General features: G+C 53.7%; 5 protein-coding genes across 10 annotated transcripts; 2 read left to right on the top strand and 3 right to left on the bottom strand.

Annotated features, from left to right (window-relative positions):
* Positions 1-24595: 24595 nt before the first annotated feature.
* Positions 24596-27525, top strand: GDF15 (growth differentiation factor 15). Its single transcript, XM_010972159.3, has 2 exons — positions 24596-25025; positions 26449-27525. Exons 1-2 carry the CDS (start codon positions 24725-24727, stop codon positions 27090-27092), a joined length of 945 nt encoding a protein of 314 aa, XP_010970461.1. The 5' UTR covers positions 24596-24724; the 3' UTR covers positions 27093-27525.
* A 2410-nt stretch (positions 27526-29935) lies between these two features.
* On the bottom strand, positions 29936-33638 carry LRRC25 (leucine rich repeat containing 25). The gene is made up of 3 exons (XM_010972160.3): positions 33394-33638; positions 32085-32893; positions 29936-30369 (listed from the first exon to the last, which is right to left on the bottom strand). Exons 2-3 carry the CDS (start codon positions 32882-32884, stop codon positions 30231-30233), a joined length of 939 nt encoding a protein of 312 aa, XP_010970462.2. The 5' UTR covers positions 32885-32893; positions 33394-33638; the 3' UTR covers positions 29936-30230.
* Positions 33639-45465: 11827 nt separating this feature from the next.
* Positions 45466-61518, top strand: SSBP4 (single stranded DNA binding protein 4). Of its 6 annotated transcripts, none has more exons than XM_074350400.1 (17): positions 45472-45834; positions 53674-53746; positions 54131-54192; positions 54281-54365; positions 57837-57926; positions 58633-58692; positions 58778-58847; positions 59000-59067; positions 59150-59217; positions 59508-59553; positions 59634-59669; positions 59770-59824; positions 59908-59978; positions 60072-60150; positions 60536-60564; positions 60670-60893; positions 61154-61518. In XM_074350400.1, the coding sequence occupies exons 1-16, from the start codon at positions 45776-45778 to the stop codon at positions 60877-60879; spliced, it is 1161 nt and encodes a 386-aa protein (XP_074206501.1). In that variant the 5' UTR covers positions 45472-45775; the 3' UTR covers positions 60880-60893; positions 61154-61518. The 6 variants fall into 6 exon arrangements, with proteins under 6 accessions (XP_074206503.1, XP_074206501.1, XP_074206500.1 ...); XM_074350401.1 differs by having other exon boundaries at positions 45475-45834; positions 60670-60777; XM_074350402.1 differs by having other exon boundaries at positions 45466-45834; positions 54307-54365; positions 60670-61518.
* A 229-nt stretch (positions 61519-61747) lies between these two features.
* Positions 61748-65070, bottom strand: ISYNA1 (inositol-3-phosphate synthase 1). The gene is made up of 11 exons (XM_074350398.1): positions 64923-65070; positions 64685-64813; positions 64378-64539; positions 63877-64009; positions 63591-63784; positions 63225-63374; positions 62930-63145; positions 62655-62819; positions 62452-62565; positions 62161-62378; positions 61748-62050 (listed from the first exon to the last, which is right to left on the bottom strand). Exons 2-11 carry the CDS (start codon positions 64802-64804, stop codon positions 61849-61851), a joined length of 1674 nt encoding a protein of 557 aa, XP_074206499.1. The 5' UTR covers positions 64805-64813; positions 64923-65070; the 3' UTR covers positions 61748-61848.
* Positions 65071-70182: 5112 nt separating this feature from the next.
* Positions 70183-137350, bottom strand: ELL (elongation factor for RNA polymerase II). The gene is made up of 12 exons (XM_074350397.1): positions 137184-137350; positions 96446-96493; positions 89584-89705; positions 89028-89191; positions 86613-86887; positions 82977-83101; positions 77787-77883; positions 76092-76566; positions 72746-72812; positions 72335-72506; positions 71197-71241; positions 70183-70454 (listed from the first exon to the last, which is right to left on the bottom strand). Exons 1-12 carry the CDS (start codon positions 137316-137318, stop codon positions 70338-70340), a joined length of 1842 nt encoding a protein of 613 aa, XP_074206498.1. The 5' UTR covers positions 137319-137350; the 3' UTR covers positions 70183-70337.
* Between the last annotated feature and the right edge of the window lie 2565 nt (positions 137351-139915).

The following is a 139915-nucleotide window of genomic DNA, read 5'->3' as shown; positions in this document are numbered from 1 at the left end:
CCTGTGGCCTCACCTGCGCCCTGTGAGGCAGTGTGTGGAGGGGAGTGGGTGATCCAGGTAGGGGTGTGTGATGGCGCCCTGTGGGCTGATGGCTCAGAGAGCCTGACGGACTGGCAGGTGGTCAGGGTGTTATTCCAAAGGCCATGAGAAGCTGGGAGGTGGGGGATGACCTGAGCTCCACTTCTTTGAGTCTCAGTTTCCCCATACTCATGGGACGTGTGTGAGCATTCAGTGAGATTCTGCTTTTACAGCTTTTAACAGGGTGTCTGGCACATAGTAGTTACTTAATAAGTATAAATATTATTACTTCCTCCTCCAGGAAGCCCTCCTGGCTGTCCAGGCAATTTGTCTGCCTCCCATAGCTGCCTCATCCATCCCCTTCAACCCACAAACTCTGAGTAGTAACTCACTGGTTCTGTGGAGGTCCAGGAGGACAGGTAGGTCTATCTGGGGTCCCCTGTGTCCCTTGCACCCAGTACAGCACTGGGCGCTTAATAGGTATGCAATAAACTACCAGAGAAAGGAGACAAGTGAGTGCTGGGTGTTCCATTCTGAGGCCAACAGGAGGTACAGGGAGGCACCTGAGCCTGGGTTTAGGGGGAAGACACACCCCAGAAAGCCAGGTTCCTCCTCCAGCTGAGGCTCCCACTTTGCCAGTTCCCAGCTTCTAGAGCCCCGTCTCCTGGTCTCCTCACAGCTGCCCTTATGAATTACCTACTATGCGCGGGGCTTTGGGCTGGGAACACACCAGGGATCCAGCAGCTCCCAGGCTGGGAGGACAGTGCAGAGGTCCCAGCTGTGACAGGTAACACACAGGCAGCTGAAGGGTCCAAGGCATAATCAGGGAGGCTCATTCAAGGGTAAGGCTTGGCCTCATTCAACAGAGTTTCCCTCAGCTCTTGCCTGGACATTCTCAGTCTTAAAGGTGAAGTCCTCAGAAGCCAGTCTGACCCTTCTAGTCCATCCCGTTCCAGGTTCTGCCTGGACCCTTCCCCACCTCTCACACCCTCGGTGGCTTCCATTGGCCCACTGGAGAAAACAGCCTCCTCTGCTGGACATCTGAATCCCTGTTTCCTTGTCTCTGCTGACCCCAGGCTGTCTTTTCTGCCTGGAAGTTTCCTCACCATTTACACCTAGAGAACTCCTATGCATCCCTCAAAACCCAAATATGGGAAAACATGCTGAGATCATCTTGGGACACTTTGACAATGACAGGGCTAGGTAGGGGTAAGAAGGGCAAAGTGCCACATGGGAAATCCCAAATAAGTCTTTCCCCAACACCCTCTTTAACTTAACTATCCTCTCCTTCCTACACTGGCCGCTTGCCACTAGGCATTCAGCAGTTTCTATAAGGAGTGCCCAGAGCTGCGTGGACATGTCCTGGTCCCAGAAAGGGAGGAGGCAAGGGTTCAGGCTGCCACTACCCCCCAACCCCCCAACACACACACCATACGGTGATGATTTGGGGAGGAGCAGTGAGAAACTGAAAAACAGAAATGCAGAGAGAACAAGGGAGAAAGAGAGAGACTGAAAGAGACAAAGAGAGAAAACATGGAAACTTTCTAGCCATTTTCTCTGCCAAGGTGCTATGTTTGGGGGTGAGAAACCCAAGAGGCAGAAAGCGCCCCAACCAGCCAAGGAGGAAGACTTGGGCTATTGGGTGGACTTGGACTCCAAGCTGTATGAGCCATGCATAGGATTGCCCCGTTCTGAGCCTCAGTTTTCCCCGGTGACAGGGAGCTGACTCCTGCATCCACCTGGATGGGGCTGCGTGTCCACACGTCAACCAGGACCTAGCACACTGCAGGCGCTACGTAAATGCACCCCGTGGTCAGTGAAATCATTCCAGGAGCAGGCATGCAAACCGGGGCACTGGAGCGGGGTGTGCAGAGGCGGGAGGTGGGAGGGAAGTCAGGGTTCCGGGCAGTGAGCACATGGGGGCCGGAAGCCTGACTCCTCAGCTCACCCACTTCCTGCCTGGCCAGGGGCTGTCCTGGTGACCCCGGAGGCAAGGAACCCACACAGCCGGTCCCAGGCCCTGAGCCGACCACTTCCGTCCCCCATCCCCCTGCAGCCCAGGCTCTGCTGACTCACACTCAGCTGTCCCCATCCTTCCCCAAATGAGTCCTGATTTTGAGGCGGGGGTGGACAGAATTGAAGGGGCCTGGCAGAGGCCCAAACCCAGAAGGCAGGGAGGTCACAGCCGGGAGCATCACCGAGGCAAACCATACCCCAGCCTTAACTGCCTGGCAAATGAAATCCTGCCTTTGACGAGGAAAAAAAAAATGAATACATCAATTGGAATCAATCACAATTTCTAACTTTTGGACACCCAAAAAAAATCCATACAGTAATTGAAAAAATAAGCCTAGGACTGAGAGAAAATACCTGCAATGCCTTTAACTGACCAAGGAGAAGCTTCCAGAACCTATGAAGACCTCCCAGACACATTAGATTGAAAGGAAAAACACCAGACTGAAAAAAGGGCAGATAGAATTGTTTTGGTCATAAAAACGACCCCAAGCTGGGTGGCTTACAACAGCAGAAATGTATTCTGTCACAGTTGCTGGAGGCCAGAAATCCCACATCAAAGTGTCAGCAGGGCTGGAGGCTGTGAGGGAGAGCTGGTCCAAGGCCTCCCTCCTAGCTTCTGGTGACTTTGGTACTGGGTGGCATCCCTCGGTCTCTGCAGCATCACTCCAGTCTCGGTTTCTTACAAGGAAATCAGTCGCTGGATTTAGGGCCCACCCTACTCTAGTATGACCTCCTCTTAACTAAATAATTACATTTACAAAGGCCCTAAAGGTCACAATCTGAGGTTCTGGGTGGACGTGACTTTGGGGACACACTATTCAATGCTGTACAGCTGTGAACAGGTAATTTAGGGAAGACAAACCCAGGACAACCAGAAATAGAAGCTCAGCCTAGGGGTCAGCGAATGAAAGTCACTGCAATCCCTCTTCGCTCCTAGGGAGGCTCACAGGCAGGGGCTGGGGCAGTGGACAGAGTCGCTGGTGACTGGTCACTTCCACTTGACCACATGGAAGAACAATTTGGCCATGTGAGTGCAATTGAAGATGTTTGGACTCTCCCTCCTGGCCATTCTGTGCTAGGTACGAACCCCAGAGAAACCTATAAATGCATTTCTTCCCAGCAGCATGGTTCATAATAATAATGAGTTGGAACCTAGGGAAATGTTAGAGTGTGATCTTACCACGGAGTACTATACAGTGATGAAAAAGGATGAGCCAGACTTGCAGACAAACCCAGATCACTGAGTGAAAATAATTGTAACCATGTGATACCATTTTTATAAAGTTTTTTTATTTACACATATATATATTTGGTTTTTGTTGTTGTTGCTGCTTTAAGTTTTGGCAGGGGGGAAGTAATTTGGCTTATTTATTTATTTATTTATTTAAATGGAGGCACTGAAGATTGAACCCAAGACCTTGTGCATGCTAAGCCTGCACTCTACCACTGTACTCTACCCACTACCATTTTAATCATTTTTAAGTGGACTGTTCTGTGACATTAAGTACATTCATGATGTTGAGCATACACACAAGACATCACCACTGTCTTCTTCCAAAACTTTTGCATCACCTCCAAACGGACACACTGTAACCATTAAGCAATAATTCCTCATTCCTCCCCCTCTTCCTCTTCAGCCCCTGGTAACCTCTTATCTACTTCCTGACTCTATGAATTTGTATATTCTAGGTATTTCATAAAAATGGAATCAGATAATGTCTGTCCTTCTGTGACTGGCTTATTTCATTCAGCATAATGTTTTCAAAGTTCTACCACATTGTAGTATGGAACAGAACTTCTTTCTATTTTTATGACTGAGTAATTCCTCCATTGTGTGGATATACCAGATTTTGTTTATTCATTCAGTTATCAGCGGACATTTGTGTTATTTCTACCTTTTTTGGTTATCGTGAGTAGTGCTGCTGTAGACATTGGTGTACAAGCTCAATTTCAGCCCCTGCTTTCAATTCTTTTGGATATACATCCAGAAGTGGAGTTGCTGAATCATACGGTCATTCTGTGTTTAGCTTTTTGAGGAACTGCCAAACTGTTTTTCACAGCAGCTGCACCATTTCACCTCCCCCCACCAGAGGTGCAAAAGAGTTCCAATTTATCCACACCAACACGTGTTATTTTGATAATAGCCATGCTAATGTGTGTAAAGTGGTATCTCATTGTAGTTTTCATTTGCATTTCCTTAATGATTAATGATGCGAGCATCTTTTCACCTACTAGTTGGCCATTTGTATATCCTCCTTGGATATAATATCCTTCGCTTGGCGGGGGAGGGATAAATTAGGAGTTTGGGATTAACAGATACACACTACTATATATAAAATAGATAAACAACAAGGACCTACTGTGTACCACAGGGAACTATATTCAATTTCTTGTAATAAGCTATAATGGAGAAGAATCTGAAAATATATGTGTATATGAATTCATATATGTATATGAATTCATGTAACTGAATTGCTTTGCTGCACAGCTGAAACTAACATTGTTAATCAACTATAGTTCAATAAAAAAATAAAATTAAAGGAAAAAAAATCCTTCACCTATTTTTTAAGTGTGTTGTTTGTGTTTTTGTTGTTGAGTCATAGGAGTTCTCTGTATATTCTAGATACTGAACCTTCCTGAGATATATGATATATAAATATTTTCTAGCTTTCTTGTGAATTCTTTGGTGTTTTCTATACATAGGGTCATGTCATCTGCAAATAGAGACAGTCTTATTTCTTCTTTTTCAGTTTAGATGCCTTCTATTTATTTTTCTTGTCTAATTCCTCTAGTTAAAACATCTAGTATGATGTTGAATAGCAGGTGGTAAACGTAGACATTCTTGTCTTTTTCTTTGTCTTATGGGGAAAGATTTCAATCTCTCTCCACTGAGTATGAAGTTAGCTGTGACTTTTTCATAAATGTCTTTTATCATGTGTGAGTTCTTTCTATGTCTACTTTCCTGAGGTTTTTTTTTAATCAAAAAGGATATTGGATGTTGTCAAGTGTCTTTAATGCATCAATTGAGATGATGATATGGGATTTTTTTCTCTTCATTCTATTAATATTATGTTACATTGATTGGTTTTCTTATGTTGAACTACCCTTACATTCCTGAGATCAATCCCACTTGGTTATGGTGTGTAGCTCTTTTAATATACTTTTGGATTCAGTTTAGCATTTGGTTTAGGGATTTTACATCTGTATTGGTAAGGGATATTGATCTTTGTTTTAGGAAAAATCTCAGTACTTTTTTTGGGTTTTTCCTTTACTCTCACGGCACTACCACACTCACAACACCTCTGACACAGAAAAGCACTTCCGTGTTTTTCCCTCTCAACAAACAATTCTCTATGACACCAGCTGGGTGTCTGACAATTTAACTCAGTTCTGATACTCTACCTGGAGATAGCATCAGAGCCACAGGTTAAGGTCTTAGTCTCACAAGACTGCCCACAGTTGAGATGCCAATCTCAAGTCCAGATTGTCACCTGTGCTTCTGACTAATCAGTTATAAATCGGGGCTTCCCGCAACCCGCTGTTCGGGTTGAATTAATTTGTTAGAGCAGCTCATAGAACGCAGGACAACAGTTTACTCTGTGTTTACCTGTTTATTATAAAAAGATAGGATAAGGATATAGAGGAGCATCCAGTTGAAAGAGATGCGTACGGCAAGGTGTGTGGGCAGGGGCGCAGAGCTCCTCTGCCCTTCTCCCAGCACCTCCACGTGTTCACCAATCCGGAAGCTCTCTGAACCCCGTACTTTGGGATTTTTATGGAGGCTTCATCCTGTAGGTATGATCAATCATTAACTCCATTTCCAGGCCATCTTGCCTCTCTGGACAATGGGAGATATGGCTGAAAATTCCAAGCTTCTAATCATGGCTTGGATCTCCTGGTGACCAGTCCCTCATCCAGGAACCATCTACTACAAGCCCAGCCAGAGTCACCTCATTACAACAAAAGACACTCCTATCACCCAGGAAATTCCAGAGGATTGAGGAACTTTGTGTCGGGAACCAGGGTCAAAGAACAAATGTTAGAACAAAAGATGTCCTAGTGCTCTTACCACTTGGGAAGATACAAGGGTTTCAAGAGTTCTGTGCCAGGAATTGAGGGCAGAGACTTATATATATATATATATATATATATATATATATATATATATATATATATATATATATATATATATATATACTATTATCTCACAGTGTGTAATATTCTTTTCTCGTGACATGTGTATCTGTCATTATTATCAGGGTAATTCTGGCCTCGTTAGAACTGTTGCGTCCCCTTCTATTTTTTGGAAGAATTAGATAAGAATTGGCATTCACTATCCATCAAATGATTGGTAGGATTCACTAGTGAAGCCATTTGGTCTTGGACTTCTCTTTTGTTGGAAGGTTTTTGATTATTGATTCCATTTCTTCATTTGTTATAGGTCTGTAAAGATTTTCTATTTCTTCTTGAGTCAGTTTAGGTAATTTGTATGTTTCTAGGAATTTGTCCATTTCATCTAGGTTATCTAATTTCTGGACATACAATTTTTCATAGTATCCTTATTGTCTTTTTTTTTTTCCAACAAAGCATAGTTGATTTGCAATGCTGTGTTCAGTTTCTGGTGTACAGCATAGTGATTCAGTTATACATATATATTCTTTTTCATGTTCTTTTTCACTATAGGTGTTACAGCCTACTGAATATAGTTCCCAGTGCTATACAGTAAGACCATGTTGTTTCTTATTATCTCTTTTATTTCTATGAAATCAGTAGTTATGCCCGATTTTTATTTCTGATTTGAGTTATTTGCATTTTCTTTTTTCTTTGTCAACCTAGCTAAAAGTTTGTTGATTTTTGTTGATCTTTTCAAAGAAGCAGCTTTTGGTTTCATTAATTCCAATGATTCTGTTATTTCTTTATTCTGTATTTTATTGATCTCTGCTCTAATCTTTATGATTTCCTTCCTTCTGCTAGCATTGATTTTAGTTTACTCTTCTTTTCCTACTTCCTCAAAGTGTAGAGTTAGGTTAATGATTGGAGATTTTTTTCTTTTTCAATGTAGCCATTTAAAGTGGTCAATTTCCTTATGAGCCTTTGCTGCATCCCATTACTTTTAATTTGGCTGGGGAAGGTCATTAGGTCTATTTATTTATTTATTATTAGGTTGTTGTTTTTTTTAAATAGAGGTACTGGGAATTGAACCCAGAACCCAGGAGCATGTGCTCTACCACTGAGCTATACCCTCTCCCCATCCCATTACTTTTAGTATGTTGTGGTTTTGTTTTCATTCATCCTTAAGCATTTTCCAATTTCTTTCATGATTTCTTCTTTGATCCATTGTTTCTTTAAGAGAATGTCATTTAATGTCCGCATCTTTGTGATCATTCCAGTTTTCCTTCTATTATTGATTTCTAGCTTCATTCCTTTGTAGCTGGAGATGATTTCAGCCTTCTAAAATTTATTGAAAATTGCTTCTTTGCCTGACATATGAGCTATACTGGAGCATGTCTCATGTGCATTTGATAAGAATGTGTTTTTTGCCCTTGTAGAAGAAGTGTTCTGTAGATGTCTGTTTAATCTAGTTGGTTTACAGTATTGTTCAATCCTGCATATTGTTACTCTTCTGTCTAGACGTTCTATCCATTATTAAAGTAGGATATTGAAGTCTCCAACTGTTATTGTAGAACTAGTTACTTCTCCCTTCAGTCCTTAGATATGGCTCTGAGTTACTGCCTAGTGTTCCTTCATTTCAACCTACCAGACTCCCTTTAGCATTTCTTGCAGGACAGATATAATGGTTAAAAAAAAAAAAAATCACCTCCTTTTGCTCATCTGAGAATGTCTTGATTTCACCTTCGTTTTTTTTTTAAATTGAAGTATAGTTGATTTACAGTGTTGTGTTAGTTTCTGGTGTACAGCATAGTGATTCAGTTATACAAATATATCTTCTATGTGTATATCTTGTCATATTCTGTTCCCTTATACGTTATTACAAGCTATTGGATGTAGTTCCCTGTGCTATACAGTATAAACTTGTTGTTTATCTGTTTTATGTATAGTATTGTATATCTGCAAATCTCGAACTCCCAATTTATCGCTTTGTACCCCCTTTCCCCTGGTAACCTTGTTTGTTTTCTATGTCTGTGAGTCTGTTTCTGTTTTGTAAGTTTGTGTCTTTTTTTTTTTTTTTTAGGTTGCACATATAAGTGATATCATATGGTATTTTTCTTTCTCTTTTTGGCTTACTTCACTTAAAATGACATTCTCTAGGTCCATCCATGTTGCTGCAAATGGCATTATTTTATTCTTTTTTATGGCTGAGTAGTATTCTGTTGAATAAGTATACCACAGCTTCTTTATCCAGTCATCTGTCAATGGACATTCAACAATATTAATTCTTCCAGTCCAAGAGCATGAGATATCTTTCCTTTCAGTTCACTTTTCTTCATTCTTGTTGCTTTCTGCTCTTCAGGTTTGATAATTTCAATTGTCCTGTCTTCGGATCTGCTGATTCTTTCTTCTGTGGCTCAAGTCTTCTCTTGAGCCCCCCTAGTGAGTTTTTCATTTCAGTTATTGTACTTTTCAGATGCAGAATTTCTGTTTGATTTCTTTTCCTAATTTGTATCTTTTTATTGATAATCTCATTTTGTTCATACATTTTGTTTTCCTGATTTCCTTTAGTTCTTTTTTTTTCATATTTTCCCTTAGCTCTTTGAGCATGTTTAAGACAGTTATTTTAAAGTGTTTGTCTGGTAAGTCTGATGTCTGGGCTTTCTAAAAGATGATTTCTGTCAATTAATTCTGTTCTTTTTAATGGCCTGTACTTTCATGTTTTTATGCCTTATGTTTTTTTGTTGTTGTTGAAAACTAGGCATTTGAATATTATAATATGGTAACTCTGGAAATTCGGTTCTACCCCTTCCTGAGGGTTTGGTGTTTTATTTTTATTTTTGAATCATCGAAAGCTGTAGTATATCTTAAGTTTAGGTACTTTTCCAAACTATTTTTTGCAAAGACTGTATTCCCCTTCACGAATGGTTGCTGAAGCCTCTCTTCCTTTAGCTCATGTTCAGCTAATGTCTTAACAGAGATTTCCTTGAATTCTAGGAACTTAAAAAGAAAAACCAAAAAACTAAGCTAGCCAAACAAACAAAAAGTCTGCATCTCCCAGTCTCTGTAGACTGGTTCTGCGCTGGAATACTCCTCCAGCATTTGGCCAGACTTGTCCTGAGTCTAGAGATCAGCCTGAGGTGAAAGCTTGGTCTCAGGTTTTTTCTGAGCGTAAGTCTTGCCCCTGGGCGGGCACATGGATTTCTAAATTCCCTCCATATACACAGATGCTTTTGCATGTCCTAATTTCTCAAAGGATCTCCCCCAGCTTTTCCTCCCAGGGTTTAATGTTTGTGATATATTTTGACCATAAACTTTTGCCCTAGGTGTCTGTATGCGGTTGGTTCAGCTTGCAGTTTTTTTGAGCAATTTTTGAGCACTTTTCCAGCCTAAGCTCCAAGTTAGGCAGTTCAGAGGTGAGCAGTCCTGTCAGTCCTTTGAGAAGCCTCCAGACAGGTTAGAACAGACCGACACAGTAATTTGTGAATAAGATCTGCTCTGCTCCCCCCAGAACCAGGTACTGGGGTCCTGCAGTGGGAACATGGGTTACTTCTGCTACAAGACCACTGCTGAGCTGGAGAGCGGATGGGGCAAGGGCAAGTAGAAATGCCACAAAGCCTTCCTACCATCTCAGGTTGCCTTTTTCTTGTTTCAACATTTGCTTAGTTGCTGCAAACTTCTGACCATTTTTCTGAGTTCTAACAAAGTTGATTCTGATGGTTTTTGTTTGATGTTACTGTCGGGGAAGGAGAGGTTGGAGCTACCTGTTTCACCATTTTGCCAATAAAGTTATAAATACACCTGAGACAGAAAGGAAGGGGGAAAGGCACAGCCATTAAAGGAATGACAGAGCATTTAGCACCAAGATGGTGGAAAAGTCAATTCTCAATAGACCTGGAGGCCCAAGATGGCGGGAGAGTCAACCTCCAGTGGACCTTGAGCTTCATTATACACATTGTAATGTCCTAGCATGGTGAATGACACACCCACAAGAGCCAAGACAGTTCTGAGGCTAACTATGAAAGGTCAAAGAGGGAGCAGTGGCCCAGTTCCTGGGAACCCCCGCCCCTTCCCCAAAGTAGTTGGAATAATCCTCTCACTTGTTAGCATATAAAAACTAGCAACACCTTACCTCAGGGTCCCTCTCTCTTGCCTTCTGAGACAGCCCACACTCTGTCTATGGAGTGTGTATTTACCTTTACTTTAACCCCCTGCTCCCACCCCAGCAGTGTACATTTATCTAAATAAACCTACTTTTACTCAACTATGGCTCACTCTTGAATTCTTCCCTGTGTGAAGACAAGGACCCTTACTTGGCGTGATGCATCCCAGGGACTCGAATGAGACCTGGGACACGGCCATCCTCCTGCACCCCCCTCTTTTTCCTGTATCACGCCAACCACCTAAATATATAAATATAAATACACATTTATATATATGTATATATATAAACGGGCATGGGGATGATCAAATCCAAATTTTAGACAAGGGCTTGATGAATGATGGATGGTAGAGGTGGACGAGGGCTTCAACTCCCTTGGGAATATTTCTTTCTTTAGCAGGGTGCTGGGTACCTGGGTATTTGTTATTTTATTATTGATACTTTGGGGTCTGCCTGGAATATTTTATGATGAAAAATCAAACTGACAGGAGAAGGTTTGGTGATTTCCCAACAAGTTAAACAAAATAACCATATGACCCCACAATTCCACTCCTTGGTTTATACCCAAGAGAGCTGAAAACAGGTGTTCAAACAAAAACTTGTACATGCGTATTGATACCAGTGTTACTGAACCAAGTCCATCTGCCCAACACACAGCAAGCCAAATGCTGAGTGCTGAGGTTTGCAGCACAGAAAGAATTTATTCACAAGGCAGCCAAGCGAGGAGACGGGAGAACAAGTCTCAGATCCATCTCCCCGAAGATGAGGGGGTGGGATGTTTATGGAATAAGCAGGTGGTCCTGGGCATGGGGAAAGGTGACTGGAAATAGGCAAAACGTAAGATAATCAGTATTCTGCACAGGCATATCTGGGTTACACGCTTCTGCATATTCAAAAATGGAGATCCTTAATGCGATCTGAGGGTGGAGTTTTCTGGCCCACTGACGTCAAAAGGCCATTTATCCAACACCTGTACAGTCTCCGTTTTAGGGTCAGTGGTCCCAGTCAGCCTTAGCTGGCTCTCGGTGGACAAGAGCTGACTCCAAGTTTCCTATAAAACAACTGGGCTATGTGACGCTGGGAAGGTATGCAGTTGAAGAGAGGAAGAAAGAAAGAAAGAAAGAAAAAAATAACTAAAGTGAACTTAATCCGTGAAGGCAGTTGAAAGGGTCATAACAAGCTGTTCCCCTATCCGTTGCTCTGCAAGAGAAATGCAAGGATTCCTGTTAGTCATCGGCTTCTGTTAACTCTCTGGGGCACGGTTTCAGTGGCTGCAAATGGTGGGGTAGGGGAAGGAATGGGGAGTCTCGCTAATTGGGAACATGGTATCCTTTTGGGGTGATGGAAAAGTTCTGGAAATAGTTGTGATGATTATGCCACACTGAGAATGTACTAAATGCCACTAAATTGTACATTTTTAAATGGTTAAAATGATACATTTTATGTTATGTGTATTTTACCACGATCAAAACATTGTTTTAATAATAAAATAAAGTAAAATAAAACTGACTTTGCTCAAGAAGTAACCCAGCCATCAGTTGGGCAATTAAAAAAAAATTTTTTTAAGGGGGAAAGTAATTAGGTTTTTATTTATTTATTTATTTTAATGGAGGTACTGGGGATTAAACCCAGGATTTCGTGCATGCTAAGCACGTGATCTACCACTGAGCTATACCTTCCCCTGAGGTGGGCACTTCGGGGGGGGCATTTACATGATCATATATATATATATTTTTTTTAACCTTACTCTTGATCCTGAAGAGCTGTAAAGAGACCTTTTCAGGTGAGGAAAATGACCTTTGACAAGGAGAAGATTCTGGGATGTGAAATGCTTGCTTGCTCAGGTCATGGAGCCAAGGAGAAGCCAAATTGGGATTTGAACCAGGCCTGTCTGCTGTGACTGACCTCATGGGCTTGGGTCAGCTTTCAAGTTCCTTTGCCAGGCTGTGGTCTGGAGTTGCCTGTCTGACCTCAGGGCCTTTGAACATGCTGTGTTCCCCTGCCAGGATCACCCTTCCCTCTACTCCTCCCATGCCTAGAAACCTCTTTTGCCACTTGAAAGGAAGCCTGGCACATAATATATGTTAAAGAAATATTTGCAGAATGAATGAATGAATGAATGAAGACATGAATAGATAGATTCCTGTAAAGCACCTCTCATGTGAGCACAAGGAGAAAGACCTGTTGATCCTCACAGCTGTGGCCTGTCCAGGACTCAGAACATCAAAGGAGGTACCTAGCACAACGAGGCCAAGCCACCTGCCCAAGGTCACATAGCCAGGGAATGGCAGGATTGGGATTCGATCCCTGATCTCCCTTCCCTGAGCCTGGGTTCTTCCCACAATGCCCAGGTATTGCAAGCCCATCGTACGCCCGACATTGTAAGTGTATCAGTCCCATCTGAGGGGTGGCAGGAGATGCCACTCCAGAACATAACTCTGTGGCATAAGGATGATTTTGAGAAACTGCAGATATAAGGGAAACTCTGAAAACGTTGCAGAAGTTACCATTTTGTAAGGGACATTTCTATGTATAAAGGAAATTTCCATTTGAAGTGTGTCTCCCTCTCTGTACCAGGAAGAGAAGGTTGGTTCTAAATCCCTGGAGTATCTTATCAATGGAGAAGGCACAAATTAAAATTTGTGTAACAGATCTTACCCTTGTTTACTGGTTTTTCCTGATCACCTTCCATAACTGGCCTCAACACTCTTCCCCAATATCCTTCTTTTGTCTTTAGCTGGAGATGATGTTGAAGGTAGTGGCTTGGGCCACCTTGGGAAGTTTTATTCAGTTTCCTTCCATATCTCCCATTCCCATATACACACAAAGTATAGATGTTAAACTTTCGCTTGTTTTTCTCTTGCTAGTCTGTCTTTTATTACAGGGGGTCTCAGCCAAGGACTCAGAAGGGTAGAGGGAGAATTCTTCTTCCTCCGTGCCCCTCCCTCCCCGGACCCCGGACCCGCCTACACAGCACATGCTCACCCCTGAGGGCAGCCATATCCTCTCGTTTTAGAAGCTCTGAGGGAGACCACTCAAGCTGGGGAGTTGGCTGCCTAGGGCTCCAAGTCCAGCCTCACTGGCTTCTGGACTTGGCACATCCACCTCTCTGGCCTCAGTTTGTTACCTGTGAAATGAAAATAACCATCTCACCTCATCAGATCTTATAAGAATGGTGTCTTTCATGCCAGACACATAGTAGTGAAACCAAGCTCCCCAAAACTGCGCTTCCTTACCAAGTTTATGATCAATCCGTCTCTCCAAAACTATTCTCTCTCTTGTCCCCTCTGACCTCAATCTTGTGCTCACTGAACACTCATCAACCAGAGTCAGATGCCTAAAATTGCTGATGTAGATAACATCGTTAATGTACCAAAATTGCTGTTGTAGATAACATCGCTAAGGTAAAAATCCAGGTTGTTTCTCCAAGGTAAGATGAGCTAACAGAGCCCTGGAGCCATGGAACACCTGGCCAGAGACTCATAAACCATAGACATCTCGATACCTGAAACTACGATTAAGAAATGTCACAGCAATGTCACAAAACAACGATTAATTCCAGTCTCTTTGCTCTTCCCTTTTAAAAAACTCCTCACTCCAGGACCAAGGTGGAGTGGATCTGAGGCTGGTCTCCCACTGCCTTGCTGGGTGCCCTGCAGTAAATGCTGTACTTTCCTTCACCACAACCCGGTGTCAGTAGAGTGACTTAGCAGCACATTGGACGAACAGACCCAAGTTCAGTTCAGTAACAGTAGGTGCTCAAAACATTTTCCCTTGGTACTTATTTCTTTGCTCTACACTCTGCTGCAGATGTAGGTGTCTCCCCATGCCATCACCACACATCCACTGCTGTGGTGTCTCTTAAGGAGTTTCAAGGCGCTTCTCTGGACCACACCCACCTTGACAATCTGATACTTATCCCTCAGTCCCTGTGAATGTGACCTTATTTGGAACAAGGGTCTTTGCAGATGTAATGAAGTTAATGGTCTTGGAATGAGATTATTCTGGTTTTACAATGGGCCCTAAATATAATGACAGATATCCTTAGAGAAGAGGGGAGATAGACAGAGAAGAGGAGAAGGCCATGGGAAATCAGAGGCAGAGACTGAAGTGAGGGACCCACAAGCCAAGGAACATCTGGGGCCACCAGAAGCTGGAGGAGCAGTTTCCTCCCTTAGAGCCTTTAGAGGAGCAGAGCCCTGCCGATCCTTAATTTCAAACTTCTGGGCCCTGGTCTGATGGGACATAGATCCAGACTCAGACACTCCAGCCCTGTGTGGTCAGGATGGGGCCAGAGGGAGGCACCTCAGCCTGAAGGAACCTGGGGAGAGACCAAGAAAGGCTGATTGGAAGATGGGACATCAAAGCCTGGGTTTAAGTGATAAATAAGAGTTTGCCAATGGAGGCCATACTTTCCAAGCCAGTTTGCCTGGCCTGTCTGAACCCAACTCTGACTGAAGCTGAGACATTATTGGCCAACAACCCATAATAATAATAGTTATTAGTTCTAAAATATTGGGATTGTAGCCCCAAGTACATCTCATTTACTCAGAACTGCCATATAATGGGGTAATGCTGAGAAACTGAGGTTTGGAGAGATTAGAAATGTTTCCCAGATCTGCCTGGCATCTCAAGGACTAAGCCAGGATTTGAACCCAGGCTGGCTGGGGACATCCTGGATGACACAGTCACGTGCTGACCTAAATGGGCATACACAGCGATAGGCTAGCAGTTCTCCTAGTCCATGAACTCACAGATTTTTAAATAATCTGCTTTCTCATCCCTTCTGGATCTCCTGACATGACCATGTTTGCCTTGCATCACGAGAAACAAACAACAGAAAGAAGTGGGTTTGTGTGTTTTCTTGTGCAGTATGTGTGTTTGATGAAGGTGACTATAGCTAACAGTAGATGGTGAGGGAAAATTCTGGGAGGTTTGGGGCCAAGCCAAGTGAAGGGAACAGCTTGACCCTTGGCTTCTGTGCTCTGTTTACCTCTGCCCTAACTCGGCCTCTGGGACTCGTGGAAGCTGCCAGGTGAGAAACGCAGGGTCCCGGCCCACTGAGCTCATTGCTGGCTGGCTGCCTGCTGCCTGCCATATCCCTCTTCCTACACTGGCTGTGGGACTGGCCATGAGGTCATCGGCTAAAGATGCCGTAAAGGGGTTAGCCAGATCAGCCTGGCTGCCAGCATTCCAGAGTTTGGTGAAGTGGAAATTGCCATGGAATTAATGACCCCCTTTCGTGTCCCCAGGGATCACCCACGGGCTATGTCCCCTTGAGAAGGTCCAGGAATAAAATGAACTAATTCCTGGTCCCTCTCATAAAGTGACAAACACCCACTCATGAGTCAGCATATTCACTCCCAGACATGCACAGTGGCATACTATACAGCAATGATAAAGAACGAAACACATGACAGGTGAAGAATGCAGTGATTCACAGACAGTGTATTGGGTGAAAGTCACCAGATAGAAAAGAGGGTGCTCTGGCTGGTTCTGTGTATAGCAAGTTGGAAAACGGGTAACAGAGGTGGGCACAGCTGTTATCCAGAGGTAGGGAGAGTAATGGGAGAGGGATGGGGCCCAAAATGTCCTAGAATCCCATTCAGGAAGTAGTTATGTGAAATGTTGTTGAACTGAACACTTAAGATTAGCCCTTTTTGCTTTTGATAAGTCATATCTTTTTTTAAAATATCTTTATCTTTTAAATTTTTTATTTAAAAAAATTAGTAATTTAATTTTATTTTTAACTGATGTGTAGTTGGTTTATAATGTTAGTTTCAAGTGTACAGCAAAGCAATTCAGTTATACATATACATACATATATTTTTTTCTTTTCAGATTCTTTTCTATTATATGTTATTACAAGAAATTGGATATAGTTTCCTGTGCTTTACAGTAGGTCCTTGTTGTTTATCTATTTTATATATATTAATATATATCTGTTAGTCCCAAACTCCTAATTTATCCCTTCCCCACATTTTCGCCTTTGATAAACATAGTTTTCTATGTCTGTGAGCCTGTTTTTGGTTTGTAAATAGAGTTTATGCCATTTTTTTAGATTCCACGTATAAGTGGTATCATATGATATTTGTCTTTCTCTGTCTGATCTATTTCACTTAATATGATAATTTCTAGGTCTACCCATGTTGCTGCAAATGGCATTATTTCATTCTTTTTTATGGCTGAATAGTATATATATACTATGCTGCTATGAGCATTGGGGTGTGTGTATCCTTTCGAATTAGAGTTTTTGTCTTTTCCAGATATACACCCAAGAGTGGGATTGCTGGATCATATGGTAAGTCTATTTTTAGTTTTTAAAGGAATTTCTACAGTGGATGCACCAATTTACATTCCCACCAATAGTGTGGGAGGGTTCCTTTTTCTTGATACCCGCTCCAGCATTTATTATCTGTAAGTCGTATCTTGATAAAAGTTTAAAAATAAAAAGGCAGAGGCTTGACACAACACTGTAAACTGACTATACTTCAATTAAAATATATATATATATATATATATATATATATATATATATATAAAAGGTAGAGGCTGTGGAAAATCTTCTAGTGGTGCTTCGAAGTTAAACATAGAGTGACCATATGACCCAGCAATTCCACTTCTAGATATAGCCTTACAAGAATTGAAAACAGATCCTCAAATCCTTGTATATGACTATTCAATAAAGCTGTATTAGCAATAGTTCAAAAGGTGGAAATAACCCAAATGACCATCAGCGGATGAATGGATGACCAATGTGTGGTGTCTTCATACACCAGAATATTATTCAACCATAAAAAGAAATGAAACACTGACACATGTTACCACATAGATGAACCTTGAAAATACATTGAGTGAAAGAAGTCAGATCCCAAAGGCCACCTGTTGGGTGATTCCATTTATATGTGTGATACTGTGACTTATAATAAGAAATATATATTTGGTCTTCTACCCCATTTCTGGCACAGGGCTCCCAAAAACCTTGGGATTTCCTGTAAAGAGTGAGATAAAGATGTCTTTTGTTATGTTATAGAGATGACTTTTGGAGAACAACCCAAGGTTGGGGGCTGGTTGCTAGGAGAATGACTCACGTGATTAGAGGGTTGGAACTTTCAGCCTCACCCCTCCCTCATCACCGCTGGGCATAGAAGAGGGGCCAGAAATGGAGTTCAATCCCAATGGCCAATGAGTTAATCAGTTGTGCCTAGGTAATGAAGCCTCCATAAAACCCCAAAAGGATGGGCTTTGGAGAGCTTCCGGGTTAGTGAACATGTGGAGGTGCTGGGAGGGTGGTACACTCAGAACGGGCTTGGAAACTCCATGCCCTTTCCACCCACCTCGCCCTATGCCTCACTTCCATCTGGCTGTGGATTCATATCCTTTAATATCCTTTGTAATAAACCTGTTATCTAGTGAATATACAGGTTTCTTGAGTTCTATGACTTGCTCTAGAAAATTAATCAAACCCAAGGAGGGGATCTTGGGAACCTCTGATTTTAGCCATTGGGTTGGAAGGCCAGGTGACAATCTGGACCTGTGACTGGCATTTGAAGAAGGGTGGTGGTGGAGGACAGTCTTGTGGGACTCAGCCCTTAAGCCATGGGGTCTGATGCTCTCTCTGGTTAGATGGTACCATAATTGAATTGAATTATAGGGCACTCGGCAGGTGTTGGAGAATTGTGTGGAGAAAGGATGTTCTTTTTGGGGGGAGGCGAGGAGTATTTGGTTTATTTATTTATTTATTTTTAGAGGAGGTACTGGGGATTGAACCCAGGACCTCATGCATGCCAAGCATGCGCTCTACCACTTGAGTAATATCTTCCCCCCCAAGAGTGTTTAATATGAAATGTCCAGAACAGACAAATCCACAGAGACAGAAAGCAGATTAGCGGTTGCCCAGGGCTGGGGGAGGAGAATGGGGAGTGACTGCTAGAGGGGCTTCCCCAGTGGAAGTCTCAGTCTTTATTTTTCGCCTGAAGAAATGGAAGTGTGATGGAGAGGAATGACTTGCCCCAGGCTGCACTTTTTTTTTTTACTCTTTTTTCTTCAGCTGAGAAGACCCCCCTCCCCTTCCCTCCTGCTCCCTCCTCCCCAGCCCAAGAGCCCATCTTCACCAGGCAGGAGGAGATTTTCTCCTATTCTCTTTTACTTTTTGGGGGAGTTCATTTGGGACCTTCTTTCTGGCTTTCAGGCTCTTTTTTCCTCTGTTTCCTTTGTTTTTCACTATCTTCAGCCTTTGATCCTAAGCTGAGAGGGGAGAGAGGGACTCCTAAAAAGAAATAAGGCCATCTCTTAAGCCCTTGTTACAGAATTTAGCACATAGTGGAGACTAATAAGTTTGGGTTTTGAGTGCAGGGAGGTTGACAAAATTATTCTTTCCACAAGCCCATCAGGCTGGGATGATGTTCTCACGTTATGGAGGAAGATACTAAGGCTCAGAGTGGTGCCTCAGCTTCCCCAGGAGCACATCCCTGGTACCAGGACTGGCTTTGACGTCTTGAGTGTTCATTCTGCACGGAGGGACGGACAGAAGATACTGGGCAAGCCAGGGTGGATAGGTTTAGATTGTAAAGGGAGGTCCTGCGGTGTCAGTCCCAGCTCAGATCACAACCTAACATAGGCATGCCTGGGCTAGCCACCACCTCCTCTCTGATGCCACTGGGGTGCGCCCTGCCACTGGCCGTGGACCAGGATCCCTCAGAGGTGCAATCCGGTCCTCATGTCTCCAGATTCCGGGAGCTGCAGAAATGCTACAAAGACTTGCTGACTAGGCTGTGAGTGAACCAGAAGTCCAAAGACTGGAACCCTGACCTCAGCCTAAAGCGTGAGTGAAAGCACAGAGACCCCCTGGGCAGCCACCATATCTGGCCCGTGGTTCCAAATCAGAGACCCAGACCTGCCGCTAAGCCTCAGTTTCTCGTCTGTGAACCCAGCAGGAGCACCCGTTCCTTCTTTGGGACTGATAGGGGGGTTAGCGGCTTCATTTGTGGCAGGACAGGGTGGGGCTCAGCCAATGTAGGATTGTTACAACCCCTCCCCAGAACGCAGATGGGGAACTTGAGAGACCAGCGACTCTCCGGAAGAGGCGCAGCACCTGAAGAACTCAGAGACAAAATCACCAGGAGGGAGTGGTTCCTGCCCTTGACTGAAGGGAAGAGGGAATCCAGGAACAGGGACCCAGGGATGCGTGTTGAGGGGAGGGAAAGGGTGAGTTGGCAAAACCTGCCCAGTTTGCTTCCAGATTTGAAGCAATCGTGGGCCAGCATGCTGAAGTCACCAGTAGCAGGTGCCCTCCAGAGTTTTCCTTTCAACTCCCTTCATTCCATGGAGGTTCCAGTGGGCAGAAGGATCTGTGAGGAGTTTGTGTGGGGGATGGGGTGGGGGAAGTGTCAGACCCAGAAGAGTACTTTAATCCCTCCCTAATTCCACCTGTGCTGTGTGACACCAAGTAAACTCCTGTCCTCTCTGAGCCCAGAAACTAGGTTGAGGGTCCTAGAACCATGCCCCAACCTACACTTGTCCCCAAGATCTGGACCACTCTGAGGGAGGCCTAGGGATCCTTGGGGTCCATGGATTCTGGAAACTGGGTGACCTGTGTGGTCTGGTACCCTTCCTCCCTTAGATATGGAAACCAAGACCCAGAGAGTTGAAAACACAGAAGCTGGTTCCTGTATCCCCAGCCTTGGGCACTTAGTAGACCGTCAGTAAAAACGATTTTGACGGCCAGAAGGAGGAGGCAGAGCCAGCACTGGAATTTCGGTCTCTCTACAGAGCAGATACACATTCACTCCTGCAAGTATTTACTGAGCACAGTGACGACCAAACAGACAGAAATGCCTGCTGAGATTCTAGCAAGGCAAACAAATGATAGACAACCAAATAAAAGAAGGTGGTGCCTTCTTTAGGCAGACTGGAGGGATGTGTAACAAGCCATGCTGAGATTCAGGCTGGTAGTGGAAGCAGCTTGTATAAAAGTCCTGAGGTGGGATCCAGCGTGAGGTGTTGGAGGAAATGGGGAACCCCAGCCCGGCACACAGTAGGTTCTGGGTGACTGGCCTTCCTCTCTCCCTCCCCCAGGGAACCTCTGGCCTAGACTGCCCCTTGCTGATGAGAAATCCCACTTTAATCCAGGCCCTGCTTCCTCTGTCCCCAGTCACACCAAGTCTGCTGGGAGTCTCATGGTCCCTGCAGCCCCAGCTGGGGGTCAACTCATCGCTGGACCCAGAGGTCATGACCAGGTCCCTGATACACTGGGTCTGCCAGAGAGGGCACCAGGTGCCCAGTCCAGAGTTCTTGGCACCCCCTTGTATGACCGCAATTATGCCAATTGAAGGTCTGGGTCAATTCAAGGCCCTCAGGTCAGAATGGCAGCATTGAGGGTGAGGGGGGCATTGGCTAAGGTCCATGTCTTTTTTTTTTCCATTGAATTATAGTTGATTTACAATGTTGTGTTAGTTTCAGGTAAAGCACAAAATGATTCCATTATACATATATATATTCTTTTTCAGGTTCTTTGCAATTATAGATTATTTCAAAAGATTGAAATATAGTTCCCTGTGCTATACAGTAGGTCCTGTTGCTTATCTACTTTATATATAGTGGTGTGTATATGTTAATCCCAAACTCCTAATTTATCCCTCCCCCCAACCTCTTTCCCCTTTGGTAACCACAGTTTGTTTTCTGTCTGTGAATCTATTTCTGGTTTGTAAATAAGTTCATTTTGTATCATTTTTTAGATTCCACATGTAAGTGATATCATATGACATTTGTCTTTCTCACTTCACTTAGTGTGATCATCTTCAGGTCCCTCCATGTTGCTGCAAATGTCATTATTTCATTACTTTTTATGGCCAAGTAGTATTCCATTGTATAAATAAACCACAACTTCTTTATCCAGTCATCTGTGGATGGACATTTAGGTTGCTTCCATGTCTTGGCTATTGTAAACAGTGCTGCTATGAACATTGGGGTGCATGCATCTTTCCGAGTTACAGTTTTATCTGGATATATGCCCAGAGGTGGGATTGCTAGATCACATGGTAACTCTATTTCTAGCTTTTTAGGGAACCCTCATACTGTTCTCCGTGGTGGCTGCACCAAATTACGTTCCCACCAACAGTATAGGAGGACTCCTTTTCTCCACAAGGTCCATGTCTTGAAACTTAATTCCAAATGAGTGCTGAGCACACAGTCTAACAGACCCGGTCCTTACGAGTCCTCCCCTACAAGACCTTTAACAGATGAGGAATCTGAGGCTCAGTGGTCACAAGCTGAGTATCCAGGGCTCCAGACCTCGAGGGGCCCCAGTCCAGCCCCAGCTGCTCCCCCTACTTAAAATCCATTTCCCCTCCTCCCTCTCCTCACTCAGGCCTTCCCTTCAACCGCCCAGAGATCCACAGAAGTGCCTGCCTCTCCGGTACACACGGGTCACAGAGAAAGGGGACGGGACGGGAAAGAGAGAAGCACCCTCAGGCTCTGGGAGGTGGCCCTGGCCCCCCACTGCCCAGGCCGGGCTCACCCAAGCTCATCGCAGGCTTCTGTGTCCTACACACCTTGAGGAAAATCCCAGAGAAAGTAGGTTTGAAGTTGTGCCCTCTGCTCCGAAGTCCTGGCTGGATGCCACAGGAGGCCCCATCTGGACCTTGGGAAGCAGAGTTGGCTTTCTGCCTGCCCAGGGGGTACCTGGCATGTTTCCAGGACTCCCTTAACAGCTCAGGCTTCTATCTTGTCCTAAATCTCTCTCTTGGAAAAACCCTTCCTGCTGAAGGTGACCCTGTGTCCTGTCCCCAAAGGAGAGTCCAGCCCCTGCAGCCTCGGGGTGGCTTCTCCCTGACCCCCCGGGGAGACTCCTGTGAGTGCCTTGTCTGAAACCCCCGTGTCTGGGACCCCAGACCGGGCAAGGGTCTGCCAGGCTTTGCTAGGGGCTGGGCCCTGGGAGACCCCAAACTTGACACCTCAGAAAGCAAATAAACAGTTGAATTATGTGGTTTCTTGTGTGTCTTTGTGAGAAGCTGGTGTCCACCAGGGTCCCCCTCAGCCTGGGGTCATCGGCTGGCAGAGAGAGTTCCAAATCACTGATAGTTCTGTCCTTGGTGGGTGACCTGGTGCTTGGTTTGTGGTGGCTGCTATGAGTGTGCTGGATGAGAATGATGAGAGGATTTCCCCGCTGAGTGTTCTCCCTTATAGCTCTTTATTCTGATGCACAGAGATGTTGAGTAACTTGTCCATGGTCACACAGTAAGGTGGGGTGGGTGCTGGGATTTGAATCGTGATCATGTTGATCCCCACCAGTGTGTGCGGAATTCCCATTCACACATGACCCTGTCAGGAAAGGGGCTGCCGATACCACTCTTTGTAGATGGGGAAACTGAGGCTCTGAGGGTTGAAGCCCCTTGTCCCAGGGAGAAGAGAGGCGGGAGTGTGAACCCTCTGACTTCTCTGGAGCCAACAGCTGTTCAGGCTGCTGAAACATGAATCAGGGCAAATTCTTCACGAGGCTTTTAAATTTGGAGAAAAACAAGTCACAGATGGAGGGAAATTCAGAATCCCACCACAAGCCTAGAAATGCCAGGTAAACAGATGGCCCAGTAGAAAGCTGGGTATGTGCAAGTTCCCCACTGTGGAGTTGCCCTCCCACGACCCTACACACATATTTGCCCCCCTGAGGCTTAATTCCTTTACCCATTAATGGAAGTGCGTGTGAGCGGTGCCCATGCCTGGACTCCAGAAAATGTTGGCTTTTCACCATTATTGATCTTGCAGTGATGCCGCCTGAGACAGCATCGCATTTGCCCCCACACCCCTCCAGTCAGGCCTGGGTATCAGTGGCCTCTGCTGACCTGCCCGGGCCATGTTAGTATTGATTCAGCATCTGGCTTGCCTCTGGGGCCCGGCCTCTGTAGGGGGCGTGGTGGGGTGGCTGTGGAGCGGGGCCCCAGCCCTAGGTCTCATCAGCCCTGCACCCTCTACTGAGCACTTACCGTGGGTGCCAAACTGATGGCTCAAGACGCTCAGCCTCCCAGCGAGCGCCCATCAGGATGGTAGCGTGACCAGTTGTGTTTCCTAAGCCCAGAGCATCGCCAGGGGATCCTCTGGACCCCTCCCACAGCTGGGTGACAATCCCACAGCACAGAGGCTCAGACTGAGACTCAGGGGGGGCTGGAGGCTTGGCTCGGCTCACACAGCAAGTGAGGGGTGTGTACTGGGAGGTGGGAGAGGCTTGGACCCCATTCTTCCAGTGGGAGCCTGGCTGTGTAACCCCCAGCAAGTCCTTGTACTTCTTGTCTGCGCACCCCCTGTCAGACTTTACATACCCCTACAGTTTGCCTTGCATAGTTGCCTACCCTCTCTGAGGCCAGGAAGCTGGAGGCAGGCACAGGGATTGATGCCTGGGGCCAGGAGTCCTGAGCAGTGGAACAAGGTTTGGGTGCCCCTGAGGGAAGGGTGTTCCTTGGGCACCCCCTGCCTCTCCATCATCTGGTGGCTGGACCTGACACCAGCCCTCCCTGCCCTAGGCCCCAGCATCCCAAGTCCCTGCTACCTCCTCTTTGGGTGCAGCCAAGGGATTAGGGCCCAGAGTAGCTTCATCCCTGCCCAAGCCCTCAAGAAGCCCCCAGTCTGGGGCAGACAGAGCCAAGCACACACACTCTCAGTGCTGTGGGGTCAGGGCTGGGCTGGAGGAAAGGATGGGGTTGGGAGCACCCTGGTGAAGAGGTAATGTCAGAGAAGGCTTCCTAGAAAAGGGGCTTTTAGAGAAGGGTTTTGAAGAATAGGTAGGAGTCCCCAGTTGAGGCTGAGTAACTGTAAAAACACCCAGTTGGTCAAGCACCTGCTATGTGCCTGATCCTGTCCTTTATGCCTCATTTGCCCTTCTCGCCTGTGAAAGTCTCAGTCTTTATTTTTCAGATGAAGAAACAGAGGTGTGATGGAAAGGAATGACTTGCCCCCAAGTTGCACGTTCTGACTCTTTCAGGCTCTTTTTTCCTCTAGGTTTGGTTTTCACTATCTTCAGCCTTTGATCCTAAGCTGAGAGGGGAGAGATGGGACTCCCATCAGGGAAGGTCACCTCTTAAACTTCTGCTATGGTATTTAGCACATAGTAATAAATCTTTTTTGAGAAAAGTATTCTTTCCACCAGCCCACCAAGCTGGAATGCTGTCCCCATTTCACAGAAAAGGATAGTGAGGCTCAAAGAGGCTCCTGCGGCGGGGGCGTTTCCCAGCATACCTAGGAGCACCCCCCCCCATCAAAAGCGCCACCCCCTGAAAAGCAGCCCAAGACCTCGCCCAGTGTGGCCCCTGGAGTGTTTACTCTGCATCCACGGGACCAGGCAGGCGGGGGCGGACAAAGTCCGAGGATTATAAAGGCCAGTCCAGCAGCGTCCGGTCAGTCCCAGCTTAGAGCTTAACTAGCACAGCCATGCCCGGGCAGCTACAGACACCACTGCACCGCTCTCCGGTGCTGCTGGTGCTGCTGATGCTGCTGATGCTGCTGATGCTCTCCTGGCTACCGTCGGGAGGCGCCCTATCTCTGGCCCAGGATCAACTCCCAGCCTTGCCGGGACCCTCTAACGTGCACTCCAGTCTGGATATCTCCAGATTCCGGGAGTTGCAGAAACGCTACGAAGATTTCCTGACCCGGCTTCGAGCGAACCAGACCTGGGAGGACTGGAACCCGGACCTCATCACCGCCCCTCAAGTCCAGATACTCACTCCAAAGCGTAAGTGAAATTTCCGAGATCCCATCCTGAGCAGCTCCCATCATCTAACCAGTGGTTTTTATTGGGGGGGGGGCTGGTAATTAGATTTTTCTTTCTTTTTTTCTTTATTTATTGTAATTGAGGTACTGGGGATTGAACCCAGGACCTCACACATGCTAAGCATGCACTGTACCACTGAGCTATATCCTCCCCCCCCCATAACCAGTGGTTTTGAGACACAGAAGCCTAGGTCTGCCCCCGAGCCTCAGTTTCCCCATCTGTGAACAGAGCAAGAATGTCCCCCTTCCGGGCTGAGGTGGGGAGCTAGTGGCCAGGGATGCATCGCGACAAGACGAGGCTTAGCCTACGTGAGATGTTACAACATCTCCGGGGATCGCAGATGGGGAAACTAAAGCCCAGAGAATCCATCGGTTCTACTGCAGGCTCGTAGAGCCTGGAGAACCCGGAGACACGGTCGGGCGCGGGGCGTGGTCTCTGCCTTGGAAGTAAGGGAAGGGTAGTTGGGGGATTCCAGGAGGGAGGATCCAGGGGTCCGGCGGAAGTGGGGAAGGAGGCGGGGAGAGATTAGTGCGTAGAGATGGGCAGAACCTCCTTGGGCTGGTTACGAATCTGATGCAATCGCGCCAAGACACTGCCGAAGTATCAGGTGACTACTGGTGCCTTAGAAAGGGAGTGGAGTATTTTCACGCCCTTCACCGACGGTCCGGGTGGCAGAAGAGATGCAAGGAGAGCTGGGCTGCGCTAGAAACTGGGAGGGGACAGGAAAGAGCTCTTATCCCGCCCTAATGCTACTTGTGCTGTTAGACTCCAGGTAAACCTCTCGCCGTCTCTAAGCCTACTGACTGGGTCGAGAGCCCTCAAACCTCAGTCTCCCCAATCTTCCCAACATCTGTACCAACCTGGAGGTCTGAGAATTCTGGGGAGCCGCGTACTCTTCATTTCTCAGATGTAGAAACTGAGACCCAGACAATTGAACACAGTAGCCGGTTGCTGTATCCCCAGCCCTGGGCACTTAGCCTTTGATAAAAATGATTTTGACTGCCAGGAGGAGGCAGAGGCAGTGTTGAAATCTCAGTCTCCCTACAGAGCAGATATACATAATTCCTGCACGTATTTACTGAGCACCTACTGTGTGCCAGGCACAGTGATGACCAAGCAGACATAAATCCCTGCTGAACTTCTAGTAGGGGAGACAAATGATAGACAACCAAAGAAAATAGGGCCGTGTCTATTTTAGGCAGGATGGAGGGATATGTAACCAGCCATGCTGAGATTCAGGGGGAAAGAGTGAGTGGTAGAGGAAGTAGCTTGTGCAAAGGTCCTGAGGTGGGATCCAGCTTGAGGTGTTGGGGGAAATGGGCACCCCTGTGACTGGCCCACAGTAGCCCAGTGGGTGACTGGCTTTCTTCGCTCTCTCCCATAGTGCGACTTGGGCCAGGTGGCCACCTGCACCTGAGCATCCCCCGGGTCGACTTAACTGAGGGGCTCCTCGCATCCTCCCGCCTGCATCGGGCCCTTCTCCGGCTGTCCCCGACGGCGAGGAGCTCGTGGGACGTGACACGGTCACTACAGCGTCAGCTCAGCCTCGAAGGCTCCCGGGCTCCCGTAATACGCCTGCGACTATTGCCGCGTGCGGACCACTTGCTGGAGGCGTTGCCTTCTACACAGCCCCAGCTTGAGCTGCACTGGCGGTCAAGAGCCGCCAGGGGACGTCGCCACGCGAATGCGAACACCCGGGACGGTTGCCCGCTCGGGCGGGAGCGCTGCTGCCGCCTGCAGAGCCTGCGCGCTTCGGTCGAGGACCTGGGCTGGGCGGACTGGGTGGTGGCGCCGCGCGAGCTGGACGTGCGCATGTGCATCGGCGCTTGTCCGAGCCACTTCCGGTCGGCTAACACGCACGCGCAGATGCAGGCGCGCCTGCACGGCTTGAATCCTGATGCTGCACCTGCGCCGTGCTGCGTGCCGGCCAGCTACGAGCCGGTGGTGCTCATGCACCGAGACAGCGAGGGCAGCGTGTCACTCACGCCCTTCGACGACCTTGTGGCCAAGGACTGCCACTGCGTATGAGCGGCCCCGGTCCTTCACTTATGGCACGTGCGCAATGGAAGTGACTTAAGTCGTCCTTGCCTTTTTAATGGGCTCGTGGAACCTGAAGGACCCGATTTCTAACCACTGCTATCTGCCCCCTCCCGTCCAAACCGCTGTATTTATAAGTTTGTTATTTATTACTAATTTATTGGGGTGATCTTCCCCGGGCCTAGAGGGCTGGGGTGGGGTGGTCTGACAGAGTGTGCATTTATATAAAACTCTGGTAATAAAAATGAGACTGTTTGACCTGACCCCTGTGGTGCCCAGGATGGAACTGGTAACTTTGGGAAGAGCCCTCCCTGGCCTCAATTCCCACCGGGGACATGCTATGGGGTGATGAGAACAGTTCAGGGAATGGGTGCCAGGACATTCTTGGGGATGCCAAGCAATTGGATGGTGGTCATGACGCCAGTGGGCATCATGGGGACAAGGGCAGCTGGGGACATCCCTCTCTGTCTGTCTCTGTGCTTCTCTATCTCCCTGTTCGTCTGTTTTTCTTTCTGAGACCTTTTTGGGTCTCAGTCTCTATCCATCTCCACTCATCTCTCAGTACTCCTATTTCTGTAGTTACCAGACTTTGTCTCTAACACCATCCTGCTGTCTCTCCCCACATTGGAATCACCTTTCCAAACACCAGCAGCCCAGAGTCCTGTCCCCCTGCAACCAGGCGCCCCTGACCTAGAAGTGTCCCATTAGTCCTCCTGTTTGTGGTACCTCCCTTCATGTTAATGGTGCCTCTCTCCTTTCCTATAAAAAGAGCAGGGATTAACAAGTAAGTTGTGAAGAACATTTTCACTCACATCTCCCAGGTTCTACTTTTTCCTATTTAGGAGCTTGGAATTGTTGAGGTGTACCAAGTCCAGCTCCTTCCCCACACTTGCTTGCCTGTCTACCCTGAGGAACTGTTATGAGGGTCTGGAGGACAGAGTGCCCAGCTTGAGCAGTGAGTAGGATGTATCCCCTGTGAACACCACCACCCAAAGGCGGATCTGAACAACTACAGGTGCCCCTGAATGTATTCAGGGAGTACCCACTTTGTGCCAGGCCTTGGCTGGGCACTGAGGATGCAAAGTAACACGATAGGCTGAAACCACTCCACTCAAGCTCGATCAAGTGCAGGAGACAAATGAGTACAAGATAAATGAATAAAAGATAAATTGTAAGGAAGCAGCTGGTTGTACTAAGAACTGTGCCAAGGAGTCAGCCCAGGCAATGCATTAGTGAACAGGGGCAAGGCTGATTTAGGTGGTCAGGGGAGGGGGCCTTTCTGAAGAGGTTACACCTGACCTGAGACCTGGGGGAAGACTAGGACTAAGGGAAGAGTTGGGGGACAGGTATTTGAGGCAGGAAGAACAGGAGGTGCAGAGTCCTGAGGTGGGAACAAGCTCAGAATCCAGCAGTGAAACTGTTGAAAATGGGGCCAGAGAGTTGGGTGGGGGCCAGAACCCACCAAACCCCTTGGTGCTGGTGAGGGGGGAGGATCTATTGGAAGAGTAATGAGGGGACATGAGGTTACAGGAATTGGGGAGGGATGGGATCTGATCTCTGTTGGGAGGAAGAAGACAGATGATTGGGGGCAGGATTGGGGGCTTGAGCAGTGTCTTGGGCAGAGATACAGGGGTACAAGGAAACCAAAGACCCTCATAGGTTACCTTTTCCACCCAGGTCACTCCCCCAAGTATTGGAGAACCCAAGAGGGCCTCAAAATTAAACTCAACACCAGGATCACCCAAAACTAGCAGAAGTCATACTGAGTCTCTCCCCAAACATCAGCCATTGCATTTGCTAGTCCCTCCTGCCCATGGCCCTTTTCATGCCTCCACACTTGGTCCCCCTGCCCAGTATGCCTTGTCCTCTCTACTTCTCAAACACCTATGCATCCTTCAAAACCCACTCCAGATTCCCCTCTTACAGCATTTTTCAAACTCCTGCATTCATTCATCGCCCTCTGGCAGACCTAGCTCCATCCTTCCATCTGGCCCAGGCTTGACCTCTTGGGCCTGGTCGGGTCTGTGTCCAGTTCTGTCTCCCCTGGATTGGGGTCTTGGCAGGAGCTGGGCTGAGACCAGCTGAGGTATGAACTTAAACAAACTCTTGAAAAACACTGAGCTCTGGGAGTGGTTAACTCTACCTGAGGAGGTACCACAGAAGGCCATTGGCATTGCACCTGGATTTTGAAGAATGAGTTAAGGTATCCCAGCATATAAGAGCCAAAACAGCCTTAGAGACCAATTATAATCACCCCTAGGTGATCTATTTTATAGATGGGGGGATCTGAGGCTCAGAGAGTTAATGGTAGAATCAAGATTTGGACCCGACCCATGCCTTCTGATGCCCAGGCCAGAGTTCTGCCTCTGTATTAAGATGTTTGAGTTGAAAAATGTGGGGAAAAGAACGGCATTCTGGGCCTAAAAAAATGGTATGGGTAAATGACATGAAAAAATGAAAGCTTCAGGAAGGAAGTGGGCTGGATGGGGAGAAGGTCCAGACCAGAAGGGCAGAAGGAGGGGGGAGAGGACAGTGAGGGTGGCAGGTCTGGATCACGCAGGTCCCAACCACCAGGCTGAAGATTTGGGGGCAGTGGGGAGCCATGGAAGGTGTGTGAGCAGGGGAGGGAAACAGTCCCATTCATGAGCTATAAACATCCCTCTGAGGCTGGTGTGGGCTGCTTTGGGGGGCAGAGTCTGGATACCAGGCACTTGAGAAGGGGGCCTGGGAGGGGCAGAGGAGAGACTGGGGCTTGAGAGCAATCTGGGAGTCTCAGAGCTCTTGTCTTGGGAGCTCAGATATCCCCGCCCTGAGGAGCCCACTCACCAGCAGCCTTGTCAACCTTGCAGCATTTATTGAGTACCACCTGCATACCAACAGGAGGGTGATGACAGAGTTCACACATTGACCCTCCTGTCCCCGTGTTGGGGTCTCTCCTCCACCCCCTCTAGCCTCCAAGGGGCCTGAAGAGCAGAGTGGGCTAGGGAGGGGGCTGTAGAGCCTCTTTGGGGTCTCAAGGATGATCCTTCCCTGGCCCCATTCCTCAGATGGAAGACTGAGGCCAGGGAAGAGCCAGAATGCCCCAAGTCACCCAGAAGGGGGCAGGCTGGAGTTTGAGATGATGAAGGCTCAGCACCCAGGGATCACATACTCCTCTTCGTCCAGCGGGGCCTGGCCCAGTGACTGCAGGTTGCAGTAGACAGGCTGGGAGTCCTGGTGGAGGCTCTCATAGTTCATGTAGAAGTCGCTGTCCTCTGAAGGGTGAGCCCTGTGGGGACAGACAGATGGGAGGGAAGGTAGGACTCAGGGAGCTTGCATGTCAGCTTTGAGAGGCAAAGGAAGGTCAGGGCAGCTGAGGCAACTCTTGATATTTACATAGAAAACTGAGGCTCAGGACAGTGTTCTCTCAGCCTGGCCCAACTTTTTCTGAGGAAAGCAAGGAGGGGCAGTGATTCAGAGAAGATTCTGTGGATTCAGCATTGTTAACGCTCTGGTCCAAAGACCTTGAGTCATTGGAAGTTTTTTTCCTTCCTTAAAGTTGAAGATGGTTGCCCATATTTTACATTAAAATCTAGACTTCGGTTCTCTCTTGAAAAACTGAAGGCTCTAATCACACCAGCCACATGGATACCAGTGGCTGGAGCCGAGCCAGTGCCTCTTCAGATGGGAAGTGTTTTCACCAGGTCCCCTGAAGCAACTAACTTTGTGGCCTCGATACAAAAATAAATCTGAGTCTCAGTTTCCACATCCATAGAATTGGTCAGGGAGGAGGTAGCTTCTTAGGTATGTCTTGCTATGGTGGACAAGACCCCCAGAGAAGAATTTTCCTGCCTCCAGAACAGCCTAACCCTATGCCTGGCTCCTCTTGTAATAAAGGCCCCTTTGGGCAAGCTATGTCTGTCAGTAATTTACACTTTAGTATGAATCATTCCAAACATATAAATGGTTGTATGGGGATGGAAGTCAGCATTTGTTTCTTGCCTCTGCTTCTGACCCTGGGCAAGTCATTCCCCTACCTCCCAGAATCTCCATTTCTGCAACTGTAAAATGTAGGAGGGAACTGACACATCCAATTCTAAACAATGGTTTTAGAGATTAGTCCTGGAGATCTTGGTGACAGCAAGGCAGAGGCGAGCATCAGAACACAAGCTGCCTTAGGGAGTTTGGTGCCTTCAACTCCCTACCGCAGACTACTTCTGCTTTTGAGCCATATTTGCATCTGCTTTGCATATGTTCTCATTTCTCACCAACAGCCTCCCAGAGGCCTCTCTGCCTTGTGGATTCTGCTGCCCAAACTCAGCCATGACCCTCTTCCCTTCCTGCTTGGATTCCCCCCAGCCCTCTCCAACCTCAGTTCTGCAATCTTGCCTTCTCAAAACACATCCACAGCAGATTCTCTGTTCTCTCCCACCTTCAGGCCTTTGCCCCTGCTTGTGCCTCTCCCTGAAATTCTCTCCACTCCCTCATCCAACCTGGAAAAGCTGAACCTATCTATCTAAGCCCAGCCAATTCTGGAGGTGTCGGGGCTTTGTAGGGGTAGAGGGACACAGGTGGCTTTCTTAGCATCTCCTGTGTGTCAGAGGGAGATGGGGGTGCTGTCCCATTTTACAAGACAGAAACAGGGATTCAGAGACAGCCCTGGATGACATGAGACCTAAGCCCAGGCCACTGACTGCCACTGCAGAGCCCCCACTCTGCCTTGAACACTTGCCTCCTCTCTCCCCATGCTTAGCAGCCAGAAACTGGGTTTGCAGGTCACGAAGGGGGAAGCTTATTTCACATACAGGAACTCACTTAATTCTTAGCCCAATTGCATAAGGTGGAGAGCTGTTATTAGCTCCATTTTACAGATGAGGAAACTGAGGCCCAGAGAGATGAAACTATTTGCCCAAGATCACACAGTATGTAAGAGGCAGTGCTGGGAAATTGAACCCTGATCATCAGCTCAAGAGTCTTGTAGGTAGATGTGTGTTTGTCACTCACCTGGGTTCGGCCCACTGGTGCCCAGCAGCTGGCTGGCCCACGAACATGTTCTCATAGTCAGGTGTGGAAGGTTGGGGCAGGGTGGCCTTTGGGGGCTTCTGGCTGAGGCTCCGGCTACTGTACCTCGGCTGCCAGCCAGAGCCAGACCTGGGAACATCCTGCGCAGTCCATGTTTTGCTCAGTCCCCAGCTACCATCCACCCAATGGCCACAGCGTCTCCAGGCCAGCACTGGGCCAGTAACGGCAAGCAGGAGGAGCAGGCTTCCACTGGCCGCCAGAGCTCCTATGGCCATTGTGGACAGGCCAGAGGCACAGCCCACCTCCAAGAAGGCAGAGAGGTTGTGCCAGCCTCCGGTAGCCATATCCAGGCACTGCAGAGGCAACTGGTCAGAGCAATTGTCCCGCCGGACCTCATGCCAGGGTAATAGGCCACAGCTGCAGTCAGCCTTCAGGTCAAGGTTACAGCGTTCAGCCAGCGCCCTGTCCACGGGGTCCAGTTGGTTGTTTGTCACATCCAGGACCTGCAGCTCCCCCAGGAGGGTGAAGAAGAGCGGTGGGAGCTTTTTAAGGTGGTTGTCAGACAGGTCCAGGAGGAGCACGCTGCTGGCCTGTAGAGACTGGTTCTGGGGCAGCTGCCTCAGGTTTTGGCCGCTGAAGTTCAGGCACGTGTCTGTGAACTCCCTGGTCCAGTCCACGTCCCCCGATGACACGTTGCACGACAACCCCTGGCTGCCTGGATTGTGCAGCAGCAGCAGCAGCAGCAGCAGCAACAAGAGCACCCACATCAGGGCACCCCCCATTCAAGCCACCTAGGGAAAGACACCAGAATCCAGGCCTTGACCTCAGCCTGTGGTCAACCTCCCACTCACCACCTCTGTTTATTTTTTTTTTATAGCTCAGAGCAGGTCAGGCCACTTCTGAAATGTTAAAACCTAGCCCTTCGCTGGTCACTCCTCTTTGGTTGGCTCTGGTCCCCGGCCTCAGTCTCCCCTTCTTCCTAAGAGTACCTAACCCCGGCGCCTCACGATCTTGGAAGAAGAGGCGATCCAGTTAGCCCCTTCCCCTTCTCTCAGATGAGCCCCTTCAGATGTTTCCCCAAACACTTCGGGAGCCCTCACGGGCCAAGACGGGCGGTTGCAAATGAGCGGTTGTCCCGGTAACGGCCCAGCCCCATGGCCTTTCTCCCAAAATTGCAAATTGTGAGTGTCTGGGAGGCTTGGGCTGGGATGGGGGTGGGGGCTGCTGAAAGGGCCTCCAGTTCTGGTTTGAGGCCCCTGCACAGACCCAGGTTCTAGGGCCTCGGTCCTACCTTCTTGGTCCCGCTGCCACGCCTTTGCCTTGGCGGTGCTGGAAGCCTCCAGGGCAGAGAGGCTGCGTCGTGGCTCTCTTGGACTCTGGGACCAGAGCGTCGGACCCTCTGCGGATCCGGATCCGTATCCGCTGTCGTCCCTGGCGCTTCTCAAGCTCGGCACCCAGCGACTCAGAGGGAAGAGGAACTGGTGCCCTGGTGGAGTAGAGGGGAAGAATGAAGAAGACACAGAGAGCCGCCCCACACAAAGGCCTCAAGGACCAGGAGTCTCACGGGAGGGGGAGGGGCAGCCCGCTTCCTTCTTGCTGGAACCCACTGACCACATGTCCCCCATTAATACCCCAATTAACTGCTAACTCATCAACTCACTTCCTGGTCTCAGCTCAGTTGACTCCCAACCTATGCACTCATTTATTCATTTGACAAACATCATTCATGCTGAGCCCTCAAGAGGTTTCAGCTCTGGCCAGTTTCTCCAGAAGCACTCAGTCTTGGGAGAAGACAGAGCAAGGGACAGGCTGCTGGAAGGCTTCCTGGAGAAGAAGGCATTAGAATTGGGGCTTCAACATCTGAGTAGAAGTTTGCCAAGAATTTCTAAAACCTGCCTTTCTAAGCTTCTAGCCTCCGCCAAAAATTCAGAGCTCTCCTCATGTCCAGTCATGCCTCCATGCTGCAGGGGGAGGTGAGGCGGGTTTCCTAGGGGAGGGGACGCTGAGTCTGGGGCTTGGAGGATGAGCTGACATGGTGGGCAGAAATGAATGCCTTGCAGATTCCAGGCAGGAGTCATAGCAGGAGCAAAGGTCCTGCAGCTTGAGAAAGCCTGGCTGGCCGGGACTGCATGGTTAGGAGTGGAATGGCTGGAGTGAAGAGGTTAAGCAGAGGAACTGAACTGGTAGCATGGGCAGGGGACAGGCGACACAGGCCCTGGAAACCAGGCTGAGGAGTAGGGCTTTATTCCCAGGGCCAAGGCAGGTGAGTGAGCAGAGGCAGGCCACTGGGTCAAAAGATCTCTCTGGAGTGAGCCTGGGGTCTGGAGATGGGCAACTCTGTGAGGTGCCTGAAGTCCCAGAGGGAGAGGGGGGCCTGAGTCAGATCCCCGAGAGATAGTGAGATAGAGGAGGGAAGGTGGGGTGGGAAGGGTCTCAGCCTCACTGTGTCCTGGCATCCGACAGACTAGCTTCAAATTTTTTCCAGTCCCTGGCTCACTGTCTGACCTTAACTGCTCTGAGCCTCAGTTTTCACATCTGTAAAATGAGATAAATGTTAAGAGCCTTCTCCTGGACTCTGGGAGGTTAGAATCTATTCCCTCATGCTTTCCCCTCTCCTCAAACTCTGCCTCTTTCTAGTTCCAAACTCAGAGGGATGGTTAAAGGTTTTGAACAAAGACTTTGAGGAAGGGCTGCAAATTGTTCTTCAATAACCCAAAGATACTCACTCCTAGTAAGAAAACAGCAAATTACAACAACTCAGAGATACTGTTTGGTTCCACCTATCAGATTGGCAGAAATTCAAAAGTGTGATAACACTCAGTGCTGGCCAGGCTGTGGGGAAACAGGCAACCCCACTCATTGTGGGGGGAGCATCTGTAGCTCAGCCCGATGGTAGGCACACTGTCAGGGGAATTAGGAACGCAAGTGCTCCCTGATCCAGCGTCCCACTACTGGGACCCTCTTGAATATTTGCATGTTTACAAAATGACAGGGGCAGGAAGTGATGAGTAGATAAACTAACTGTAGTTTATCCATACAATGCATATCATTCAGCCCTTAAAAATGAATGAAGCTCTGATAAATGCTACCTCGTGGATGAACCTTGACAACATCATGCTGAGTGAATAAAGCCAGACACAAAAGACCACAGAGTGTACGATTTCACTGATATGAAATGTTCAGAACAGGCAAATCCACAGAGACAGTATGTTAGTGGTCATCAGGGGCTGAGGGTGGGTGCAGAATGACTGCTCATAGGGAAGGGGTTTGGGGTGACCATCATTTGGGGTGATGGAAATGTTCTGGAACTAGATAGGGTGATGGCTGCACAACACTAAGAATGTACTAAAACTTACTGAATTTTCACTTTAAAATGGCTAAGATAGTCAATTTTATGTTAAGTATACTTGGCATACTCACACACAAAAGTCAGAGAGCTACAGAATGGTTTGTCGCAGCATTGTTTGCTTTAAGAAAAAAATTGGAAACCACCTAAGGGATTGATTAGATCAGTCACAGTTCATCTTGCCTGGGAGGTGCCACAGAATCATGCAAATGAAATTACAGATCTCTATGAAAAAATAAGGAAAGGCTCATTTATTTCCTCCACAAACCTTTATTAAGCTCCTATGTGTGCCAGGCAATGGTGGTCTAAGAGCTGCAGACACAGCCAGGAACAAAACACAAATTCCCAGTTCCCGTGGAGTTCTGGTAGCAATCCGGGAGACGGGCAACATGCAGAATCTATCAGGAAACTAGGTAACAGGTGGAAGGGAAAATAAAAGTCGGGAAGCATGCAGGGAGGGTGGCAACTTTTTAATGGGTTTGATCAAGTGGGCCCTTATTGCAAAGAAGAAGGGGCTTATTGAGTAAGGAGGTGGGGGAAAGGCATTCAGGGGGTGGGACAGCTGGTGCAAAGGCCCTGAGGTGAGAGCAGGCCTGAGAGCAGATGTCTCCAAACTGGAGGAAAAAAAAAAAAGCTTCCTGTAACTGAAACTGTCAATGAAACAGGAAAAACAAATACCCCGGGGTTAGGGTTAGCTCTTAGTGGTAGATGGATGGGAGGGAGAACTTCCCCATATATGTTTTTCTATTTTTTTCCTTTAGAATCCTATCATGTCAGCTGAATTGCAAATCCCAGTCAACACAGTCAATGGAAACATTGAAATCAGCCAAGAAGAGGGGCACGATATAGCTCAGTGGTAGAGTGCATGCTTAGCATGCATGAGGTGCTGGGTTCAATCCCCAGTACCTCCATTAAAATAAATAAATAAACCTCTTTATCTGCCCCCTTAAAAAAAAAAAAAAGTTAAAAAAAAAAATCAACCAAGAAGCACACACAAGAACTCAGGCTTTTAGGACAAGAGGAACAGAGGGGTGCCCTGGGTGTGGGTGGATTCCAGCACTGAGGCCTCTTAGAATAGGAGGAAATGAGGAAATGAAGTGAAGAAAATGAGGAATTAAAGTGTCAGGCGCTCAGGCTGGGGTGGGAGGGGTGGGGTCTGGCAGGCTTGGGACCTGAGACCGTGGGTTTTGGAGGTGGGTCTGGGGGGGACCTAGGGTCTGGGCCTTCCTGTGCAGCTGGCACAGGTCACCGCCAGGCTGTGGGAAGAAAGGTGAAGAAAGGTAGCTCCTGGGTCTGCTGCCTTCCCCTCACTCCCCAGCTGAGAGGAGCCAGAAGCTTCTGGAGGGCACACATTCATACTTCCTCTCCTGCCCACTTGATATACACTGAGCCTCGGCCTGAGACAGGCCCAAGTCTCAGGCAAGGCCAGCCTGTCAGCACCAAGACCTCTGGAGAGCCTCAGAGACACCTAGAGATCTTCAGAAACTCCTAGAGATGCCCAGAAAAACCCAGAGATTCCCAAGACCCCAGAGATACCCACAAAACTTTAGAAATACTTAGAGTCCTTCAGGAACTCCCAGAGATACCCAGAAACCCTCAGAGACACCCAGAGACCATCAGAGATACTTTGAGACCTTCAGAAACCCCCAGAGATACCCAGAAAAACTCAAACATCCCCAAGACCCCAGAGATACCTAGAAAAATTCAGAGATTCCCCCCCAAAGACAAAGACAGAGATGCACAGAGTTCCCTCTGACTCAGTAACCTCTGACCTCTCCCTGTACCCATCCTGGCCTGAGTGATGCCTTAGCCTGCCCCCAGGAGCCCCTAGTCTGGGGAGATGGAGCAGAGCCAAGGGTTTGCCCTCCCCCTCATCCCCCTCCAGTCCTGTCCCGGGGCTGCCACACTTCTCCGGAATCTGCCCCCTCTCTCTACCTCTGAGCCTCCCCAGGGCCAGGCCTCCAAATCTCTGGCCCCAGCCTTTTCCTGCCATTCCTATCTCCGTGTGACAGCCTTCAAACAACTGACACCCCCAACCCCTAGCCTGAGTCTCACTACTCTTAGAGTCCAGTCTTACCCCGGGAGGGTGGAGGGCAGGGTGCTAGGCAGCCCGACACAGCAGCAGAGGCCGATCCCAGGGCCTGGGGATCCTGAGACCTCTGAGAGGTTCTGGAGCTGGTAGGTGGGGACCAGAGACATGTGTGATGCCTGAGGGTCAGGCTCAGGTGGCCAAGCTGACTTAGGCGCAAACCCGGAACACGAGCAGACTCGGGTGACTGCAGACCTCCAGGCATTAATTCTGCAAACAGTGACTGAGGTCCACCGAGCCACTTCATTGCTGTGTGACCTGGGGCCAGTACCTTAAACTCTCTCTGTCTCAGCTTCCTCCTTTATAAAATGAGGACAGTAAAAACCACTGTGCAAAGTGGCTGTGAAGGGCTGGGAGACAAACATGAATGTGAGCATGTGTCTGGTGTTGGGAACCTGTGTGACCAATACACCAGCTGAGTGTCCCAAGGCAAAGGACGGGTAGATGGTCCATCCCGCACAAAAATCGAATTCAGAAGGTAAAGCTTGAGTTTTAATGAAATGAAAAGACCTCATTTGTGGTCAAACGGCTTTGTTGATCACAGTATAGTAAAATTCTAGAAGACACTGAATGCCTTTGGGACGGGGATGGACAAACAAAATTTGGCACTGAGGCAGCTGTGGTCGTCACGCTCCACCTGCCAGATCTGCATTAATTTGCTGAGGCTGCTCTGGTCATGGGAGGCCATGTTGCTGGTCGAGACAGCTCTCCTGGGAGCAGCCCCGACCACAGACGGAAGGAGAGTTGATTAGAAACACCTCAGCTCCCTCCTGCCTCAGACAGAACATGCTCCACGCTTGCTCCCTGAGGGACCCCTGGGAACCCAGCCCAGTGAAGCCTGCCAGTTGGTGCCCCCCGCAGGCCTCCGTCTCTCTCCTCACCCGGACCAAGGCTTTCTTCCAAATAACTATGCTCTTGAAGACCGGTCTCCGGGTCTACTTTTAGGGGACTCGAAATTCAGATAGGTAGAGGAATATAAGGGAATACTAACAGTTAGATTTTTTAAATATTTTAAGTAATTATAAATAGCAGTGAGGGGAGGGTATAGCTCAGTGGTACAGGCAGGCTTAGCATGCCCAGCATGCCGGAGGTCCTGGGTTCAATCCCCAGTACCTCCTTTAAAAACAAACAAGTAAATAAACCTAAATTATCTCCCCTACCAAAAAAAAAAAAAAATCTAAAAAGAAAAAATAAGAACTAGGCTCTTCAAACAAAAACAAAACTAAATAAAAAAGAAAAGAAAAAAGAAACAAAAAAGAAAAAACCAGTGGCCAAGCACTGGCTATTTAAGTAGCATTAAGTGATGTCATCTTCACCATAGCTCCTTGAGGTAAGAACTGTCATTATCCCCCATTTTACACACGAGGAAACTGAGGCATGGTGTGCCCAAGGCTCTACAGCAACAAAGGGTCAGCCTTGAACCCGTGTGGTTGACCTTTAGGCTACACTTGCTCAGACAAGATGCATTTGCCTGCATCTACCTGGAAGGGTGGGTGTGCAAAGCCGTTGCATGGCCCACAATGACTGTCTGTCGCTTCCAGATGCGTGAGTTTAGACTTGACTTCGTAATAGTGACTGCCTGGGGGTGGTGGCTGAGAAGGTTATTTAGTTTTATTTGCTAGGTTTATTTATTTTAAATTTTTGGTCAGATTTCATTCGTTCCAAAAATACTTACTGAGCACCTACTGGATGCAGCAAAACTCCCGCCCTTAGAGAGCTGACATTCCAAGGGGGGAGATGCGATGACTTATAAATTATCACATTTTTTAAAGGAGGTTAGGAAATAATTGTGCTAGGGCAGAAAAGTTAAACAGATTTCTGGGGACTTGGGGGAAAAGACAGGGCGGTTTGCAGTTTGGGGAAAGGTTAGTCCAAGAAGGTCTCTCAAAGGAAGAAAAAGACAAAAAAGGGAAAACATGTGCAGGTAAGAGAGCAAAGTGAGAACGAGTTTTTTGGGGAGAGGAGTGGGAAAGCTGGGTGATTTTTTTCTGTATTTTTCTTCTTTTTGCCATTAAATAATTCAGTACATAAATACGTAAACATATATTTGGAAGCCTACTTGAGGGTGTGGATAAGATCAAGAGAGGTGGACTAGATTCCAAGCCTGAAACTTGGGGTCTCAAGAGCCACTCCAAAGGGGCGCTAAGGAGGGGTCGGCTAGGACTCTCAGCAGTTGGACTTGCAAGTCTCTGCTGTCCTCGTGTGGCCATGCTCGGAATTGCATGTACTGGTGGCTTGGCAGAGGCAGAAAATTGGTCCTTCTCTCTTCTGATCCCTAGACTCCACCTGGGCCACACCGGGTGGGTGTGAGGAAGTCATGACTGTCTGTGTCGCCCTCAGGCTGGGACCCCTGAGGGCACTAGAGGCCTCACACCCCATCCCAGAGGAGACATTGGTCTTTTTTTTAAAAACATTTTTAATTGAGTTATAGTCATTCTACAATATTGTGTCAAATTCCAGTGTAGTGCACAATTTTTCAGTTATGCATGAACATATTATACATTCATTGTCACATTCTCTTTCGCTGTGAGCTACCACAAGATACTGTATATATTTCCCTGTGCTACAGAGGACAATCTTGTTTATCCATTCTACATTTTGAGACATTGGTCATTTTTAACTCATTCATTCAGCAACAGGTAAAATTTATTAAGCCCCTACCGTGTGTCAGACTTGTTCTGAATACTAAGGACACAGCACTGAACAAAATATTCGAATTCCCTATTCTCATAGAACTCATGGATTACTGGAGACATGGGAAATCAACGTGCAAAAACAAGATTTTCGGGAAAATCCAACAGTGCAATGTGACCCAGATGGTTGGAGAGTCTCTCCGAGGGAAGAAAAGACTCCTCCCCTTGTGCCGCCCCGGGAGCTTAAGGCCTTAGGTTGCCATGGAAACTCCTTCCTCCAACACAAGAAGAGAGGTAGAGCTCCAGAGAGAGGTGAGGGAGGGGCGTTGCCAGCACACCCCAACGGGGGACCCTGTGCCCCAACTCTCGGGGCAAGTAGCTTCCCCAGCTCTGAGCCTGTTTTACCTGCAGAACTTTATCTGCAGCTGCTGTAGGCTTCTCCCTCCGCCATCTCTTCCTTCCCTACTCTTGAGGTTTCCACAAAATGCCTCCAATTTCCCAGAGTGAGTATCCCAGACACAGAGAGGGAGCTGGGGGCATTCCACTGGACGGGATGCGGCTTCTGGATCGCCCATGTGACCCCGTAGGTGCTTCTCTGAGCCTCAGTTTCCCCCTTCTGTAACATGAGGAGAAGAAAGGCTACCTCTCTCATGAGGCTGATGGGAGGTTTTTAAGAGCTGATCAGAGCTGGGTGCACTAAGCTCTAATTATTAGCTTGACTCAGGAGTTCAAGTACAGGGTGGCAGGGCCAGGGTTTTGATTTGTGGGTTGTGGCGCCACGGAAGGTGCTGGAAGCGGTGAGTGTCAGGAGCTTTGTGGAGCACGGCGAGGGGTGTGGGGGGCGGCGGCGAGTGTGTGTGTGTGTGTGTGTGTGTGTGTGTGTGTGTGTGTGTGTGTGTGTGTGTGTTCCGGGGGCTGTAGGTCCTCCACCCAGTGTGTGTGTGGGCGAGGGTGTGTGTGTGTTTGTCTTTTCCGGGGGCTGTAGGTCCTCCACCCAGTCTTCCGGCGTCCCTTCTCTCGCCTGGAGTTCATCAAGACTCTGAGAGCCTGGGGGCTGAGGTTCAATAAGCCCCCGCCCCCGCTCAGGGCCTGAGAGCTGGACCGGCACAGCCAGGGTTCAAACCCAGGCCCCGGTCCTCCATCTGGGAAATTAGTTCCGCCGCCAGGTGATTGGTCTTGCGGTATAGTCCCCATTTCGCAAACCTGCGACTCCAAGAGGTTGCTGGCTCTCCAAGGAGTCCAGCCGATCCGAATGGCCCTCCCCGCTCCCCCCACCCCCCGCTCCTTCATCCCTCCAGGGGTTCTTGCTCCTCCCACCAAGTCTAGGCTGGAATCTCCACCCGTACCCCAGCCTGCCCCGGTGCTCACCAGCTGCTGTGGCTTCTTCCCTCCCGGTGTTGTTTGGGTTTTAATTTTTGTGTTGCAGTTAGAAAATTACCCATAATTACAGCTTCTAAGAGGCAATGTCTCAAGGCGCAGACCCTGCTCCCAGCTGTGGCCGCCTCCCACGCAGTGCTAGGGAGGGGCTGCCGGGGTCTCCCGCCTGGATCCAGGCCCCTCCCAAAGTCCCCACCCCTTAATGGAGGGACTCAAGTAACATATTCATGGACACCCCCACCTTTGTGTCTGCCGGGAGGGAGGATCTAAAGGGAGGATCTAAAGGGAGGCCGACGCTGCCAACAGATTACTTGAGGCACTATTTTATCGTAACAGTGTCAAGTCCAACCAAGGCTAGTGCAGAACCAGTAATCTGGCAGAGATGGCCAGGGAAGGCGAGGAGGCAGCGGGAGGGAGATATGGAGGAGAAGAAAGGGGGGGGGGGCGGAGGAGGAAAGGGAGGGAGAGGAGGAGAAAGAGATGGTGGGTGGGGGAGAAGAACGAAGACTGCAGCCAAAGGCCGAAGAGCCAGACTAGGCCAGACCAGGAACCAGAGAAAGAGCGCTCCAGGCTGCAGGAACATACAGTGCAAAGGCCGGGAGGTGGGCCTGTGAAGGATGGACCTGAAGAATGCAAGGACTGGAAGAGCATCAGTGAGGGGAGGGATGGCCCCTCCTCCAGGTGGGCCGCATGCCCGACCAGGAGAGCGGTCTTCGGGCTCCCGCAGGCACGGACTCCAACCCCGCGGGGCTTGGGTTTGCTGGCGTCGGTGGCTGCAGTCCCCGCGCAGCCACACGGGGGCGACCGGGAGCCAGCAAAGGGGCCTCAGGTCTATGGTCCAGTCTCGAGCCTGAGCTCTCCTCGACGGCCCACTCCGTCTCTTAAACCAATTCCCGGGCCTGCCCTGTCCCAGGACCCCTGTCTACCTGGCCCTCTTCCCAGGTCAAGCTCCCTGCCTCCTCCACGCCATCCCGATCTACCCGATAGCCCTATGGAGCTTCTTAAAATTCGAATGCAGATCCTGTCCCTCGCAGCTACACACCCTCCCGTTGCTCCCTATTCCTTTCAAAACAAATCCCAACCTGTCTCTGCCGGGAGTGGCCCGGCCCCTCTGCTCCAATCACATGGCCCTCTTCTCTCTGCCTCCAATACCTTCACCGTGTGCCCACCTTAGAGCCTTTGCACGCGCCTTGACTGCAATCTGAACATTTTTTTTCCAGATCTTTTGGATCCACCTCCTCCCCTTCTTAAAAAAAAAAAATTCCTTTCCCCTCATGCTCCTCCCTCGCATGGGTGGCGGGGAAGGGGGCCCTTCTATGGTTCTGCTATTGCAGGGCGTGCGCCCTGGTTGGATGTGCGCGGGGCTCAGCTTCCCGGACGCCGTGTGGGGCCCAGAGCTCGCTTTTCTCGGACTTTTCCGCTGGCGCCCAGGCTGTGTTTTGAAGATCCGTCCCGGTTACCATGAGAACCGCGCTGGTCGCCCCCGCCGCCTCGCCTCCTGCTTGGCAGCTCGTGGGACCGCGGGCGCCTCCGCCTCCCTCCCTCCCTCCCTCCCACCCTTCCTTCCTCCCTCTCTCTCCCTCCCTCCCCCGCCTTCCAACCCAGCGGTCGCCCAGTTCTCTTCACCAGGGACACCCCCCCCCGCTAGCACGTGGCACTCCCTGAAACTGTCCTACTGACTCGTCAGCTTTTGACCGTCCGCCTTCCTCGTCAGACCCTTAGCTCCACAAGCAATAGCAACGTGACCTGGCTGGGGCCACAGGGCCGGCACACAGCAGGAGCTCAATAAATGTTTGTGGGTAGAATGAAGACACATCGACTCAAGGAACCGCGGTTCAGAGAGGGCGAGGGACCTGCCCAGGGCACACAGAATCCTGGGGAGCCACAGAGCATTAGGCAATAAATGGGGCACCTGGGGTGATGGGGAGAGCGTCCGTGGGACCCGGGAGTCACAGCAGTCACCAGTATACTGTGTGACTTGGGTGAGTCACACCCTCTCTGTGCTGGGCTGGGAGTAGGTGCTGGAGAACGGTGATGGGAACGGGTATTACAATGAGGGTGTCCTTGACGCCCACGCACCGGTTGCCCCTAGGGCATTGAGCAGTCGCCTGCTAGACGCCAGACATTAGCCGGCCGGCCACGCCCCCATTTGCGCGCAGCGAGGGCCCCTCCTCCGCGCGGGCCGGGGCCCCGGGAGGCCTGCGGGAGAGGAAGCTGGGGGAGGGGGTGGCCGGCTGGACAGGAAGTGGGAAGGGCTGGCGTTCCCCTCCAACCCCCGGCCCGGGCCCCTCGGGATGGGGGCGGGGCTGGGGCCGCTTGGCCCTTCCCTTCCTCTTCGCCTGTCTGGAACCCCAGCGGTTCGCGACTTCCCGCCCGTCAGAAGGCTGCGGGGGGGAGGGTATTGGGAGGACTTCTAAGAGGAAAGCATGATGGGGGGGTCGGCGGGCAGCGGGAGGGGCGCTCGGATGGAGACACACACGACACGGGAAATCTGAGCGCACAACCACACAGCACAGATCCCAAGGGGCCAGCAATCCACCCACTCGCGGAGGCACACACACTAGTGCACAAAGCCTGACGCGGCGTCACTTGGCCCACCACAGCCGCCGCGGACGCACCACCACGGCTGCAGAGCCAGGGACGGTTGCCCGGACAGCGACGCGGTTCCTGCCAATTCCCCACGCACAACGACGCACACGTGCACTCAGACAGGAACCGCGTGTTTACACACACACACACACACACACACACACACACACACACCCGCGGTCGTATACGGCAAACAGAATACCTATGGCAAACAATCATAAAAGCATCCAGACCTAGAGTCACAACTGGACCGCCTCCCCTACTCGGCCCACACACAGCCAGCGCACACGGCACACGGGTGGCCAGGCACACAGGACTCCATCCCTCCCAGGTGCCCCTGCCCTGCGGGAGTCCTTGCCTCAGTGTTGGCCCCCACCTCCTCTGCACACCCCTTAGGGGGAGAAGAAGGGCTCCAGGTGGGAGAAGGAGGCACTCCCTGCACCCGACTCCTGTAGGGGGGTAATTAAAGGTGGAATGCATCCCTTTTACAGCTGGCAACTGTAGGCTGAGAGGCGGAGCCAGCGGGAGTGACCCAGTCAGTAAACAATAGTCACCTAGCACTTACTATTGACACGAGGTGTGACTGTGGGGCAGTGCAGAGTGGCTCCCAGGGTGTGGTCTGGGTACCCCAGGAGCTTTTGGTCTGTGCAGTCTTTGTGTTGCATGTGACTCTGTGACACTGAGTCATCTGTGGTTCGGTGAGACCCCAGGTCCCTGTGAGGAGCCCTCCGGAGTTTGCGACCGTGTGCCCAGGGTGACCGCTAGCAGCTTCGTGGGCTCTTCCCACAGCTGTTGGAAGCTGTGGCACAGCCGTGCCGATGCATGTCTTTTGCGGCTGTGTGCCTACATGAATGTAGTCTGTTTTCAATATTCTGTAACAACCATTATTTGAGCTCTGTTTATCTACGTGTATGACAGTGTGTCCCTGGGCGGGTGTGTGTGTGTGTGTGTGTGTGCGTGTGTGTGCTGGGTGTAGGTAGCTCTGCGGGGTGATACACCAAGTGTGACTGCCTGTAGCTTTATGGGGCTATCAGTAGTTGTTCCAGTAACTGTGAGGATTTATGTGTGTAAAGTCATGTGTCGGAGTGTGTAGCCGCAACTAAGTGTGGCTGCGTTCTTGGGTGTACAATGTGGGTGGCTTCTTCTGTCTGGATAGAGTGTGTGTCTAGCCGTGATCAGCTGAGCCCTGCTGTGTACCCCCGGGTGGCTGTCCCCACTAGTGCCCCACGCCTCCTCCCTCCGCGGCGGGCACTGCGCGTGCGCGCCCGGCCCACGGTCCCGGCGGCGGGACCCACCCGCGCTCCAGCCATCGCCCCTTTAAGAGCGGCGCCCGCGGGCGACGGGGAGGCGGCGGGCGGGGGCGCGCGCGGCGGGAGGAGGGGGCGCGCGCTTCCCGGAACAGCTCGCGCTGAACGAAGAGAGGAAGAAAATAAAACCCGCAGCCAGAGCCAAAGCTGGAGCTGCCGCCGCCGCCGTCTCGGCCGTCTGGAGCTCCCCCGCGCGGACGAAGCCCGCGATGCCCGTGCGGGGCTCGGGGCCGTGAGGCCCCGGGCGCCGGGTAGCTATGGCGACCGGGAGCGCAGCCCGCGGTGCCGCCTGACAGGTGTGGGCCCCGGCGGCGGCGGCGGCTTGGAGCAGCATGTACGCCAAGGGGGGCAAGGGCTCGGCTGTGCCCTCCGATAGCCAGGCACGCGAGAAGTGAGTCGGCGGACCGGGACCGCGGGAGCCGGGGGCGGGGCTGGGGGATCGCGCCGCTTCCGTGGGCCCCGGCACCGCTCGGGGCACGTGGGTACGGGGTGCAGGGCTTTCGGGGCCGGAGCGCGTTCAGGGGGTCGCGAGGTTTGAGGGGGCGCGCGGGACCCAAGGGGCGCGAGGGGTCTCGAGATACGTAGGGGTGCGTACGACCCAAGAGGTGTGAGGGGCTTAAAAGGGACGCGAGATTTGAGGGGACGCGCGAGATTCAAGAGGTCGTGAGAGTTGAAAGGACACAGGAGACCCGACAGGCGCGAGATTCGCGGGCGCGCGCGAGATCCGATCGGGACTAGAGGGTAGTGAGACCTCCTCGAGGGTGGAGAATTGGATCCCTGTGCGCGCGGGGTCTGGATTCCTACTGCTTTCCCCATTCTCCAGGGAAGTTTCCGGGGCAGTCGAGACTGGTCGCTCTGAGACCCCCACTCTTCGGGAAGAGCTTGAGAGACTAGGGTAGGGCTTGAGGGGCGCCCCCACCCAACAAGGCCACCTGTCCAGCCTGGGCTGGGACAGGTGGGTGAAGCCCCTGGGAAAGCTGCAAGGCTTACAAACCCGAAGCCCCCATTTGTTCTTGGCGTGACCCTGGGCCGTGGGTGGCAGGTGCTCTCAGGCTGGTAGAGGGACAGGTACCTCCCAGACTCTGCGCTGAGGGGCTGAGGGGGATCAGAGCTTTTGGAGGTGGGGAGGCGGCCTTAAGCTGGGCTGCTGTGCTTGCCTTTGATACTGCCAGTTACCTGCTCTGTGGCTTTGGTGAGGGAGCGTCCCCTCCCCCAAGCTCACTTTCCTTTCCTGAGAAGTGCAGACATAATATAATAGTGCTATCTCTTAGGTTTGGGGGGGCATTTGAAAGGTGCTAGGAGCTGTGACTGTCTCACAGCAAGGGCACTCAAAGGTTTGCAGTATTGTTACAGTGCCAGAGAGAACGGAAGGCTTGCCATGGCTGATGGCCAATGGCTGAGTCGCAAGATCCTAGTAGTCGCGTCACCTAGGGTGGCCTAGGGTGGGAACCCAGCTTCTGGAGCAGCGAGGAGGCTGGGTCATAAAGGAGAGGTCCCATGATGAGTCTCCTTGAGGACCAGAGCAGGAGGAAGGAGCTGAACATCTGGGCAGTGAAGAGGATCTCTGGACATGGGCGTCAGCCCCCTTCTCCTGTCCTGCCTTTTCTGCCTGGGCTGATATTGGGAGCCCCCTCTACACAAGGATAAGTGTCCATCTTCTACTCAGCCTTGGGGTAATTTTGGCGAAGAAGTTCTTGTGGCCGGAAGACGCTAGACAGATGACTGCGCCTCCAGGCCTCTCTTGTCTGTCTGCACAGTTATGAGGTTGGACTCCATTTCCAAGCACCATGAAGCAGGAAGACTTTTTGAAGCTGACACTTGCCTCCTGCCAGGTTGGAAGCAGGGGGTGTCTGGCATGGCCACCCCACTCCTGGGGATCCTTGCCTGTCCCCGACCATCCTTGTACTCTGGCTGCTGGGGTTTTGGGTCTACCACTCCCCCAGTGGGAATTGTTCACTTGGTCAGATATATGCTGGGCTGTGTTCTGGGTTGGGAAGCCAGGCCCTGGCCCTCAAGAAGCCCACATCCTAGCAGGGAGGCAAGGGAGTTATGCAGCAAGCCAATGGAAAGATCTTGAGATGTGCTATGAAGAAGGGAAAGGGTGTCAGTGAGGTGTGAGGAAGATGTCAGTTGTGCAGAGACCTGGAGGAAAAGCAGGTGGCTGAGGGCACAGCAAGTGCAAAGGCCCTGGGGTAAGGCCAGGCCAAAGAGCTGGGGCTGGTTCCCCAGGTCAGGGCACGACCTGTGGGCTAGAGAAGCTTGTGTTCAAAAGTGTCCTCCACCTCCTTTGTGGAGTGGGGCTTACTGGGGGTCGGGCGGGGGTAGAGGGCCAGGGGACCTGGGTAGGGGGTGTGCAGGCACAGCTATCTGGGAGAGAGCTAAAGATGGCAGCTTAAGTGGTGGCTGTGAAGATAAGGGAGGGACTAACAGGTTTGAGCTGGGATGGTGGGGTTTGGAGTTGGGTTTCAATCCCACTGGACAATCCAGGAGAGATTTTGATCTTTTGAACCTGGCCTCGTCTCTCAGCCAGGGCTATAAGAGGGGGTTATTTGAATTCCTGGCCCCCTTACGCCATCATACCCTTACTCCCTAGCCTGCCCAGCAGAGATTCTTGGAGGTCGCTGGGATCTACAGAAGTACCGCACATGGAGGCTTAAGGTCCCATTATATCACCTGTTCTCCAGTCCCATCTTTGGTCAGAGCCATCATACACTTATCCATTTCTTATAGAGGGTCCCATTTAAGCACTGATTTGGAGGTGAAGTTCTGCTGCTAAAGAAAGTTGGGAAACACCAGATGGTAACATCCATTTCCCTGATGGGGATGCTGGGCCCCAGGAGAAGGGGCCTGCTGAAGTCTCAGGCTCTAGGGCACAGGAAAGCTCTCAGAAGCTTGGGGCTGATCCACGGGAGAGGTGGGCTGCTTGCTTTGCGCCTCAGCTTCCTCATCTGAAGTGTGGACAACTGGCATGGCAGGATTCTCACAAGGACTGGCTGAGAGGCTGCAGGTAGCACACCCCTCACAGGCAGCCACCAACGGAGCCACTTTCTGTCTCTGGGCCTTGGTTTCCTCCTCTGTGAAACGGGGTGAAGGGGGTTCCACTACTTGGGTCCTCGACTCTTGAACTGCTTGTCCTCCCCAATCTCACCCTGCTGCCTTCTGCCCTTCCCCTCCTTCCTTCTTGGGCCCCTGTCCTGTGCCCCGTCGTGGGGGTTCCCCATCTCAACACTAGTCTGTTCCAGAAATGGACTGAGTGCCTGCTGGGTGCACGGATAATGGGTCCCTTCCCTCGGGGGGCTCACAGCAAGCAGTGGTGAGTGCAGAGTCCAGGGAGCACAATGCAGGTGTGACAGAGTGGTTGAGGGGGATGCTGGGGTCTGAGGGGGCTGCCTGCAGGATGATACAGCTTCTCCCCCTGTAAATAATGCAACACTCCAACCTACGGGGAAGCCGTGAGAGCACTTCCCACTCAGAACTAACTAGCACGTGCATTTGGTCATTGGTTTCAGGTCTTTTTAAATAAGGGGATGAAAGTGACAGGGACAGTTGAAGGCCCTTTTTTCCCCTTTGCATCTCTTCCCCCTTCAGCCCCAGAGGCTCCGAAATCGGGGTGGGGGGGGGATCTAAACATTTGCTTTGTGTGTGTGTATATCCTTGAACACTTTAAGTGGTGCCATTTGGGTTTAGAATAGTTCTAGAAATGACAATCATGGTCAGTGTCACTGGGCACCTTGTGTTTATCCCCCCGAGATTAGTTCTGATTTGGGTACATCACCTCAGGGGTTTATTCATTAGCCTGGCAGGCAAGGGAATCACCCTGTGTCGGTCCCATCCCTGTCTGGGCTTTCAGATGTGGCCATGGGCATCCTTGTTGCGGGAGTTGGTGTGGGTAAGAGGTTCTTAAGGGGTCCCTGAACTGAGTCCTGGAGGCTGAGCAGAGCCAGCAGACATAGGGGAGCCTCCTGGCAAGGTCTCCAGGAAGCTTCTGGGGAGGGAGCGGGAGGAGCAGGAAGGCTGGGGTGGAATTTGTGAGTAGGGGTCGTTACTTTGGCTGCTGGGTGGGAGAAGGGCTGTAAGGAGACTGCCAGGAAGCCAGTGATGAGGGTGGCCACCACCCTGTCTCTTAAGAGCTGAAGGCCTGGCCATGAGGGTGGCAGAGGGGAGGGAGGACATGTGTGGGCTGGGGAGTCCCTTTGGGGGCATCGGTGTGACCTGGTGATGGATTAAGACGGGGTGGAGGGGGTGAGGGGGTGACACAAGGCCTTGAATAGAGGGCATCTCCCAGCCCCTAGCAGCATGTGCCTCCAGGGGCTTTAAGAGGGAGGGGGGAGCTGGGAGGGGAGCACCTGATACTGTAATTCTTGATAATGATTTTTGATACGATAGTGCTGCATTTTAGCCCAGGAGACTTCAGCACCCCATTAAGTCGCTGCTTCCCTGTGCAGCTGCAGCCCCGTCTGCACCTCTTCCCCTTGAGCACTCCAGGTCTGGGCACAGCCCTATCCTCCAGGTCACCTTCTGGAGGGAGGGCCTCCCAGGGCCGCCCTATGCCCCCTTCCGTCTCCTGCCTTCTTGAAGCAGAAGCCTGCCCCTCTGATGGGTGGGCTCTTCATTCTGCAGGCCATTTGCTGACCAGGGCCCGGGGTGGGGCTAGGATTTGGATCCAGGGCCCAGGCCCTTCCCCATAACCCAGCTCAGGGTCTGGACAATGACCTCCAATCTAGATGCCCTCCCTCAGTGGGGGGCCCTGGAGGTCCCAAAACAACCTGATCAAATGTCCAGGCTTAGAAACTTTTCACCGAAAACAAACTGCTCACAATTCTCTGACACTCGATCCTAATAAAAATTTAAGTACCAAAATGTAAGAGAAAACAAGCAAAACTGAAAACCTACTCTGGCTTTTCTTTGCTTTTGGGTTACAACCCCAATCTTTAACATCAGGATAGTAAGTGCTGACTTCCCTCTGTGCTTCCTGGACATCCCAGGAGGGGGTCCAGGGTTGGTTGGTTCATCCTTCAGTGTGGCTGGGGGCCCAGGATGCCCAGCTCTGTGTAAGCTCAGGAGTTTGACGAAGTCCCCACCCTCCCAAAGCTACATCCAGAGGGCTGCAGGTGATAAGCAGAGACTTGTGTCAGATGGAGATAAATACGATGATGGGGGAGAATGGACTAGGGCTGGGGTTAGAAATGATAGGGACGCCTCTGACAGGTGACACTGGAGCCACGAGGGTCTCTAGCAGAAATGCCCTAGGTGGGGGAACCGCCTATGCAAAGGCCCTGGGGTGAAGGGGTAGAGAGTGGCTAAAGTGTGTGGAGGGGCACTGGAGGGTCTTGAGTGAGGAGTGCACGGTGGGGGTAGGGAGCCCAAGGGAGTATAGACTCCAGGGGTGGGAGAGGAAGCAGCTCCTGGAGGGGCCCTGTGGGAATCCAGGTAAGTGACGGTGGTGGCCTGGAACAGGGGTGTGGTGAGGAAGGCAGGGAGAAGGCTCAGAATCAGAGAGAGTGCTTTTTCCTTATGTTCCCCCCCCCCCCCTAAATTCAGTAAATGCAGTGATCTCAGGGGAACAGCTGGGTGGATCTTCACACATGCCCTGCACCTGTGTGAGTCCAGACCACCCAGGCTGGGGCGCAGGACGGGCAGGACAGGAAGAAGCTGGGGTGGGGCTGGGCCTTTAAGATATCAAGTGGACGGTGGATCCTAAGATCCTGGGTCCAGGAGCACCCTGTGGGCAGCTGTACAGTGTCAGTCATCAAAGTGGGAGGGGAGGCCACCCAGGGAGAGGGGAGGAGAGGGAGCAGGGCTAGAGGCGGTGGAGGGAAGAGAACGGGCAGGGGTGGGCTCCTGGACCTGCCTGTGGGTCTGAAGCCCGACAGTGGGACAGTCAAGGGTGAGAGGTGATGATGGAGAAGGACACGACGGCCTGGCAGCATAGAGCCTTTGGTGGACATAGTGGGATTCAATGTGTTCTTCAGGAGGCTCCCTGAGCCTTGAGAGCTTTCTGCCTGCCTTTGGAGTGGGAGCTGTCCAGAGTGCAGCCCCCTCATCCTCCCCCCACCCCATGCTCCTGCCCTTCCCTCTTGGGGCAGCATACCTGGATCCCCCCAGCTCAGTCTCCCTCCCTCTCTCCAGGCATCTCATCCCCTCAGCCTTTCCTGCTCCCTGCACTGTCCCCCCAGGTGGGCAGAGGCCAGCTGGACCTCTCTTAGCCTCTCTCTTTGCCTGAGGATAAGGTGGTGAGCAGGCTGGGCTGGTCAGGTAATTTTTGATAATGATCCTCTGGCCCTATTGGCTTTTCATGTTCATTGCTTCATACTTGCAAGGCACTTGTGAAGCCTCCAGAAAGGGAGGATTGGTTGCAGGAGTAAGCTGGACAGATGATTGTGGATGCTGGAGGTCAAGGAAGGCAACTGGGCTGGAAAGGGGAATGCTGGAGACCTCTGGGGTGCACTGTTGGGATCTGGGGGGGCCTGGGTTGGAGGCGCTGCTGAGAGGTGTGATGATGAGGTGGGAACCTTGGCCAGTCTTGGGGGGGGAACACTCAAAACTACGTGATCCCATGTATCCTACTCCTCTGCCCCATTTCTGTCCCTCCAGTGGCTGTCACAGCCCATGTGGTACAGTGTGAGCCATGGACGTACCTTGCCCTGGGATGGCTGTCCATGCTGACCCCCAGCCTCCCCCCTTGTCCTTCTGTAACAGCCACCACCTTCCAACCCACCACCACGCAACTTACCTTCTCCTTTGTATTGTTGCTTCTGTCTCTCCCTGTGAGAGGACCTCCAGGACAGGGTCTGTTATGCTCACTATTCAAGGAGGTGCTGGGTGAATGTTTGTTGAATGAATGAATGACTGGAGAGACAGATGAATGAAGGGAGGAAGAGGATCCAGGGCAAGGGCAGAACCCGTGGAAGGGGAGTGGCGGGGTTGGGGGAAGCGGGAGAAAAGGACTGGAACAGCCTGGGTGAGGTCTGACCTGGGGGTGGGGGTGGTCTGCTGAGGGGGGGCTGGGATGTGAGGGTTGAGCAGCTGAGCTGGGAAGGGCGGGGTGGGAAGGGCGGGAGAAAAGCAGGAGCGTGAGTCAAAGCAAGGTTATTTTAGGATGGAACCAGAGGCCAGCTGAGTGGGAAGGCATCTGGAAGGGCCTCCAGCTTTCACCAGAGTAGCCTCAGGCCAGACCTTGGGGGACCCCCAGTCTTGGATCCAGAACCCTCCAGCCCACCTGAGGCCTGGCTGGACAGTAGAAGGACCCTGGGATGCCTGGAGGGGCTGGTGGAGTGGGTGGATGGGGAATGGATGACCCCCCAGGGGCGGGAGTTGTCCCTTTGCTGGCTGGTATAGAAGACAGATGGGGAGGGGGTGGAGTGGAGTCTAAGGATGAAAAGGCCTGGAAAGCTGTGTGGATGGTCTAGCCTCCTTGTGTGGCCTGAGGATGGTGCTGCTGGTTGGAGGGTGGCTTGTGTTCTTCGGGTGGGCAGCAGCCAAGTTGGTGTGTCCGGTGGTACCAAGCACTGTGGGCATTTGGTCCACGGGGTGCCATAGCAGCTGAGTGGCACTGCTGGCCCTACCTCCACTTCCCCCAACTTCTCCTGGGGACCTGGTATGAGTAAGTCATAGCCTCACTGGTGGATGGGAACTGATCCTAAGGAAGAGGATGAGGTCTGGGGACACCTGGAGGACGAAGACCTTGGGTCAGAGGGACCCTTTCCTTTCTCGGCAGGGAGGCTGACAGTGTGCTGGGCCTGGCCACATGGCCCAGGGTGCCTGCTGGGAGACCCCACCCAGAGCACAATCTAGAGTGACACTCAGGGGCCCTTTCTCTAAGCAGAGGACCTCCCTGGGATCAAGGCTGCTCTGGGGTCTCAGCATTGGCAGGATGAAGTCAGGACTTGGTCCTTTGGGGGATGTTGAACTGAGCAGAATTTGGCCTGGAAATGGGGGATTGGGCACTGCTAGGAGTGCTGTCTAGAGCAGGGGCCTGCAGGCTGGGCGTTGATGGATGTGTAGGTGTTGACTGGGCTGAGCAACTGGTGAGGAGGCCATCTTTTCTGAGGGGCAAATGGGGGAAACTGGGGAATCAGGAGACCAATAGGGGGAAGCATGTGAGGCTGGAGGTAGGTCTGGAGAGCAGGTGCCTCCCTGGAAAGCCCCTCCCAAGGACCCTCAGAGAGGGGCTCTGGGGCTGCCCCAGGCCTCCTGAGAGCCTGAGCCAGCCCCCCTCCCCTGCCTGCAGGTTGGCGCTGTACGTATATGAGTACCTGCTGCACGTCGGTGCCCAGAAGTCAGCCCAGACTTTTCTGTCCGAGGTAAGCTGGCCTGGCCAGGAAGGTCCCCCTCCCCACCAGCCAGCCTCTCCTCACCACCCACACCCTGGGATCCTCCCTACTCCATTTTTGTCAGGTCTCCAATGGTGGGGTCGGATTGTGCCCTGGAAACTGAGGGCTGGGGCGGGTCAGGGCCCGCAGGCTGGTGTTCTGGCATCTGTTCATCCATCCGAGGATCTGCCAGCCGCTTCTCTGCCCCTGGACTCCCCAAGTTGCTCCTGTCCTGGCTCCCTTGCTCTGACCTGCTGGTTTCCTGCCCCATTATTCCCTGGGCACCGAGCTGGGCTGAGGCTGCCTCTTGGGAGGGGAAGGGGTCAGACAGGGCCAGGCAGCGAGCCCCTCACCTTCCTTCCCTCTCCCCTGCAGATCCGATGGGAGAAGAACATTACGCTGGGGGAGCCTCCGGGCTTCCTGCATTCCTGGTGGTGGTGCGTGTGAGGCTGGTGCGGGCGGGCCACGGAGTGGGGCTGGGTGGGGGCGAGTGGGGAAACCATCGTCCCCCCCTGCCGCCCACAGCGTGTTCTGGGACTTGTACTGTGCAGCGCCCGACCGCAGAGAGGCATGCGAGCACTCGAGTGAAGCCAAGGCCTTCCAGGACTATGTGAGTCCCCACCCCAGGGACTGGGACCAGGGCTCCTAGGCCTGGGTGGGGGGCCTGTGGCCTTGGGAGGCTGCCTGGCCTGAAGCTGGCTTGGGCGGGCAGGTCAGCCTGGCTGTGGGGTCCCTCTGCTCCTCATTTGGTCCAGGGTTACTCACAGAGTGGGGGCATCTCCTTCTAGTGCATCCAGCTCCTGAGGGTCCCCAGAAACCTCAAGCCCTCCTGAGGTCAGCCCCTCCTTTGCTCCTCCTCACTGAACCCCATGTGGAACCGGGAAGACAGAACCCCAGCTCCTGCCTCCCTGTCTGCCCAGCTGTGTGTATGTGGGACCCAGCTGGGTGGCCACTACTGCTTGTCCCCTCCCACCCCAGCCTTTCTGAGCCTTCTGAGGTGGGAGCCTAGGCAGGGCTGGTGGGGGTTAGCTAACTGCCCATGCACCCGGGAGCACTTGGCAAACCTCCCAACCTTGCTTGGTGACTGGGGCTGCCGGCTTCACCTCTTTCCCTGCAGGCTGAGAGGGAGTCAGAGGCCTGTCTGGAGAGGAGGGTGGGTAACATGAGGGGGCAGGCAGCACCTAGTTGTCACGGGGGAGCAGATGGCAGGCCCCTGCCTTTATCCTCTTCGCCCTGGCCTGGGGGTTTTGGCCACCTGGCCCCAGAGAGGTCTCCAGCAGATGAGGGAGGGCTCGGGAGCCCTGGGCTGTGGGCCTGAGGGGGAAGCAGTGGCTCAGCTGGCTTCCGGGGGAGACCCCTCTGCCCTGCCCCCTCCTCCCTGTGCACCCACTCTCCTGCAGCTGGCGCCTTCACATCCTGAGTCATCCGCCCTGCTGTGCCCCTCTGGGCCTCCCAGGTCTCCGCTGTCCCCACCTCTCTCTCTCTGCAGTTGGCCAGGGTCCCACACCACTCACTGCCTCCCAGCAGAGAGGTCCCCCTGTGCAGGGGTGCACACCTCTACAGGGCCAGGGTGCAGCCGGATAAGTCTGGGGGTTCACCATGTCCCTGAAGACGCCCCATGCATGCTGTATGCTCGTTTATGGGAGCCGCCGAGGTCACTGCTGTTCGTCCCCATCGGGTCCCATTCTTCACGTTGCAGTCCCGCCAGAACTGGGGCCATAGATATGTCCGGAGCTGTGTCCGTGCGTGACTCCGCGTGGGCCCGGCTCTCCCCAGTCTAGCCCCAGCTCCTCGCTGCCCGTCTCCAGGGTCCCCTGGGCTCTGTTCCCTCTTCCGGGCTGCTGCAGTCCCCCCTTCCATCTCCGCCGCTGGCTTCGCCCCTCCCCTGCCCCAGCCAACTCCTCCAGGGAGCACAAACCGCGTCGTCTCCTTTGCTTTGCGGTCTCGCGCCGGAGTGAGCGCGCTTCCCGGGGGCGCGCGCTGGTTACCAGGGCTGCGGCGCAGCGTTAGGGGAAGGGGAGTGGCGCCCAGGCCCTGGGGTGGCAGGGTCTCTGTGTCCTCAGGCTGCAGCCGCTGCACGTTCTGCCCCGCCTCTGTGCTAACTGGGACTGGCAGGCGGGGTGAGGGGCGTCCTCCTCCCGCCCATGGTGGCGGGCTCCATCAGCGCCTCTGGGCTGGGGGCCGACCTCGGCGTCTCCAGGAAACTAAAGCGCACCCAGCCCGTTGTCTTGGCAACGCGGGGCCGGGCTGGCGCCTCTGGGTAGATGATTGACTTGGGGGGTCCAGCTTGGGCCACTTGCCCGGGAGGGTGGGCTGGCCTGCCCTGGATTAACCCTTAAAGGGTTGGGGAGCCGCAGGGGTGAGGGGTGCCTTATCTTCTCCCCGCCTCCACACCTCATGGTCGGGAGCCGGGCGCAGCTGCCCCCACCTCCGCCCTCCCTGACCAGGAAATGCTCTGGCGCCTGCTGTGGCTCAAAAAGGGGGGCTGCCCTCCTGCCCCCACCATGAGGCATGAGGTGGAGGAGGCTGGACAGGCCCAGAGCTCAGAGCTGATCCCCCTCCAGTCACTGAGGCAGACGCAGAACTGCTCTAGGCCGTCGGGCTGTGTTTGTGGGACAAGGTGAGGTGGAGGCCCGGCTCGGGTAACCCAGCAGTTTGGAGAGGGGCTGAGAGCTTTGTCCCTCCACACACAGGGTCACTTGGGCTTTCAAATGATTTGTGCTGGGCCCTGGGAGTGCTCCCACTGATACCCTCCCAGCTTGGGGCCAGGGCAGAAATCCTTTAGAGGCTGACCTTTGAGAAGGAGCAGGAAGGAAGGAGGGCAGGCTACGGCCCCCAAAGGGAGGGGTGTGTCTCCAGGGGCCCTGCTCTGACCCAGCCAAGGGGCCCCTTTCCTGTTCCTGTAGGGCAAGATGTGCTGTGTAACCATGGGAAAAGTGCCTAACCCCTCTGAGCCCAAGTGCCTGCAGTCCCACAAATTCCTGAGTGTCCCTGTGTGACACAGACAGGGGCAGTGACCCAGACAGACCATCCCCTTCCTCTTGGGGTCTGGCCTCGGAGGGGAAGGGGGGATGATGCACAGACAAGAGTCAAGGGACCCCAAGAAAAGTGCTCTCTCCACAGTGCCTGCAGTGTCTTCCCCTTCCCTATCCTTGGATGTGTCCCCTCTGCCCTGCAGACTAGATTCCCACCCACCCCCTTCCCCCTGCTCTGTGGGCCCCACAGGCAGACAAGCCTGGGACTTGGAACTGACCAGAGGAAGTGGCCTGTCAGCTGTCCCCATGCCAACTCTGGGCCTGCCACCAGCATCTCTGCCCTGGCAGATACAGGAACTCCCCTCTCAAGCACCCAGTTCTCCACTTTCATCTGAAAAGAGGTTGGGGGCTTGGAGACCCCACTCCAGAATTCTGTTTCCTTCCCTTCCCTACTGGAGGAGGAGGGGGAAGTGGTCTGCACAGTAGCTCCAAGGAAGAGCCCTCTGAGAGGGAGGTTCATCTTGAAGCTGCCTGTTGATTTTTTTTTTTTTTTGTCGGTTTATTTGAGGTGTCTTGGGGGCCCAGCTAAGCTGCCTCGCTAGCCAGGAGGACTTGGCTGGTTGGGATGGGCAGGGAATGGGGGACTGTGCCTCCACCCATCTGCAGTTAGATTCAGACCAAAAGAACAAGCCTGTGTTAGAAGGATGAGGCACACGCTGGAGTCCTGGGTGGATGGCATTTTCAGACCCCCAGAGTCCTCCGGCTGGGGACTTACTGGGGGCTGGTATCCCTGGCCTCCTCCCCGGGCTGTGGGCTCAGCAGTTCTGGGCTCTGACCACCTCCAGGGTCTCAGGTGCCACAGGAGGCAGAGCCCTTGCTGAAGGCCACCCAGCACATCTGGTTGCTAAACCTGGGTGGGGACAGGGGCAGAGGCTCTTCCCTCACCTAGAGCTCCTGCCACCCACCGCGCCCCTGGGACCCAGACATCCTCCCATAAGTAGAGATGGCTCGGGTTCCTCATTCCTTGGGGCCAGACTGCTTGGGGAGAGGAGACACAGGCAGGGAGTGACCTGACTTGGCTCTTGCCATCTCCCCAACCCCTGCAGAGTGCTGCAGCGGCTCCCAGCCCAGTGATGGGGAGCATGGCCCCCAATGATGCAATGGCATCAGGCCCCATGGCACCCGGCTTCTTCCAGGTACAACCAGAGCTGGGGTCCCTGTCCCCGACCTGGGTGGGCTTGTGTCCGTAGGGTGACAGGTGGGGGCTCTGCCAGGGTGAGTGGGTGTGCACATGCCAGCCTTGGTAGAACCAGCAAGGGAGGGGCTGCATGGCTGGGCCCTAGCGCAGGAGAGGGCAGGGTCTTTGTGCACTTGACCTGTGTGTGTCAGGGTGCCAGCAGCCGCAGAACGTGGCTCTCTGAGCCATGGGTCCTGCCCATGACCCTTCCCGACTCTGCCCTTAGGGCTGACCACACTTCCCACTCCAGCAGGGCTAGTTGGCCTACTCTCCTGCCTCCACGGTCTCCTGACCCCTCAGGCTCAGCAGAGCCACAGCAAACTGTGGAGCTTCGGGTGACCTCACTCTTCCCAACCCACGTGGTTCTGTCCTCCTAGGGCCCCCTGGGCTCCCAGCCTTCCCCCCACAACCCCAACACCCCTATGATAGGGCCTCACATTCAGGTAAGGACCTGTGATGTCCCTCCCCCTTGAACAGTCACTGCCCCACCCAGTCCCATTGCTGTCCCATGCTCCCACACACCCAGGTGCCAGCTGGCTGAGGTTTGCTGGCTGGCCCTGGAGCAAGGGGTATCCAGGCTAAGGGACTGGGCATAGCAGGAACTGGGTAGCTTTGGAGGGTGAGCAGGTGGGGGGAGGCGCTGATCCCTGGCCCACCTCTTCCAGCCCTTCATGTCGCCGCGGTTCCCAGGGGGCCCCCGGCCCACCCTGCGGATGCCAAGTCAGGTGAGAGAGGGATGAGGGGAGGGTGGGCAGGAGTTGGGCCGGAGTAGGGGCACCCACACTTAATGCTGCCACGTCCCCTCTGCAGCCTCCCGTGGGCCTCCCTGGCTCCCAGCCCCTCCTCCCTGGCGCCATGGACCCCTCCCCGCGTGCTCAGGGTGAGTAGGGAAGCTCTAGATGCTGTCCCCCCAAACCCATCAGGACCCCAGTTCCAGTTTCCTGCTGCCTCACTGCACAGGAACACCCCCCACCACCACAGTGCACGTTCACATGGGAATGGGCCCAGCCTGAGCCCTCCTTCTGTCCTCAGGGCACTCAAGCATGGGCCCACTGCAGAGGGTGACACCTCCACGGGGCATGACCAGCGTTGGGCCCCAGGTAAGAGCAGGGTCCAGGGGGAAGGGGAGCTTGAGGGGCTGCCCTCTCTTGGCCGTCACTCACGGCCCTTGTGCCTTCACAGAGCTACGGAGGTGGCATGCGGCCCCCACCCAACTCTCTTGCTGGCCCGGGTTTGCCCACCATGAGCATGTAAGGCCCTCAGGGACCCTTGGGGGTGTACCTACGTGAGCCATCACTCAGCTTCCTGGGCTGGGTATGCTGGGGCAGACCCAAAAGCCACCAACAGCCCCGGATATTGTTTACTCCACTCTTGGAAGGGGGGACTAAGGCTCAGAGGCCAGTGAGTGATGGGTTGGGATTTGAAGGCTGGCCTGGAATCCCTACGTGGTTACTTCTCAGCCAACATCTGCCCTAGGGGCATGGGGTTGGGGGGTGTACTGCCTGGCTTAAGACCCAGGGTCTACCACTGTCTCTTCCAGGGGACCCGGGGTGCGTGGCCCGTGGGCCAGCCCCAGTGGCAACTCGGTGAGTGTCGGGATGGGGTGGGTGGTTAGGAGAATGTGCTGTGGTATGGGGCAACTGCTCACAGCTGCTCCTCTCCCCAGATCCCCTACTCCTCCTCCTCCCCTGGCAGCTACTCGGTGAGTGAGGCCAACAGTGGGCAACTTGACCTGGGGGCAGGGATTGTGGGGTGGCAGATGGGGAGCCTTTCTCACCTTCTCTGTCTCCTTCTGTGTGCAGGGACCCCCAGGAGGAGGTGGGCCTCCTGGCACACCCATCATGCCCAGCCCTGGAGGTACGATGGTCTGGCCGGGCATAGGGAGGGGTGTTCTCTAATGAGGCCCCTTCACACCCCACCCCCTTCATGTGCCGCCCCAGACTCCACCAACTCCAGTGAGAACATGTACACCATCATGAACCCCATCGGGCCGGGGGCCGGCAGGGCTAATGTAAGTGGGGGCTTTCTGGGTGGGAGGCGATGACCCCTAGGGTGAGGGATGGGAGATGGTGGCCCTAGTCCCACGCTGCCCCTATGCCTACAGTTCCCTCTCGGCCCTGGTCCGGAGGGCCCCATGGCCGCCATGAGTGCGATGGAGCCTCACCATGTCAACGGATCCCTGGGTGAGTGGGTGTCCCTAGACGGACACCCCCCCCACCCCCACCCCCCACCCGCTGCTTCGCGAGCCGCGTGCGCCCCCTGGCGGCTTCCAGCCCCTCCGCCTGTGTGCCGTGCAGGCACTGGGGGCGCACCCTGAGCTCCCTGGGCATCCCAGTGACTTGGGCTGCGCTGGGAGGAGGAGGGTCCAGTAACGAAATAGTGGGGAGGCCAGACTGCCTGCACTGACCACCCCCCACCCTCAATCTGGGCCCTCCGCCCGGAACCCTCAGCGGCGTCCCAGTGGACTGGGCCAAGGGAGGGTGCGCGGCCTCGGGAAGGGGGTTGGTGTAGCCGGCTCCGTGGCGCCGGCGCGTCTGAGCCGCGTGTCCGCTTTCTGTCGGTCCGCAGGCTCGGGCGATCTGGACGGGTTGCCGAAGGTGAGGGGGCCGCCCTCCGGCGCGGGGCGGGGGGCGGGCCCGCGTGGAGAGGTCTAGTCCGGGTTGGGCGGCGGGGCGCTCCGCGCTCACGGCGGCCGCCCCCAGAGCTCCCCCGGCGCCGTGGCCGGCCTGAGCAACACCCCGGGCACCCCGCGGGACGACAGCGAGATGGCGGCCGCCGGGACCTTCCTGCACCCGTTCCCGAGCGAAAGCGTAAGCGACTGCGTCGACTCCCCCCCCGCGGCGGCGTCGGGCCGGAGGGGCCTGGCGGGCAGACCCCGGCGGGGCGGCCGGGGGGCCAGAGCAAGACCGTGACCGCGGCGGGCCAGGTGGGGGGGCGGCCGCGGCATCCTTCCCTTCCCCCTCTCTCCTCCTCGCGCCCACCCTATCTCACCGCCCCGCCCCTATCCCATCCCCAACCCTGGGACCCGCGGCCTCCCCACGCATTGCATTGCCACCCAATGCCACCCGACCCCTTTCCTTTCCATATCCACACTGCCCTGTTCCCCATTCCACCCCGGGGGGGCGGGTCCCAGCCTAGGCCGGAACTGAGCCGGCTCCGGGGCGCCACCCCCTCGTCTTTCCGCAGTACTCCCCCGGGATGACCATGAGCGTGTGATGGGGCCGCAGCCCCTTGCCCACTGCTGCCCTGGCTTCTGCCCAGCGCCTCTGCCCGGGGCTAAGGTCCAGGGGCTCGGGTAGTCCACAGGGTGAGGGTCTGAGGTCGCACCTCGGGCAACTGGACTCCTGGTCAAAGCTTGGATGGCTGGGAGGCCCCGCAAGAAGGACTCATTCATTTTATAAAAAACTCAAGGACCTCAGAGATGTTCTTTCCTGTATGGGCCCTTCCGGTTATTTCTGTTTTGTCCAGGGGGGCTCCTTGGGGACCTCCTTTCCTTTGGACAGCAGGGGTGGGCCCCATCAATAAACGTAACTTGATTTTGGTTTTTGGTATCTGGTCTTGGACTTCTTCACTTTGGCTTGCAGCGACAACCTGCACCTTGGGGTCTCAGCCACACCTTCAAGGGCTGAGGTTAGGCAGAGGCCCCACGGGGTTCTGGAAACTGTTGAGGGTTGGGACGAGTTTTTAGGGTAGGTAGGTGTCTACCTGGTGAAAAACAGATGGGGCTAGAGTTGTGGGGGTAGGGTTAGGTCGCAGGCGCTAAGAATCCACAGGCATGGCTGATAGTGGCACTGACTTTATTGTCTTTGGGAGGCCTGGAAGGGTCGGGTCCTGAGGAGCAAAGGGGGCAGGAGATATGGGGAAGTTGTATGGCCTTGGCCTTAGGTGGTGGGCATCTGGGGTGCCTCAGCCTGCGAGTGCCCATTGGCGTCACCAGTACAGCCGTTGGGGGCGGTTGGTGCTGATCCTTTCTTGCAAGGAACAGGGCAGGCAGTGGCCACAAGCCCAACTCGCTTGAGGCCAGGGCGCTCCATCTTGTGCTCCAGAAGCATGTGGTTCTGTGGCGGGAGCCCCACGCAGGCCCTGGGGGAGGGTCAGGGCTCAGCAGGGCCAGACCCCAAGACTAGTGCCCTGCGCAGCCCTGCCAGTGGACATCTGGGCCATGGATGGGGATCCCCAAGGCCGGGGCACACCTGAGGATGTTCTCAATGCAGCTGCGCTGGCGGAAGAGCGCGTTGACCACAGGGCTGCCCGGCGGCACAAGCGGCGCCTTGAAGAGGAAGCCCAGTAGTGACAGCACCGGGTGGAAGCTCTGCGGCTCTGGGTCGACGTCGGTGCAGAAGGTCACCCGCTGGCATAGTTCAGTCAGCAGAGCCAGGTCCAGCATGATGGGCGCGGCCAGGAGTGAGTCCTGCAGGGCCAACGAGTCAGGAGCTGGGCCAGGCTGGTGGGCAGCCCCACTCCTGTCCCTTCTTGCCCCGCACCTCGCACGTGTTGTGCAGCACCAGTGTGTTGGTACCGCCTAGCATCAGCTCCGATGTGTACTCATCCAGTGCGCGCTTGCTGTCACCCACGTATGGCACGTACTTGATGACCACCTGGGGGACAGCATGAAGTCACACAGGTCCCTGCCTTTCTGTGTTGGGGACGCCTCCCACCCCTCCTGCCGCGCCTGCGCCCCACGCACGCAGTGGTCTGGCTCCTCGCAGGGCGCGTAGAGCACTGGGTTGCTCTGCACCATGTCGTCCACCACACTGCTCTTGGACACCTCCTTAGACCGGAATTGTGGCGGCGCCGACAGGTTCTGCCCGTCGTTGTTGCCCAAATGGTTATAGCTCACGATGGACATGGTCTGGGGGGACAAGAGGACCTGTAGCAGCTGCAGACTCTGCAATGCACAAGCCCAGCCCTCGTGGCCCAGGACCCCCATCCTGAGCTGAGCAGCCCCCCAAGTCCACGCACCTTGAGGCCGGAGCCGATAAGGAAATCAACGAGCACAGACTTGACTTTGGTCTGGCCTGACTTAAAGTCGTCTCCACCCACAAAGACGCGGCGCTGCCACGCCAGCTCGAGAGCACCAGGCACCAGCGTGTTCTGTGGGGACCCATTGAGGAAGGCACAGCCCTCCAAGATGCTGGCCACGGCAAAGAGCGTGGAGGGCGACACCTCCAGACCCAGCTGCAGGAACAGGCGGGCAGTCAGCGCAGCTTGGGGGCTGGCCCTGACCCCACCCAACCCCATCACTGGGCGCACCCACCTGGATAGTGCGCAGCAGGTTCTCAGCAGTGTCATTAAGGCCCGGGACCACTTCACAGAAGCGCTCCGTGTTTGCTGTCCACAGCACGATGACTTTGTCCAGCCCGGCGCTGGACCGGAAGTCACGGATGTCACTACGGATCTGCTCCAGCTGGGGGTTGGGGGAAGAGGACAGAAGAGGGAGGTTGTACAGGCTCCCCCGACCTGTGAAAGCCTGGGCTATTCAGTTGCCTAAGTGCAAAGTAGGGCCTGAACCCACGGGATGGGAGCATGGGGACAAAGACGGGAGAACAGGTGGCCGGGGGGACAAAAATGGCGGGGGAGAACAAGTGGCAGGGGATAAAAGGGGTGTAGGGAGGGGCAGCACCTGCTGTGCGCGTGTGCCCTGAATGAGGTTGTCGGCGCGCGCACTCTGGTTAGCTGCGATGAACTCCGGGATGTAGACAGAAGGCCGTGGGTGCAGGGCCTCCATGTGCGGCCACAGCTGCTCCTGCAGCCCCCAGTCCAGTACCTGCGCGCGCCGCATAGCCTCCGCCAGGTTCAGCGACGATATGTCCCAGCCTAGAGGGGACCCTCAAGCTCGGCCCGGCCCGCTGCCTGGGCCCCTCCATGCCCCGCCTCCCACCCTACCCCCGGCCCAGGGCCCCGCCCACCGTCGAACACCAGGTCGTCGGGCGCCACCATTGGCAGCAGCGCGTTGAAGGGCACGAACACCTCCTGGCCCTCGGCGTCCAGGCCCAAGCTAACGGTGCCCGCCTGCGTCAGCGAGCCGTAGTAGTTGGCTTCCTGGGGAGCGGTGCGGAAGATGGGGCCAAGTGAAGGGTGGGTGTGACATGGGGAGGGCTACGAGCCGGCAAGGGCCCCGGCCCGGCACCCTCAAACTCCGCCTTACTGTTAAAGGCTCTTCAGCAGAGTGCTCCAAGCCAGGACAGGAAGCAGCTCCTCCATAGGTCCCATCTAGAAGTTCCCCCACACCTTAGGCTCCGCCCCCGTAAGACCCCTAAGGAGTCCCCGCCTCCCCATGGAAGCCCCTCCCAGGAGCCCGCCCGCAGACAGGAGCCCCGCCCCCTGCGGACCCTCTCCTCCGTTGAGCCCCTCCCCGCGTGGATTCCTGCGAGGCCCTCTCTTCCACCGAGCCCCGCCGGACCTCCCACCTTGCGGCCGGTGCGCGTGGGCCAGGACAGGCGCAGTCGGTTGGCCAGCACGGCAGCGGTCAGCGTGGAGCCGTTGTTCCCGCCCCAGCCGACGAGCATGACCCCGAGTCGGGGCACTTGCCGGGAGGTCCGGAAGGTGAAGCGCGTGGACGTGGGGTGCACCTGGGGGCAGGCGCCGCGGTGAGCTGGGGACCACAGGCCCCTCCCCCCTCTCTGCAGGGAGGGCGTCGCAGACGTTGGGCAATTGCCGCTCCCTCCCGCCTCCCTGGTTCCCCCAGCCCCACGGTCCACTTGGTCCCTCGCCTACCTTGAGGACGCCGCCCTCGCGGCTGACGCACGTCGTCCTGTACTCGTATTGCGCCTCGATGGCCTCGGGGCTGTAGACTACGTCGGGGCTCTCGACCACGAACTCGGCTGCGGCCTCCATCGCGGCGAGCTGGAGGCACGAGGTTGCCAAGAGGTCAGCGGGGACCTGAGGGCTGGCCGGGCCAAGCCGACTTCGGTCGGTCCCCGGGAAGACTGCACCTCTCCCAGGCGGCACTCACCAGCGCGGAGTCGGCTGAGACAGCGGCGGACGGCTAGGGCTCCGGGCGCGCGAACTCCAGAGAAAAGAGCCGCGGCCCCACCCCCGCCCCGCCCCTCGCCCCGCCCGCGCCCGGGAGGAGGGGCGGTCCCCGGAGCAGGGGGGAGGGCGCTCACCGGTCTTGGGCTTGGGTTCGAGGCCCTGCTGTCCTGAGCCTTCGCGGATATCTGGCCCCCGCCCGGTCTCTTGCGGCCAGGCAATCACGTGGGTTGCAGACCCCCGGCCCGAGCTCGGCGCGCGTGATTCACTTCGCACCACAGGCGGTTAGGGCCCTCGGCAGCGTATCCCCGTTTGCGAAAGAGGACTTGAAGGCTGCAAGTGAGCGCCAGGCCCCAGCCTCAAGGCAGGAAGTGGAGCTAGGAAAGGAGGCTGGGCCTTTGAGGAGTGGGGGGTCTCTGGAGAAACTGAGGCACGGGACGCTGAAGCAGAAGACTAAGCCAGGATTCGTATTTCAACGCTAGACACTCCTCCAGCCCAGGCTGCCTCCCCCTCCCCCTTTCAGTGCAGCAGCGCCCTCCGGGCACACCCCCACTCCCGACAGGGCTCACTCAGGGATTAGGGGGCTGCGAGGCCTAGGTTTCCCCACTTGTAGCAGGAGGGCTTGATAGGGCCAGGCTGGAGTTGGGGTGGAGGAGGCTGTTCGCTGGGGAAGGGAGGGAAGGGGGTGGGCAGGGCAGAGGCAGCCAGCTGGGGAGGAGCTAAGCCTGCACAGCACTGAGCCCCTCTAAGCGCCAGTGATAAAGGAGCGTGGGAACCCGGCAGGCGGGCGGGGGCGGCTCCCCCAGGAACTTTCCAAAACAAGCGGCCTCCTCCGGCTGGAAAGTTTCCACCACTGGAGCTGACCCAAAAGGTGAATAGTTGGGATCATTCGCAGGAAACATGGTCAGGGCCTGGCCTTGGGGGGTGGGGGCTTCTGGTCTAGGCTTTGCCCTCAAGGGGCTCTAGAGTGGGGAAGTCAAAAGTGGACTGGGGACCTAAGAGGCAGGGTTGGGCAGGGCAGACTGCCTGGAGGAGGTGGGTGCTGGAAGGGGTCTTGAGATATGAAGACATCTCTTATCAAAGATATGAAGAGCTGCCTGGGAAAAAACCTAGGGGAGTGGTTTCTAGGGCATATGAAAAGGGGATGGGTGTGAGGGGGAGGGAGGCAGTTTGGGGACCAGGGCAGAACTTCAGGGCTGGGGATGGGGATTATGGTATAATAAATATTTGAGTTTTGTCCCCAGTTCCTGGCTTGAGATTGAGTTTATTCATAGGGGCCAGTGATTTACTCAATCCTGTCTATGTGCTGAAACCTCTGCTAAAAACCCCTAAACAATGGGGTTTGGGTGAACACATGGAGGTGCTGGGAGGGTGGCATACCTGGAGTCGTCCTGGCAGCCTCGTGCCATCCCCTACACCCTGGCCTCTGCATTGCCTCCATTTGGTGATTGAAGTGTTTTCCTAAGCACTGAGGGCCATTCTAGCAAATTACCAAACCTCCAAGGGGGTAAAGGAACTCCCAATTTATAGCTGAATGGTCAGAAGTATGGGTGGCCAGAGACTTTGTGGTTGGTGTCTGAAATGGGGCCCTGAGCCCCATAACATGTGGGGTCTGATGCCAGACCTGGGAAGTGAACTGTTGGATGTCCAATTGGTGTTGGAGAATCTGAGGGAGCTGGCGCCTCCAGGCCACATGTGACATCACAGGAATGTGTACAGAAAAATCTCCAAAGACCCAGCCCTGGGGAACCCCAGCATTCACAGGGCAGCCTGTGAGAGGTACTGGCAGGAAGGTGGTGTGGGGCAGAGACAGAGCGGGCCCAGGCAGGCTCCCTGGAGGGGCAGTGCTGGGGCAGCGGGGAGAGACATGGCTTCTGCTTGCTTCTATGCCAAGCAGTCAGTTGGAGCTGTAAGGGGACAGTAGGGACTGTCTGGGGGTGTGACACAGCGTGAGTGTGCTGCCTGCAGGTGGTCCATGAGTGACCAGGGACCCCCATACCCATGAGACTGCAGGCTCCCAAGGGCAGGGGCAGAGCTTTCTCAGTCACTGCTGAGTGCCAGTGCCCAGACTGAGCCTGGTGCACAGAGGGCTGGTGGGACCCAGGTGGTGGCAGGAGGACATTGTCCAGCAAATGGCAGGGGCTGGTGGGCAACACAGAGCCCCTTGGCCACGGTGCAGGTCATGAGGGCGAGAAGACCCTTCTGGGCCCCCTGGGGGCTAGACTTTTGGTGTCCTCAGCTCAGGAAGGATGGTCAGGGAACGGCCTGTGGCCATGGTGCACTAAGGGCCCAATGACGAGGGTGCTGCGGGCAAGCCTGGCAGGGGGCTGGTGGGCAGGGCAAGGCTGAGGCGTGACGAGGCTGAAGGAGGCAGGTGTCGGCCCTAGGCCCCAGGGTGTAGGGACAGAGATGTTATCCCGTTAGAACGGCGTGGCCAGGCCGCCCAGGGAGCAGGGTACATTCTGGCCCGCAGGGCCTGGCTGACCTCACCTCCCGCGCCCCTCAGATTCCTGGGCCGCCTCAGAACTCAGGCCAAGGCCGCTGGCCAGCAGGGCCACTGGAGAGGCTAAGACCCACTGTCCCTGACCCCTGGACCCCTTTAATCCTGGTCTTATTCTTTGTCTGTTTTTCCTTCCTAAAATAAACATCCCCCTACCATGTCCTTGGAGGGTAGAACCTGCCCCCTGCCTTCGGAACAAGGGGCAAGGACAGGCATCCCAACTGGTGTCCTGGGTCTGTGGGGCTCCACTGGGCCTCAGTGTTCCTGTCCCCACGGGGGCCACAGGGACCCTTACCCCCAGCATTCCAGCCTGGGAGGAATTACCTAATAGTGCCGTTACTCACCATTTTCATCAGTCAGTCACAGCTCAGTTACCCAAAATAAGGGCACTCCCTTGGTCCCATGTGGCCCCACTACTGGGGGCTTTGGTGCTGCCAGGGACCCGGGGATCTCCCTGCCTGGCTCAGCCTACCCTATTCATGAGGTGGGGAGGGCCTACCCTGCTCACACACCAGTCATGGCTCCCCGCTGTCCCCACCATCTCAGACATTTCCTCCCTATGACCTGGCGGTCTGGCCTCCTGCTCTGGCACCTGCAGGGCCCTCGACCTCAGGTTAGCCCTCCACCTGCTGGACTCACTCCTGGGCAGTGGCTCTGGCAGCCTGCCCAGGACGCCTTCTCTGCCCAGTACCAGCCTATGCACCCCCCTCCACTCGTTACTGTGGTCGCCCCAGGGCCAGGTTGCCTCCGGACTCCTGCCCACCCCCACACAGAACCAACCCCCACCTCTGGGGACTGACATACGCACACCCAGCTTGGGCTGATAGGTTCAGTTCAGTGAAATTTATTGTAGGTTGAAAAAAATCAGCATTCACCTGTTAAGTGTACAAAAAGGACACTAGATCTTTTAAGAAAATACTAGGAAACCAAAGATGCAGATGCCTTTCAATTGTAACATTTTGGCAAAAGTGAAAAGTTCTTGTAAACACCAACTCCATGGCTCAAAACAGTTTTTCTCCACAGTACAATATTAAAAGAAAAAAAAAACACAGTATCAATAAGTTAGACCATATTTAATCAGCTAGAACTTTTGTCCATCAACCCCCAAAGCACAAAACATTTCTTAGCTTCAAAATTCCTTAAAAGGAGAAAAACAACAACAAAAAAACAAGAAGAAGAAGGAAATTCAACTGAGAGTCCCTTGAACTGGATCCGGGGGCAGAGGGCAGGCAGGTCGGCCTCCACGGTGTGGCCTCCGACAACCATCCCGTTTCACCAAGTCTGCAGGTCCAGCCGGGTACAAGATGGCTGTCTGCAGAACTCGGCTTCCAGGGTCTGCTCAGCCCTTCCCCAGATGAAAAACAACACAACAGCTATTGAAACATAAAGGATGAGCTTCCTTGGCACTCCAGGCACCCCAGGGGTCCCGTGGAGACTCTGGGGTGGGTGGGCACACTGCAGGCGCGCCTGCTCTTTGGGAAGCAATTAGGAGACACCCCCACAGCTTAGAAAAAGACGTGTCTGAGTGAGCAGTTCTGCTCTCCCTGCCTCACTACAGTTGGTGGAAGCAACCCCCCTCCCCATCTGTGACTCCTGGGCTGTGGGTCGCAACCACCTCTACCACCTTCCCCAGTCGTGGCTTCGCTGAACGTGGCCCTGAATTCACATGAACGCATGCCTCAGACCCCAGTACACCCTGGCGGGGCCCCTCACACACACACACAAACACACGCACCTCCCCCCGACACTTTGGGGGACATCAGACTAGGCACAGTGACTAAGCAGCAATTGGGGTGTCTGCAGGCCTGCGTCCCCAGGGTGGATAGATCAGGCGCCTTTTCTGAGCTCACTCTTGGGGGTCCCCCTGGCTCCACCAACCCCTAGCCCCTCCCTGAGTGCAAACCCTGCAGTGGCTCTGCAAAGACGACCCCAGGACCCATGAGTGGGCTGAGGGGCGGAGCGAGGTCAACAGCATGGAGACCACTGGGTCTCAACAGTGCGAAATGAAGAGCAGCAGCAAAGGGGAAAATTGAGAAGACGATCAAAAAAAAAAAAAACATCTGACACTGTTGCTGCAGAGCATGAGCTACAAGCACAGAAAACTCCCCGTGACCCCCGGACAGCTGAGGGCCTGAAATAGCAGGGGGGCCTGGTGGCTCCCAGCAGCTGCTCCCAGGCCAACTGGAGTTTTCGAAATAGAGCTATAGGGGTCGCGTCGCCTTGCCCGCCCCCTTAGAGCAGAGCCTCTGCTTGGGAGGGAGAGGCGGTGTCCGCGGGAGACCAGCCAGGGAGAGGCTCCCCCACCCCACCATGGGTTCTCCTCAGAGCTTGCAGGAACGACGCCGAACTTTCTGAGGGCGTCTGTTAATACTGTAGAAAGGACACAGGGCAGCGTCTAGACCCTGGACATCCAAGGAGGGGAGGCACAGGTTTAGAAAAAAGATGCTTTCTCTTTTGTACAAAAATAGACTCAAGTCTCATAAGCAGTAGCTAAAAGTGGCTGTCTTTGTATAAAACTAGAAAAGGCCAGGCAGGCTGGCCTCGGAGTCTTTCACTGACAGGAAGTTGATGCCCCTTGGGCTGGCGAGGAGGTGGGCTCCTTGGGGAGCCCGTCCTAGGCCGGGGGGCTGCTCAGGAGGTGTGGGGCCTGGGGGAGCCAGATACCCCACCTGGATCTGTGTGACCTGTGGGCACCAGGGCGGCAGGGGCTCCCCGGAAAGCCGGCGCTTCTGGCTCAGATGAATGTGTCTTCCTCATGTTTATTTTTTTAAATAAATCTCTTTTTTCCTCATCTTCAGCTCCCCCTCGCCCCCAGCTCCCCCACCATTCAGAACAGTCAGCCGGGTGAGGCCAGCTGGCCTGGCTGGCCGATGGGACCTCCTGCCCGGTGGCCTCGGGCTAAGGCCAGGCCTGCAGCTGCCGCTGGTCGTACTCGGCGATGAGCCTCTTTATGTGGGCCAGCTTGCTGTGCAGGTACTCACAGCGGTGCTTCTCCTGGCTGTAGTTGGTGTTGGTCTGTAAGAGAGTGGTGGACACGGCTCAGAGCCCAAACTGAACCTCAAGCCCCACTTGGCTGCCCCAGGTTCCCACTCCCCCTGCTTGCAGGCCAGAGCCCTCCATGCCAGGACAGGGACCCCTGCTCTGACCCTGGGCTCCACCCTAGGAAGCAGGTCAGGGCCAGGGTGAGAGCCAGAGGCAAGATAGGTCATGAAGCTTCAGGATGGGCTGGGGCCTGGCTGGCAGGGAACCGCCCCAGTGCACAGGAGCGCACACGTGGCCAACCACATGGCCTTCAGGAACAAGAGCTGATGTCCTGGAACCACATCACAGGAGATGGTAGGGAAGCCTGAGGCTGGGGGCTCGGTGCCCCTAAAGAGACAGCCTGAGCCCAGGAGGCTGGGCATTCCTCCCAGACTAGCAGCTAAAGACTCAGATAGGGCCAGGCTGGGGGTGGGGAATTTTGGTTCCTCCCCTGGAGCCTTTGAGGGAGTTGGAAAGGGCCTGGGCTGCACCCACCAAGCAATGGGAGAGCTGGAGGGGTGCAGGGGTGTCTGGTGAGGGGCTGTGCCAAAGCTCACGGGACAACCCAGCTCCTCAGCTGTAAATACAGGCAGGGGCTACTCTGAGGGCCTGAGACCAGCCGGGTTAGGCCCTTCCTCCCTCTCTCCCTCCTCTCCCAGACTCTGGTGTTACTTACCTTGAAACAGCTTCTTCTGACCACCCCCAACCTACCCCCCACAATGGGATGGAGACTCACCTTTTTGATTTTTCTATATTCCTGCAAAATCTGCCCACGAGTAGTCTGGAGAAAAACAAAAGAGAAAGCGAACAATACTTTACCTGCAAGACACCCCAAATGAGTGGCCCCTTCTCCCTGATAACCTGTGACCTGTGCCTGCTCAGGGACAATGGCCTCAGCATGGCGTGATGGTGCGAGGCAGTACAGGGGAGGGGCAGCTGGGGGATGAACAGGGCAGGGGGAGGAAGCTGGACCCGGGGAGCGAGGGGCAGGGCCCAGCCTCAGGGACAAGCACGAGGCCACACAGTGGGAGGGATAGGCTGGTCAGAGCCACGGAAGGAGGCAAAGAGCAGGCAGGATGGCCTCCTTCCCTCCCACCCAGCTGGCCTGTCCAAAGTTCAAGGGCAAGCACAGAGGCCCCCTGACCACCTCAGGGCACAGGGGAATGCTGGGGAGTGTCTGGGGGCTTGCCTTAGACCCTTCGAAACCCATTACGCCTCCAATCACAAGCCATCTCCTCTGGAAATCAAAGTAGCCTCCATCAGGGGAGACAGACCCTGATACCCTGACTACTCAGGGCTGGCCCTGCAGGCAGATAATCAGCTCTGAAGGGTGGCACAAGGAGGAGGCCGGTGTCCCAGGGATAGTGACTAAACCCCCTGCAGTGAGTTCCCACATGGGATGGCTTGAGGAGCCCATGTGCCCAAGGCCAGAGGAAAGGGTTGGGGGTGGGGGGACCACAGGGACCATCTATTCCCTCCCACATTCCCCTATGGCTGTAACAGCACTGATGGGCCAGGGGACGCGGCCTGGCCCTGTTCTTCCTCCTGGGAGCCAAGGATTCTCCTGTGATGCAGGTTAGCAGGCTGCAGAGAGGACCCCAGGTGCTCTTGGAGGTGGACCCATACACCTCAGCCTACTGTTCCCCGGCCATCTCTGCTGCTTGGAACACCACCCCTGCCCCCACAGGTCATCTCCCCCTGGGGAGTCGGTCATGACCCGCCTCACTGCTGGGGAGGTTGAGTCCAAGGGACAGGCCACAATCACACAGAGTGGGAAACAGGGGCTACAACGTAATGTGTCCAAGGATGCCAGCATCCGGCAGAGCCATCTGATGGCAGGGGCAGAGGGCCATGAGCAGGGGTTCCACCGCTACCTCGTACTCCTCGGAGCCCTGGGAGAGCTGCCGGAGCTGGGCGTCGAGCTGTGTGAAGCGCCGCGTGATCTGCTCGATGCGGGCGTGCAGGTCTCGGTACTCGCTATACTCGGCGTTGAAGTCGTTCTTGTAGCTCTGGCGCTGCTCCGAGGAGGAGATGGTGGCATATTTTCTGGGGGGGGGGGGACAGGAGAGAGGGGCTGGCAGGGCTCAGGGGTACTGCTGCAGAGACCCTGGAAATACCCATGGCCAGGTGGCCGGCCCCACCCAGGAAAACGGCCCTGACCTGGCACAGACCAGGCAGTTGGGAACTCACACAGGGACACAGGTCAGCTGTGCCTCTAACCTGCAGTGCAGGGGTGGGGAGGGGCTGAAGCCTCTGGTGAGAACAGCGGCAAGGGAAGTACTCACAGCAAGTAGTCGGGCGTCTCCGAGGTGGACGTGGGGACACTTGAGCTGCTACAGGTCCCGTTTAAACCTACAAAGAGCAAACACAGCTCTTGAGTCCACGGCGAGATTTGCAGGTTTCCTGCCCTGCTGTCTGCAGGCCATGGAGAGGGATTGCTGAGGCCACACAGCGGAAGCCAGGAGGTGTGAGCGCTGCCAAGGGCCGTCTGGCCACCTCAGGAGGTCCCGCCGGAGCCGGCAGTACCTTCAGCCCAAGGGAGAGGTGGTGAGCCGGCATGGCATGTCTCCAAAGCACAGCCGTGTAGAGCGCAGAGGGCCAGACAGCACCGTGGGCACTTTTTCAGCAAGGACCCAAAAGGATGGGTTAATCTTAGGGCCAAAGCCTTGTCCAGAGCTTGACCCATCCAGAGCCTTGGCTGCCTCCACTAACATCATGGAAAAGGTCACTAAGCTGAAAACCAGTGACCCCTGGCCGAGTCCCTAGGACATCCCAGTCTCCAGCTCTATATGACAAAGACAAGTAGCTGCAGGGAAAGCCCTGGCTCCTGCCCATGCCTCTCTCTGCTGATGGGAGTCGAAGGCCCTGTGGGCTCTGGTCCCGGGTCTGAGCCACACGTGCTCCTGCCCCAGCACTGGCTACAGGAGGCCATCACATCACTCTGTCATCCCTGCAGCAGCTGAGCTGATTCCTGCCCCACTTTGTCCCCTCCACTGGCTTCTCCTGTGCCTCCCCAGGGCAGGGGGCGCAAGAACATGCCTGAGAGTTCACCCTGCAGGGCCCAAGTCTGGGTGCCTGTCTCCACACAGGGGTCAGTGGGCCTGAGCTCGGTCTGGCTGAGCCCAAGTCCCCCACCCAGCATGCCAGCCTGCCCAGGAAGGCACCCTTCGGCCATCAGAGGGGTCCATGGCCTGAGCAAGAGTCGCGGGCAGGTACAAGGGTGGGCATAAAACCCAGGAGTGGGCCTGCAGCACAGAGGGATGAGGATGGCCAGAGGGGGCCCTTGAGAGGCTCGAGTGGGGGCCATGGATAGGCTGAGCAAAGCCACCTGCCCGACAGGTGAAGGCTGCTGCATCTGTCAAGGTCAAGGTGATCACAAGGCAGGGCTGGGACAGCAGGGCCAGACTAGGGGGACAGTGCCATGCAAAAGGGTGGGTTAAACTGATGCCTGTCCCTCTGCCCCACGGGACACAGGGCTAGGAAGCCCCCTCAGGTACTGACCTAGACCCCTCTCCAGGAGTCCGGGGGAGTGCGCAGAGAACACTGTCGCTGTTAAAGGGAGGTGGGTGGCTCCTTCCTGCGCATATCCCCCACCCAGGAAGAGGCCTCAGTGGCAGTGGTGGGGTCAGGTGGGTGCCTGGAGGGGGGAGGGGCTCTACGCCCACCTGTTATCATTGCCAGTCGAGCTGCCCGAGTGACATGGGTTAAGATGGATCACCTGGCACCAGACTCGGCTGCTAGTGCCTCAGTTGTCCTTTTCCTTTTTCTTGGGGCATCTACTTCCTGGTCTGCCTGACCCTAAACCTTACTTTCTCACTTCAGCCTGGGGCCGATGCACACGGGACAGGATCTGAAGCCAACCGAGACCTGTGCGTGGGGCCGGCCAAGGTGGCATCTTCCTGGTTCCATCTGATGCCCAGCCCCACAGGCCTCCTTCTCAGAACCCTGCCTGGAGCACGTGGGATCTTCCGCTGTTTGGGATAGAATAAGCTGCCCGGATGCTCAGGGCCTACCTCCCTGGGCGGGACCTGGAGGACGGGGCATTTGCTCACGGGACCAGGCAGCCTTCTCCTTGTCAGCCCATCCACAGGCACTGGGAAGCCTAGTGCGCAGCAGGGCTGAGGGAACCCAGGGGACTGAAGAAACAGAAATGTCTGTCTCCACCCGAACAACCCCACAGTTCCAGGACCACAAAAGGAGGTGCTGGCATAGCCTTTCTGGAGGACAGCTGAGTGACAAACTAAAAAGCCTTAAGGAGAAAGTGGCTCCACCCTTGATCCAGGAATGCCCCCTGCTGGGGACCCTCCTGAAGAAACCAACTAAAAGCTGTAGCAGGTGACATGGCCCGGGCTGCCCCAGGACTGAAGCTACAGCCGCCACCCCACATAGCTGGTGTGGCTGCATACCTGTTGACAGGTTGATTAGATTAAATCACACGAACAGAAAATCAAAATGGAGTCAGTATTCCTAAGAGGACTCTCTAAAGTGGAGCCAGGAAACCATTAAGGAAATGTGACTTAAGTACGTCTCCACCTGGATGGAATCTTGACCTTCTGACCTGATGAAGTGATATTCCAGAAACTCGTGACACCCCGCCGACTTCTCAGATCCCTAACCTGAAAGAATATTTTCCGACTTGTGACAGAGTCGATCACCATTCTCACCAGGTGACATTTAACAAACTTGTGGCTTTTTATCTTTATAAGCCTGACTCTCTTCCTTGAAACACTCTTTCAGGGCTACCTGAATGTATGTCGCCCAAATCATAATTCTTAAGACTCCAAATAAACTATTCTCTTATTTGAAGCCTCATAAATTATTTTTTGGGTTGACAGCAGCCACAAAGGGTGCTCAGCTCAGGTGCCTGCGGCTATAAACTCAGCGGCACTGGCTCTGGGGTAATGACCCTGCCTCCACCACCATCCCTGCCCATCCATGTGCCTCCCTAGTGCCCTAGGCCCCCCCGAGATTTCCCTGCTCAGCACACGGCCCCCGCCAGCCTTGCACCCCTCATCTCACTGCTGTGATCCCAGGTCTCTCAACTGCCAGAAGCTTTCCCACAGGCTACAAGACCTTGTTCTGGCTCTTACCGCCTGCTGTTCTATGGACAGTCTCCCCCACTCCTTGTGGTCCCACCTCCCAAACCCTTTCTCCACTGGTTAAAATGTTTGCTTAGCAGGTCCATGGTGATCCAGGGACTGCCCGCCCTCCTCCCTGCCAGGCCCTGTTCCCCACCGCCTTCCCTGAGTCCCAGCCCTGTCTGGCTCCCTCTCAGTGTCTGAGATCTCCCTGCAGCTAGAACTGCGGCCTGGAGCTTGTTCCTCTCCCTGGGTGTTGTCCCCTCGCATGAGCCATCTGTCAGGCTCTGAGCCCCTGGCCCTGAGAACTGGCCTGGCACACAGCAGGACTGCAGGAGGCTCCGGGAACAACAACGCCAGGGCATTCAGACGAGCCAGTGTGAGGACACTGGGTGCAAAGGGGCCTAATGTGCAGGATGAGCCAAAGTGGGGACTCATGGTGTGGCCCCTCAGCACTCTGTGGAGTAAGAGTGGGCATAGGGCCAGCACTTAGGCTCCCAGTGACACCCTTTGGCAGAGCTCCCTGCCCATAGGCCTGCCTCTCAACACCTACCTGGGGCAACTGGTGGGGCTCCAAGGGGACCTGGCATATGGTCTGGGGTCCGGACCCGGTGCCTGTCCTCAGCCGCCCTCTCCTTGTCTTTGTGCTTCTTGCTCTTCTTCTTGGACTTGCCGTGCAAGGAGCTGCCGTGGGGCCTGCTGGGCTGGGCACAGTCCGTCAGCAGGGGCAGGCTGAGGCGTGCAGTATGGGCTGAGGTGGCTGCTTCCCCACGCTCACAGTCCCGGCCACTGTGGCCCAGGTCGTTGCTGACGTCGGCCAGGGGGTCGTGGGCCCGTGGGGGCTCCAGCCGCAGGGGCAGGTGGGCGTCCGTGCCAGCCAGTGGGCCCGGGGTGGGCAGCAGGGCCTCACGGCTGTGGGGTGCACTCAGCTTTCCGTTGACTGCAGGCTGAGGTCTCTGGGTGAAGTGTGATACCCTGGGTTTCTTGTTAGCCAGAGGGTCGATGAAATCAGGAGGCTGCGGACGTTTCTGAAAAAGAAGAGACCATTTCAAAGGAGCGCCTGTGCCCAGAATTTCTGGTGTTTCCAGGGGAGAGGCTGGGCAGCTAGAGGCTAATCCTGAGCCTAGCAAGGCCACAGGCTCCGAGGAAACCCAGGGACCGCATGCAAGGCCCTTGGCGACCACACGGGGGCGCACAAATACCAGCCAGGCCCACCAGGCCCAGGATGCCCAGCACTCGGCAACATGGGCCTGCAGGAGGCTCAGCTGGGCCCAAAGGCCACGAGAACAGAGGAAGGGTGGCCAGGTCATCAGTGGACCTGGTTCCAGCCCATAAGGGCCACCTCTGGGAACTAGTCTAAAACATCACTGTGCTCAGCATCTTCCTCACACGATGGGAAACAGTGACAGAACCAAGTCTGAGTGAAACAGGGCAGCTCCACAGGCCAGGACCATCACCTCCAGGGCCCTGACTACCTGGATCCCCATGGCAACCCTGTTACACGGTGTGGGCCTCATCCCCATTTCACAGATGAGAGGAGTGAAGCCTGTGAAGCAAGGCCAGACCACAGGAACAGAGGCAAGGTTGGAGCAGGTGGCCCAGGCCGAGGGTAGCAGGGGGGACACGAGTGAAATGAGGCCTTCCGTCCTCCATGATGTCCCCACAGCCACAGCATGCACAGGAAGGCTTCAGGGCCATGGACCTGGCCTGGGTGCCTCCAGGGCAGAAGAGAAGAGAAGAGAGGGCAGGCTAAGTAAGGGCCAGAGACGTGGGACTCACAAGTCAGAGCACGCAGGTGAGTGGGGACAGGTTTCACCAAAAAGCTCAAGAAACAGTGAGGGGAGGGTTTGCTGAAGATCAAGCCCCCACCAATGAGAACCCCCTGAATGCCCTTCCCGACTACTGACTAACATGGCAGTGACTACTGCTCACGGGGCTCCACTGGACACCAGCCGGCTACAGCCATACACTTGACTTTACAAGAGCCCTGGGAGGCAGGAGTGCCCACCCTACAGAGAAAGCACAAAGCTCTGTGCTGCAGTGGCAGGCCCTCCCTCGGCCACACTACGCACAGGTATCCCAGCCTAGGGGAAGCCAGCCGCTCACTCATTCAAGAAAACTTGTCAGCTCTGAGCTGAAGCCCAACAGGCTCCCCAAGCATCAAGGTCAGGTCAGGTCTATGGACTCGGGGTGAGACCCGCCGCCCTCCCCACCATTGTGCCGTCACAGCCACGCCTGCCGCTCCTACCTGAGGGGGTGAGGCTGAGCTCCCATGCTCGCCTGGAGGGCTGCTGGCAGCAAGGTCTCCAGGGAGGCTGCCTGTGCTCTGTGGCTGGCACAGCTTCCTGCAAAGGAGAAGGAAGGTAGGTTGGGGGGCTCCATGGGACACACTGAGGCCCACCTGTCTCTGCATCGACACCATGCTGTCCCACTCAGGCCCAGCAATTCGGGGAGAGCCTGCTCCCTGCTGAACCAGGGCAGGGTTGAGTGTGACAGGTACACCAGGGCCTGGCAGGCAGAGAGCAGTCTGAGCACTGGGATCATTCACAGCCACTCTACAGTCAAGGCCTCAGCCTCACTTCCAGACTCTCCCACTGGGTGTCCTATGCCGAGAGAAGGGTCAGATGATCATCCACTCATCTAGACTCTCATTACCATGGAGACCAGGGACCCACGTAGAATTGGGCAGACACTCAAGATCCGTGCTGTGTCCCCAGGGGAACTGGGGGTACTGGGGTGCAGGTCCTGACGCTTAAAAACAACTGTTCATCCAAATAATGCTCACTGCAGAAACAGAGAAGGCGTAAGAGACTAGATGACTTGGCCTGCAGTAGGAGGAACTCCCAGATTCAGCACCCATCTTCCTGGGAGCCCAGGCCATGGCACCTCTTTGAGGATGGCAGGGGTGGCCACCAGCCCACAGGGACCTGAGCACAACAATGTAGCCAGAGACAAGGGAAGAGACACCCCCAATGCTTGACGGGCAAACGGAGGCCCGGACAGTCACCCTGGCTCGGGGGCCCTCTCCGATCCACTTCTTGCACTCCCAGCACCCAGGCTGCGAGTCTTCCAGGAGCCCAGGCAGATGCGCATGGTGCTGAGGGCCCTCCTTGCCCTGTAGGGAAGCTGAGATGAGGTCTGGGGCTATGTCTGCGCTGTTTTAACCAGTGACAAGCAGAGCCCACCTCCCTGATCAACAGCCGCACCCCAGACTACTACTGCTGTCCCCTCCACAGTGGCCTGAAATTTAAGAATAGCCACAGGAAAAGTGCCTGATCCACGAGGCCGAGGGCAGGCAGGGCAAGTCTGCCATCCAGCCACTGGAAACACCCAGAGCTTACGGTTAAAGACAAAAGGCCAAGGACAGTTGTTTAAGGCCACTCTCTTTCAAGCCCCCACTAAAAAGGCATAAAAGACAAAGGGGAAGCAATGACATTCAACAATGAAAGCAGAAGTGCTAGTGGTGACCGGCCTATAGGATCCAAGAAATCCAAGTCCCGAGCAGCAGAGCCCAGGGGCCTGGGGTAGGAGCCTCAGGGCCCTCAGCGAAGGAGTTCCTGCCAGGCCATCTCCGCCCAGCCCTGCTCTGCTGTAGGGCAGCGGGGAAGGGAGCCCACAGTATGTTCAGAAGTGAAGGAGCCCAGGCCTTCTCCAGATGGCCAGGAGGCTGCTCAGGCCACACCTAGACAATGAGATGGACAGAGATGTGGCCTCAGGAGAAGAAGAAACAGAGGGGCCCATGGGAGATTCAGACACCTCAGTGGTCCTCCTGAGCAGGCTGAGCTGCCTACAGCAAAGTCATGAAAAGGCTGCACCTGGGTTTCCAGGCAACAAGTGTCAGACCCCAAAATAGACAGGAAAATGCATTTGAAAGGAAAGAGAGACTCTGTAAGGGGATGAAAACTTCAAATCCACAAGAAAAACACCAGCCTTAATAGTCTCAGAAAGACAAAGAACTTAAATACCCACTTCTTCAATACAGATAAATGAATAGCCAATAAGCGCATAAAAAGATGCTCAATGTCATTATTCATCCAAGGAAACACAAATCAAAACCACAATAAGCTACCAGTTCACACCTGCTGGGATGGACAGAATTTAAAAAAAAAATGGAAAGTAAGTGTTGGCGAGGATGTGGAGACACTGAAACATTTGTGCATTGCTGGTGGGAATGTAAAATGGTGCAGCCACTGAGGGAAAGAGTTTGGCAGCTCCTCAAAAAGTTAAACACAGAATTACCATTTGGCTTAGCAATTCCACTCCTCAGTATATATTTGAGGGAACTGAGAAAACCTGTGTCGGTTATATGTGTGTCCTCGTCCACAAGTGGTCGTGGCAGCACTATTCATAATCACAAAAAGTTTGGGAACAATCCAATTGTCTACTAACAGATAAATGAATGAACAAAACGTGGTACACCCACACACAACAGAACACTACCCGGCCATGAGAAGGAATGAAGCTCTGACAAGTGCTACAACATGGATGAAACTTGGAAGCATAGTATCGAATGAAAAAAGCCAGACACAGAAGGTCACATAGTGCGTGATCCTATTTATATGAAATGTCCAAAACAGGCAAATCCATCGAGACAGGAAGCAGATTAGTCATTGCCAGAGGCTAGGAGAGGGGGATGGGGAGTGATGGCTAATGCGGGGTTTCATTTCTGGGTGAATGCTTTAGAACTAGATAGAGGTGGTGGCTGCACCCTGGGAACTAGAAATAATTGCAAAAGAAGAGATGGATGGGAGAAGCTGAAGAAATCTCCCAAAAGTAGAAGGAAAAAAAAAACAACAATGGGGAAGACAATGGTGAACAGTGTCGGAGCACGGCCCCCAAGGGCAGAACCAGAGGAAGCGGGAGGGAGGACAGTGAGGCCTTTTCATGACCACACCCGAGACGGGAAGATGAGGTGAGTTTCAGACTGCAAGGGCTGCCGCGCCCGCCCAAGAGCACCGGCCAGGCTGTCCTGTGACCACTCAGATGCGCACAGAGCCAAGAAGGGACTTCCCCAGGGCCAGGCCTTCAAAGTGGAGGGAAAGTTCCTTCCGATCTATAAGTCCAGACTTGGCCAACTGCCAATTCAGTGTCACTGCCAGGTGTGAAGATCTGGCAACTGAACCTCCCAAAGCCCTCTCCTCAGAGAGACACTCCAAAGAGCTGTCATCTGTTCAGCACCAGGGCAGAATTACAGACCCAGGAACAAAAGGACCTTTGAGGGAGGGGGGCAGCTCCAGGTGGAACCTGCAGGACTCTTGGACCCTTGAAAGTGACAACAGGCCATGGGACAACCGGGGGGAGCTTGGGGTTGGACATGAAGGACAGAGAATGCTGGGTAGAGAAAGTAATAATGCAGCCAAGCAGGTTATAACTCCAGGGAAAGCAAGACATGTGTGAGATGGACTGAGGCTTGGACTATAGAGGCCATGCCCTAGGGAAGCTGAGGCCGGGACTCGGCCAATCGGGGGCACTGATTACAGGGCTAGGTGGGATGTGAGGCCTCATCCTGTACTGGGACGTCCATGGACTCCGCCTGGGACAACCAGGCTGGAACAGCTACAGACATGGAGACTCGAAGCACAGAGGAAGCATCCAAATAAACAGCCGAGACGCTGAGGTGGGTTTGTGCAGAGCAAAGCCAAGGGGGCTCACGCAGACCCTGGAAGCATGAGTGTGCTTAACTCAGGTATGAGTTCAGATGGAGGAAAAGGACACACTGTAGCCCATGGGGTGACACTGGTCCTCATGCTCTGCCTCTAACAACAGAAACACCCCAAGGTCCTGTTTTTCCTTACTGCCACGTGGCCATGGCTTCAAGAACTGCGATCAATGGGGCTTTCTTCAGAGAGGGAGTAACCTAAACAAGAAAAAAAGCCATACAGTCAGGTGCTTAGGGTAAACCAGGTGGTTGTGGGCATCCGCGGTGTTGACCCTGACCTCTGCCTACCAGTCAGTTCAAGCTACCCAGGGCAACAGGTGCTGTCAGCGTCCTGCGTGGCTTCCGGCAAGGCCGTTCCCCAGCCCACGCAGACAGACAAGAGCGCTTAGATGGCCCAGACCAAAAACTGCAGGAGGAAACACGGGCCTGGAACTGCACTGAGCACCAGAGTACGCATCCCCGGGGACCTCCCATCTGACACCCTGCAAGACTCAGCCCAGGTGCTGTTTCCTACAGGCCACACGCACACAGGCTGCTTGCTCTCGGCCACGCCCCTGCCCAGGAGCTCAGGGAGGCCAAGGCCCTAGGGGGCACCTAGTGGGAGGCTCTGAAAGAAGGAAAGCGGGGAGCAGCCTCACAGTGCCCCACCACATGTCCCTCAGCACCTCAAAAGCACTCATGTAGGCCTAGTCTACTACTTAATACTAGACCCTCTGCCAAAAAAAATGTGACAAATGGAAACACCTGTAGGAGGTGGCCGTGCCTACCCGGAATGTGTTCTGCTGGGGCCACAAAGGACCCCCAGAGAGGGGACTTGGGAGAGAGGGAAGCGTCTCCTGCCGAGGCTATCTCCTCTCAGCCTCCCTGAGCACACAGAGATGTCCAGACAGCCAGAGCAGTGACCCTGAGACAGCAGGTGAGGACCCTGCAGGGCCAAAGAGGAACTCAGGATTCACCTAGGGTGGCCCCAACTCGGCTCTGCTTTCCAGATGCAATTACTGCTTCAAACAGCTAAACTTAAAAACACCACCACCACCACTTCACAAATAGCTCCAAGTCCCTGAGAAATCACTTAAGGGCTAATTAGCGTGTCAAGCTGCTCTGAACGGCGCTTCACAGCCCATGCTCCCAAGCCAGGAATCAACTGAGAAGGAAATCATTAACTGCCTGCCTGAGCCGGGGGCCTACTTAACCACTTCTCCCCAGAGCCACCGTGGCCACTCCTGACCTCGGGCCCCAATTAATCTGAGAGGGGACGTGTTTAATTAATGCTGCTTAATCATGTCTACAGGGAGTTTTGTTTTGCTGTTTCTCCCTGTTTCACGTTCTTGAGAGGTTCTTTTTAAGAAGGGGACCACCTGCAGCAGAGCTTCTGAGGATGCTCAGGTTTTAGAAAGCAGCTTGATAGAAAGGGGGCAGCAGGAATGGTTGCTCCACTGAGGCCTTCTGTCCGGGCATTTTGGTGCTCAAGATGGTGACTCGTGGGGGTCAGAGGTGTAGCTCAGTGGTAGAGTGCACGCTTAGCATGCATGAGGTCATAAGGTCCTGGGTTCAATCCCCAGTACCTCCATTAAACTTTTAAACAAACAAAAAAAAGATGGTGACTCATGCCCTCCAAGCAGAGGCTGTGGTGGGGCACTCAGGTGGGCTCCACAAAGAGTCTCTACAGACCCCTGCAGGCCCCAAGGACCAGGTGAGGCCACCCCAGCATCCTCAGAACAAGATGTGCCCCAGGCCCAGGGGGTGGGGACCCGCCCAGAAATGGGGAGGCAGCATTACCGGATGAGCAACCGCTTCAGCAACTGCTGGTCCCCCTCTGAGTAGCCAGGCCAGTCCTTCTGCACATCCTTGTACACACAGTCCTTCAGTGTGCACGTGCCATCCTTGGCATTCACATTAGCCACCTGCAAGACAGAGCCAGCATCACCTTGTGTGAAGCCCAAAAGAGATGTTCTTGAAAGCATCTGATGGGGGGCGGGGTGCTGAGACAGACAGATGTGATGGGAAACAGGGCACCTCCCTGCCCAGTTCCCGTGCATGCCGGGTCCAAGTGCAGCAGGTCCAGATGCACATGTCTTACACCTGCTGGAAGCCTGGCTGGCTCCAAACAATGGGGCTGCCACCTACACTCCCAAGACTTCATCGCCGGCCCATCCCTCTGCTGTGGACTAACACACCCACACATCAACACTCCTACCATGAAAGTGGAATGATGCCTTTTTGTCCTCCCAAAATCCATGTTAAATCTTAACCTCCTTAATCTAACGTGATGGTATTAGGAAGTGGGGCCTTTGGGAGGTGATCAGGTCATGAGGGTGGGGCCATCATGATGGGATTAGTGTCTTTATAGAAGAGGCTCCAGAGAGTTCTCTCACCCCTTCTACCCTGTGAGGACACAGTGAGAAGGTCTATGAACCAGGAAGCAGGCTCTCACCAGACACCCAAACTGCCAGCAACTTCATCTTGGACTTTCCAGACTCCAAAGCTGTGACCAGTAAGTGTCTGTGGTGTGTAAGCTACCAGGTCTACAGCAGCCCAAATGGACAACGCCACCCCCTCTTGGACTTGCAGCTCCTGCAGCAGAGCCAGCCAAGACTGGGAGTGCTGGGTGAAGCGTGCTTCCAGGGGCCAGCCTGAGCTCACCCTTCCTGCAACCAGCAAACCCTGCTGCTGGTTAACAAAAGCTTGCCTCCAAGACCCTTTGCAGAGGATTTAAAACATTTGCCTTAAGGTGCTTGATGGAGTTCAGGTTCCTGACCCGAAATGGGCACTTCCCTGAGTGTCTTTCAGGGCACCCTAGTCCCCAGAGCTTGTGGGTGTAGCTGTGCGGCTGGCATGGCAGCTGCGGTTTTCACTATTACTGGGCCTACACGGACTTCACGTCACAGAGGTTTCCACAAGGAGCATTTTTTAATGGTTGAGTAATATTCCACCAAATGGCTGCACTATGATTTACTCGTTTCTCCTTTGCTGGACACTGACGCCCTTTCCCGTTTCTCTGTAGTATAAACAGATGTCACTTGTGCAGGTTTTTCCATGCTGGCGATGGTTTTCTTCGGCCAGCTTCCCAGAAGCGGGATTAATGGGTCAAAGGCTCTGAACATTTTTATGGCTCTTGATACTTTTTGCTAAAATACTCTCCAGAACAGCCACCCACCAGTCAACACTCCCACCATGAAGGTGAAACGCCTTAAATCTTTCCTTTGGATTTTCACAGAAGGAAGAGAGAAGGGGCCTTTGAGCAGCGCGGCTCCATCAGAGTCCCCAGTCACTTGAGGGTGCTGGGAGTGAGCATCCTGGGAGAGGTGCAGCCTGCGGTACCCTGGTACCTTCCCACCCCCAAGCTGGCCGGCCCTGCCATCCCCCACAATCGTTGGGGAGAACGAGTTGGGGAGTAAACACAGAAGCACTAGGCAGATGGAGCCATTTAGGAGAAATCAGAGACTCTGCCCCAAGACACCAGATGGGCTGCCCCCTAGAAGCTGCCAAACCCAAGTCAACCACAGAAGCCAGAGCCCAGCACGGTGCCTCTCTGGTCCCAGGAAAGGGTCAGGAGCAACGAGAATATCCCAGGAGTTAAAAATGAGGCAAGTGCCCCAGGCAGAACCAAGTCAGCACCACCAGACTCCCGTCTCCAGAGAACGGAGCCCAGCATCCCTGCCACATCTGAGGGCTGCTCAGTGGATAAATCTCAGGTATAACCAAGTGCTCAGTCAACTAAGGTTCACACTCCACATCTGAGGGAATCATATGCTTCTTTATCCCAGGCACATGAAGAACAAGAGAGGAGGGCAGGAGCGAGGGCATTTCTAAAAACCCTACACTAGGGGCTGAGGCCCGGCTGGATAGCAATGCAGGTTACACACAGCCAAGGGCAGGCATGGCTCCCACCCTTGTCTTCAGTCCCGGCTCATGTCCAATGACTCTGTCAGGCCCCTCGCAGCCCTGCCTCAGTCATCCTGTGCTGCAGGAGGAGGCTCTAGGTGGCCCCCAGCCCAGGGAAAGGGCCTTCCATGTGCTTCTCCCGAATGCCCAAGGACAAGGACAGCACATGTGACTTTTCCAAGGAAACGAGCACCCTGGGAATGTAGTTTCTGGTTCTGGAGCTGTCTGGATGCTTTGGCAAGCCCCTTTGCCAAAGAAAATTTCTGGGCTACAGAGCCATGTATCTATCTTCTAATAGGCCCTGGGCCAACTCCTAAGCTTGAAGGAGAAACACTGCTGCTCAGTCCTTGCCAGCACGACCTCCACATGAGGGACAGTGGCTTAGGAGGCCAAATCCACACAGAGGCACCCAGGGAGTAGACAATGGAGCCCCCAACGGCAATGTGAGGCTCAGCCCTCAGGACACAGGAGGATTCTCTGTAGGTGGGGGATGAGGAAGGCACCTGCTCTGTGGATAGGGCTGGGGCTGGGCAGCAGTCCAGACCTGCATCAGGCTCAGAGTGCAGCTCTGTCCTTCCTGCAGGGGAGACTCACAGAGGCGGCTTTTCCCTCTTCACCCCTGCCCTGTGCCCCAAACTCTCTAGGGGGGTAGGTAATGGGTAACCTGAGGACCCCAGTCAGAGCACAGGGAAACAAGAGCCACACTGACATCCTAACAGACGTGCTGTGGGGTCACACCAGTCTTGGACTGCACTGGGGGTGGGGAAGAGGAGCACCAAGAGGCCTGCTGAAGAACCTGGTAAGTTGGAAGTTCATCCTCAGACATGGCTACTGATGGTCATGCCATGCACTTTCTGCAACAGGAGGCACCATCTGTGTGCCCAGAGTATCTCAGGTGGGGAGCAGGAGGGCATGGCCTGGGCCACACTGCCTCCTCAGGATGCTGGCGGGACCATCTGCTACCAGCTGTGTGATCCTCACAGCAGCGCTCTAAGGCAGCCCATCCCTACTTCAAGGCCAAGCAGCTTTCACATGGCCCAGGAGATGTGGTAAAGCCAGGGTGAGCCACTCACCTTCCCAGGGGCCCACCTTCCCCGGGGTCCTCAAGCTGTCTCCTCCAGGGTAGGGTATCAAGAAGGCAGCGGGAGCCACCGCTCTTACTCCAAAGCCCTGGCTAACAGCAGGCTCCACCTGTTGGCGTTCCCGCCCACTTAGCCCTTGACCCCAAGAGAGGTGCTGTAGTCACGTTCCAGCTGCATACAGAAGCCTGAGGGTCTGGACTCGAAGCCCCTGGCACGAAGCCACAACTGGTGAGCAACAGGAGGCCCCCTGACTGTGAAGCCCAAGCTCTTGCTAACTCACACTTGTAGGTTCCCCAGGCTTTATTGGATTCTAAAAACTTTGTGCATTGAAGTCTTGGATCCCCACGCTCTGCCTGCTGCCTGTGTGTCAGCAGTTGGTGAGGAGGACCCTAGACAGTGAACGCCATGCTCCCATCCCAGCCTGGCCCGACCCCAGGCAAGCACGCACCTGCTGGAGGAGGCCATCCAACGCGTCCTTGTCCGCCTGCACCAGGCCGTCCTTCTGCAGCCTCAGTAGCAGCTCAGCCTTCCGATAGGGCCTCAGCGCCAGGAGGTGCAGAACCCGGTCACGAAAGGGCCTCTGAGATACCCCACCGCCTCCACTAATGCTGCTGACACCGGTCTTCTTGATGGCACTTGCCAAGTTGATAGGGGTTGCCCGCTTCCGGGAGGGCACAGCATCCACTGCCCCTGGGGCTGGTTTCCGAAATTGAACCTTCTTGCCTGCAATAAAACCAGGGCGTTAGGGATTGGAGGATGTGAAGGGGTGGTCGCCATGTCCCACTCACTGCCTGAGGCTGACGACAAGTTCCCCAGCGAGCATATGGATGCCTGTAGATGGTGGATGGCTGACAGCCTCAAGCTCTCACCAAGTCCAAGGGGAAGGCAATTTGAGCCTCATCCAGCCCGGCCCACATAGTGGGGACCTTGGGCAGCTGAGAGTGCCACCTGCTAACCACACACAGCTCAATGGGCACTTGCAGGGGCCCCAGTCTCAGAAGTGGGAGCTATAGGAAACAAGTGTGTTTAGAGCCTAATGACTTCACCATGGGCAGCTTAAATCCTGGGGACCCAAAACACCTGACCCCTACAGGAAGAGGGGGCTGATGTTAAAAAGGGAGTCCGCAGAACCGCCAGACATAAACACCTTCAGAGTCTGCATTTCACAGCACTACACTGGTCCCATGGGATCGCCAGTTCTCTTTTGTGAAAGAGGAGGGGTGAGTAAAGGTGTCAGAGCCGCCTGGGCATCTGCCCTGGAGACCCCACGATGGCAGCAGCTCCCAGCTGTGGCCCTGCCAAGCACTCTCCGGACAGACGTGGCTCTGCTTGGAGCCTAGGGGGCAGCAGGGTAAAGCGAAGATGTATGAGACACTCCTCCACAGAGCCTCCAGTACGGCTTTCCAGTGAGGGGCGCGTCCATTCGTAAGTCATTAATTCCACCATGGACAGCATCCTTGCCAGCACAGGAACGAGGATGGCTGAGAAAAGTCAGCGCACATCTTGAATCCTTGGGCCAGAAAGCTCTCCAAGATGACTTTCCTTTTGCACTTATCCCTCAAATCTGATTTGTTAAATTAACACAGGAAGAAGTGCTTTTAGAATCCTCAGGGCCAGACTTCGTCCCCAGAGAAGCCAGGTGATGGCCAACGTGGGGTGAGGGAGAGGCCTGACACAGCCGGGATGGGGACATCTGCAGCTCCAGAGGCCAGGACGAGTGTTTCCACTGGAACGTAAACCATTGCAAAAACCTTCATTGTGCCCAAAGTGGCTGGGTACAATTTTTTACCACAGTAAAAAATTCTGGACCAAGCTATTGGCTGAAAGAACCAGAAATTTATTAAAATGTGTACAAATGTCCACATTTCCATCCTGAGGCAAGAGCAGGCAGTTGAAGCCCTTTTAGACCCTGGCTGGCACCTGTTGGGCAGCTTATAGCCCAGGCTCCCCGGGCACTCATGGTCTTGCCCACCAGGGCCCAGTGCTGACAGGCAGGACGGACTCCTGCTCCAGCATCTGGGGTTTAACTCAGAGCCAAACCCACTGCCAAGCAAGGGAAATCGCATGCTCTCTGAAGCAATATGAAATGTTCTTGCCTTTTCTTAAAGAAGAAAAAACCCCCAAAGCCATCAAGGGTCTTTGCTGTAAGCCGTTTCACGCCTCCCTCAGGCCCTTCTTGCCTGGCAATGACTTCCAATGACTCTTTAACTCCGTCTGGGTCCAGGAGGTAGGAAGACTGCAGCAGGATGATGAAATTTTCTAAATAAACAGTACTTTTCTCCCTACTTGGAATGTCGGGGTCTCAACTTCGCCAAAGCTATTTCCAAGCTGATGCTGGGCTGCCAGAGCCTTGCAGGCATCAACACGTTTCCTTCCTGGTGGTGACCCTAGGGTCCTTTGCTGGCCCCAACACAGCAGCAGGCAGCCCACTGTGGACTGCATCTCACCATGTGCACCTTGTCCAGGCCACGTCAGCCTTGGGAAGGAGACGTCTGGGCAGGTGAGGGCAGTGGTGGCAGCCGAAGGACAGACCAAAGCCCTGCCTTTGTGTAGGCTGAGTCTCCATGACAGACAGAAGCCCCTGAGGCTGCGGCCTGGGAGAAGGGCCCTAGGAACTGGAATCCCAGGAGTTCTAGGGCCCCTTAGACCACCTTGGGGTTCTGAAGGCAGCAGACACCACCCAGGAAGGATCTTGCTTCCTGTCCCAACACTGACCCAGCTCATCCTGCCTGCAGCCACACCTCTGTCAACCCATCACTCCAGCTCCTAGTGGGGATGGGCCCTGAGTCTCTCTTGCTCCCCCAACAGCTGCCCAGCAGGCACAAACCCTGCACAGGTGGAGCCCCTGGCCCCTGATCCTCACCCAGGTAACGGCCTCCAGCCTTGATGACGATGGCGCCTCGACTCCGTGTCTCCTCCTCAGCCTGTGCCAGGCTCTGCCGTGCTTTCTGGTAGGAGTCGTCGGTGGCACACACTGTGATTTTGTCCTGGATGCTGCCCAGGCAGTCCAAGTGGACATCCCCATGGCTGCAAGACAAGGGGCCAGAAGCCGAGATTAACACCTGGGACGACTGGGAGAGATGGTCTCAGGGCCTGCACCACCCCCATCCCCAGCCAGGAAATAGTCCCTAGTGCTGACTTGAGTAACAGGGTTTCTTCAGGGCACATCTTGACCCGAAAGGAACAAGGGGGCCAGGGTCCCTGGGCAGGAGGTGGCATGCCAGGATCTGTGCCTATGCCCTGGAAACACTGAAAGGAGCCAAGGCAACTCATCTGATGGGGGGGAAGAGGGGCACTGGGGCTGGAGATGGTGGGTGAACATGTGCACAGCAGGCTAGGGTAGGGGGACACCACGGCAGAAGAAGGGGAAGGCGGGTCTGTCCATCAGGTGACCTGGGGCAGCTAGGGCAAGGCCTCACCTGGAGACGTACTGCTGGATGCAGTCGAAGCTGCCCTGGGGGCTGTCACGGCCGATGTTGGAGAGGTAGAAGGAGAATGTCCGTGCCTCCGTGGGGCAGTCAGGCTGGGGGATGGAGATGTGCTGCATGGAGAGTGTGGGATGTTACCAGTAGGTCCACAGCACAGAGGGGACCAAATGGTGGGCCAGCACAGGACCTGGCCCATCCCTGCAGCATGTTCCTTTGAAACGCACTTTTGTTTCCCTGACAGTGACAAGACTAGCAGCTTGTCCATGTCACCCACCCTCGGCAACGCTCAGGGTCCTTGGTTCCCATGCAAGCGCAGGGGGAGGGGGTGGTGGGCCTGTGTCTGGTTTCTAAGCAGCGATGGCATCACAGTCTGAGGAGCACAGAGCACTCAGCACACACCCAGAGGCAGGGACCTCATCCCGATCTGGGCAGTGACTCAGTTTCCCCACCAGACAGGGCAGATCTAGTCTGGGACAACTGTGTAGGTGAGATGAGAGAAGACAGGTGTCAGCAGTAGGCAGGCCATGCTGAGCGGTTGAGATACCCTGACCCACACTCCTGCTGAGCAACGCCCTCTCCACCTCCTCCATGCTGGACACAGCCTCCACCTGGGTGTCTGTGAACAAGGCAGGCACAGGCCCTAAGGGGCTCACAGATGGGCAGGACTTGCCTCCAATAAACTGTGACATAGGATGCGTGTATCATGATTTTCGTGACCCTGACTTCAGACAGCGCTGCTCCAGCCTAGCTAGGCAAAGCCACAGCCCCCGTGGGAGAACAGAAAGATGACCTGGCTGGCAGACAGACATACATCACTAGTCCTGGACAAGGTGCAGGGCTCAGTGCAGGCAGGACACCCAGAGGCCACTTTACTCCAGGCCGACCCTCTGCCCCCTGCCCACACTGGGTGAGTGAACCACACGGGGTGAGCAGTTGCTGAAAAACACAAATAGGAAAATGTCACACTCTGGCTGCCAGGCCAAGTGGGCACAGGAAGGGCCTCCAGAACCCCGTCACCAGAGGTGACCCATCATAAAGTAATCCCTGGGCTTGAACACAGGAGTTCATCACAGCTAGACTGACACATAAGGTGGGGGTGGTTAACAAGCAGGGGCAGCACTGGGACAGGGGTGGGCAGCAGGCTTCATTCAGGCCTTGCTCCCAGGCTGCCGCACCACCTCAGCACACTGAGCACATTTCCTCTTTGATGATGTGAGGACACTAACACACCTCATCAGTGGTGGACAGAGTGTGGCTCAGGGCTGAAACCGCCCCAACGCCCCATGCCCAGCTGTCACATGTGAATGCAGGCAGCTCTGCCTATCTGAGCCTCGTCTGTGAGACCAAGGATGCAGCAGCTTGGGTCACAGGGAGGGATGATACTCCCATTCCCCGACCCTCAGGGACCCACGAGAGAAGCTGAGGGAGCACCTCGCCCAGGGTTAGCTCAAAATGCCGCATGACGCCCTCAAAGCACAGCCAGTCCCTGCTCCAAGGAGAGGCCCGCGACGTGAACAGTGAGAGCCAAGGCGTTGCCGAGCAGCTCCCAGGCATAGCTGCTTAGGGCAGGAAAAGCCCAGCCTTGGGGAGGCAGACAATCTGCACCAGCTGTCCTGGGACTGCAGATGACCTTGGGCTGATAACCATCCCTGTCCTCCACCTCCCTACCCCAGGCTGAATGCTGCCCATGAGAAAGGTCGCCCCAATGGCCCAGCCCCACTCAGCCACAGGGTCTGTCCAGCACTCCCTCCTGACCCTCAGGCTGTTCCTGCAGGGCAAGTGCCCTCATCCGTGCTGATGCAGCTGGGGGCAGCGCCCGCCCATGACACATGCCCAGTGGCAGGTGAGGCCAGCAGGGTGGCAATGCCAGGCTGGCCCTGGCCAGCAGTGCAGGCTCTAATCTCAACACAAACAGATTTTTTGATTAAGGTCAAAAAGGGATGGAGCAGCTCACACTCAGCATCTAAAAAGTCAAATCCTGACTATCTGCTATGACTTACCTCGGGCAGGAAAACACACACACAAACACAATCCACAGCCTCTGCTGGAGCCCTGTGGCTGGGGATGGCTCTGGACAGTTAAGCTCAGTCCTGCCCACAGGTGGCATCTCCTGGTCCAGCACTAGTAGCCACCCCGTGCTATCTGCACATTTCTTTACAGATGTAACTTTTGTTCTCCATCAGAGAAGTAACTGGAAACCCAGCACTCAGATGCTTCTGAGGGTCACAGTAGGGGATGCATCCACAGTCAGGTGCACACTGACACAGTCGCCTAGAATGCGACAGGAAGCCTGTGCACCACAAAGTCAGCAAAATCAAAAGGCGCTGCCAACGTAGCTAAACCCCAGCATGGGAGGCTTTTCCTCCATCTACCTTAATCCTTTCCCTAATCAAACCTGCCTCTGGCGGAGACCCATCCTCCCTAGGTGGCATTTTTTCCATCTCAGTCTGCTCAGAGGGCACTGGCTGCCAAGACTGCCACAGCCCCCACTGGGCTGTTGTCCCCAGGACAAAAGAAGAGGGCATGGCCTGAGTTCTGACACAACGGTGCTCCTCTCTGGGCAAGGGTGCGGCGACCCTTCACTGCGATCCTTTTACCCCGTGAGGACGTTTTCCACATGGGCATGTCTGGCCACTTTCAGAATCTTGGAGGGGTCATGGCACAGAGCCCAGAGGACAGTTTGTGCAGCTACTGGGGCCCCAGGATGGTGCAGGGGATGGGGGGCTTGCTTGGAGCCTGGTATGGCAGGTTCTCGCAGCCCCAGCCCCTCCCCAGGTCCATGGCACCACCACTCACGGAATCCTCTTGTTAACAGGCTGTTTTGCTGCTGGTTAATGACGCTGGTTAATGGCTACCAGTCACTGGAAACCAGCAGGAAAACCAGCCCGCTGGGCATGGACAGCCCAGGAACGCGCTGCTTTCTCTGTGACAGCAGAGGGCTCGGCATATGTTCCAAAACATGGCCTGAAACACAGCCCCTACTCGGCAGTACATGTGCCTTCTGGACCAAGTCTTGGCTGCCCCATGTGCCCTCAGCTGGCCTGAAAGTGGCAGGTTTGGGTGTGCCTGATGTCAGCATCAACTCCTAGTTACAGGAAGGCAGAGGGAGCTGCCATCAACTGAAGCATGTGCCTGTGTGCACAGATGCACAGACGGACCTGGAGCAGCAAACAGGCTTGTCCCATCCGGGATGGTGATGAGCACTGGAGGGGCCGACATCTGCCTCTGAGGCCTGATGCCCAAGAGGGGGTGTTGGTTCTGCTACGAGTGGGTCAGTTCTAGGGCCAGAGCTCTTAAATCAACCCCCTTTGAAATCTGTCCCAAGTTGGCCTGCAGCCCTCCCCCAGATCTGTGCTGCAGGTGGGAGCTTTGATTAGACAAATCAAGTCCCAGATTGGGGTGAAACGGGGGGGAAGCACTAGATATTGCATTCAGATAAAAACAAGACAATACAGGCACACACAGGAACCAAACTCCAAACAGCCAGGCTCTCTGGCCAGAGAGGTTTTCAGAACATTTGTTTCATTTTCTTTGTTATTTCTATTTCCCAGGGAACCCTCAGAATAACATATACTTGAGGTAAAGAGTTACTGCTGAATGGCTGAACATGACTTCCCAGAGCAAAGCAGCCTCTTCTGCCCACTGGGAGGCCCTCACTTACTCAACTCCAAACCCGGGGTGCTTTCTAAGCACCTACTTCCTTTCCAGGAGCTGCTCTGGAAGAGACTGCACAACCCCGGCCTGCCTGCCACATTCCGGGCTTTCCAAATTGCCCCTGTGACACAGCAACAAGCACCCCTGTGGCTCAATCTTATGTGTGCCCCTAATGACTCCTACAGAGGTGGTTCCTAGATCACAGACAGATGCCAGTCAAGGCCTTTGACAAGTGCCACCCAACCTCGTTCTAAAAACTGCAGGTTGGGCTCCTGCTGAAGCAAATGGAAATGCTGAGACCCTGAACAGCCTTGGATGCCAACTCTCTTTTTTTATCAACTAAAGATGCTGGGGTAGGGCCGGCCAGGTGGGGGTTTCTTTTCCCCTCTGAAGGCTGACGCTTCACCAGCTGTCAGGGGTTAACAACTCAGAAGTGACCCCTGATGGCGGAGGGGCCCATGTCAGCCAGCTCAGTATCTATGAGAGGGCAGGGAACACAAACGCACACATGTACACGGCAAACGAAACACAGGTGAGGCTTTGCTCCACAGACGACACCCTTGAGGCTGGACATGCTACAGGTGGGGGCAGGCTCTCCAGGGAACCTGGCAAATGCCATGCAGTCACTCCAGGGCACCAGCCAACACCAGGGCCCAGCTGCACACCACCAAGGCCCAGCCCTCATGGCACTCACAGCACAGGTGGGGAGGTGGCTGGGCCGAATGCGGCGCCCACCCAGGAGCTGAGCGACACGGAGATCCTACGCCAGCTGTACTGAGCTCCCATCAGATGGGGAGGCACGCCCAGGAACTAAGTGAGCACCTTCTGGACTACAGAGAGGGGACTGGTTCTCCTAAGGCCATGCTAACCCACACAACCCTTGAGGGGGACGGCCCATCTCCTGAGCGGGGAGGCCAAAGGACAGAGGGAGATGAACTGGCCAAGGTCCTCGAGCCAAGGAGCATACAAATAGAGTCTCAATCTTCAGTCGGTCAGCTTCAGGAGCCTCTGGGAAGTGGGTCCCTGCCATCCTACATGGAGTCCAGAACATCAAATCAGCCCAAGCACCACGAATGCTAAATGAGCCTTGGCCCAGCCCCACTGCACCAGTCTCCTGCTTCCCTGTCTGCCCTATTTCACTGGCCTCCTGCTCTATTCCCACTTGTAGGCGGAGTGCACAGACCAAAACACCCTTCCTCACTTCTCGGGAACACACAGGCCAAGCTGTGGGCACACAGCAGAGCAACTAGGAGAAGTGGGAGTGGAGAGCAAGGCGCCCTGCCTCCTCCCCAATACGGACCTGAGTGACTGTGCAGACGTGGCCTGGCCAGGACAGCGTCTGTGGTACACCTGGAACCAGGCCAGGCCTCTCATATCTGGCAGGGAGGCAGGGTCACGTTCCATCAATGTCCAGGAGGAGAAGGACAAGGTCCAAAGGTCCTAAGGGGCAAACTTAGCCCATGATCCTTCACAGCAAGCTCGCCACATGGCCCCCTCCAGTCCTCACACAGGTTGATACAGGGAATTGCCTCTTAGTGGAGACTCACAGCCTGGCTTGCCTGGAGCTGCAGCACAGGGCCTCCACACCCTCAGAACTTTTTAGGAACTCCATTACATATGAGAACGCTCTGAAGGAAAAATGTAGGCAAAACTCTAAAACTAAGATGTTGGGACCCCTAACTTCAATGGATGTGGCTCTCAGGTTTTACACAGGAATTTGAGTGACACAGGGTATAGCCCTGGAAAACCTCACGGTGCTTCTGTGACGTCTTGCTGACCAGAAAGCATCGCTCACTGGGTAAATGAACGCACTGGCTTCCCCATCTTCCCATGACTGCTGAGGGCATGGTGTGATCATGGGCCACAAGAGGGCACCACTGGGCCAGCCTGACAGCAAAGCCAGGCCAGCCCCGCCTCCAACACTGACTTCCAAACCGAGGGGGAAATGTGTCAGGGAAGATAAGCTGGAGGCTGCAAAGGGTGACCACAAGAAGACCCTGATGGGGCCAGTGAAAGTGCAGATGCCCTAAAGGAGGCACCAGGGGGTGGGGGTCTGGGGCCTTTAAGGGCATCTCACTGACCTTGACTGGTCGTGGTGTCATGGTCTGCTCATGTGTCCACCTGGCCAGACCACACCCCTTGTGACTCTATGAACTCTATTCTGAGAGGCACTCTGCAGATGCGGTAACATCCACAACCAGCTGATTTTAAGTAAACAAGATAACCCTCGATGGTCTCAGTGGGCCTCGTCCAATCAGCTAAAGGCCTTTAGAAGGAAACAGGCTTCCCTGAGGAGGAAGAAGCTCACCAATGGGCTTGGATGCCGGCTCCTGCCTGCCCTATGGATTTCAGACTCATTAGCCCCACAACTGCATAAGCCAATGTCTTGCAATAAATCTCTTAGTATCAATGTATCTGTGCACACAGACATGTATCTCCTAGAGGCTCTGTGTCTCTGGAGTGTCCTGGCTGGAATGAAACCCACAGATCTCCCTGGTTCTTTAAGGAGCCAGCAGGCTGTCAGGTGGAAACTGACTTAGACATATGAGACAACTCCTTAAAAAAAAAAAAAAAAGACTTGCAATAAAGACTAGAAGGAAAAACTAAAGTGTTCCAAAGCACCTTTGGTGGGTGGAGGACACAGGAGTCCTTAGACTTGGGGGGCAATGACTGTGGACAACCTGCCCTTTTGTTTATTCTCCAATTTTTTTGCAAGATGATCATTTAGAATGAAGTACCTTTCAGGAAAAAAATGAGAGTGCTGAGTTCCTATACCCCTCTGGCCTAGTACCAAAAGCCAAACACCCATGGTCCTGGGTCCACTGATGGAGACAAGTGCCCCACCCTGCGGAGGCCACAGCTCCAGCCCACCTTGGGTTCTGAGGACACCATTTCGAATCAGCACAGAGATCAGGTCAGAACAGGGGTTTGGCGGCTACAGGAAGCAAGTGGGAGACTCAGGGGCTGCTGGAAAGGAAAGCTGCCTTCAGCAACAGATGGCCTGTTTGGTGTGGCCCCGGCCATGGGACCGACCTGGAGACAACTGGAGGCAGACTTTGGCTCAGAACAGGGCCTGGCCTGGCACAGAGGTGGATGGGGCTAATACACTGCTTCCAGCCTGCTGCTGTGCCCAGGGACACAGGGCAGGGAGCACACCAGTTCCAGAATTCTAAACATGATTAAGACAAGAAAGACTTACCCCTTGACTTCCTTGAAATCGGATTGAAGGTCTCAGAGAAACAGAATCCTGCAAAAAAGCAAGATGGGAAATGTCAGTAAAGCTATCTGGAAATGCAAAGACTCACTTCCCAGTCATACAAGGAGCAGGATAAAGACTGTCTTCAGAAGGGGTGAGAAAAAAACACATATATGTTGAAAATTACAGAGAGGTCACTGGACCAGGGTTTTGAAGGATCAACAGGAGTTCCTCAGATGGCACAGGGGCCAGGGCTGGAGGTACACAAGAGGCAAGAATGAAGACACAACAACGGGCAGCTCCTCACCCTTCTCCCCAAACCAACACCAGCCCAGGCTGTCCTGCCTCAGAGACAACCTCTCGGGAACAGAACTGGGATGGATGAGCACCACTGGCTGTGAAACAGGCTGATGGGGTGACACTCCCTCCACCAACACCTTGGCAGGATAGAGCCCAATGCCTGCTCAGCTCTCCCACCACAGCTTCAGAGCAGCTTGCCACTGCACTTGGGGTGGCGGAATTTCCAAATGTCACAAGAAAAAATACATTAAAAAACTCAAAATAAGTTAAGCTTTAGCTATTCGGAGATCAGCCTTCTGGTGGAATTTTAGAAAGAACATGGATCCAGATGGAGGGTTGCACCTCTCTTTCTCATCTATCTTGGGGCCCTGAGTACCCACCTTCTGTGTAGCAGACATCACCCCACAGCGTGGTGCTAGTTTGTCACCACAAACCCCTCCTCCAGCTCCCAAACCCACATGGCTCAAACCCACCTCTGCACCTGTTATCTTCCCCAGTTTCCTTCACCCAGCAGCCGAGGTCTTGGGCTCTCCCACCTCCATCAGAGTCCACCTCTTGGGCCACCGCCCCAGCCCCAGCCTGAGTGAGGGGAGGCTCTCCTACATGGTCCACATATGCCTCTCTCAGTGTCTGGAGTGGGTACCTATCTGTTCCCCACAAAGAACGTCAGGTCCCACCGCAGGCCCTCGCTGGGTGGGGTAGCTTCATACACACGGAGAGAACCAACCAATGGGCAGGCTGGCCTCTCAGTGCCCATGGCTCCATCAGCCACTGGGCCGAGGGATGCAGGCGTGTGAGGGAGACAGGGCTCAGTCAGCTTGGACCATGTGGGTCACATGCTCACCCCACTTCATTTACCAGGAGCCCCCTGCCTTTTACCAAGAATCTCCAAGGACTCTGCCATCTAGAGCAGACCTGAGAGGTCACACTGAGCTCCAGCACTTACCTCCATGGGATCTGACAACCCAGAAACCACCCCACACTTCCAAAGCACATCACCCTTCACGACCAGCTGGGCAGACACGGGATGCCCTCCAATCCCTTGTGCTGCTCCAGGACTTGGAACCAGCCCTTGCAGGCAAGGGCCACTGTGCTGCTGAGACAGGGGCCAGGCTCCCATGAAAGCAGGATCAGGATGACCTGCCCCACCACCACAAGGAGACCACTGCCTGGGCTGCTTTCAGAGAATAACAGGAGCAGCATCCATGGGGGCTCCGCCTAGCTGGGCCTTTGGAGATGCAACATTTAAGTCACCTCTGCTTGGAACTGAGTTAATGACAGAGATTAAAACGAAGACCTGCAGATGGCCAATGAGCATGTGAGAAGCTACCACTCATCAGTGAGGTGCAGAACGCGCAGGGTGATACCACAAACCTATCGGAAAAGCTAAAGGAAAAAAGACAACAGCCCAGAGCCGCCGTACCTTGCTGGTGGGAGCATACAAGGTGCAGCCTCTGTAGAAAAGAGTGTGGCAGTTTCTTAAAAGGCTAAACACAGAGTTACCACATGACCCAGCAATTCTACTCTTAGGGATATACCCAAGAGAAATGGAAATACATGTCTGCACAAAAACTTATACATAAATGTGCAGAGAAGAATTATTCTTACTATCCAAAAAGTAGCAACAGCCCAAACGTCCATCAGAAAAAAAGCAACAGAATATTACCCAGAAATAAAAAAGGACAAACTCCTGCTGGACACAACATGCACAAACTTCAAAGCCGTCAGCTCAGTGAAAGTAGCCCAACATATGACACCAAGCGTTGTATGATTCCATCTATATAAATTTCCAGAAAACGCAAAACTAAAGACAGATCAGTGAGTGCCTGGGAATGGGGAGTGGCTGCAAACAGGCTGGAGGAAACTGCTTGGGTGGAATATTAACACAGACTATATACCTAAGACAGGTAAGTTCTATGGGCTGTAAACGTCACCTGCAGAATGCCCTGCCCTCAGGCGCAGAAGGGTCTTTCTCTGAAGCCTCCCGTGGACTTTGAGCACCATCACCTGAACATACGGAGAACTCCGGAACCAGCAGGGGAGAGACTCCCACCTGTTAACTATGTTCAGTGCAAGGTGATGTAAAGTGGCTGGAAGGGAAACCGAAGACAAGTACACAGCAAAGACAATGCTGAGGCAAAGCCACCCTGCCCGGCATCAGCATAGGGCAGCCAGCATCCTACCAGTTCGCAGGTGTTTACTGTGAAGCAGATACATTTCATCTGAATGACCCACAGTGCTTTCAGCCCTGTCACCTCTTAGAACCTACTGGAACAAAGTTGGCTGCAGGATAACTCACCGGCTCTCTCCCTTCCCTGAGTCAGGTTCTGAGTGAGACAGGCAGGCTGAGGGGAACCTTGAGTGCTGTGGGCCCCTCTGGAAACCCTGATGCATGGGTAGGTCACATCGACAGAAGTGGCTCTCAGCACCTGGGGACATGGCCCCACTTCCTTCCTCTGCTGTTGAACAAGGCAGGGCAGGACCACCTGGGCTTCTTTCTGCTCTGACCAGCAAGCTGTGGTGGGCGCCAATGGGGACCCTCACTTGGGGGTTGCCGGGTGTCCACTGGGTGCATTCAGGACACAAGCCCCACCCATCAGAGGCCTGCGCCTGACTCTGGTGGGTGGCCAGTGGGTTGGTGGGAGGAGTGGCTGCGGGGCTGTCTGTAGCAGCAGCACTGCGTGCCGGGCAGCACAGGAAGGCCTGCTTGTCTGATGCTGGCTGTCCACAAAGGTTCTAGGGAAACTTGGGCAGGGCAGCCTCAAGGCCCCAGGCCAGCAACTTCTAAACTCCTGCAGGCAGCGCACATCGAAAGCCAAACATCCAGAATCCCCGGGAAAGAGCACACCTGCATTTCCCTTGATAGCTTCCATGGTTGATGAAGGCTCGGGACCCAGAGCCATCCTGAGGAGGATGGAGGGGACACCACGGGACCAGGGAACACAGCATCTAGGAACACACCATGCAGGCCATGGGCTGAGAGCTTCATCTTAGGCTTATTATCGCTAAACTCCACCACAAGCCTCAAGTATCACAGAGGATCAAGTGACTCACCCAAACCCACAAGGAGCCAGGATTTAACCCCACCTGTCACCTCAAAGGTGCAGGTTCTCTGCTCTGGGTGGTACACACACTGGTAGCCTCCTTTCTCTGAGCCCTTCAGGGACTTGTAGGCTGACCCCAGGAGGACACAGCCAGATCTGCTGCAGTCACCTCCAGCCTTCTGTCTGGAGATTTTGATGTTCAGGCCGGTGATTCATGTCCCCCACTCCACTTAGAAGGGGCTGGCCTTGCCACCACTGGAAGGCCACCCGAGCCAAGGCTAGATGGATGGAAAGGTGAATGGACAGATAGACAGCTGTCCCATAGAATCCTCTTGGTTCCTTCACAAGCAAGTGCCTACATCAGGGCCAGACAGACTACCTGGAACCAGACAAGTGCTCACTGGCGACAACTAGGGTGCTGGACAAAACACTCAACAATGCTTTCAAAGTGAATGCAGGCAGCACTGGTCAGAGATGCCTGAAAGAACGGATAATGGCCAAGGGAGCCTCTGACTGCCTGGATCACTGCCTGGAGGAACCTCTGGACCCTGGGCCGGGGAGGCTGAAGGAACTGGTCATGTGGGCAGAAGCCCATGAAGGTAGGGGCAGTGCAGAGGGACTGCTCCTGGGGCCTGCACAGAACCTCAAGCTGCTGCCCAGGAAGACTCTAGGACTCTCCCCAAGGTGGGGCCCCAAGTCCAGGAACATGGGCTGGAAGATGCCATACGCAGCCAGCCCAGAGGCATCCTTTCTGTACCCCACTCAACAGTGGAGCTAAACTAGTCCTCAGGTAAAGGCTTCTCTTCTATTCCCCTTAATAAGAAATCTCAAAAATAAGCTTCTGATCCACTGTTAACCAAACTGCCTGCCAGCAGCCAGCAGAACTAACATGCTTCAAGAAGAGACAACAAAATCCAGCACACAATCCCATGGAATCTACAACACTCAGCATACAAAACCCCAAACCTCCAGACATGTGAAAGATGCAGGAAAATGTGACCCTTAACCCAGGAGAAAAATCAGTCAATGGAAACAAACTCAGAAAGGACAGACATGATGGAATTACCAGACAAAGGATCCACTTTAGAGCAACTATTCTAAATATTTAAAGCAACTATTTAAAATATTCAAGGGCTTAAAGGGAAACTTGAACTGATGAGAAGAGGAATATGTAGTAACAAAGGAGAGCCACATGGAACTTCTTAAGCTGCGAAATGAAGTATCTGGATGAAAAACTCACTGGGCAGGATTAAAATTAGACACTGTGGAAGAAAAGATCAGTGAATCTGATGACAAGCCTTGGTGAAATGTGGACGAGTACTAAGAAATCCAATACATGTATAATTGGAATCCCAAAGAAATAATGTCCCCAAATTCCTAAATGTGATGAATACTATAAATCCACAGATCTAAGAAGCTCCAGCAGGAAACAAAGAACCACGCTGGAGCACAATGTAAGCAAATCAGTGCAGCTGCTGATTGAGGCACCACAAACCGAGAAGCAAAGATAAGACTCAAGAGGCCAAGTGTTAGAAACAAGATCAGAGATCATGGAAGGACATCTTTAAAATATTGAGGAAAGAACACTGTCAACCTAGGATTTCACATTCAGTGAAAAGAGAAGGTGACAAAGACTTGTTCAAAGGCTGAGAGAATCTGTTAGTAACAGATCTGTATTACATGGAAGGTTCTAGAAGTTCCTTAGGAGGGAAAGTAACACGAGATGGACAGGTAGATCTGCATAAAGGACGAAGAGCAACGAGTTAAGGTGAACATGTATGAATATGAAACCTTTTTCTCATTATGTTTCTCTAAAAGATAACTGACAGTTTAAGGCATAAATAACAATAATGAAACACAGGGTTTGGATGTGCAGCACTAAATGGGTGGCAGCTAGGTGCAAGGATGAGGAGAGGGAGAGGGGAGCAGACTGTCCTAGGGTCTCAACACCGTCTGACCCACCGCAGGAGGTTAACTGGGAGGGCGTGGCCTTCTAGTGCCAGAGCTGACCCTGACCTCCCCACACCTCAGCTCTAAGGGCATGGAACAGATAGACATTTGCCTGCTGGATGTGATGAATGTGCATCCCTGTCCTGGTTGGACTGTACTCGGGGGACACTTTCTGAGCCCCGAGGGTCCCAGGCCATGCCTCACAGAACACGGCATGCAGAGTGAGACAGCGGGACACAGGACACCACGTAGCCGTGACTGCACATGAAAAGGAATAAGTAAGGGGCACAGTGCGAGTGGTGAGGCACATGAAGCAGAGACCTGAGCTGGACTGCAGGCAGCGAGGACTGCCCTCTAGACCCACCTGGCCTGGCCTGGCCCCCGGCAACTGGGGTGCCCTGGCAGTGCGTGGGCTCACCATGCACACGGTCCTTCTCTGCCTTCTGGCTGGCTGCTCCCTGCAGGGGCTGTCTGCTCACAGGGTCAGGGATACACCACTTGTTAGGGGTACCCCGCCACCCTGTTACCTCGTCTACCTGTCTGGGGACCAGGAGGGCCTAATAGATCAGCGAGGGCACTGTCCACTTCTCTGTATCCTTGGTGGCTTTTGGGTCGGTCCCCAACTGTGACTAGCAAGTCACCGGGTAATGTAACTTCCCAGGACGCTCCCCAGGCACAACACAACTCTCCATGCTCGTCACACTTGGTACTTGTGTGGGCTACACTTCAGGCAGGCAACATCACACACGATGTGCTTAGTCTCCTCAGACCCTCTTGAGGGCTCGTGTTGCTCACAATGCAGGCTCACAGGGCACCCCTTCCTCCGAGGCCAAGCTGCGCAGGGCAGTGCCTCCTGAGCTGCAGGCACCAACCCCACGCTGGCCCTGTCAGGCCCCTGCGTAGCAGAATGGCATCTCCTGTTAGCGGTGCACTGAAGATGAGACCAGGAGCCTCTTGAGACAAGTGTCACTGCTGGTGCCGTGCTTTAGCTGAGAGCCCAGGGCTGAGCTGGGAGGCCTGGCAGAGGTGGGCAGCAGGGAGGCCTCAAACAGAGCCGGGCCTGGGCGTCCACGCCCTGCAGTCACTCGGCCCCCAGGTAGCCCCTCAACAGGAGGACATAACTTGGATGAGGAAATCCGTGTAATGAAGATGTTGATATCTGTAAGAAAAAAATGGGGCGGGCACAGGACAGATGCGGTCAGGGGAACAGGCGTTCCTGAGGGAGAAGGAGTGAACACTGGCCTGAGACCCGTCTTCCCTAAGATGGGATGAGGACAAGGAGGAACCTCGCAGTGGCTGAAATCCCCTTATCTCTCCCCATAGAGAAGAGCACGTCGAGGATGAAACAACAGGAAGTGGCTTATGAAATCCACCTCTAGGTCTAGCAACCAGTTTATAGGAAGTGCAGTGGGTAAGGCATCGAGTTACACTTGTGGTTCTCAACTGGGTGATTCTGCCTCAGAGGACACTGGCGATGTCCGGACACATTTTTGGATGTTGTGGCTTGGTCGCCAGGGGTGGAGGCCAGGGACTCTGCCCAACACACCACGGTGCACAGGATGGTCCCACCACAGAGTGACGCCAGAGGAGCCAAGGCCGAGAAGCCCTGAGCTAAACGCTGCCGGGCAGAAAGCAATGAGGACAATAATTGTCAGAGCAGAAAGTGGGAAATTCCACAGGACCAATGAACTGGTTTCTTCAACAGATGAATGGCTCAAGGGGAAGACGAGCGGAGTGCTATAAATGACCACAGACTTGACATGAATGTCGCGCATGGCTCTGTGTGGCCGTCACTGGTCCTACTCACAGTGAGGAACCTGCAGAGACAGCCAGCAAGGGGGCTGGGGCCGGGTCTTGAGCACTCTCACGGAGCTGCACAGAGGCTACGTCTAAAAAACACAAGTCTGCATCTGCTAACATTCAACACAGTCATTGAAAAAGCCTCGGGTGAAATGAAAAGATAGCTGGGGTTGTTCTAAAAATGCTCCAGCAAAACCAAGCAAACAAAAACGGGGATGACGGGGGCACAAGGAAGAGTGGAGGCAAGACGGGTCAAAGCTCACAGGGTGAGACTGAGTGACAGAAAGGGGACAATCGTTACTCTCATCTCTGTCCCATCCACCCATGAACATTCCCATGTGAAAGGTTTAAAATAAAATGTGGACAAGTACAAGACACCCCTAACCCTGGGCACACAGATGGACAGGGGGTGAGGATGGTGAGCGCAGAGCCGGTGCATCATCTGGGGAGAGGGATGGAGCCAGGAGAGGTGGAAGGACCACTGAGAATAGGGCAGACCTGGACACAGACCCGGGATGCCTGCCACTAGCTGAGCCTGGGGAGCATCCTAAAGTGCCCACTGTGTACAGTATTATCTGCGCCTGGGCAGCACGCTCCCTGTGGCCTGAAACCCCCATAACGCAGAGGTGCCTGTGGAAAATGACAGAAGGGAAGGCTTCTGTTCCTCCGTAAAGAGTTTGTCTTTCTGATTCTACAAAGCATAAATGAAGCCTATGAGCCGATCTTGCAGAGCTGGGATCCATCCTCTCCAGAGCAGTGTGTGGCCAGCAAAGGGAGAGGTTAAGTCCTGAGAAAAGGCCTGGCTGCCGACCTCCTGGCAACTGTCCCCCAATTTCCAGTAAAGCACAGACGATTGGGAAACGCCTTTCAGGAATTCTCCTTGCAACTTCCTGGCAGGTTCCAAGTGGGATGCTGAGGCCGTGGAGAGTTTAGACAGTTTCTGGGACCATGAGGGGCGATTTCTGTGAACCACAGGCAGGGAGAAAGGCCTAGGCCACAACCCCAGATTAGTTTAGTGGGCATGGCCAGCCCAGGGCTGAGCTGGGAAACCCAGGCAGACACACAGAGGTTCTACACTTACTTGATGAGGTCACAGCAGAGCAAGGGCGTGGCGGGCCAGCAGCCCCTCCCCTTGGCCAGGAGGAGGATGGCAGCACTATTCATTATTATGTGAAGGGACACGTAAAGGCCATGAGCCAGGTGTAAATGAGGACCCACATGGTGGCCAGCACAGCAAGTATTTCTATCTAAAGCTGTGGACGTGCACAGAAAGCTTAGGGAAAAATTTTAAATAAATCTTGAGGATTAGAAAAACAGATACAAATCAGCTAAAACTGGCCCTGACACCTTTCTTGTTTGCTCTTCTTGGGTTAGCAAATTAACACAGCTAGAGCTAGACAGGTCACCCTCCTTTCTGCTGGAATTCCCACGTGCCTGCCTGTACTCCAATTTTCCCCTCAACCCTAGGGATTTCCAATCTGTGTTCTGTCCCCACAGATGCACCTTTTCTCAAAGGTCACATAAATGGAATCATACTGTTTGTTAGTTTCCTGTCTCTGTGCAACAAATCACCACAAACTTGGTAGCTTAAAACAACAGAAATGTATCCTCTGGGTCCTGGAGCCCAGAAGTCTGCAATCAGTATCTTTAGGCCGAAAATCAAGCTGTTGGCAGGGCTGTGCTCCCTCTGGAGGCTCTTGGGGAGGACCATTCCTTGCCTCTTCCAGCTTCTGGGAGCTCCAGGTGTTCCTTGGCTTGTGGCCACATCACTCCAACCTCTGCCTCCGTAGTCACATCGCCTTCTCTTCTTCTGTCTGTGTTAAATCTCTCTCTGCCTCTCTCCTATAAGGTCACTTGTGATCACTTTTAGGGCCCATCCAGATAATCCAGGATAATTCCATATCAACTTCCTTAACTTAATCCCATTTGCAAAGTCCTTTTCTCCATATAAGGTCACATTCACAGGCTCCAGGGGTTAAGACCTGGACATGTATTGAGGGCCCCAATTCAGATGATCACATAATACTTAGCATAATGTCTTTGAGATTCATCCATGTTGCTGTCACCAAAGTTCATTCCTTTTTACTGCTGAGTTATTAAACCACCATACTATATAATCTGCTCAACCATTTGCAGACTGAAGGACACTGGGGTCATTTCCAGTGAAAGCGAATGAATCAACTGCTATAAACATTCACATGCAGGTTTTTGTGTGGACATGAGTTTTCATTTCTGATAAACTCCCAGGAGTAAGACTGCTGGGTCCTACAGTAAATGTATGCTTCACTTCACGAGAAACAGCCAGACTGTATTCCAGAGTGGCTGCACAATTTTGCATTTCCACCAACAATGAAGGAGAGTTCTAGCTGCTCCCCATCCATGTCAGGATTTAGTGTTGTCAGGTTTTTTATTTTAGCCATTCTCATAGGCGTGAAGTGGTATCTCATGATTTCAACTTGCATTTCCCTAATGACTAATGACGTGAAGAATCTTCTCATGGACTAATCTGCCATCCTTATATATTTGGGGTGAAGTTATACAAATTTTGGATGTATTTTTAAAAACTGGGTCATCTTCTTAATACTGTGTTTTGAGAGTTCTTCATATATTCCAAATACAAGAACTTTATCAGATGAGTTTTGCAAAGATTCTCTCCCAGTCCATGGCTTGTCTTTTCATTCTCTTAACAGCATCCTTCAAAAAGTAGTTCTTAATTCTGGTGAGGTGGAACATCAATTTTTTTTATCTTATGGGGCTTGCTCTTTGGTGTCACAGCTATCTCCCCCTATCTTTTTAAAAATAGTTCTATTTTATGAAAATCTCAATTCTTACCAACTTCCCTCTCCTCTCCCCAAAAAGAAGCTTTAGGAAACTGTCAAGTCCAGCATCAGCCCAACCCCTGTCCCAATGAAGGGTCTCTCAGATTCCTACATCTGCCTGCTCTCTGGACACGAATATGGACACTCCCTGGGTGTTGACCACCCAGATGCTGCAGGGTTTGCAGACATTGTCGGGTTCCAGCTTCACAACCCCTGTGGGGTGGGTAGGTAGTGTCCTCCTGGCCCCTGACACCTGCGCCTCACCCTGAGCTGCAGCACATGCTGCTTGACAGCTCACACACTGATAAAGCTAAAGTTGGGCCTGGGCTATGTGGAACCAAGACCACACCCCTGCTTAGTCCCCTGTGTCCCCTGTGTGTCAGCAGATATGACCACTCCAGGTGCCCAAAGCAGTACATCTACAGACGGGGCACTGGGCAAGTCAGAGGACAAGGGACATCAGTGTATAGGCAGAGAAAAAGGACTTGCAGGGCAGGGTCTGGCATGTGCTACGCTCAGATGGGGGGGGGGCATCTGAGCCCTGACTGGATGGGGGCTGTATGGACTTAACTGGGCACTGGCTCTCCATGGAAATCACAGTCAAATTGAACTTGTGTTCAAGATGACTTGTATTATTGAGGACAGCCAGCCTCCCATCACAAAATCCACTCCCATCTTCAACGACTCAGATATCAGGGTTCCCGTTGTTACAACTGAGAAAAAATGAGGTACAGAGATGGGACAAGGCTGCTGGAGGTCCCAGGGCAGGGCTTGGGACCCCACTCCACCAGCAGAACTGATCCCAACCTCACAGAAGGACCAGCCCTGGGGTCCCCACATAGCTCATGCTCGGTCACTGACCCATTAGATCATATACCAATTTCACAATTTATCCAAACTCTTTATGAAACGCACATGACCCCACGGTAATAGGATGAGATAAACATTTGCTAAACAATTCTTCACGTTAAAGTGCTTCTATTCTGCTGAGCTCTGTTCCATCCACAGCTGCCAGCAGCACATCCCAGGCTTGCCTCCAGGGAAGCATGGCTGTTGTGAGCCACCAACCCCTGCCACCTCTCTGAGCTGTGCAACCCACGCCTGCACCGGGCCCTTTTTTCAACACCTTTGCTTCATTATTATTTCATCTTTTCCATCTGCCTTTCCTCAAATAGAAAAATTAAGAAGCAGCCCCATGTCAGTACCTGATGCACGCCCCCAGTGCACACAGCCTGCAGCACTGAGCACAGCCTGCAGAGGGGCCAGGTCCACATGCTGGACTCAGCCCCCTGTCCCCATGGCAAGAAAGCACATGGGCATCCTGCACCAATGCTCTTTTGACGTGCCTCACCAGGAGTATGAGCCTTAGGTGGGGTGTTTTGTTTTTCTTTTTAATTGCTCGCTAAAACTCACAACAGGCACTGAACTTCACTCTGCCGAAACCTATCCTCCACCCATGGCCGGGGGGCAACATGACAACCCCCCGACCCCTGAGACAGCAGTGCTGAGGAGAGACTCTTCCCATGGAGGAAGCTAAGGGCATGACCTAGATTGCCTGGGTCATCCAGGGAACAGCCCAGGATGCTGGCTGCCCAGATGCTCTGCATCTCAGCACCAGGCTCAGCTCACATTTCTACCTCATCACCTGTTCCTGCAAAGCACCACAAACCTGTCCCAGGAGATGCAGATACAAATCACAGGCAAATAAAAGCAATGGCTAAGAACTTGGCTTTCTCTTCCCTTTGGGGTGATTCCTCCACCCCATCCCGTGGCCTCCAGCTAGTACCCATGGCAGGGTCACTCTCCTGCACCTCCTTCTCACACAGACAAGTGACCTGCAACCTAGGAGCTGCCAGGTCAGGGACCACCTTCCCTAGCCTAGCTCACCTGGTATTCATCCCACTGTGTCACCTCAGGCACTCCAAGTCCAGGCACCTCTCCACTCCACTAGCCTTTGACCAACCTCAGGGGTCAGCTCCAGGCCATGCTCAAACCCTCTTCCACTTTCACTGTTGCACTGGAATAAATCCTAAATGCCCAGGAATACAGAGTAGGCCCCACCATGCAGATCCTGCCACAAACACCTCACCACTCATTAGCTGGGGTCCCAGGGAAGAACAACTGCCTCTGAGAGAACCAGCTCTCGGGCAGCTGGGTGGTGAAGGCTGCCTCTACCACAATGTCAGTTCAGAGACGTGGCCTTGGACAACTGGGCGATGGCCCCCCAGGGATATCCCTCCAGAGAGCTCCAGAGACATCCTGGAGGCTTGGAGAAACGTCTGGACAAACCAACCTCCCCAAAGAGCTGGGTAACCTCTCTCATTCTAGCAGCTCTGAGATTTTGAGCTAGAAAACTTTAAAAGTCTCAAAGAAGCATCAAAATCTGAGAAAAGACTGCCTAGGGCTTGGGACCCATCCACAGGTCCCTTGGTCACTGGCAATATGCCACTGCTGACACCAGGGGGTGGGCACTGATGAGGCCCAGGGCTCGGCCTGCCCTCTAATGTAGGGGGCAGGAGAAGAGCAGAATAAATGTGACAAACACGTGTGAGGTGAGTGTGCTGGGCAGCAAGGCCTCAGAAAGCCAACCCGGCAGAGTTCAGCCCATGGTCTTCCTTTCCCTGGAGGCACAGGTGGGCGATGAGCATGGAGCTGGGCTTGGGGGCAGCCTGCAGTTTGGGGACAGAGCCTGGAGTAGCCAGGTGGCTGGCTCAGATACGGGCCCCTAGTCACTAGCTGCATGTCCCAAGGAAGTCCTCACCCTCACTGGGTCTGACACGGAGCAGGCTGTATGAAATCAGCACATTTTTAACTTTTGAGAAACAGAACCTGACCTGGCTGAGGCCGAGCTGTGCTAGACCCACAGGGAGGCCCTGGGACCAAACATTGCCCTGAGTCCTGCACCCAAAGAGCATCTCCACAATGAGGACCCATGTGGCTGTCAGGCGCTCAGGTTTCATCACTTAACAGAGCCAGGAACGGATCGGTCTGGTCCCTTCCAATCCTCACTTGGCCTCCAATAGGTGTCAGTCTTCGGGAACAAGATCCTCTATCACCCAGACAAACAGAATAGACCTTCTTGGGAACAACTTGGACTTTCAGACTCTGGACACTAAAGAGCCACTGGAGCACAGGGGGGCAGGGCCCAGCAGACCATCCAGCTGTAATCCCAGCCATTGGCTTCAGGCCTACCCCTCGATGGGCACTCTGTCTGCTGCGCCTGCTAGGTGGTGAGCACGGTCCCTTCTGAGCACTGTTGAGCCAACTGGAGAGGATCTACAGGCTGGGTAGCCTTAACCACCCTCTGCCTTCCATGGAGTTCTGAGAAATGTGCCTGAGAGCCCCCGGCAGGTGAGCAGTGAGTGAAGTTCAGCCCAGGCTGCCTCTCCATGCACATCAGCTGCCACCTGGCTCTCATCACACAGAAAGATTAGCCCTATTCTTGGGTTACGTCATGCACAGGTGTCCCCCAAGATCCACCAACTGACTGTTCCCCAGAAAGATGCCCTCCCCTCAGAGCAAACAGCCCAAAGAGAAATGTCACCAAACTGGGTTTCTCCTGCAGAGCAGGCAGGGCAGCAATGCTGGTCTCTCTCAGGGTGAGAGGCGTATGTGTTCTGCCAGGGGCTTGGCACTCACTGGCCCTCAAGAGCCTGACTGTGAGGACCTCCTGTGGACAAAGCCACACATTTTAAAGACCACCTTCAAGAGGATGAGGAAACTGGGGCCCAGGGGAGCCAGCAGCTTTGCCCAAAGTCACCAGCTCAGAAAGCAGCAGAGCACATACCCGAACCCAGAACTGACCCCCAAATAAGGAGGCAGTGCGCCCTCTACTGCTTAAGGATGTCTCATTTCCCCTCACTGTCTTTCCTTCAGCATCAATGGAGTCATGCTGCTCTGGACGCTCCTGTCACCATCCTCAACGGGCTGGCCAGCATCCTGAGCCAGAGCTGCACAGGTCACTCCTGTCTCTGCAGATCTGCTTTCATTAACCAGTCTGCTGGAGGAGAGCCTCGCCCTGAAAGTGCCAATGAGCCAGAAGTCTGAAACCATCAGCCACCTTTCTACAGAACATCTTGTCACCTGCCTAAAAACAAAAGCGACTGATTTCAGCTCAAAGTGACAAGATAAGCACTGTATATTTGCCTAAAGGTGATGTGTCCCAGAAACCAGGAGGCAGCTGAAGTTCTGCTGAACCAACTGTGAATCCAGGTAAGAAGAGAGTACAGATGTAAGCGAGAAGAGTCCCTCCAGGACTCTTACAAGCATCGTCAAGTCGTACCCTGAAGCCCTGGGGGCCCTCAGTGACAGTCTTTATGATACTCAGACCAAGCACTTGCGACCCCTGTGCTACTGTCCAAGGCATTCCTCCTTGGACCCACACGGCTGACTCCTCAACCGAGGTTTCCTCAGAAGGGCTTCTGGCAGGGCACACTCACTCAGACCCCTGCCACCAGATGAGGGCATCTTCCTGACTGAAGTGCTGGGCTGGTCTCTCCCCACCTGAAGGTGAGTCTCAGGAGGAGGGAGGATGTCTCATCACTGCTGGTCTCTAGGGCTGATGGTCTGGTACTAGGTCACCCAAGTCAGGGTTCAGACACCTGCAGAGAGGAGACGCGAGCTGGCCCTGACCACACTATGTGGCAGGTGAGAGCAGGGAATAAATGCCCCCCTGAATGGACATCTCTCCTAGACATGATCTGGAAATAATTCCAAACTCAAAGAAAAGTTGCAACAGCACGAACACCTGAATACCTTTAAACCCCACGCTGACTTGCTGTTAAATTTTTCCCACCAATCCCCAAGTGTGTGGGTTCTCTCTGCCCCACACACACCACTACATACAAAGTTAGGTGCACACACTTGCTTCCCTGAACCATTAGAAAGAAAGCTGCAGACATCATTGCATTTTACCCCTGAATGCTCAGTGTGTTTCCTGGGAGTAAGGCACATGACAGCCACCAGCTTTACTATGTTCATTATCAACGGGACACTTTGCACTACTGTCTACCCTCCGCATTGCCCCCGGCTTGGTGGTGACCTCATACTGCTCTCCCCATAGGGGGGAGAACAGCACACAGCACTGAGCTACCCCGTCTCATCAACCACCTTTAATCTGGAGGCCTCTCGGCTGTTCTTTGACATTTAGGACACTGGCATGTTTGGATGATACAGCCCCCTCCTATCTTTACTAGAGCACGCTACATTTTGGGTCTGCCTGGTGTGATGAACCACACTGTGCTCCAGTTGCATGCCTGGAGATATCTGTTGTCCTCTGCGGCACATTCCCCCCACCTCCAAGGGGTCTGTCTGCCCTCATGGGACTGTAACTCTGATCACCCAGGCAGGGCCAACCTGCTCAGTCTACCTTCTCTCAGCGCAGCTCACAGCAGATGCCTGCTCCGTATTCACAGGTTCAGCCAGGCCCACCATCCACAGCTTCACAGTGGTGACTGTAAAACGCAGTTCCTATCCAGCCTCAGCATTCCACTATGCTCAGGAGCCCTCTCTTTTCCCACTAATTTATTTACATGCTTCCATCAGTAGTGTGATGGTTAATTTTATGTGTCAACTTGGCTAGGCCATGAAACCCAGTTGTTTGTCAAATATCAGCCTAGATTTTGCAGTGAAGACATTTTTTAGATGAGATTAACATTTAAATCGGTAGACTGAGTAAAGCAGATTATCCTCCATAATGTCGGTGGGCCCTGTCCAATCAGTTGAAGGCTGTAAAGGGGAAAAAAAAAAAAAAAAAAGACCAAGATCCTCCGGAAAAAGGAGGAATTCTGCCTTCACACAGATACAACACCAGCTCTTCCCTGGGTCTCCAGCCTGCCAGCCTGCCCTGCAGACTTTGGACTTGCCAGTCCCTACGACTACATTGGCCAATTCTTTAAAGTAAGTCTCTCACGCTCACTCCTGTCGATTCTGTTTCTCTGGAGAACCCTAATATAGACAGACTCATGGGCTGTCTTTTGCAATGGTCTCAAATGTATTACAGTCCTTAATTATCCTGATACTCAGATTGTCCCAGGCTGGCCCTGGGGCCCTTGGTGCTAGCTCGTGATTGTCCCCACCTCCCCAAGCCCTCTCTGATGTTCTAGCACCACAAGAGGCTCTGGCCAGAGCCATGGGGCCACACACCTCTCCAAAAAGCCCCAGTCCTGAGACCGAGCCCAGGAAGCTTCCTCATCTATCACAGCAGATTACAGAGGTTAATGCCCAGGACAGGTGCTGAGGGCCCCACGTCAGAGGAAACACATGGGACCAGGCTCGAATTTGGGGTCTTATAACTTAGCATTTCCCTCAGTTACAAAGGTAGGCAACAAACTACAGCATCATGAGCAGTATCAACTCTCTGACATGCTTTAGCTCGGCAAATGATAGTTTGTTGCTGTCTTCAAACGCCATTTTTGCTTACCACTATTGCAAAATTACAGCAGTTAGATCCACTGCTAGGCCTCATCACTTAACACATTAACATCATAAATTTGTTCCTAGGTCCCACACTTCTTTTTAATATTTTATTCACTCTCTCAGTGGCACATTTCTTTGGTAATGCCACAATTTTAGGTGTCTGAGAGGGATCCACGCCCAGAAAGGGCCAACGCCCCTGTCCGTGACTCACTGGTTCACCAGGAGCTGCCCCAAATGGGGCATAGCCATGACAGTCCGACTGGGAAGGGGCTTATAAAATCGGCTATGGTTCAAAAAAAATCACCCCGACTAATCTACTATTTCTGAAACACCATTTACCCCTGGCCTCAGAAAGTGGAGGTGAGGACTCTCCACCTAAGCCATGCAGAGTACTAACTCAGGCATGGAATGTCAGTGCCCATCACACCAGTGCTGCTGGGGCACTGACGCCCCTGGTGCTCACAGGAGGGGGGGTCTGCATGCAGTAGGGAACACACGGCTGAGATCTGGAGCACGTGGTTCCAGTTATCTGAAATGTTATTATTATGTCATGAACACAGCAGCATGCAGGCGCCAGAAGGTGTCACATAACTGAGGACACACTTGGAAATGAATGGCTCTCTCTGAAGCTTCCCCTTTCTCACTCAGGGTGCCCTTCTCCAGCATCAGGCTGCCCCCCACCAAGCCCGCAAACTGTTCCCTGGAGCAGCTGTCCCTCCTGCCCCTTCTCCCCAAACCCCCAGTAGGAAGTGCCTGTGTGCTGGCCTCAGCTGGGCTTCCATCAGCCGGGAAAGGCTACAATAAGTACATGCTCCCCCCCACACCCAGCAGTTCCTCCTAAGACCCCTTCCCACCCACAAAATGAAAAGCGCAGCTGCCAACACCTCCGAACAGAGCAGGCTGGCCCACACTGCTGCTTCTGATCCGGTGTGGTTTCTAAAGCCGACATGGACAAGCAGAGGTGAGTGCAGGCTGCCTTCATCTTGCGCATCAAAACCAGACTGTGAGGGTAACTGAGAAGGAAGGGGATAGGGTGGGGGTGCCTGTACCAATTAAGACAAACCATTTCTATAACCTCAGGGATTTGTGTAAGAAATAAAAAAGGAAAGAAGCAAGAGACTGTCACATGCAGGTCAGAGCCCAGGAAGATGAGAAGGGGACACTGTCAGCAGACCTGCCCACCAGGCCGTGATGGGAAGATCTGCCCAGCACCTTCCAGAAAACACCCTCTCTGTACTGTAGCTCTGCAGAGCTCGCTTGGGCTCTGGGCAGCATAATGATCCCTTTGTCCCCTCCGAGGCTGCTGGCCAGAGCAGAGATGGCTGGGCTCCCCTGAACGCAGAGCGTGGGGCTTCATCTTGGGCAAAAATACAGAGACCGTTAAATGGGAGCAAGACGCCCCACTCAGAAGGATGAAATGAAGAGAACGTGGCATATATTTCCATCTCTAACCTACCCAGGTGACCCAGTGGGCAGGCAGGATGGCCATGGCTGAACAGCCCTGCAGATACAGGGAGGGGGCCCACTAGCTACCCAGTGCCTGGGAAACAATGTCCTTCACCCTGCAGCCTGGGAAAGGCCTGCTGGGTCACTGATCACTCTTCCCAGTGCTTTGTCTGCCCTGGTCCCAGCATACAGGTGCCTTCTGGTGGGGAGAGTCCCAGAGACCCCAGGAGGTGACCTGTCCTATGAGATCACAGTAAAGCCTCTCTCCCCACACAGAAATCTATTTCAGGGCAGGAGGATCCCCAAAGACCTCCCCCAAAACAACCCCCAGGTCTTTCTGCCTTACTGTGGCCTCATCCCTCCTCTCTGCTGCCTGGCACTAAAGGTCACAAAAAATTTCCAACTCCCTATCTCTGCCCAGATCGACCCCTCCTGCCACCACACACTCATCTGCCAGTATTCTGGGCACCAGAGCAGGTAACTGCATCCTCTGGCATCTTCTTTGCCTTCAGAGCTGGATCAGCTCTGCTCAGGCCAAGCTGGAATCCTCTCCCTCCACCACTTCCTGAGCCAGCAGCACCTGAACACCGGACACCTTTAGGCAGGTGTGATCTCAGAACAACAGTGCCTAGGATTTAACAGTCAGAAAAAACGGTAGCAGAAGGACTAAAGCAAGCCAGAAGGACCGAGGCAGGAGGTGGGGACCCAGCAGCCAACAAGACACATGCTTCCCTGTCCACTCAAGGTCCTTTGGCACAGTTTCAAAGTGGACAACAGAGTGACACTGGGAGAGGCTGTTCTGACAGGGAGGGAGAAGGGGAACTGAGCCAAGACCAGAAGGACGGGAGGCGTACAGACCTCAAGAGAAGCCAGGCTAGGAAAAGGGGGCAGGGAGAGAAGGGTCTGAGCATTCAGAGGGGAGGTGCATGGCCTCACATGCATGTCAACCAGTGCTCTGGGCAGCTGGGGCACAGAACAGGAAGCGGTGAGGAGCAGCAAGAGACCCCAGATGGGAGAGGGTGGGTTCTGCCATTCCTGCTCACTCATGTCCCCATTAGCTCCCACTGCAGCTGAGAGGGGAGGGCAGGGTCCCTAAACAGAGAGGCCAGCCTTTAGGATGCTGAGACAGGCTGTGCAGAGTGACAGGGGAGGGGAAGAGGGACCCTCAGATCCTGGCTGAGCCGGCAGAAGCCAGGCCCTCTGCACAGCCACTTCGGGGGAGTCTGCACTAGGGTCAGAGATGGGCAGGCTGGCCCCGCATTCCTCAGCCCAGGCTGTTGGGAAGATTCCGCAGCACACAGAGCCTTTGCTGACCTTCCGACCTGAGTGTGGGGCAGCGGGGCTCGGGGAGGAGGGCCAAGGAGCACAGTTCCCTACAGGCACCTGGAGGGGCCCCTCCTCAGCACACCTGCTCCCTGACCTGATGGCGGGGATTTGGACACCACAAAAGACGATGTCCAGGGTTTGGATGGGGGTGGAGACGTGGCTGAGTGAACCCTCTCTTCAGCATGATAGCCATGAGCAGATGACACCCCTTCACATGGCCCTTCATTTGTCGTTCCAATCAGTCCCTCATAACCTCCAGGGCAGGTACGAGCGCTACCTCCTTACAGAGAGAGAAACTGAGGCTCGGGCCATGCCTGAGCCCCACCATGAGGGAAGGAGGACTCAACCCAGACTGGCCAGGAGACACTCAGGTGCCTTTCAGCACCGCCAATCCAAACATCAGATCATGACAGCCACGAGCCGAGACAGCCGTGCCTGAGCGTGTGACATGCGGCATGTCTGAGGGGAGGAGAGGCACATGCAAGCCCCAGGGGCGGTGCAGACCCTGCCTCATCCAGAAGCATCCTCTGCCTGCAGAAGGCCCTCAAGTGCTGGCTCTGTGATGACACTGGCTGAGATTCTGAATAAGGCAGGAGCCTCCAGCAGCGTTTTGCAGTCTCAGAGAGAATGGTGCCAGAACAACCACCAGCAGTGCCTCCTGAGGGGTGACCTGGCAAAGTGCTGCTTCAACCACTCAGCTGCTCACCAGGCTAGACCCGAGGAGACCCAGCCATGCGCCAAACCTGGAGTGTTTCCTCTATTTCCTGTGGGTGACAGAGCACGTCTTCCTGGGCTTGAAAATAAATAAAACCAGGTCAGATACAAAAAACAACTTTTTAAAAATTTACTAGAAGGGTGGTCTGTGTAGGAGAAACAGTGAGCCTGGCCTCAGACATCGGAGGAACACAGTGGCCTCTCTCTGAGGCCATAATGCCAAGTCTTCCAAGTGAGCAAGCATCACTCTGGCAACATAAAACACCTAGAAGGAAAGGTCAAGTCTCTCGCCTTCCTACTCATCAATCCCCAGTTAAAGAAACCATTTTATTATCTCAGGCCTGAAATTAGATTTCAGAGCAGCTTACAATCTGCGCCATCACAGAAGCAAAACCTGGCAGGACTCCAGGCCAGTTGCCTCAGCGGAAGGAGGACCAGAAGGTCTATTTAGAAGAGGAAAACAAAACTGCCTTGCTGGTGCGGGACAGTCTCATGAATCAGCAGTGAGGCTGCACGGTACAATCCAGACCCTTTCTGGACTTCTAGGCTAGGAACCCAGAACCAATCAAGCTAAGAGGTCAGGTTAACTTTGGGGGCTCTCAGCTGGATCAGCCTCCCAACACCAGCATGCTGCCCCAGGGCCTGGTTAAAGAGGATACAAGGTGCAAGTCACAGCCTTAACACAGGAATGACAAGGCAAAAGGTGCTAACACCTCCCCCAAACCCCTATCCCGTGTCCTCTCCTCCACATCACCCCAAGTCATTCAAACCCAACCCAGAGCTGGGGAGAAGGGCTGGGCCTGAAGGTGTCCCATCCTTTCCTTACAGGAGATCGGAACAGTGCACCTCCCCAGCTCCCACATCAATCAACCAGTCCCAGAAGAGACAGGGAACCAAGGGCTTAAGAACAGGAATCATACACTGGGCCTATCAGCAGCTGCTAGGAATCGAAAGCAAAACTTCTGTTTCAGGGCCCAGAGCTGAGCTCGGAAGATTCACTTCAACCTCAGGATTTGCCATTTAAAAGCTGTGTGACCTAAGTAAGACACCTGGCCCTCTCTGGCTTGGTCACACTGAGCTGGCAATTAGGCATTAGGCTGCCAAAACAACATACAGAACAGCACAAACAGGCTCTGCCACACACATGACCTCCAGCTCCTGCCTCTAAGTTTCTGAATGCTGGGAAATAAAGCATTGCAACATTCTTTTTAAAAACAAACAAACAAAATCTTGACACCAGAAGAAGGCAAGGTCAAGAGGTAGCCAAGGACCTCGAGGGTGAGGAAGACCACCCTCTAACCAGTCATGTGGCCTTGGGTGACAGACTTCATGCCTGAGCTGGTCAGTTTTCTTATCTGTGAAATGGGAATGACTTTGTTCCTGCCTTTCAAGGCAGAAAGGTTACATCCTCAACCCCATGGACACTGGCAGGGGTAGCCAGGGCCATGCAACCTCACTGTGTCTGCTCTCCTGCCAAGGTAAAAGACTGGCAGAAAGGATGCCTAGAGCTCTGGGCACTCCAGGAGGCCCCACCAGGGATGGCTGACAGGACAGACCTGGACAAAGGCAGCACCCCCATCCTGCAAACCAAGGGAACCATCAGAGCCACAAAACCTTTCCCAAAACTATCGATCACCCTAAATAATATTCTGCAAAGTGGTAACAAGCCAATAATAGTAATAATAAGTGCTCGTTTAAGTAAAACGTGACTACTAGCCACACCCATGTTTCCGCATCTGTCCTGTATGTGGAGGGTATCACCATAAGTACCTTGGGTTTGCCTAAACCCCCTCAGACGGAACTTGCCAAGCACTCACCACACAGATGGCTGTCGTGGATTCCTTTAACAGCTGCCCCATTATCCCTCCAGTCATGACATTTGCAGACCAGTCATGGACTGCATGTCAAGTCCAGTTTTCTCGAAGCAGGATCTGTCAGCAGATTCCTCCTTGAGGGATCAACACTGACAAAGGTAGAAACAGGAACTACCCTTGCAGGACAGAGGGATGATGGGGGTTTCCTTTAAGGAAGCAGATGTGTGTTGAGGCTGCTGGATGGCACATCTTCATCCCAGCAAAGGCCAGTACAGTACAGGTGCCTGGACCTCTCACTGAGCTCCCGTTCTGCCCCAGGGACAGGCAGTGCCTACTATGGCCTGGCACAGTGGCCCTAACTGACCACCCCTGCTCCCTGAAGTTGGCACAGGCTCAAACGCCATTATGTAAATGGAATAACTTTGGGAACCAAGAGTGGCCATAGAGAATGTCGTATTTTCCAATCCACAAGCATGTTTTTTTCACTACTATGTCACTGAGATAAACTGAAGCAAATCCAAGACCCTGGAAAATAGCCTAACAAGTCATCGACCAGCTGGGTCCATGGTCACACTCAAGAAAGTGACAAATGGCCAGCTGGTTGCCAACTACACACATTTGACTCCCCAGAGCAGAGCCTATGTATGAATAAGCGTTACACACAGGGACAACCAGGACAACTTCCAGCCACCAACTCAGGCCAAAACTCACAGCAGGTGAGGCAATCTTGTTCTGTCAGGAGTGCAGTGGGTCATGCTTGGGAGAAGGAATGACCACACTGCGATGCTGTCCTCACCAGCTCGGCCAGCAGACAGCACTCAGGTGGTACCCAGTGAGAGAGCCACTGGAGTCAGTCGGTGCTGGAGTGAGCCCCATTAAAAGACACACAAACCAACAGGAAAGGAGGACAAATAAGTCACAGACTGAGAAGACAGTACAAGTGGCTAAAACACATAAGAAGCCACCAAGAAAACACAAATGAGAGATACCACTTTTGCCCAGCACCACCACAAACTTAGGAAGAGTAAGATAATATGGTGTGCAAAAGGAAGTGGGAAACACCCTGGGACAGGCTCACAGAAGTGGCATGAAAGGTCAGTCATCGTGGAGGAGAACAAGACACAACCCACAGAATAGCAGAGCCGGGCCCTCCCTCAGGTCTGTGGTCAGGCTGGCCGAGTATCTTGGGCCAGGTGCCAGTTGCTCAGGGGAGCAGACAAGGATGGACAGGAGTCACGGGGCAGGACATGAGGGGCCTCAGCCTTCAGCAGGACGTGCTCTGGGGGAGCAAGATCCCAGGCTCTCCCTGGTCTGTCTGACACACCTGGCTGGTGCCCAAGAGCTGGCTGTACCACGTAAAAGCAAAACAAAGTCAGAAACCACTGATCCAGAAAGGGAAGGTCCAATCAAATGCACAGGCTCATGGCAAAGGCCCGGTAAGTGCCAGGCTGTCTCATACATGCTCCTTGGGGAGCATTCTGAGCTCCAGGAGTGTGCCCCTTGGTGGGCAGGAAGGAGGGGAGGCAGTAAGGGCATCGATACCAGAGAAGAGACTTTCAAAGAAAGGCCTTTGGCAGTCGAGGAGAGGACACTGGGGCCTGGGCAGTGGGGTCCCCAGAGCCCTGTGAATCACGCATCACCATCCTTAAGTGTCCCCTAGCAGCAATGAGCAGCACTATTGCCCAGGTGGCCGAGACAAGGGGTTTATAAAGGTGGCAGAAACTCCACGTTAGGCCACAAATGTCCCAGAGCTCTGTAAGACAGGAAGGTCCTGGGATTGGCCCCTATCACTGTGGCTGGGTATTCCATTAAGGACCCACACTCCCAAGCCAGTGAGATGAGAGAGATGAATGAAGTATCCAGGAAAGCAGCAGACCCAGGGAACAGACACAGCCACCCTGCGGGGATGGGCCACGAGAACACACGGCAGGCCCCGTGTCTGCAGGTGCAGAGAGGCTTCCGGGAGCCATGACCACAGAGCTATCTATGCTGACAGAGCGCTTTCCATGGGTTGTGGGTGCAACAGCAGTGAGTCAGGAGGGGACAGAGGGCATCCCAGGTGAGGGGGGGCAAGGGGCGCAGACCCCCGGGGAGGCGGAGGCACTGGCAAGTAGTGGGCCTCACTTCATGGTGTGCTAGTGACAGTGGTGCTGCAGACAGGGCAGCAAGAATCCAGAGTGAGCCAACCTTAGTCAACTCTGCAAATGGGGACCACCGCCCCTATACCACCACGGAAAACCCAGCAACCAGCCAAACTGGGAGCAAACCTTTAGAGTTGAAAGGTCAACTATTTCTGCCAAGGACATGCCGGCACCCCAAACATAGGGCTTCCCAAAACCCCATCCATGAAGGAAGATAAACAGTGGCGACACCATCTGCCACTTGTCACATCCCAGATCTCCAGGACACAGAAGCAAGAACACAGGGCATGCAGCATGGTCAGTGTTCTCTGAGGAAACTCAATGACCTTCCTCTTTTTGCTTCTGAGCCAACTTTTTTCCTAAGTTGGGCCCATAAACACAGAATCCAAAAACCCCTGCCTGGGAAAGCACTCAGCAGCCCAGCAAGGTTTGCCAATGCCCAGGAAGGAGCCTAGTCACTGGTCCTGACTCAGGCCAGGGGACCAAGAAAGCACCCCAATGCTGCCATCAGGGTGCTCCCACCATGGGCAGGCTGCAGGGGCTGGGAGTACCCTGGGAGTGGGGGAACACTGCCCAGGACCCCAAGGGCCACCAGCTCCTGGGCAGAGCCAGGCCCAACCCCCACGGCATGGGCCATCCAGTATGACTTCCTGGCCTGCACCAGAGTGGCCCGTCAGCTGCTTTAGGAAGTGGTGCTTTAAAGCTGATTTTACTTGGAAAAAAGGGAACCCAGTTCAAAAAGAAAAATGTTAAAATCAGCATAACACACCAGGCCCAGGCCCATGACAGGGAAGGTGCTGTGAACAGCTGGTCTGGAGAGCATTCCAGCTGTGCCATCCACCCTTGGGCCTGCACCGCTGGCATTCTGGGAAGAAACACCACCACCCTGGGGTGAGAACTGGGATAAAGCGGGTGAGAAGGAGGCCAAGAACTTTTATTTTTGGGAAAGGAATCTGGCAGAGCTGGAGAACAGAGCAGGGAGCGAATCACACATGTGTAACTGAGAAGAGTCCCCTGTCGAGAGTCACAGCCTCCAGGGCAGGGCTCTGCTGAGGGAGCTGAGCTGATGGCACCCTGAATCCGAAGCAGGACTCTCGCCCTCAGAGCAACAGAACAGAATGTGCAGAGCAAGCTGGACAAGGGAACCACCCAGGACCTGTATCCCTCCTCAACATGGTCCCACTGCATGTTCATATGATAAGGGTGCACCACACTCCTACAGCATGCTGCTGCGGCCCCAGACCCTGGGATAGGAGCACACACACTTCAGGGGACATGCTGAGTGCTGGGGGCACATGGAGAAGGAGTCCTCTGAGCAGAGACTGCAAGGATGGGGGAGGGAGAGGCCCATGAAGACCTAAAGGAAGAGCGTTTGAGTCACAGGCACAACACGATGCACAACACAGTTTCCTGAAGCTAATGCCCTGTGGTGCTGTGTGCTGGCCTCCCTCCTCGACCCTCCGACCTGTCCTGTCACTCTTGGGAGAGAACTGGGCTTCTCCCTCAGCACAGCCTCCTGGGGTGCAGGCTCTTCCCCACCACCCAACCTGGGCTCAGGAACTCCACTCTTCCTATGGGTCCCAGGAAACACACCTTCTCTAGCAGGCCCTCCTGGACTGTAGGTGGGATTAGAACCCAGGAGACTGTCACTCTTCACTCAGGACCCACACTGCCCAACCGGGGCCAGACACTCCAGACCTGGGATGCATGTTTGACTACACGGCTGTCACACCTGGGGCCTGGCTGCAGCCTGGCCAAGGTTAAGGACAGGTGCTCTGGGCCAGATCCCTGGGGCTGACAGGGACCCACAGGTCAACATCCCACTTGCCTATTACTCCCTGCTACCAGGGCCTCGCCTGGGCCACAGAGTCTGGGGAGGACTGGTCAGGTGGCCGCAGTGTGCAGAGGACACACACACACTACTTCACTTCAGTTCCTGGGCGATGGGTGCTCGGCCCCTGTGCAGACATGTTGGGGCAGTGCAGGGGGCTGACAACAGGCAGGCCAGCCGCCCTGTTGAGGGATCTGCCCATGTGGGAGGACTGACGCCACTCTTGTTCTGTTTTTTCAATGCAGTCTTGTGACTCCATGTTACCAAATTCTCCATGCACATCCTGAGTGAAAGTGATGACATATGAGGATTGCTTTTCTAAATTTCCCCTAAATTTTCCAGACTTCAGGACTCCTGCTGGACACCTATGTGAAACTGCCATGCACATCTGACTTCTGTCATGTTCTTCTATGACTGAGCCGGAAGGGGAAACAAGCTACACGCTCTAGAACCTTCAATCCCAGGACCGCTTTTCAGAGCAGCAACACTCTTCTGTTCAGCACTGGCCAGCTTGAAGAGCTCGGACTCTGGGCCTTCTGACCCCACCTGTCAGTCCTGAGGCTGGCTTGCACTGCCCACAGGGTTAATCAATAGGCTAATAAGTTACAACAAAAAACATGAGGCCCAACTTTAAATAAACAAAGCTTCCCAGGCTGCATCCTGCCTAAGGCTGGCAGTGTCTTCCCACAAGCTGTGTCCACATTCCCCACCTCTAATGTGCTCCAAGGGCTGTCACGGGAAATGCTCCTTACGCTGGAACCTGCCCGCTCTGCAAAGCCCTGTACAGCCACCACTGAGTCCTGCCACTAACCTGTCCAGTCAACAGGCTCCAAGGGTCCACACAAATCCTAAGCTTTGAGCACCAGAGGAGCTGGCTGCCCTGGGGTCTATGATGCCTGCACCCAGGAGACCCTGGGCCCATGGCTCCAATAGAGGAGTCAACACCTACCTTTCAGAGACACCTCAGGCCTCGACTATTCTACTAGACAGTTAGGGCTGCAGCATGAAAGGAAGGCACAGACCCCACAACATAACGATGACCGCCATCCTGCAGAGGAGTAAACTGAAGTCCAGAGGATGGTGCCACTGTACAGCCAGCCCCCTCTCCCCTGACTCTGTGTCCTGTCCTGCACTTTGCAGCCACCCAGCCTGCGTGTAGTCAATACAAGTGAGGGTTTAGAAACAATATGGCCTGCCTCCCTACTCTAGCCCTCAGCTATCTGAGAGACAGAGATAGGCCCATTGGGTGCCCACATGACCACAGGGCAGGGGACAGCCTCCCCAGGTCTGCAGGCTGGCTCAGAACCAGCCCCAGGTCAGCCAATGCAAACCTTCCTGCTGCACAGCCCCAGGCCTGGGCCCTGTGTCCTCCAGTGACCAGCCTGCAGCACCCCCAAGTTCACCCCCCCTAACCTGAGCTCTTCAGCAGAGGGACACCCACTCAGTGTGCTCACCCTCTCACGGCTGAGCCCCAGGAACAGCACTAGGAGCCTTGAGAAGAGGGCATGGAGGCAGGCACCACATCCACTCAGACCAGCCACTCGCCGAGGCTGAGCTGTGCCCAGCAGGTCACACACCTGGCAATTTCTGTCACGTGAAAGCATCCAGGCTTCAGTGAATTCACACATGAGAAACCAAAACCAGGAAGAGGAGAGGCAGGTGGCAGGGGCCGTGTGAAGGTGCAGGACGAAGTGTAATCAGAACCAAGGTTTTAGGGCACAGACCCTGAAGAGTCACCTCCAAACCCTGGGGAATAAAGGGGTCCAAAGCCTTGTGCCTCTATGGCATGGCATCAGCCCAACTTCCAGTGACAGCCTGTGAGCCTCACCCTGAACACCCGAGCACTGCAGACCCCATTCACTGGCGCAGAGTCAGGGCCCAGGCTCACATGGAGGGCCATTAACTTCATCCGCTCAATGACAAGAAAGAACTCTCCTCAAAGAGACACAGATGGCAGAGCTAAGAGCAGGGAGGGCCAAGGGCCACATACCATTAATGCATTAATCCTACATTCTAGGCCAGACGCCTCCCCAGAATCCTTAACACATCTCCACTTCCTCTCAGGAGCTAGCACAGATCATAGATGGGGTCATGTGGCTCTACACACAAGGCCCTTGACTGGGGGTACTCTGTGCAGAGATAAGAGAGCAAACATGGGCCTGGTGCCCTCCCCAGAGCAGGCTGGAGACCAGCTGGACACAGGCGACCAGTGCTGGTTGCCCTCGTCCCACTTGCCAGATCCACTGTAAGCTGCGCATATTTCACTGGAACAAGCAGACATCTGTGAGCGTCCAATACCAAAAATAGTACAACCAGGGGAGGAAGGAACACATTCTTCTAACTGTGGCCTGCCCCTGACTCAAACATCTCCCCAAAGTCTCTCTGCTCTGCGATGTCCTCAATATAATCCTCCCTTCGGACTTCCCCCTCCCTCGGACCTCCCCCTGCATGGTCCCACTGCCCAGCCTGCAGCAGTTCAACAGTCCCATCCAACTCTAAAAAGGAGAAAACACCAAAAGATAAGAACAGCAAAATCATGCTGTTTCTGCTGACAGAACCCAGAATCCACAGCCTGGTGACGGAGGCCTGCCCAAGACATGCCAAGTGGTCTTTCAGGCCGCTGGCGTCTAACTCAGAATCATCTACAGATGGCACTTGTCAGAATCTAACTACAGGTGGCACTCTTCAGAGCTGTGATGCTCTGAAGGTTCACCACGTGCTACGCCCCGCCCCAGCCCTGCCCTCGGAGTGCTCACTCCTAGAGAGCAGGAGATGCCTACTGCCCACTGTCTCCACAAAAAGAATCTGTCTGAAGCCACTGTCACCTGATTGTTCCTCATGCCATGAAGCACACATTCAAAAACACTGTGTGAATGACTGACTCCCTGGGCACAAACCCCCTCGTAAGATGACACCAGCCCTGCCATACAGCCAGGGAGCTGAGGCTGAGGGACCAGCGGTGGTTGGGGGAGGGGCACTTCAGTCACAGTGTGACTCGAATCAGAGGTAGTCACCCACGCTCCCAGCTCTACCAGGGACACTCACATAGCTCTTCCCACCCAGGCCCACAACTATGTTTCCAGAGTTTACCAGAAGGTCACAAATAAAAAAGCCAGACCCACTGGAAGCTGTACCAGGCTTGACACTGTGCCTGAGAAAAGCTGCTCCCGGGAAACCCAGGGACTCACATGAGGGGTAGAAAGCACTCAAAGTCTGCATGAAACTGGGAGGACAGGCATTCCCAGAGTGGATGCCCCTAGGTTTAAGGATCGATTTAATCTATGCTGATCATGAGATCCTGGGCCAGCCACCTTCTCCACACATTCCACCCATGATATGAAGGGGCCAGACCAAAAGGACCCTCCAAGGTCTCAGTCCAGCCCTGAGATACGATGGCAAGCTGTCTGCCAGGGCTCACAGGGCTGCACACAACAGCACAGGGACCAGGGGTCTGAGGCCTGAGCTTTGCCCAGGACAGCAAATTCTGCTAACACACCCATCCCAACACTCCAGACCAGCAACCACAGGCTTCATCTATAAAGTGCCAGAGAGTCAACACCCCAGGCTCTGAGGGCCAGAGAGTCTCTGTTGCAAAGACTCCGCTGCAGTCGTAGTGTGAAAGCAGCCATGGACAATGCTACTGCGTTCCAAGAAAACTTTACTAACACAGGTGGGGGCCAGATTTGGCCCTTAGGCCATGGTTTAGAGACTCACTTTAGATTCTAAAATTGACACTGAAAAAGGGAAGATGCCATAACAGTGCCCTTCATCAGCATCCTTATCTAATTCTGTTCACCTAACAAGCGGCACACTGCTGAGACCTTGGTTTGGGGGACCGGCAGCTGGGGCAGTAACTGGGCGCAGCAGACTTCAGCTTCTTCAGGGGCAAAAAGAGGTCCATGAGCTCCACCACTAACCCCACAGGTACAGGGAGCAGTGGGAAGGGGGACACGGCACAGGCTCACTGTCAGGACCTTGAGAACATAGCAGAGGAGCACCCACTGTCAAGGGTGAGACCAAACTGAGCTTGCCCCGGCTCTCAGCCCCTGTCCTGACTCAATTCAGTGGACGTTTCCTTTGTTGGAAGTGCTATGTTGGCACCCTTAAATCACTCCCTCCAGATGTGGGGAAAACCAAAAGGTCCACAGGAAGCTGAATTTCCCCAAAGAGTCACTTTATAAAAAGGGGGAAAGGAAAAGAAACCTCCCAGCCGACTTACCCTCCTCAGGGCAGTGGAAGAAGGCAAGGCCACCCTGAGCCCTCTGGGTCCCAGAGGCACCACCCTCATCACCAAGAAGGGCAGCATGAGGGGGTGGCCACCCCACCCTGGGCCCTCAGCCCCACTCAGATCAGCCTCCCCTGGACTGAGGGAACCAAAGGCAAAAATGCGGCCGAGAGCATGCGTGTACACACATACACACACAGATCCGTGTGCAGGAGGGGAGGTGGCAGCAGGATGGGGCAGGGGGCACGGCTTCCCAGGCTGGAGGCCCCCCAGGCAAGTGAGCTGCATTTGCCCACAGGATCCAGAGAAAACACTGCTCCTTCTCCCTCCCATCACCTTTCACAGGCCCTGAGGCCAGATCAAGAGCCGCAGAGGGGACCACGGTACTGGAGGTCCTGAAGGCTGAAGCTCAGCCCCCACCTGCCCAGCACCCCACAAAGGGCAGTGCCTGACCCTTGGGGCCTCCAGGCCGCTTCCCCCCTGGAAGAAAGCCCATTTTCTACAGCAGTCCCCTTGTGATTGAACATGGAACACAAACAGCTAAACTCACAAAAGTAAAAGAGATTCTGCCCTATCTGAGCTCATGACCAGGGAGGGGCTCAGCAGCCTTAGGACCCAGCCCCTCCTTGTCATGTGACCTCAGGGCCCCTGTTTGGTTTCAGTGGGACTGGAGAGCACTGGAGGGCCAGGAAGTGATGAGGGTGGCAGAAAGCTGAGCTACCTGGGCTGATCCCATGTCACACACACCCCCACCATTCCCTGGTCCTCAGTCCCCACTGTCTGAACTCTCCCCACAGGTTCTCTAGAACACTCAAGGTACTTAATAACTCCCAACCTAGAGACCTGAATCCTGACTGGGCTCAGGCTCCTGTACCATCATTGCCAACTCCATTCATCACTGTCATCCTCCACTTGTCACTGTCATCTCCACTTGGCCACAGCTTCTCATCCAGGGCGGGGTCACACCGGTTCTCCCAGCTCTTCCTGTCATCTGCTCCAAGGTGACCCTGCTGCTCAAGATCTTCCCTCAGGCAGAACCTGAAGTCCACCTCAAGTGTAGGCACCAACATGCCCCCAACTACTGGGGTCAGGTTTTCTGCCACCTGCAATCAGGGAACTCCTGAGCCTATCAATGGTCCAGTAAGTGTCAGAGGCCCTAAAGATCCTAACTCTTGCCAGAGAGTCACAGCATCTTAGTGTATTTTAAAGGCTCCAAGACCACTTATCCATCACAATAGTTACTATCAAAAAAGGAAAAAACGACAAGTGTTGGTGAGGATATGGAGAAACTGGAACCCTTGTGCACTGTTGGTGGGAATGTAAAATGGTGCAGTTGCTATGGAAAACAGTATAGCAGTTCCTCAAGAAGTTGAACAAAGAATATGATCCATATGATCCAGCAATCCCACTTCTAGGTATATATCCAAAAGAACTAAGGAGATAATTGTTTGCCCATGTTCACAGCAGCATCATTCACAGCAGCCAAGAGGTGGAAACAACCCAAATGTCCACTGACAGAAGAATGGATAAGCAAAAAAGTGGTATATCCACATCATGGAATATTACTCGGCCCTGAAAAGGAAGAAAATTCTGACATATGCTATAACTTGGATAAACCTTGAGGACATTATGCTAAGTGAAACAAGCCAGTCACAAAAGGACAAATACTGCATGATTCCACTTATAAGAAGTCCCTAGAACCATCAAATTCACAGAGACAGAAAAGAGAATTGTGGTTGCCAGAGGTTGGTTGAGGGGAATGGGCAGTTAGTGTATAATGAGGACAAAGTTTCAGTTTGGGACGATGAACAAGTTCTGGAGATGGATGATGAACAAGTTCTGGGCACAACAATGTGAATGTACTTACTACCACTGACCTGCACACTGAAAAATGGTTAAAATGGCAAATTTATGTTATGTGTATTTTATCACAATTAAAGATAAAAATAATAATAAAATTCTTTCAAAAAGGCTCTGAGAGGTCCCAAGTAAAGACTGGTGTTAATTGGTCTCAGCACTCCCAAGGCCTCCCTGACCAAAACCAGTCCTGTCTGTCACAGAAGGAAGCCCCCAAGGGAAAACATTCATCAAAGTATCAGGTGAAATCAGCCACGGGGTCAAGCCTCCCACAAGAAGCCCAAGAAGGGGCTGTAGCTGTCTACACCCGCACAGAGCAGAGTAGCCACAGCCACTTAGTCAGGGCTTCCCTGGATGATGAAATTAACCCAAACTTCCGGTTCAGGCACCCCTTACCCCTACCACTTCCAGCCTCCCTCCTTTGGCCACTCTCTCAGATCTCACATAGGCAATCTGGGCCTTTCCCAAGTGGTTTCACCTGCCCTGCTTCCCAAGGGCAACTCCGCCCATTGCCCAAGGCATTCCTCTCTCCCACCAGTCACCACCATGCCCTTGGCTGCCCCTCACAAGCCATAGGTCCAGGCCTGGCCACCAGTAAATGCCAAGTCAGTCAGTCTAATAATATGGAAGCCACATGGATATGTCCAGGTAGGGGGAGAGGTAGGCCAGGGACTCCTCAGGCCCCTCCTTCGGTGTCCTGCCACTCCTGTCCAGAAAGAGGCCAAGAAGTGTGGGAAAGGGCAGGGGTGGGCAGGGATGGCCCCTCATTACTCGGCCCTTACATATCTTTGCCAGAGCCACACTCACCCAAGCTGGATGATGGAGGCTACAGAAATTCCCCCAAATCCCTGGGGAATAGCATTCTCAAGTGAAGAGGGGTTTGGCTCCTTGAGGCTGCCCTTGGGTGACTCCCCAATACCCATAAACTTTGCTTGAAGGCACAGATAGAGCCACCGCACCCTGGACGCTGAGCTTGACCCCTCACATTCTGCTAGCAGCAGCCACCAGCCCAGTGGGCTCAGCAGTCACCCCCAGGCCCAGCTGGACATGTCTCCAGAAACGTGGCTACCACCTCCTCTCCCTCCTCAGCACATTGTCCACTCCACCATCACTGCCCATTGAGGCTACTCGAGGGATCAAAAAAGGGGATGCATGAAAGGGCTCAGCTCCCTCGGAAGCCGTGTGGTGAACTTCCCAGCAGGAAAGCTGCTAAAAAAAAATTGGGTAAAGCCATTCAACATAACCATTCTTTATTTTAAAAAGAAATCCTTAACAGCTGAGGCAAAGGAGATATTTTAAATGCTAAAGGGCCTCAGAATTTACTTGCAAGGTCACTTGCATGACATTAACACCCACCCACATACACGGGGAAGGAGGGGTTGGCATTGATACATCTCACCCACCTGTCCTGGGAGGCCACTAGAACTGCAGGTGTTGCTTCAATCCAGGAACTGAGGCTTGGGAGGGAGCCAGCAGCCCAGGGTCCCCAGGCGGTCAGCAGGAGCTGGCTGGAGCCAGGCTACCTGACCCCAATGTGTGGCATCCTTCGAAGGAGGAACCTCCTTGTTAGGACATCCAACCTGAGTATCTAAGATGGACACAGGGGCAGCCAGGCGAACAGTGAGGAGCTGACGCCCTCCCAACAGTCCTGGGGTAGGAATAGGGGTAGCTGGGAGAGCACACGCTCAGGAAAAGCATCCCTGTGTGGAGCCTCAGTCTCCCTTTCTGAAGGTCTACCAGGAGAACACCAACAATGAAATAATGTCATGACGGATTAACCACAGCCCTCAATCATCAGTGGCTCATTAATTTCTCAAAGGCAGAGCAGTCCAAGGCAGCTGAACTATTCTACGAATGCCCATTATGGAGTGTACCTGGGAGCACTGGGAAAGTGATAAGCAGGCGTTGGGCCCTCAACCCAAGGTTCTCCATACTTGGACGGCACAGCCTACTTGCTCACCTGCCCTGAGGCTGACTCGGGGTGAAACTGACCCCCAAACGCTGTCTCAGGGTACAGCCCCTCTGTTCAAGCCCAGCCTTGGCTCCCTCAGTGTCCAAAACACTCAATGTCCAGAAACTGGTCAACACCAGCACAGTAAGGGAAATCTGCCACCCAACTACCCTCAGCAAAGAACACAATCCATGAACCAGAAAAAGAAAGGCTGCTGGCTTCCAGAGCCACCACATCCGTTCAAAACCACTTCCAAATAGCAATTGTTAGGACATTGGCAAGAACCTTATGACATCCACGCCCTGAGACAAAGGCAGCAACCCAGAAAGACGTGGGCCCTAAAGCAGCAACACCATGGCCGCACACGCATGCTTCCACCCTGCCCCTCATTGACGATGATGATCTCCTCGTCCACCCACCACAGACCTGCAGCAGCTCTCTGACCAGCCATGGTCACCTTCCCTCCAGCTGAGAGTCACTTCAGAGGTGACCACCAGCATCTCTTCAAGACCCGCATGACCTGACTCTCACAAACGCAGCCCGATAAGCCAAGTGTGCAGACATTTCCGCCCTAAGGTCGGAATCAGGAAAGGTTAGATATGTCCACCTCCCCCAGCCAGGCACAGGTGGCAGCCCAAATACTTTCTGCATCTGTCCCCGCCCCCAGTGCCACCCCAGCTCAGGCCCTCAAATGTCTCCACCCCCAGCCTCCCCACCTCCAAGCCTGTCCTCCCTGACCATCCAACACCATGGGCCAGACCACATCCCTCCTGGGCCTCGATTTCAACATACAGTAGTTGTAGCACTCAGCACCTACAATCTCCCACAACACTCACCAACACATGGATACACCAGGGGCACCGCTCCCCGCACTCAGCCTCTCTGCACAGCCCTCAGCAAGGACAGCAGATAATCCCCAGGAATCCCCAGGATCAGCATGGGGCTGGAGGAGTACCGACCTGTTAGAGTCCACATTGCATGGAAAATGCAGCCACTAAAAAGCAAAGCTTACCACTGCAATTAAAAAAAAAAAACAGCTTATACAGTGTCGGGGAAGAATTGAGACCTAAGATTATATGAGAACAGCACTGTGATAACATGATACCTGGATGCAAGGCAGAGGAAGGTGCTGAGGTGCCAACAGCCTCCCATGGGAACAGAGAATTGCTACTTTTAGGAAGTCTGCAAGTGCTCTACACTGAGCTTTTAATGTAAAAAGAAATAAACTTTTCACACATGTCGCTTTTAAACAAGAGTTTGGTGACTCCACAAACTTCACAAACATATGAGGCTCCCTCTCCTCTGGAGGGGTTGTAGCAAGTCACCAATGCACCCTGGTGACCTGGTGACTCAGCCAGGAGCCACATCTCAACTCTCAAAGTGGCCAGGGAGGGACCCGGCTGGGAGGATATAATTAGCGTCAAACTCCAGTGTGGCCACTTCGTGTGGGGACAGGAGGTCTCCCATGGATGGTTTACTTTGACATCAGCTTCTTTATTAAAAAGCAAAATGACAAAACCGCACACTGTGGCTGTTTGTGTCACTTACTGCACTACAGGTCAGAGGTTGTTTGGGAGGACTGTTCTCAAAAGCATCCCTTTGGGACCTGGGTGACGGCGGAGTGGCCAGGTTATCGCTAGAGTTCAGCTCTCAGACAATTCCAGGCTAGGAGGGTCACAGACCAAGGGGAAAGTCTTCATGACTTTCTTCTCCAGAGAAAAGGCAGAGAGCAGGGGAGCAAGGCCCTACAAATGAAGCACCTAGGGAATGCAAAACCCAAAAACCCAGAATAGATTGCCAGCCTCGGCCCCATGAGATATGTCAAGCAGGGCTGCTGCCATGGAGAAGTGATTTCCCAAAACCAGGGTCTGCTCTGGGCCCATAGCTGCAAAGAACAGAAGAAGCAGGTTTGTTTTTCAAGGACTCCCTAGAGATGTCACAATCCGGGTGTGATGTCAAAACTGCTTCAAGGGTGATGAACTCTGGCCTTGCCAATGAGTCAACAGAGGGTGGGTTTCCAAGAGCTGCCAGCTATTTACACACAATCACCATGGCAAATGGCTACCAGAAACCTAGTCAAGGGTCACACATAGCCTCACTGGCCATCTGCAAAAATGGTCAGCACTTACTCCATGCCCCAGGTTACTCGCCCTCCCTCAGTACCTAAGAGGGACTCACCCCACCCAGAACTATCAAGCACCCACCTTGAAACACACAAGCAAACGGAACCCCTATGTCGTGCTCCTGACACCAGTGAGGACAGCCCACTCCATAAAGCCACTGCTCTTCAGAGGAGGCAGAACTCAGGGCCACACACTGCATTCCAGCCAGATGCCTGGTTCTCGGCTGCATTCCAACTGGGAAACTTCTTCTGGTGACTCAGCCTCCAGAGTTCCCACCAGTTTCCTCACCTGAGAAATGGGAACCACTCCCCACCACAGGGTTGATAGCCAGCAGACAAGATGAAGTAACCTGCACAGCTTAGGCCAACGCTGGCATGCGGAGCACGAGCCACAGGCACTGTTATCATTTGCAGACTGTCTCAGGGGAGGGGCACAGTTCAAAGCCAGCAACTTTAGGAATTTGCATGGCCACTCATGTCACCAACACTCCCAGGAGCCTAGAACACTGGCTCCACAGTGGGTCTCCCTTTCATAGCTGTGTCCCAGTGGCTCAAACTCTCTCCCAACTCAAGAGGCAGACTGGGCCAGTGAGGACAGTCCAAGTGACCTCAGGCAGGCAATGCTGTCCCTCAGAGACTCAATTGCTCTCAGTGCACAGTAGGAACAATGAGCTAGACTTCCTGCCAAGATTGTCAAGATGATGCATGTCTGGACAAAGGGTTTATGAGGGCCTAGCCTGTGGCCAGGAGGGGCAGTGCCACCTATTCCTAAAGACAGCCCGTCTGAAAAGTAGACACGGTTGGCAAGAAGCCCCCTGGCTGGGGCCAAGTGGGTACCCCCTGGACCCCAGGAAGGGAAGACAAACTCATCTCCTAGGACCTCACTTTGGGAGGGGAGCAGCAGCTAAACTGAGGCTCCTCCTGCCACCGGTGCCCAGGTTGACAGCCATAAAGCTAAGCAGCAGGCGAGCAGCCCCCAGTGCGGCTCAAGATCAGTCGTAGAGTATTTGCTGCAGACCTCCCGCCCATACACCCTTCCTGGGACAGAGCCCTGCAGCTGCCTCCACACCTTTACCTGGGCCTCATTCCCTGCCCAAACACCCTCCCCGGTCCCTTGTGTCTCAAAGCCTGTGCATGTTCCATGCCTGGAACCCACACCTCTTCCCCTAACAGGGCCCCTCACCTGGCATCTTCAAGGAGTACCTCCCAATCAGCATCTATTCACATCACCCCATTATATTTCCCTCCTGGCACTGACTGCTGACAAGCTCTTCATGCTGATTTCTGCGCCACCCTGTTCATTATCTGTCTTCTTCCTCTAGAACGTCAGCTCATGACACTGGGAGCCCATCTTGGTCACTTGTAAATGTCCAGTCCCTGAGCAGCGGCCCTGTACAGAACAGGCACTCAATCAGATTCAGGGAGATGTAGAAGCCCAGGCTCCCTGTCACCCACTATCTGTACTCAAACCTCCAGGAGGGAACAGGCCCTGGGTACCAGCACCAAGTGCTGAGAACACAGGAGGGGTCAGGGCTGCATTGAGGGCCACACACGTGCCAACAAAATCCTCACAGCCCCAAGAGAAGAGAAGCTCAGAGAGGGCGAGACATGGGGCCCTCAGAGTCCAGAGAGAAGAACCTGGAGCTGTGAGGAGTCAGGTACTAGGACCCTCAAAGCCCTGAGAGAAGAATCCAGAGCTCAGAGAGGGTTGGGCACTGCGACAGTCACAACCCTTAGGAAAAAAGGATCAGGAGCTGAGAGGGATCAGGTACTGGAATACTCATAAACTCAAAGAGAAGAAGGATTCAGAGCAGGTGCTGGGATCCTTATAGCTCTGAGGAGGAGCTGGACTGGGAGGGGTCAGGCACTGGCCCAAGGCCTCACACAGAGCTGAAATTCAAACCCAGATAGGCCCCAATCCCCAGGTTTACCGGGCCTCAATTTTTCCTGAACAACAATATGCTCCACTCCATCAGAAACTTACAGTCCAGGAGAGGAAAAGGTCACTCAGCAGCAGAGCCCATCAAATCCAACGATGAAATACCCAGGTGGTTGAGGCACGTGCCCCAGGGAAGGTCACTTCCTCCGAGTGTTCAGGGACACTTCTCTGATGCTATCTTGGACAGATGGGTTGTGTTCACACTTCCTCTCTTCTCTCTAGGAAGTAACCCATCACAGAGAAAAGGGAGATCTATGGGAGTAGCTGCCTTGGGATTTACTCGTTTTTATATTCAAGGAGAGACTATACGAAGCTCAAGTCTGGACGGTGGCAGCTGCATATATCGCTGCATCTCTACCCTCCACCACGTTCCAGGCTGCTCACTAGGTCTATACAAAGGCAGCTCAGGCTCCAGACCCCTCTAGAGAGGGAAATGGTAAGGGACTTCTACTTGAGTGACTTCAACAGCTAGGATTACAGGCACCTGGGAGCTACAGAGAAAGCTTTTAAGGAAGCTCCTCTCCGGTCCCCTGCCACATCTGAAATTGTAAAAACCTCCTTGCAATTATAGTTGACCCTTGAACAACATGGCGGTTAGGGACACCGACCACCAAGCAGTCAAAAATCCCGAATAAACTTTACAGTCTGCCCTCCACTTGCAGATGCAACCAATGTGGGTCCCACAGTACTGTGGTATGTTTTCAGTGAAAAAAAATCCACGTATAAATGGACCCGGGCAGTTCAAATCTGTGCTATTCAAGGGGCAACTATAAAAAGTAAAAAAACCCTCTCCACAAGTTGCCATTGGTAAACCATATAACCACGGAGCTAGAGAATAGGAAATCCTAGACACTACTACTGACTGTCGTACATAGGAGATTTTGTTCATATCAATACACTTCTCTGGTCACACAAACAAGTTCTTCAAGTCGTCTTCCCCATGTCTACCACCCAACAGCACTAAGGTGTGCTGAACTGCCCTGATTTCACCTCAGTCCACTACAGTGCCCGTCGGGTGAGATCAAATACGAAACTGCCAAGTAATTTCAATTACCAGCCAGCCTCTGAGAAAAATGAAAGTTTAAGCCCCCTTCCCCCACAAATTCAGTCCAGCCAGCCAAGCTAACAAGAATGGCTTGGAGAAGCTCTTCGAGGGAGCCGATTCCAGCTGATCAACACTGACTACACAGCTGGGCTCTGTGTGGGACGAACTTGCATGTGCAGTTATACCTTCACCCTCACGAGGAAGATCCAGCCTAGGGGATGTAACCAACACCCTACGTTAAAAATAGCAGCGTGACAGCATGAGGTGGACGCACAGGCGGACCTTCCAGACGACTAGATCAAGAAAGGGCAGGCGGCATGGCCAGGAAGGCGGAGCTCCTAACCTACAGTGACCAGGTACCAAGTTCACCTTATTTCCATGACTCATGAGCTCTCCCCCAGCTGTTTCTAGGAAAGCCTGCCTTCCTGTAGAACAAGTCGGAATTGCCCAGGGAAAGACTCCAGGCTGGAATTCCACAAGGCAGGGAGGTTCAAGCTGACCACTGTGCCCTCAACTCCTTCTCCTCCACACCTGCAGTGGCGCCCAAGCCTCACCTTGGGGGAATCCTTTTGACAAGGTGAGAACTCGCTCTTCCAAACAAAGATGCAGTCCCCGTTCTATGAAGGGGAAACTGAGACACAAGGACAGAAAGAAAACTGCCCCCAAAAGTGGGAAGAAACGCGGGAAGGGTGGACACCGGCAACAAAACAGGGGAAGAAATTCCTGGCTAAGCTAATAGTGCCAAACAAGTCCAGGGCAGGAAGAAAGCCACATTCCTTCCTAGTTAGTCTCTCTCCTCACCCGCCCGAGGCCCCCCCATCCCCAGTATACACATACACACATACACACACAGGGCGTGGCCTCCCTGAACCTGACACCAGACCCCTCCCCCTAACCATCTTCTGACTATGAAGCCCCTACTTTCCAGGCAAGGAGGAAAAAGACTCCCAAACCACTTCCCCTCCAGACCTGACCACTGGGCACCTGCAATTTCTGTCAGAACACAGAAGGAGGGCACCATGACACAAAAGAAATGGGAAGAAGCAGTTTCTGACCATGGCCCCAGATGTGTCCCAAAGTCAGGTCTGAAAGAAGGTGCATAGAAGTGTCTCCCCAACACGCCCCCCGCCTGCCCCGGGGCCAGGTGGCAGAACTGAAACACTTCAAACTTCCCCAGATGGGTCGGCCCCTGAGAAGCTGGAAAGTCAACACTCAGGTGCGATGGCCAGAGCTCCCTTCCAGATGCCCACCAGAGGCTCCCAGCCTAGGAGAAGCACCATGCCAGCAATCCCCCCATACTCACAGCTTATTCCCCCCCAAAACACTCCCACTCCCCAAAGGTGTTCAGTGTCCAAAGGGTCCCCTGGGGAGTTGGGGACAAGCTGTCAGTCAGGTTCTGCCCAAACTCCTGTTCCCAAGAACCAAGAGTGAGCCCAACTCCAGGGACCTCATTGGAAAGCGTCAAAGACGGCCACCAAGGGTAGACACAACCTCCCCAAGAAGACGGAACAGGAGCCCACAGATGCCCCGACAGCGGTGACCCACTGACCCACCCTGCCAGTGACCTAGACGGAAAAGCTGTTCCCCAGGAGTGCAGTCAGTCATCCCTACCAGTCACCCTGCCAAGGAGCCAGACAGAGAAGCCACAAACTCCCCACCTCCAGTGCTAGGACGGCGCTGCTTCCACCCCCTCCCCTGGCCAGGTGAAAAGACCAGTTCCTTCTCAGGTGCCCCGTGGGCCGGGAAAGGCCCCGGACGCCTCCAAGCACCGACACAGACGCACCCTGGACCAGGCGCGCGAGTTCGGCCCCTCTGCCGCCCTGGGCTGCCCGCTAGGGTCGCCTCTTGGCGCCAAGGTTCCCGCCGGCCCAGAGACCCGCGAGCAGCACCTCGGAAGCCGGACCCCACGTCCCCAGGCCAGGTCGCCGCGGCGAGGGGCGCGCGAGGCCGACCTGCGCCCCGAGGTCCCCGACGTCCGCGCCGAGCCCCGCGCCGCTCACCTGGCTGGCGCGGTAGCTCTCGAAGGCCCTCAGGGCACTGTCGGTGAGCTTCACGTGGAACACGGACACCTTGCTGCCGTCGCTCACCCGCCCGCACGACAGCCCGTAGCTCCGATCCTCCTTCAGCGCCGCCATCTTGCGACCATCGCTTCCCCGCCCCCGCCTTCCCGGCTCCAGGGCCGGCGCCGCGCCGGCCACGCCCCACCCTGCCGCCCGCTGACGCGCTGCATTATTCATAAGACGCAGCTGGCCACGCCCTCTCCGGATCCAGCGAGAACCACAATCGCCACCGCACAGCCCGCCGACGTGTTGCATTATTCATGAGACGCGGCTGGCCACGCACCTTGCGGGCCTGATGAGGCCCCTAGTCACCTCCTGGATATCCTACATATTCATAAGGCGTGGATGGCCCCACCTCTCAAGACCCTAGAAGTGTCCACTTCCGCGCCGGACTCCGCCCCGACACGCGCACCCCGTTCAGGCCCCGCCTCAATGTGTATTATTCATGACCCTGACTCAGCCAGGCGCGTCGAAGCCCCGCCCTACCAGCCGCTGACGTGATGTATTATTTATGAGGTCTCTCCAACTCTTCCGTCTTTGGCTTCTGTTGGGCGCCGCAGCGAGGGCGTGGAGGGGACGGGGCCAGAGCAAAACACGTGGGGGGGCGGAACCAGCGGCTGGCTGGGTGAGTGGGCGTGACGATGCAAATAGAGCGCGCGTTGGACGCTGGGTTGTGCTGGCGGGGCTTCCTTAAGGTGGGCCCAGGGCTGTTGGAGGATTGTGGGGGCTGGCAAACTTTGCTCTTGATAAGAGTAGACTTTTAATAGAATAAAATCCTGTATCCCCACGGGCCCTGAGATATGGTGGTTGCCCAGCTCTCCCATCTGAAAAATCATTTCACATATTATAAAATTAACCTATTTAAAGTGTGCAATTCTGAGGCATTTAGTATAGTCACAATGCTGTGCAGCCAGTACTACTATTTAGATCCTAAGCATTTTCATCACTCTTAAAGGAAACTCCGTATCCACTAAGCACCTCAACCCCCCTCCCCTCAGCCCCTAGCGACCACTAGCCTACTTTCTGTATCTATGGATTTGCTTTTCTGGACATTTCATATTAATGGAATCATACAATATGCAACCTTTTGTGACTGGTTTCTTTCACTCAGCATGATCTTTTCAAGGTTAGTCCACATGGTAGCTTGTATCAATGCTTCATTCCTTTTGGCGACTGAATAATATTCCATTGTGTGGATAAACCACATTTTGTTTATCCATTCATCCATCGATGAACTTTTGGTTGTTTCCACTTCTTCACTATTATGAAAAGTGCTTCTGTGAACATTCATGTACATGTCTTTGTGTGGACAGATGTTTTCCCTTCTTTTGAATCTATACCTGGGGGTGAAATTGCTAGGTCATATGGTCATTCTATGTTTAACCTTTTGAGGAACTGCCAAATTGCTTTTCACTGCCATTTTATCAACCTCTTGTTTTACAGGTGGGGAAAATGAGGCTGAAGACCAGCTCTGGCTTGCCCAGACAAGCTCCTCCTGGGATCCTGGGTCTTCTGACCTACAGCAAGCTCTTGAGTTATTTTCTTTCTTGCTTCAATCTTATTGCATATGGTGGTCACAAGATGAAGATTTTGAGGCAAGAAAGGAAAGTGAAGTTCAGAGAACTTCTGTATATCTCTACTCAGGTATCTTGTTAGTTCTGCCCACCACTGCCAGGCCAGCACTACCATCTATTTACCCCCTGACCATGAATTGCTGACCCTAAAAGCAATGCTAAATTCCTTGCAACTTTTCCCCATACCTGTCATTAATATCTCCATTTGAGAAACTGAGGCTCAAAGGGGTGAGGAAGCACGTGGAGGTATTCACCCTGCCAGTGAACGAGCTGCCTGCAACTTTGAATTTGGATCTTTCTGACGTAGAGCCCTCCTGATTACTCGTCACCCTGACTCTGGTACCTAGATTCTATATTTCCTCATTGAACACCACCAGCACAGGATTTAGCATTGAGTAGGTGCTCAGGAAATATGTGTTGAATTAGTAAATGATGTCATTTAATCCTCACAACACAGCTATCAGTACGTTTCATGGATGAGGAGAACAAGACTCAGAGAGTCTGCAAGTTCTCACATGCTGCTGCAGGGATTCCAACTCCTGCCTGAGCATAGAGCCAAAGCTCTGGGATCCTCCACCTTTCACCTGGGGATCAGTTGATCCTACGGGGAAGATGCCAGCACTTGCTCAGAGACATTGACCCAACTACCCACTGTTGTGCCCAACTGTTTATCCAGGAGTTTGGGCCAGGTAAATATTGGAGCAGGCCAGGGCTACCTGCACCCAGAAGGGCCACAGGACAGGAATAGGGTAGCCAGGGAGCAGGTGGTCTAGAGTTAGAGGATGGGGAAGGAACAGCCAGCCAGACTGCTGAATGGAGTAGAACATGGGCAGAGCCAGCTCTGAGTGCTGACCAGCCTGCTGTGTGACATTGGGAAAGGCATTTCCCCTCGCTGAGCCTAAGTAGATTCATCCAAGAAACTGACAACAGTAATAACAACAGTCACCCCACCTTGAATGCTTAAAACACACCAGGCTCCGTACTCAGTGTTTGGTACCCATGACTGACTTTTGGGGTGGATACAGTGGTTTGGACCCATCTGCCAGATGAGGAAACTGAGGGCTTAAAGAAGTTAAGGGAATTAAGAACACTGAAATC

This window comes from Camelus bactrianus, chromosome 22 (assembly GCF_048773025.1).
Source record: "Camelus bactrianus isolate YW-2024 breed Bactrian camel chromosome 22, ASM4877302v1, whole genome shotgun sequence".
Lineage (NCBI taxonomy): Eukaryota > Metazoa > Chordata > Mammalia > Artiodactyla > Camelidae > Camelus > Camelus bactrianus.
This window is presented reverse-complemented; position numbering and strand designations above follow the sequence as displayed.

Coding starts and splice junctions, on each gene's coding strand:
- LRRC25 (XM_010972160.3), bottom strand. CDS start 32,884: ATGGGGGGTGCCCTGATGTGGGTGCTCTTGTTGCTGCTGCTGCTGCTG. Junction 30,370..32,084: donor CACCAGTGGGCCGAACCCAG/GTGAGTGACAAA, acceptor CTGTCCCCACAG/GGCTCACCCTTCAGAGGACA.
- SSBP4 (XM_074350400.1), top strand. CDS start 45,776: ATGTACGCCAAGGGGGGCAAGGGCTCGGCTGTGCCCTCCGATAGCCAG. Junction 58,693..58,777: donor CCCTGCGGATGCCAAGTCAG/GTGAGAGAGGGA, acceptor TCCCCTCTGCAG/CCTCCCGTGGGCCTCCCTGG. Junction 59,670..59,769: donor CCTCCCCTGGCAGCTACTCG/GTGAGTGAGGCC, acceptor TTCTGTGTGCAG/GGACCCCCAGGAGGAGGTGG.
- ISYNA1 (XM_074350398.1), bottom strand. CDS start 64,804: ATGGAGGCCGCAGCCGAGTTCGTGGTCGAGAGCCCCGACGTAGTCTAC. Junction 63,785..63,876: donor CGACGACCTGGTGTTCGACG/GTGGGCGGGGCC, acceptor GGTCCCCTCTAG/GCTGGGACATATCGTCGCTG. Junction 62,051..62,160: donor TGCATTGAGAACATCCTCAG/GTGTGCCCCGGC, acceptor ACCCTCCCCCAG/GGCCTGCGTGGGGCTCCCGC.
- GDF15 (XM_010972159.3), top strand. CDS start 24,725: ATGCCCGGGCAGCTACAGACACCACTGCACCGCTCTCCGGTGCTGCTG. Junction 25,026..26,448: donor CCAGATACTCACTCCAAAGC/GTAAGTGAAATT, acceptor TCTCTCCCATAG/TGCGACTTGGGCCAGGTGGC.
- ELL (XM_074350397.1), bottom strand. CDS start 137,318: ATGGCGGCGCTGAAGGAGGATCGGAGCTACGGGCTGTCGTGCGGGCGG. Junction 89,706..96,445: donor GATTTCAAGGAAGTCAAGGG/GTAAGTCTTTCT, acceptor CTCTCCATGCAG/CACATCTCCATCCCCCAGCC. Junction 83,102..86,612: donor TGGATGGCCTCCTCCAGCAG/GTGCGTGCTTGC, acceptor TCTGTCTTGCAG/GTGGCTAATGTGAATGCCAA.